A 144179-nucleotide genomic window follows, 5' to 3' on the forward strand; every position below is an offset into this window, starting at 1 on the left:
ACTGTGTTTAGACGTAAATCTGCGCTTAGACGCATACTGCGCTTAGACGCAATCTGAGTTTAGACGTAAACTGCGCTTAGACGCAAACTGTGCTTAAACGTAATCTGAGCTTAGACGCAAACTGCGCTTAGATGCAAACTGTGCTTAGACGCAATCTGCATTTAGACGCAAACTACAAACTGCATAAATTGCGCTTAGACGCAAACTGTGTTTAGACATAAACTGCACTTAATCATAAGTAATCTTAGAATTGGCTTTTGCATCAAAATAGTTTTTATCGAACGAACGCAGCTTTCGTTTTTAATCGCTGAAAGATTTCCGCTGCACTAATTCACCCCCCCCCCCCCCCCCCCCCTCTTAGTGCTCTCGATCTTAACAATTGGTATCAGAGCGGGGTATTTCTCATTTCGGATTTACACCCGAGAGAAATGGCGTTTCAAGAGGGCTTTTCGGTCTTTTGTCCACCGTTCTTTAACGGATTGGACTACACTTATTGAAAAACTCGAATGAGAGTTTTCTTGATTTCTCTAAATCTGGATTTATGGAATATCGTTGAAAACGGTTTTCAACTTCCCTCTAAACCGATGAACGAATGGTCGGATTTGAAGAAGAAGTATTTCGCTTTAAACGCAAAGGCTATGAATGCCTTATTTTGCGCTTTGGACAAAAATGAGTTCAATCGGATTTCTACGTGCGAAACAGCTTTTGACATTTGGCGAACACTTGAAATCACGCACGAGGGAACTAGTAGTGTCAAAGACTCGAAAGTTAACTTTTTATTGCATGATTTCGAGCTTTTTCGAATGCAACCAAGCGAGACTATAGGCGACATGTACACCCGTTTCACGGATGTCGTCAATAGTTTAAGAGCTCTTGGAAAATGTTTTTCGGACTTTGAACTCGTAAACAAGATTTTACGTTCTCTTTCTAAGAAGTGGGATTCAAAAGTAATTGCAATACAAGAAGCTAAAAACCTAAACAACTTACCACTTGAAGAACTAATTGGTTCATTGATGACATATGAAATGGTGCACAATGCACATGATGAACATGTTGAACACAATCACCTTCCAAAGAACAGGAAGGATTTGGAACTCTGGACAAATGAATGCCACTTGAGCGATGACTCAAGTGATGAGGACAATGGTGAACAAAACAACCTTCCAAAGAACAGGAAGGATTTGGGACATAGAACATTTGAAGACCACTTGAGCATAAGCTCAAGTGATGGTGAACTTAAACTACAAATGAAACGAAAATTAAAAAGCAAAAAGAATCGAACTACTTGCTTTAAACGCAAGAAGAACAAAAATTGGGATGAATCGAGCTCCTCCGAAGAAGAGAAAGTCAACAAAAGCAAGGCGGCAAACTACGCCTTAACAACCTACAATGATGAGGTAATCGAAATCCCCCTAATTTATTTTGAAATTACTTGATGCTTTCATGATGTATTTTTCTCTTTTAGTTTAGAATTAATTTTCTTAAAAATTACATGTTAAAAAAAAAATTATTATGATCATACTAAGTAATTTCGAAAATGATAATATTGCATATTTTATGATAAACAAATAAAATGATCTTGATTGAAAATATGAAATCATGGTTAAGAAGTAATAATGTGTATTACGTTGATTTCCATTGTTATTTCTCGATTTTGATTAAAGATCATGTTTGATTTGAAGAAATGCATAATGATGAAATTAAATATTTTGATTAACAATTTTATGCATGAGATTATAAGCCGATGATAAGCATGTGTTATTCTCATGAGTATATTTGAAAAACTATGGCAAAAATGTGCTCGAATGCATGAACGTGTTAAGATTATTTTTCGGACATTCTTGATTCAATGTTCAAAACACTTAATTGCCATGATGATTTTACACTATAACATGTTGAAAATTATATGTTTTGGATACATAAATTTTTATGATCATGAGCATGTTTTATCTTCATAATTGAACTTGAAAATCTATAGCAAAATCTTATCCGAATGCATGAAAGTACTAATTTCATTTTCGGATTCACTTAACAATTGGTATCCTAACAATCGGATTTTCTCATACACTTATGAAAAATATTTTTCTAAAATGGATTTGATGAAATGATTCCTGCTTATAAATTCCATCTTGAAATATGAATAATAGTGTCTTTGCTTGCAAAGATTTGTTTCACATACATATCTCCTATGATTCATGTGCAGAAAAAGAATTTATAAATCATAATACAATGAGATTTCTTATGCAAAAATAAAGTGCTTTTGTGATTCTTTGCTAAAGAGAATAATTATTAAAATCATGATCTTGATAATTATAACATGAAGCTCTTCATAAATCAAGATCGTTCATTATGCTCCCTACATTTATCAAAAAGGAGTTCTTCAAATGAAATGCAACTTGTCTTTTGATTTCATGATATTTTGTGAATTTCGAAATTAATTTTAATGACTTGATTATAAGTTTCAAGTTGACGATTTGATTTGAATAAGTTATGTCTAAATCATAATCATGATCTTGCAAAATTGAAATCACAAATAATATCTTTTGGTATTCATGAATTGATACTCACAATATGAAAGTATTGGTATTCATGACTTGATTTTGATTGAAACATTACATGCTTAAATTAATCATTCTTCTATGTTTCAAAAATTCTTTAAATGCCTTATGTGATGACTGAAAATTAATTTGCTTTATGATGAATCACGAATCATGACTTGATCTATGATATTGAAATATTTTAATCATGATTCTTGGTTATATAATTCCTTTGCCCTATTAAAAGGATTTGTTGAATGGATCATGTCCTTCTTGAACTTTCTTGATATCATGACAAGATTTTGTAATATGGCCTGTATAATAATTAAAAATTTTTGGCCATTGATTTCTCCCTTCTTTTCGACAAAAACAAAGGGGAGAAAGCTTTTGCTAGTTAGAACATGCAAAGAAAAGCAAGTGCAATCTTGCACATGAAGCAAGTGTTGAATTGCCATGATTGAACCTAAGAATCTTGCTATGCTTTTGTGCTTATATGTTGTGATGAAAATATAGCTTCATGTTATAAAAACTTGCATATATTTTAAAATAGCTAGAGCTACTTCTCCTTTTGTTGATGATAAAGGGGGAGAAATATATGAATTGATACTATAAGTGCCATATTTGAATTTTCATCATGTTAAGATATCAAGAACTTGCATCGTAATTCTACTTGATGATATCTTGCCATGTGATGAAATGCTACGATTTGTTGCTAAAATGATGCATGCAATACTTATGCTTTCTACGTAATGTATTGCATATGATATGAACCTTGATTAAAATTGCCTTGATTTGAATTCAAGGTTTATCTCAATTATGGAATTTTGAAATAAAAATGATTACTCACCTTTGTCATGATTTAGAAATTGACAGAAAGGGTTTTCCTTTCTTTTTGACAATGACTAAGGAGGAGATAACTTGCATGCACAATTCAAGAAGAAAGCAAATTTTCACTTCTCAAAAGAGAAGAAATTGCTATCTTGAACATCTTAAGAAACAAAAAGAACAAAGGTGCTATCTTGCCTATCTCAAGAAGCAAAACATGCTAACTTGCGCATCTAGCAAAGTGGACAAAATTTTCATATTTCAAGAAGCAAGAGTTGCCTTCTTGAACATCTCTAATTTGCTAGCTTGCATGATGTAGAACTTGCTATCTTGAACATCTCTAATTTTCATACCAAGTGCTATCTTGTATGCTATAAAACTTGCATATCTAAAACTTGATAGCTTGAATATTCTAAGCATGATTCAACACTTGCTATATTTTCCAGTAAAATTGCATGATGATAAAACTTGATATTATGTTTTTCATGCAATGAGTTGAACCAATATCACAAACACTTGATTATGATACTTCTCCTTTTTGTTGATGACAAAGGGGGAGAAGTATGTTGATGACATGACATGTGATGCATAAGTTTATGCATATGTTCATGTTGACGTGTTGCAAGTATTCATGATGAATATTGCAATGACTTGAATTCAGTTTGAATTCAAGGTTCTATTAATATGGCATATTGATAGGGAGAGTTTGTTTAAACTCCGGGAGTTAAGTTTAACTCCGCCATCAAGTGGTTGTCATCATCAAAAAGGGGGAGATTATTGAATCTCGTATTTTGATGATGAAACTACTTGATATATGTTTATGATTTAATCTGCGTCTTGAGTGACGCAGGGTGCTTCGATCAGGATGAGACAATTAAAGCAAGAACATCATGTTGTGCCGGAGGAACATGTCAGAAGATTGGACGTCGGGCCGGTGGATCGGTCGACGTATCGACAGAAGGCTTCGGGCCGTGGACTCGGGCATCGGGCCAAGAAGAGCGGGTATTGTGCCAAGGATATCGAAGTTGCGGAGTCAACTGGCCGATTGGGCAATAGGCTGCAGGAAAGGACGATGCGCCGAAGAATCGGACGAAGCGTCGAGGGACCAATGACATGCCGGACAACTTGGTTAATTGCTTAGGATTAATTGTCTCGATCGAAGTTTTTGTTTTGAGTGTGCAGGATTAACTACGATGAAAGTTAGACAAGCAGCAGGAGTTGCGCCAGAGTCAAGTTCATGATCACGTTGGGAGTTCGAGAGTTCGACGGAAGTTCGGACGGTCGTCGGAGGTTCTGCGAGAACAGATCCGAGAAGTCCAGAAGCTTGCCAGGCGAAGCTCGTCAGAACTCGCCAAGTGGATCGTCGCAAAGTCCAGGAGTTTGCCGGAAGTCCGCAGGAGCATCACCGAGGGTTCATCGGATGATCGACGGAAGTTCGCCGGAAACTCGCCGGAAGAAGCGATTGACGCACCGAAGCAACGCTGCAGAAATTGTCTTAGATCTAATCGTAGTTAGCACATTAATTAAGTGGGAAAATGGGAGGTGATCCCATTAGCTTAATCTTGGGGCAATTGGGCCCCTAAAAGACTGAAATTGGGCCGAATGGAGCTAACCATTCGGACCCTGATTGCACCAGGAGGTGCAACCGCCTAGGCCAGGAGGTGGCACCGCCTGGGCTAAGCCTCCCAGCGAGACTGGGCGGTGCAACCTCCCCAGCCAGGAGGTGGCACCGCCTGAGCTCAGTCTTCGAGCTAGACTGGGCGGTGCAACCTCCCTGACAGAGAGGTGGCACCGCCTGAGCTCAGTCTTCGAGCTAGACTGGGCGGTGCAACCTCCCTGACAGAGAGGTGGCACCGCCTGAGCTCGGTCTTCGAGCTCTGGAAGAGAGGTGCAACCGCCTCAGTCAAGAGGTGGCACCGCCTGGGTTCAGTCTTCGAGCTCTGCCAGGCGGTGCAACCTCTCCAGTCAGGAGGTGCAACCGCCTGATCCCGGAATTCCGGGATTTGATCGTTTTGAGCTCCAAATTTGAATTGGGTTGGGGCCTATAAATACCCCACCCATTCAGCACTGAAAGCACAGAACACACACTCGAAATCTTGCTATCTTTCTGTGTTTCTTAGAGAACAAAACTGCTAGTTCTCCTATTTCTATTCTTCAAGTTTGAGTTGTAAAGAGAGGAGAGAAAACTTCTGTAAGGGTTGTCTCCTAAGCCGGTCAAAAGGAGTGAATCTGTAAGAGGGTAGTTGGCCTTCGCCTATTGAAGGAAGGCTTCTAGTTGACGTCGGTGACCTCGTCGGTGGAGGAAGCCAAAAGTGGAGTAGGTCAAGACTGACCGAACCACTCTAAATCTCTGGTTTGCTTTCATTTTGAGCACTTTATCATTACTGCAAACCTCCTACATAGCTACTGCTCTTTGCGCTTTTACGAACAAGTTTCTAAGTTCTGTTCTTTTCAAATTTGCATTCAGACGTAAATCGATGTTTTCGTACGATCTCTACATTGCGGTTTACACTTACATTTTGATTCTATTTATAACTGTAAACTGTCTTCTACGCTTTTACGAACGAGTTTCTTTGCAGTTTACGTTTACGTCTTGATTCTGTTTATAACTGCAAACTGATTTCTGCGAACGAGTTTCTTTGCAGTTTACGTTTATGTCTTGATTCTGCTTATAACTGTAAACTGATTTCTGCGAACAAGTTTCTTTGCAGTTTACATTTACGTCTTGATTCTGTTTAGACGTAAAACTGTGTTTTAAACGTAAACTACTTTTAAACGTAAAACTACGTTTAGACGTAAAACTGTGTTTAGACGTAAACTGCGTTTAGACGTAAAACTACATTTAGACGTAAAACTGCGTTTAGACGCAAACTGCGTTTAGACGTAAAACTACGTTTAGACCTAAACTGTGTTTAGACGTAAATCTGCGCTTAGACGCATACTGCGCTTAGACGCAATCTGAGTTTAGACGTAAACTGCGCTTAGACGCAAACTGTGCTTAAACGTAATCTGAGCTTAGACGCAAACTGCGCTTAGATGCAAACTGTGCTTAGACGCAATCTGCATTTAGACGCAAACTACAAACTGCATAAATTGCGCTTAGACGCAAACTGTGTTTAGACATAAACTGCACTTAATCATAAGTAATCTTAGAATTGGCTTTTGCATCAAAATAGTTTTTATTGAACGAACGCAGCTTTCGTTTTTAATCGCTGAAAGATTTCCGCTGCACTAATTCACCCCCCCCCCCTCTTAGTGCTCTCGATCCTAATAATTTTCATAGAGGATAACTGGTTAGTAATACTCTGCATTTCATTCAAATGCTCAGCAATAGAAGCACCCTCTTTATATTTTAGGTTCACAAGTTTTCTGATCAAAAAAGCTTTGTTGCCAGCCGTTTTTCTTTCATTGAGACTTTCCAATTTTTTCCAAAGAGAATATGCAGAAATTTCAGTAGAAACATGGTGAAAGACACTATCATCAAGCCACTGTCTAATAAACCCAATTGTTTTTCGATCTAATCTCTTCCACTCATCATCTGTCATAGTTGTAGGTTTTGCACTATCCCCTTGCAAAGGTCCATACAAATCTTTGCAATAAAAGAGATCTTTCATTCTTAGTTTCCATATCATCCAATTATTTCCATTCAAACTAATCATGCGAGAAATATTACTGGCCTCCATGTTCAAATACAAAAATTAAATCACCAAAACCCCGCTCTGATATCAGTTGATGGGGATATAAACAGAAATAACCTTTGTATAGGAACAAATACTAGAAGACCAAAATACGCAGCGGAATAAAATGGAAACACAATCAAACAGAACACCAAGATATACGTGGAAAACCCTTTCAATGTGAAGGGTAAAAACCACGGGGCAAACTAGAGATAATCCACTATGAGAATAATGAATATACAAATCTCAATCTCTTGCCCAAAACCCTAGCAACAACCACAAGAGAATAACTGGGATACAAGGATCACGTCACTGCCCACAATATCTAAAACCTCCCAAGTAATCACAGCAAGAGCCTACTATAGATTTGATCTAACCTGAGATGAGAACACTGCTAGATGATTGAGAACAGTCTCTCTGTGTTGTCCTTGTCTTCTTCCCTTTCTTTCTCTTCCTTTTCTTCCTTGTTCTCCTTCTTCTCTTTGGAATCTCGTCGCTCGAAAGATCTACCTCGTTGCTGCCTTTTTATAGCTTTAATCTGCCTCTAAAACGCAGCCACCACACCCCCCTAATCTTAATTAGGGTTAGGTTAAGAGGGGGTGTGGGCTGTGGGCTGATAAAGCCCACATGGGCTGAATATGGGCCATCAGCCCAACATGGTATTCATTCAGAAAGAGATGATCTCTACTCTTCACCTCTATCCTATCCTTGCAAAGAAAGCATGTAAATACTGCACTTCATAAATATGCCCGACCTTGAGCTAGAGCACCAACCCTAGCAACTTTCCTAGACGCAAGTCAGTCGAGTCCTACTGTTGCTCACGAGCGGTTCAACGCCCGGTGCGCAAGACGAGCTTTCGAAACTAAACTCGTTTCCGCACGCACAAGAGCTTTTTATCTACCTGTTGCTTAAAGGGCGATCTACCTGTTGCTTAAATCCAATCATATTTATAGTAAGCTTCATCATCCAACACTAGAAAGAGGCACTGTCACTCTAATCTAAACAAACAGCAGCATTGCCTCCTTTCTTCCAAAGCTCACAAAGGCTCTATAGTCGATAACTCCAAACAAACGATAGTCGCTAACGGAGCTCCTCTGAAAGTGGGCTAACGCGCACAAAACTGCTTGTTGAAAATCATTTAGCTATCACGGCTATAAGAAGAGAATATCGCCCACCATATATAAGTAATTCAAAACTAATAAAGAGCATTATTTCCTTTAAGAACTAAGCGTCGGTGAAAGCTTGAATTGACTAATGCACCAAGGCACTTAGGCTTTGGCGAGCTCAACTCCTTTCTTTCAACGTTACTTGCTACTTTCTACTTTCCTTCAAGCGCAATAACAATATCTTCGACTTTCGACTTCTTTTCTTGAGCAACAGGCTACTCCACTTGACTTTCTACCTAACTTGAGACCCCAGTAGAACTCCTATAGCACTTTGATCAACTCGCTAACTAGCATCAACCAGCTCACTAACGCAGTAAACAGGACTTGCGCCGTTGATACCTAACTGCATTTTATGTTGCTTTCAGAAAAGAGTCCGGTAATAAACTAACTCCCTGCTTTTTGAAGAAAAGAGTCCGGTAAGGTGCGCTTGCTTGTTCAATAAGCGTTATCGGTGCTGTAGTTCATCTCCAATGGAAGCGTCGTTCAGTATAGAAAGAAGGTGGATCTAGCCTAGTAGTGCTCTTTGACATAGTAAGTAGGCTCGGAATAGTTGAACTGTTCTCTAGTGTAATCATATAAATCATGTAAGAATCCAAATAAGAACTGACCCACTCCGTGGTAACCTAACTCTAACTCAAAAACTATTGTAAGTACAACAGAACCAAGTGGACACCATTCTGTGGACCACAGTTATAAGTCGTTTTATGGTCATGGGTTTCTTGCGGCATTGTTTATTTGTTCCGTTGCTTTCAAAAGAGAATATAGCTATCCAAAATATTTCATTGAGTAAAAACTAAGATATTACAAGTCATTACTAAGTCCTGTTTTGGGGAGCTTCCACTGTGTCCGGCGTTTTGTTTGTTATCTTACTTTCTATGTCTTCGCGTGACGCGTCAGTGAGCTAAAGCGCTAAAGGGCCGCTAGTGTTCCCGAAGTTAGAACCTGTTATTATGTACTCATGTTTCCCTGCGACTAACACCGGGTAGTCTCCACTCAATGTAACAACTGCTACTAACACCGAGTAAACTGTTCCTTCCGTTAGTCAATTGAAGGAATGCAGAGTTGCTGTAACTATAGGCCCTATCACTATCAAATAAACCTATCACTATCAAATGAATTATTATCTTATTATAGGTTGAATATGAGTCGACTTGTCTAGTAAAAGCATGGCTCTGGACCACTACTTATCGATTGGACCACCACTTTCAGAGGCCCTACTTATACAACTTGAAGGGGCATTTACCACCCCGGACAGAGGATGTAAGACAGTTGCCAGAGTGAGATTAGCCTCATGAAGTTAATAGTAGCCGCCTGCTGCTGGGCTTGTTTCAAGAAGTAGGCGTAGTTGTCCTGTCGAATCTGTACTAGTTGGACAGAGGAGCAAGAGGTATCAGAGGTATGTATGCTCAATGCTTAGGTTGTAGATGTATCGGATAGGAAGTAAGAAAGTAGTTTACTTAATAAATAGTTTGATTAGTGTATCAGTCGATAAAAGTACAAATAACAAAGATGTTGCTAGGGAAGGGCCTCTATTCTATGGTTTCAAATAGTCCCAGTTTGCCGGATTAGAAGCTAGACTCTCATTCAACCCCGACCTATCCTCTCACAGCAGCTGATTTTAGAACAGATACTATAAACTAAGTTCTCATTCTTACAGGGTAACCTCGTACAAGTCGGGTAGCTGCCTCCGTCCTGTAGGCTTCTCCTCTAGTTTGTGAATTAACAGAGTCTTTCCTTGCTACGGATTGGGTTGTCAATCAGATCAGTATAGAAAGAGAGGCCCATGGGTTGTGTGTGATTCTAATTAATGAAAATGGAACAAGCTACTAAAGAAAGGTGGAGTTCAGAGTGACTTAAATAAGTATATAAGTAGGAGTTAGTCAGGGAGTTAATTAGTAAAGAATAAATAAGAAACTAGATGCTTAGGAGTGAAAGAGTCAATCTACTTCTCCAAGGTAAGAAACATAAGAATTAACCATGGATGATCCACACAAGTCCATTCCCCCGGGGCCGCTCTTCATACCCAGTTCCATTTCCATTTCTTTCTCATAGCAAGCAACGTTCAATGAATTCTTAAGCGTTAAGTAATCCCAGGCCTTACTTACTGTTTGTTGTTGAAAGAGCTGGATCGAAAGCGAGATATGTATCTGTTGCCAGCAGGGTGAAGTTCTGAAGTTAATAGGAGCCTCATTCAGATATAAAAGAAAGTCTAAAATCAATTTCGAATTGCTTTGCTATGATCCATACTAAATTCTACTAAATGCATTATTTATCTTATATGAAGTTGAAGTGAAGTATCCGACCTTTGAACAGAGTATATTAAGTCGCACCCGGCCCCACATCTTTTGTTTTATTGATTGAGGACCCGCTTGCTACTGACTTTCACACAGCTGATTCATTCTCTGAGATATACTTTCTTCGCACCAGCCAAGCTACATATACAAAGGCACAGCTATGGACCAAAAGCCCTATCCCTAATAGGCACCAGTGGACCTGAAGTAAACCAGCGGAGTGGAAATATCAATATCATAATTATTAGTTGACTCAGGTATTAATGAAGCAAGTCCTAAGGAAGGTAGAAATCCTAAGGAAGGTAGAAAACAGAGCTAGTGTTCGTCTCCTATTGCTCCTGCTCCCGAGCACATAAATCAAGTAGGCAAGCTGCGGCATACAATGAGCCTGAGGTTACTATTTATGTTCTACAAATCTGTGTCATCTACTATTGGCCTGGCCTCTCCTTCAGGGTGCAAGAGAGAGAAAGAGTTCAATCTATTCGTTCCTAAAGTAGAGTAGAGAAAAAGTGAAAGGGAAGGGCGCTAAAGGAGTTACTGCTGCTGGCGTGAGAGGGTCCGCTTGTCTTACAGGGGAGATACCATTTCATCTTTTATAACAATACGCCATTTCCTCTTTTATAACAATTGTAATAGGAGCTAGATCCATCCCTTATACTTAAAGAACAGAACTTCCCACTTCGTCCCTTTCTTTTGAAGAAGACTGACTTTATGATGCCTCCACTGCCTCTGCTCCGGACTCCAGTATTGTATTTAATACCAGTGAAAAAGTAAAGTAAGGAAAGGTAAGTTTCAACCTAAGATACAGGTATGGAATTGTCTCCCTTGCTAACCTCCATTTGAATGAAAACTGACTGATGAAACTCTAAACTCCCGATAAGGTATTGAAATATTCAGACAGCTTGCCTAGTTGCTTGTCGTCTTGTCTAGTAGTAGCTTTGTTAGTGAAATACTGGAGTAGTAGTAGTAGCAGTAGCAAGAGGAGAGGTCGGGAGTGATAGTGAAAAGCCAGTAGTTGGCGAGTGGGGAGCAAGAGAAGAGGAGTTGTTAGTTTCAAGAGCAAGAAAGAAGAGCACTTTATTAGTTGCCAAAGCAGAGGGATATCTTGAGTTAGATGAGCCTCATGAAGTTACTAGTTGACATAGGTATCGGAGAGGAGCCTGCTGCTTTGCTAGTTTTCTTCTTTGCCAGTAGTTTATGAGTTGAATACCAAACTAGTATATGTATTAGTAACTAGTATAAGAGGTAAAGTTTCCAGTTGCTTGTTGAATAGGGATCTTTCTATCATAATTCCCACTCAAGCATAATCATTAGCCAGAGGGGTCTCATAGATATGGGTCACAAACCTAGGGTAGGGCTTTGAAGTCAAGAATTCCACTCTTACTTGTTTTAAGGGTACCCGGGCATAGAAGTAAACATAGCAGTAAGAGGAGCGGTGGGAAAGTCAGAGACCAACTCATGGTGTCGAATTAGAGAATTGACCGTGAGTCGAGGTATTTTACTACTTTACTGGTTTTGCTTGCCCTTATATTAACGCTGCTTTGCGGTTTGCTTTCTCCTTTGCGTAATTGGCTTTCCCCTTTGCGTGATTAACTTTCCCTTTCTTGTCGTGGAGAGAAGAGAGGCTCAGGTTAGGCGGTAAAAGAAACAGTAATAGGGGAATAAGATAGAGGGAATCAGAGGCTTAGCTCCAATCTTTTCCTAGTTGACTCGACGTCGACACAACTAGTGTAGTTCGGATCGATGTAGATAGAAGCCCAGCCGACGGGTAATAGAAGAGATGGATTCCATTCTAGTTTGCGAGAGTGAAGATAGCCCACTACACAGAGTGGTACCCTATAGCTTTCTTTATCAGAGTCTATCTCTTTGGCTACGAGTATAGGTTCGGTGCTTGGACTGGACCACTACTATACTTTAATGCTTGGACTGGACCACTACTTTAAGGAACAGTCAACCCTGATTCTACAGACACAGTTCAAAACATTGACTCTTGCAACAAAGACATATGAAACTCGGGGTTAAAAGCCCTAAATAATCCATTTTTTGCTAGGAACAGAAAGAGTACACACAACTCTCTTCATATGGTCTGAAACTATCACTCGAGCACTCCCCTATCCTTTCCCGGGTATAAAATTCCGTAAATAATAGCTTGTTTACCTTTTTCATTAGCATTAGCGAGTTAACCCTTTTGAATTGAACATTACTTCCCTTTCAATACACTGCATCCCTATCTTTTGAATCTTGAATCTTACTTAATAACAGCATGTCTTTTGCCGACCTGACCTCTTCTCTTATTTGAAGTGAATCATTCAATTGGATCTCTGGAGCACCTAGTATAGAACTCTTTGTAAACTAAACAAAGGCAGGAGTTTCTTAATTAGCTCTCGAGCATCGAGTAAAACGGAAACTATCCACTCTTCTTTAGCAGTAGGGCAGTCAACAACTCCAGCTTCCTAACCTTCCCCTCTTGCTGCTTTTAACGGATACCCTAATTCCACTCATGAACAAAGAGACTATCCTTAAGGCATCTATAAAGCTGCCCTCGCTAATAAGATATTCTTCACCAACCTTTAACTATCAAGTCACTTAGTAGCAATAGTACCCGATCCCGCTCCTACTCGCTGGCATATCTAATACAAAGACAAAGAAGGACATAGTAGTTTGAAAAGTGTGAAGTAACTCTGTACTACCAGCTTTAATATAGGGGCAAGTAACAACAAAGTATATGGGTGATTTCAAGGAGCATATAAGTTTCAGTCTCGTTTCAAGTGGAAAGTGTCATCGTAGGTCAGGGCGAAAGTCAAGTTTCGATTCCAGTCTTAAACCAGAGAGATCTAAAGCGGGATCTGTATCTGGCTCTTCACTCCTAACAGTTGATGCTAAACTAAGATCATAGGCGCATCCCGGGTCGATAAACAGATGAAACAAGAACTGGTGGAATACCACTCCACTCTCAATCAGGTGTTGCAAGATAAGTCACAAGTGTAGTCTCCAGTCTAGTTGCCATCCGCAGTGCCTGCATTGAATGAAACTCCTTGATACCTAACTGCGCCTAACGTAGTTGTTTGTCGGCTTGGTGGTTCCTTCTTGATAGTGAGAATGATACTCTATCCTGCCAACCTCGTGCTCCATCCTTGTATTATAAAGTAGACCTTACTGCGTAATATTAGTAAGGCAACCCTACCCTACATCAATATCACTTGTAATAACTTCTGTAGCTGACCTCTTACCAGCGCCTTAACCCTACTTTATCACTCTAACTGCGGATTCTTTATTGACCTCTTTCTCGCCTACCCTGCTGGCATACCTATGGCAACTATACCGATTTCCTCTTTTATTGATTCTCTTAAAGCAACGGCTTAAGATCTGTCTTCCCTTACTTATAGTCTTGCTGGATATGCCCGGGGTGGTTAATTACCTATATCTATTATGCCCAGGGATTCTACCTGACCTCTGCTATTGTACCGTACAGAGCTAGAGCGGGGAACAAGCTATTTATCTTACTTGAAGTTGCTGCCTAACCTTTACTTGTTTATTGCTGCTTACACCACAGATTCTCGAGTTAACAACTCTCTCGTAGCCCAGGAAAGCAAAGAACTGATCTCGTCGATTGAAAAGGTTCCGCCTCCACTATCCGTAAGCGCTTCAAAGCCTTAACCTTGAATTGAACTTGCCCGACCTGACCCGACACTGGATCTTGGTTGAGAAAATACATATTATATTAGAATGCTAAAAGAAAGAAAAGAAGAAATATAGCTATCCACTTACAATGCTAAAAGAAAGAAAAGAAGAAATAAGCTATCCACTTACTTACTGAGCCTCATCCAGATTGATGAACCAACCCAGTACTTAGAGAAATAGGGCTTTCTTCTAATTCCTCTGATCTTGAAACTATGCTAGCTGTTGACTTTGGCACTGAAGATTATCTCTCCTGATTAAACAAGGGGTAAAACTCACACCAATTAACTTAAGGGCTAGAGCACTGGAACTAAACATTAAACAAATCATTCCACTACTACAGAGGCGAAGGTAGAAAACGGAGGAGCCGAAGGAAGGTAGTCAAGATTCACTCCAGTGCTTTCACTTGACTTTGGAACTAACTCCTACGGTTGCTCACCGGTAGTACTAGTTGATTTCTTACTTTCAAACTAACACTCCCTAATTGACTACCCCGGACAGGTTATCTATTGTACTACCCCAATGGAAGGTAATCAAAAGTGATAGCTCGTTATTACCGGCTGCCGCACAACTACTTACTACGTAGCTTGGCCCATCTAAATGAATTCTATCTTATTATAGAATGGATGACACTTAAGCAGAGAAACAGGCAATTACTACTATGACTATACTCTACTATAGGCTGGAGCAGGAACAAGCAAATAAGCCTTTGATGCCCCGACCTCTTCTACAGGCACGTCAGGAGCGAAAGAACCATCCATACAAGTAAACCTGCCTACCCGAGTCATAGGCAATTCTCTACTATAGGGGGAATAAGAAAGGGAATCCGCTGTTTCAAGATCTGAAGCCGGGGGTTAAGCTGTTCCTAGGCAATTCCATTCAAGCAAGTGAACCATCAAGCTAAGTTCTAAAGTGCAGAGATAGAATCTGATCTGAAGTGATAGGTGAGGCAGTGTAGTTAGCCCCCTGGACCAAGTCAATTGTGGTAAGTCTACTCGTTTCCTAGGTTACAGTTCCACTCTTTCTTCGACTTACTTAATAGGACCAGTTCCACTCTTTCTTCTCAGTGAGAGGCAGTTTCCTTACTTAAATGAGTCACAGCATAACTGGACTGGATTCTATCTATACCAAGTGCTCAACTCAATAAGAGAGATATTCCCTAGTTGCATCTGTCCTTGTTGGCGACTCTAAATCTTAAGTGAAAGCCCTATTTATCATCTCGGGTCAACTAATTCCATTCTAAACTTCAGTAGAGAGGCCCTTCTAGTCAGTTTCGGGCGTTCGGGTGTTGAAGAATAAAGATCAGGTATCGGCTTTGAAGCGGGAATAGAAGTAGTTTGCCTAGTGGCTTTGCTCCTCTGTAGATTATTGATTATTATAAGTGAAGAAACACTTGCTAAAGGCTCTGCTCTAACTGCATCCTTTACGTTAAGGCTATAGCTCCCGGATGCTTTCGTTTTTCTTGTTTTTGTCTTTGTTCTGAACTTGTAAATTACATCTTATAATAATCACAGATAGAGAAAACCAGACAAGCGGACAAGAGGATTTAGACCTTCAATACTGAACATGCATGGTTGGTTAAGAGCACTGCACTCGGTTAGTTAGTGACTTTAGAGAAGGAGCACATGGGTTAGAGGTTCAGGTTCCCTTATATCTTAGGCTTGCACTGCAATTGACTTAAGGGCTGCTTCAGACCGTGCTTTCTAACTACTTCTTCATTACTAACCGACCCTGTCAAGAGTTCACCAGCTTTTGAGTCTGTTCCTGTTTTCGGCCCCTGGCGAGGTAAAGTATCGGCTTTGATGCCATAAGTACTGAGAGTTAGAGTCGAGGAAGTAGATTTGATGCCATAAGTGCTGAGAGTGAGAGTAGAGGGTAGGCAAGGGCTGTATTGTATATTTGATTTGGGTGCGCTGGGTAAGGAACCCTCAATATATAGGTGTCAAATGCACTATCACATAACTGTAATGGCTTTGGGGGAAAATACCTGTAATCTGATCTTCCCTGTTAAAGAAATGCTTTTTGAGTTTATACCTGAGCCCATCCTTGGGGGAGAGTTGCCTTACTTATATTACGGTTGGCGATTCATAAACCTGACCTGGCTAACTTGCTTGAATTCTGCCTTTCGAATTGAGAGCACTAGGTTAGTTACCGGCAAAGACAGAGAGGGCCAAGTCGAGTAGCAAAGCCATTTGACCTAATAGCGAAGTCCATGTTGGCAAGGAGATCATCAGCTGTAGGGCGAGAGTGGTTTCATACTGAGTTGTGCCTAGTAGGGGTTCACTCACCTTAGGGATATGGGTCTATCGAATCAATCTATGAGGGGTAGTGTTGTTGACTGACTTTGTGGGGCTAGGGAATAAAAGGAATCTTATTTGGATTATAAAGAAATCAAGAAATCCATAAATAAAGTACATCGGGTGCCTCTATTCTCAAGGCCCTTATAGTAAGTTGAAGAGGAAAGAAAGTCAAGAAGAGGTCTGGTCCGGGGTTAACACTTATTGGAGTGGTGCTTGAGTTTCTTGTCTAGTCGTTGCTTGGTGTAGAAGTTGCTTGGCCCTTTCAAAAGTGAATTCATCGATCAGGCACTGGGCCTTCCTTTATCCTCGAGGATGAACCGAAACCTTCCCCCACACATAATTATTAAAAGACGCCATTCCCACTAAGCAGGCCAAGAAGGTAGCCCCACTTTAGGTATGGTTTGAATCCAGATTTTGACTAAACAAGAAACTACGGAAATGGTTTAAGTAGTCGCTAACGCTTGTTTGAAAGCTCCAAGAACGAGAGATAGAATAGAGTGGTTTTGATGTCCGTTGTTGGAAGAGGGGCTAAATGCTATCACGTTGTTGGAAGAAGGGCTAAGAGAATTGTGGAGCAAGCGAAGAGTTAGTTCGTTATTTATAAAGAAATGCGAGTCTATTACTTACTCATTTTATTGTAGCAGCGAGTCAAGGAGTTATTTCTCTACAAAATGCAAGTCTATTACTTACTCATTTTATTATAGCAGCGAGTCAAGGAGTTATTTCTCTACTCTAAATGCTTCCCTTTCATATTCACATGGACTTAGACTGCCTTGGAGAAACCATCTATTGGGAATGCTTGAAGAGCGAGAGAGGGTAGGATGTTACTACCATTACGCAAAAGAATGCAAGTATGAAAAACCAACAGGAGTTGAGATAAGTGTGCAGGATTAACTACGATGAAAATAAGATATGCAACAGGAGTTGCGCCGGAGTCAAGACAATGATCACGTTGGGAGTTCGAGAGTTCGACGGAAGTTCGGACAGTCGTCGGAGGTTTTGCGGGAACAAATCCGAGAAGTCTATGAGCTTGCCAAAGAAGCTCGTCGGAACTCGCCAAGTGGATCGTCGCAAGTCCAGGAGTTTGCCGGAAGTCCGTAGGAGCATCACCGAGGGTTCATCGGATGATCGACGGAAGTTCGCCGGAAGCTCGCCGGAAGAAGCGATTGACGCACCGGAGCAAGTTGTAGTAAATATCTTAGGAAAAATCGTAGTTAGCACAATGATTAAGTTGGAAATAGGAGGTGATCCCATTAACTTAATCTTGGGGCAATTGGGCCCCTGAAAAAACCCAAATTAGGCTAAATGGATCAACCCATTCGGACCCTGATTTCTGCCAGGCGGTTCAACCGCCTCAGTCAGGGGGTGGCACCGCCTGAGCTCAGTCTTCGAGCTCTGGCAGGAGGTGCAACCGCCCCTGACAGAGGTGGCACCGCCTGGGCTTGATCTCCGAGCTCTGGCTGAGCGGTGCAACCGCCTCAGTCAAGAGGTGGCACCGCCTGAGCTTGGTCTTCAAGCTCTGGCAGGAGGTGCAACCGCCCCTGATAGGAGGTGGCACCGCCCAAAGGCTCAGTCTTCGAGCTTTGCCAGGCGGTGCAACCGCTCCAGTCAGGAGGTGCAATCGCCAGATCCCGGAATTCTGGGAATTGACAGTTTTGAGCTCCAATTTCAAACTGGGTTGGGGCCTATAAATACCCCACCCATTCAGCACTGAAAGGCAACATACACACACCGAAATCCTGATCTTATTCTATGATTCTTAGAGCTCAAAATTGTTGTAAAGGCCAAAAGTTCTTCTCCCTCTTTTCTTCCAAGTTCTGATCTTTAAAGAGAGGAGAGAAAAATCGGTAAGGGTTGTCTCCTAAGCCCGTCAAAAGGAGTGAAACTGTAAAAGGGTGGTTGGCCTTCGCCTATTGAAGGAAGGCCTCTAGTTGACGTCGGTGGAGGAAGCCAAAAGTGGAGTAGGTCAAGATTGACCGAACCACTCTAAATCTCGGTTTGCATTTACTTTGAGCATCTTATCCTTATTGTAAATCTCCTCAAAACCTTACTACTTTCTGCGCATATATGATCGGGTTTCAAGCTTTGCACTTTCCGAATCGGCGTTTAGACGTAAATCAGTTTTATCGTACGATCATCATATTTCAGTTTGCGTTTACATTTTGATTTCTATCATAACTGCAAACTGCCTTTATATCCTTGCTTTAACTGCATCTCGCTTAATCAAGTGATTTACGAATCAGCATTTAGACGTAAACCAGTTTTTTTGTACGAATATCATATTTCAGTTTGCGCCTACTATATGATTTGAACCATAACTGCAAACTGCACTTATATCTTTGCTGCATCTCGCTTAATCAAAAGTTAAAGTGATTTACGAATCGGCTTTCCTACCGAAATCACTTTTATCGAATGAATGCGATTTTTATCCTCCTCCCCCCCCCCCTCTTAGTGCTCTTGATCCTAACAAGCATGACTCCCAAATCTATAATGAACTTCTTTATCCAGACTACCTCCTTTACTGCCTATGCTATAGCAATGTACTCTGCCTCAATGGTCGAGTTAGCAATAGTATCTTGCTTTGAACTTTTCCAGTATACTGCTCCTCCATTTAGGATATACATATACCCCGAACTCGACTTGCTATCATCGACATTAGACTAAAAACTTAAGTCTGTGTAGCCTTCAACCCTAATGCTATTACCTCTATATACTAGTAAAAGATCCTTAGTTCTTCTCAAGTACTTAAGGATACACTTTACTGCTTTCTAGTGTTCCAAGCATTGATCTGCCTGATACTTACTTGTGACACTTAGAGCATGCGCTATATCAGGCTAGGTACATAGCATGACATATATGATAAACCCTATTGCTGATGCATAGGGTTTCTTATCCATGTTCGCCCTTTCTTCAGGAGTTTTTGGGGACATACTCCTAGAAAATGATATCTCATGTCTCATCGGTATGAGACCTCTCTTGGAATTTTTCATGCCAAACCTTTTGACAATGGTTTCTATGTACTTAGACTGGGACAAGCCAAGCATCATCTTGGATCTATCACTATAGATCCGAATCCCCAAGATATAGGATGCTTACCCTAAGTCCTTCATAGAGAAGTGTCTAGATAACAAAGTCTTTATTGTGGATAGCATTCCTACATCATTCTCAATGATCAGGATGTCATGCACATATAACACCAAAAAGATGATAGCACTCTCACTTACCTTCCTGTACACATAAGGCTCATCTTTGTTCTTAACGAAGTCATAAGATCAGATGACCTTATCAAATTTTATGTTCCAACTTTGGGAAGCTTGCTTTAGTCCATAAATGGATCTAAGCAACCTGCACACCTTATCTGGGCAGTCCTTGGATACGAATCCCTCGAGTTATATCATATACACCTCCTCCTCGAGGTTCCCATTGAGGAATATGGTTTTCACATCCATCTGCCAGATTTCATAATCATAATGTGCTGCAATAGCCAATAGAATTCGGATGGGTTTTTAGCATTGTTATGGGTGAGAAGGTTTCATCATAATCAACACCTTGCCTTTGACGATACCCCTTAGCCACTAGCCTTGCTTTATAGGTCTCTACCTTTCCATCTACTCCGATCTTTTTCTTAAAGATCCACTTGCAACCGATGGGTATAATACCTTTGGGTACATCAACTAGGTTCTAAACCTTGTTGGAGTACATAGAATCCATCTTAGAATTCATGGCTTCTTGCTACTTCTTGGAGTCTATACTTATAATAGCCTCCTCGTAGGTCTGAGGATCAATATCTTCAACATTTTCTCCTCTAATATGTCCCACATATCTCTCAAAAGGATGGGATATTCTGCCGGACCTATGTAAAGTTGGAACTTGTGTGTTAGGTACTTGAACAGACTCGGGCTGTAGAGTGGTGCTTAAGCTAGGTTCTCCAACCTCGCTCAACTCTATCATGCTCCCACTGTCTCCGTCAAGAATGTGTTCCTTCTCAAGGAATACTGCTCTCTTAGCTACAAAGACCTTTTGGTCCTCGAGATGATAGAAATAATACCCACAAGTTTCCTTGGGGTATCCCACGAACTTGCACTGCTCTATCCTCGATTCCAACTTATCGGGGTTGTGTCTTTTAATGTGGGCAGGACAGCTCCAAATCTTAACAATTTTAAGATCGGGCTTCTTCCCTTTCCATATCTCATATGGTGTAGACACTACCAACTTAGTTGGAACTCTATTCAGAAAGTAAGTTGTAGTCTCTATGGCATATCCCTAGAATGAGATAGGTAGGTCAGCGAAACTCATCATGGACCGTACCATGTCTAATAGCGTACGATTTCTCCTTTCAAACACACTATAGAGATGAGGTGTATAAGGAGGTGTCCATTGGGATAATATCCCATAGTCTTTGAGGAACTGAGTAAACTCTGTACTTAAGTACTCACCTCCTCGATCTGATCGAAGAGTTTTGATACTCTTTCTAGTATGGTTCTCTACTTCATTCTTATACTCTTTGAATTTCTCAAAGGCCTCGGACTTGTACTTCATTAAGTACACATATCCATACCTTGAGAAATCATTAGTAAAGGTAATGAAGTAGGAGTAACCACCAATGGCATGAGTTAACATGGGTCCACATACATCACTATGTATGAGTTCCAGCAGTTTAGTGGCTCTCTCTCTAGTTCCATTAAATGGAGAGTTGGTCAGTTTTCCACGAAGGCAAGGCTCGCAAGTAGCATATGACTCATAGTCGAATGGATCTAGATATCCATCATTTAGCAACTTTTGAATCCTTCCCTCATGGATGTGACCTAGCCTACAATGCAATAGGTATGCACTATTCACCTCATCTCATTTTCTCTTGGACATATTTATATTCATGATATGTGGAGTAGTGTCTAGCATAAACAAACCATTATGCAATGTTCCTTTCGTGATGATCTCACCATCTAATAATATTGAACAATCATTGTTCTCAAAAACTAATTTATATCCACTGACTATCAAACATGAAATGGAGATAATGTTTTTGATAATAGAAGGAACAAAATAACATGCATCTAATGCAATAAAAGCTCTACCAGGCAAATGTAGGGTGACCTCACCAACAGCTACTACAACAACTTTTGCTCCATTGCCCATCTCGCCTCTCTCTAGTCTCCTAGGCCTTGCTAGAACCTACAACGAATTGCATATATGATAAACACTACCGGTATCCAATACCTATATGTTATCATAAGAGTCTAACAAATAAAGACTGATCATGAATATACCTAAAGCTTCTCCAAGCTTCTGTTTCGCCCTCTCTACAAGGTACTCTTTGCAGTTCCTCTTCCAGTACCCATCTTTGCCATAGTGGAAGCACTGGCCTTTGTCCTTTGTAGGGTCTTTCTTAGCAACTTTTGCTTTACCTGGTCTGCCCTTGCCCTTTCCCTTCTTAAGAGACTTTTCTGCTTTCCTTTTCTTTCTGGTTCACCAGTGTAGAGAACTGGCTTCTCTTTCTTGATGTGAAAAGGAATTTTGTAGAGACTGAAGCACAATGTCCACACACAAGTTATCCTCTAGGATCATTTCTAGACTTGTGAGTTTCTCTATCCACTCAATCATCTTTAGGACATGGTTCTGAACCGGTGCCCCCTCAGTCATCCTAGCGTAGAAGAGGCTCTTGGATATCTCATATCACTGAGTCCTTCCCTGTTCCTTAAACAATTTGTGGACATGTCGGAGAATGGATCTAGCATCCATCTTTTCATGTTGTCTCTATAACTCAGGAGTCATAGAGCCCAACATATAGTACTGAGTAAGAGTGGAGTCATTAATGTACTTCACATAGCAAGCGATCTCATCCTCGCTTGCCCCTTCCTCGGGCGTAGGCATCACTGTATCAAGGACATATGTGATTTTCTCCACTGTGAGAATAATTCTCAAGTTACGGAGCCAATCCGTATAATTTGGACCTGTGTGGCGGTTGACATCAAGTATGTTACGTAAGAGATTTAAAAGCGACATTTTCTAAAAATAAAGATGCAGTAGAAATGAATAACATGCATATTTTACAAGAAATAAACTATCAAGATATGGACTTCTATCTTAATATGCTCCCACTATTTTACTAGCGAGTATGCGATACTCTCAGCACGTGAAACGAAAGTCTCCGACAAACTTCTAGTGGGGATCAAGATCCAATCAGCGTGTTAGTGTAACCTCGAGGGACTCGACCAATCACACTAAGCCCAAAAGGTAGGTAACTCTTGTCGATCACAACTCCTTGTAATTCCCGTCCTGTTCGGCCTCCGAATCACCATGGTCTCGAGGGACTCAACCAACTATGATGCTCGGTCAAGTTAACACCTTCGTTACAAGATGAGTCTGATTTAATGATATACCCTTGAGGGACTCGACCAAGCATATCATGTCCTCAGGTCACCGGTGACATCTCTATGTCGTAAGCAAGATAGTGAATTGTGATATAGGTGAGTCTCGAGGGACTCGACCAACTCAACCTACACCGGGAATCGGTTTGTACTTATAACGATGGAAGGCCACGTGGGTCAATCTAATAGTCTTACGTTTACCGACTTAATATTATCGAGAGAGATGTTTTTATGATTTGGTCTCCATGCCCTATGATCGTCCATCTCGTCCTCGTTGGTTCCGTCGACATCTTGATGCATCTTCATGCATCGCGATCATCCGTCACGTGGGTCCCGCTATCAAATCCACACTCCCGCTATGCCTCCTCATGTGATTACAACTTAATCATAGGCACGCAGGCCCGACAATAAATGAGAAATATAATGGAGGCTCCCAGACCTCAATAATAATAATCACAAGTACACACATCACACGATCCATGATCATCCGTCCACACATCAACTAAATAATGATAAAAAATCATAATGTATAAATAATCATCATAATATAGGATTACTAGATAATGATAAAAAATAATAATCAACTAAACTGTTTAATTAATTAGTATTTTATGAAATCAGAGACATATGGGGAATTTCTGAATTCATAGGGGTATTAATTAATTACTATTTTATGAAATCAGAGACATATGGGGAATTTCTGAATTCATAGGGGTATTTTTGTAATTTGGACAAAAGACATACTGAAAATTTTCAAATTCCGAGGGGCAAAACTGTCTTTTGCCCAGAAAACCCTAATGCCCTACTCCCCTTTGCTGCTGCTACCGCCGCCACCCTGCTGATGGCGGCCTGTGCGACCGGGCGGGGGCGCCACCCCTATAGGTGGGCGCCACCATGGGTTGGCACCCCTGCGGGTGGCGCAACCCCTGCGAGCGTTGTGCCCCACCGAGCGGCCACCCCTGCGGGGGGAGTGGTGGGGGGGGGGGGGGGGTGGGCTGGTTTGCCCGCAAGAGCAGCGGTCGCAAGTGCCGTTGCCCTGTGGCGCCTCAGCCCGCGAGCGCTGCAGCTGCAGGCGCCTCGCCCCACTGTCACGGACTCAGCCCCAGTTTCTGTCTTTTTCCTAAGTCGTGCGGCACCCTTGCGTGTCCGTTCGCAAAGGTCAGCCTCCCCGAAGCCTCCAATTGTCCCTTAGGACCAACAAAAGAGAGAACGGGTTAGAGAGAACGCCTCAATCGGGATCCACAAATAAACATCTCCGAAAAACACTTCATAGACAATACAAATTACAAACAGACTTTACAAGCTCTGAACAGTTGCACAACAAAGGGTAAAATGGTCCATTATAGACTGAAAATCTATCGCACGTGTCCACTATTGAATCTCGTATTTTGATGATGAAACTACTTGATATATGTTTATGATTTAATCTGTGTTTTGAGTGACGCAGGATGCTTTGATCAGGATGAGACAATTAAAGCAGGAAAATCATGTTGTGCCGAAGGAACATGTTAGAAGATTAAACGTCGGGCCGATGGATCGGTCGACGTATCGACAGAAGGCTTCGGGCCGTGGACTCGGGCATCGGGCCAAGAAGAGCAGGTATTGTGCCAAAGATATCGGAGTTGCGGAGTCAACTGGCCGATTAGGCAATAGGCTGCAGGAGAGGACGATGCGCCGGAGAATCGGACGAAGCGTCGAGGGACCAATGACATGCCGGACAACTTGGTTAATTGCTTAGGATTAATTGTTTCGATTGAAGTTTTGTTTTAAGTGTGCAGGATTAACTACGATGGAAGAAAGACATGCAGCAGGAGTTGCGCCGGAGTCAAGACAATGATCACGTTGGGAGTTCGAGAGTTCGACGGAAGTTCGGACAGTCGTCGGAGGTTCTACGGGAACAAATCCGAGAAGTCCATGAGCTTGCCAAAGAAGCTCGTCGGAACTCGCCAAGTGGCTCGTCGCAAGTCTAGGAGTTTGCCGGAAGTCCGTAGGAGCATCACCGAGGGTTCATCGGATGATCAACAGAAGTTCACCGAAAGCTCGCCGGAAGAAGCGATTGACGCACCGGAGCAAGTTGCAGTAAATGTCATAGGAAAAATCGTAGTTAGCACAATGATTAAGTTGGAAATGGGAGGTGATCCCATTAACTTAATCTTGGGGCAATTGGGCCCCTGAAAAACCCAAATTGGGCCGAATGGATCAACCCATTCGGACCCTGATTTCTGCCAGGCGGTTGAACCGTCCAAGGCAGGAGGTTGCACCACCTGGGCTCAGTCTCCGAGCGAGACTGGGAGATGCAACCGCTCCAGCCAAGCGGTGGCACCGCCTAGGGCTCAGTCTCCGAGCGAGACTGGGCGGTGCAACCTCCCCTGACAAGAGGTGGCACCGCCTGAGCTCGGTCTTCGAGCTCTGCCTGGCGGTGCAACCGCCTCAGTTAGGAGGTGCAACTGCCTGAGCTTGGTCTTCGAGCTCTGTCAGGAGGTGCAACCGCCTCTGACAGGAGGTAGCACCGCCTAGAAGCTCAGTCTTCGAGCTCTGCCAAGCGGTGCAACCGCTCCAGTCAGGAGGTGCAACCGCATGATCCCGAAATTTCGGGAATTGATAGTTTTGAGCTCCAAATTTGAACTGGGTTGGGGCTTATAAATACCCCACCCATTCAGCACTAAAAGAGCAATGAACTTACACCGAAATCTTGATCTTTTTCTGTGATTCTTAGAGCTCAAAATTGTTGTAAAGGCCAAAAGTTCTTCTCCCTCTTTTCTTTCATGTTCTGAGCTGTAAAGAGAGGAGAGAAAATTCTGTAAGGGTTGTACTCCATGCATCGAGCTGGTTACTGGCCTTCGCCTGCTCTTTGCTCACACTTCTGAAGCACTTGAAGTGTTTGCACTCCTTGCGTTGAGTTAGTTACTATGATTCACCTTCTCAATGCCATCGAACTTCTGGAATGCGGAAAGTTTTCACCCCAACTTGGAGTAATTCTCTCATAGGTTTGGTCGCCTCTGGGATTGTACCGTCTTCTCCATCAACCCTACTGCCTACTCCACTGAGTAGCAAAGGTACAGCACCGCGTACTGCCTGCTTTGTTCCTTGGTTATGCACTCTTGCATGACCCGAAGTCCTTCACTTTCGGCTATCTTAATGAGAAGCTCATTGACACCGGTCTTACGAAGTTCCTCGGCCTCTGCCCTTCAGCCTTGTCTCGGTACTTGGAGATTGCCTCTGCATGCTCCACCTCCTCGGCCCCTTTCACGACCAAGCGCTCTCCCTCCATGAGAGAAAGGGATCAATGACTTTCACGGAAGTCCCGCCTCTGCGTACCATGGCGCTGCCATGCCCATGGCACTACTATCCGTCGCCTTGCATCTGCATCCCTTTTCTTCATAATCAGTAGATATGCCTCTGTGGCACTCCTCCGAGTCCACCTCCATTCTAACTGATGCTTGATTTTGGGTAGCTAAGTCCCTCTGGACTCGTCGTCGCTTCCTCGCCCCTTTCGACCCCCTGCTTCAACACCTCTGTGTTCTCCAAGCAGTCCGTTTGGTCAGACTGTAACTCCCATGCATGGCCTCTGCCATCACGTTGTAGGGTTTGCACCGATTCTGTTCTCCTTAGCTTCCTTGGTAGCAACGTTCGCTTACTTGACCTTATCCTCTGACTTGCCGGGTTCCCTTAAGCGAATATGAGCTCTGGAACAGTCCAATTCTCCAGCTGCTTCGATCATACCTCTGCATGATCAAATCCCTCCCATGGAACTCACTGGTACTTGCATTCGAACTTTTCCCTTGGTGGAACATAGCCCCCATATGCTGATGACCAAGATTTTCATCCGATGCAAAATTTGATGCACGCACGAAAGACTCGCCTCTACGGTACCATGGCCTTCACTCCTTGAATCCATAGCCCTTCTTGCTGTCGTGTTGTTCACCGAAGTGGAGCTTCCAGTAGCTCCCGATCATACCTCCATATGATCTAGTCGACTATGTCGTGTGTATCGCATTGCCACGAACTGTTCCACCACGATCCGTTGCACTATGTCGCCTCCTGGTGACATCTCGATTGTATTTTGATCCTTGTGGGATGAACTTGAATTGTGAACCCTCCATGTGTGGCCTCTGCTAATACATCGTAGGGTCTCCTCCACCTTCGATTTTGTTCTCTCCTTTGGCAATTGACCTTCATCCACTCACTCTTGGGTCACACCTAGAGTTCATGTCCCATAGAACAACATGATTCTACTCTTGCCTCTACAAGAGTTCATGTCCTTGACTTCTGTCTAAGGAAAGCACTATGCCTCCGCTCACCCAGAATGAAGGACCCATAGAACAACATGATTCTACTCTTGCCTCTACAAGAGTTTATGTCCTTGACCTCTGTCTAAGGAAAGCACTGTGCCTCCGCTCCATGTTCCAACTTCTATGCTGGCTCCCTTCATGCAGCTTGGGTACTTCGCCAAGTTACACCCAAGTTGCTCCGCTCCTCGTTTTTGCATTGAGTCGATGGTGGCCCTCGCACCCACCATTCCACGGGTCAGCCCTCCCTTGAGTCCGATCTCCACATCGACTCCAAGTGTGCCTTCATTTGGGTTGCTTTGGGTCGCTCCCCCACTTGATCTCGCAATGCATCCCCCAATGCATTCTCTCGAGCGAGATCATACAATGACTCCTCGCTGCTTGCTCAGTCCATTGAGCTTCGTGGAGTTGTTGTTTGTTGAGGTACTCCTCCTCAACTTGTGAGGTCCATCCCATATGATTCTCCCTCTGGAGAGCTGGGACTTATCCCTCCTGGATAACTGTCCCATTGGAGCAACATCTCTCTTCATTTCGGAGACCACCATCCCCTTGGACTACTCCGATCTGCTGAACAAACTGTGCATTGTTTTGCCTCCTGCAAACGCACTTGCTAGATTGCGACTGCACGTCAATACAGCCCCCGCTGCACCACTCAAGGCCTAGCAACATGCTGAACTCGTTGCACACTTCAGCCTCCTACGGACGTATCCTTCACATGCCGAAGAGAAAGTTTCAATGCTCCATGGCGTCGAGTTTCGATCGCTTTGGGATGACTACGAACATTCCATCGTCCGCATACAAGCCCATGCATGAGTACCAAATTCTTCGAGTTAGCAATTCCCCTCACCTCTATGAGCTTTGCATAACTCTTTTGGTCATTGAGCAACTCATTCCACCTTGCATGGTCTCATCCTTTACCAAGCGTCTCGCTTGTCTTGAGCTCCATCAAGTATAGTTGTCAACGTTAAGCCGTAGCTCAAACTCAGCCATCCCAACCTTTGTGCGCTCCGCATTCTTCCAAGCTTGCATGTTCTCGTGGTGCCTCTTGCATGAAGGGTTGGCCATTCCTCTGAATGCCAATGTCAGATGCCCGCTCCTCCGAGCGACTCCTTTTCCCTACATCTCCATGCCCGTTTTCCCCCAAACGGTCGCGCGTGTGCTGACTGCCCTTAACGCTGCCTCGCTAGGTCCCCCACGTTTGCATGCTAAGTGTTTCTATGAGTGCTTGTCCCACTCTGATACCATCTGTCATGGACTTAGCTGGTTTTGCCTAAGTCGTACGGCACCCTTGCGTGTCCGTCCGCAAAGGTCAGCCTCCCCGAAGCCTCCAATTGTCCCTTAGGACCAACAAAAGAGAGAACGGGTTAGAGAGAATGCCTCAATCGGGATCCACAAACAAACATCTCCGAAAAATACTTCATAGACAATGCAAATTACAAACAGACTTTACAAGCTCTGAACAGTTGCACAACAAAAGGGTAAAATGGTCCATTATAGACCGAAAATCTCTCGTACGTGTCCACATGACACAACCTTTATTTACAAGCCTAAAAAGGCCACCAACCCAACTAAGATGAGACTATTAAGCCTTCGGCCGCCCCTCTACATGCTGTACAAGGCATGAACATGCCAAAAGACACAGACATACATAAACATTATATCAAACATCTTGTTTAGAAGTTTGTCCGTGACACTGCGGTGCCTCTGCCCACGGGTCCAGCACCCGCAGGCATCGCCCTTGCGCGCAGGCACAGTGCCCGCACGCAGGTGGCTGCCTTGCCTGTAGCCTTGCTTGTCAACGCCATGCGGCAACGACCACGGGTAGGGCACCCGCGGGCTGCCAGCCCCACCGGCTGCAAGCCTGCTGCAAGCAGGCCGTCGGCCGACTGTTATAGGCGTAGCCCTATGCTGCCTGCCTTCGGCTACGTTGCACGCACGCAGATCGAGGGCAGCAACTGTTGCTGCCCTTCCTTATTTTTGCGTCAACGATTTTGACATCAAAATTCTTCCTAAACACAACACACGCAGTTCAAAACCAATCATTCGCACGAACAACCTGGCTCTGATACTATTGTTGGGAAAACTTGGGGGCGACATCACATGCGCAGTAGAAGAACAAGAAAACAAAATCCTCGATTCCCAAAGAGATGTTCGTTGTCGTGCGAAGATTGGTGCGCAAAATCTGCGAAACTTAAAACTACGTATAGAGTAGATTGTGTTACCTAGGGATATCGTATATCCCTATTTCCTTGCAGATCTTTAGGAGAGGGTGAAGGAGGTCAAGCGTCCTCCTCTTTAGCGGTGATCCACATAGCAAGGCTGCGACGACACTCCTTAAAACTCCAAGCCTGCTCTGAGGTGGAGAGGGGAAGGAGAATAGGAGAGGCAAGCAAAGGCTCTAGCCTATAAGGCTCTGAATCCCTCCTATTTATAGAGGTCCCTTGTCAAACCCTAATGGGTCCTCTCCTAGTGGGCATTGGATCTGCATCCAATAAGACAAGGGCTCTGTCGGATATCTCATATCCGAACCTCTACTCATCGCAATACCTACCATATGTGTGTGACCCTCTAGGCCCAATATTGAGCTGACCGTGAGTCATACCTGTCAGAACTCCTTCTAACTTAGTGAATTATTATCTCTGTAATAATTCACTCGACTCATCGACTACAGACATACTAGGCCACTACGCCGTAGTCCCCAAACGATATAGGGTAATCCAATCCATTGGACCTGTCTGTCCTCAGTTACCGTGTACCTATAGTCTCTCATCCATCTAATATCCCAGAGACCGTATATCGAGCATGGTGCTGTCAGACCCATACGGTTTCTACTCGAGTCTCGCTCTAATCGGATTCTCCCGGAGAAACCTTTCTCTCTCAACCCGAATGACCCTAGCCAGGGATTTGTCTGAGCAAGAACACATGGGATATTCCTCTCATGACGCCGAGAGTGGATGATCCTCTATCGACACTCAATAGCCCTCGTAAGGTTGACTACCACTCCCAATGACCAACTGTACTAGATCTGGGATAGCTAAACCTATAAGTATGGTATCAAAGAGTGGAGCACTCATATAGGACATCCTTGGTGTCTCAAGTCTATGGACCAGATACACCACTAGGACTACGGAATCGCTGTCTGACAATAAGGCATCATCAACCATCCAGCATGCCATAAGCGGATCAATCAGTGAACTCATTCTCCAATGAGCACCTGTACTATATCCTTAGTGTCCCTACACGAGCAGCTATGAGACCAGCTGCATCTTGCTTGTCATAGGTGCCCAGCAAGCCAATCACGTGAGTGATGGCACGTGTGACTTGATACAGAATCTTTTTTGCTTATTATATTTTGGCGTATATCACTTTATAACTATTGCATATGTACATATATATATTGTGATGTCCTTGGATTTGTGCAATGAGAATCGGATCGTGATGAGATCACGATAATGAGATCGATTCACCTTTAAACACATATCCTAAATAATCCCGGTCATAGGTTACTCGAGAGGGACATCGTGATAACCGGATAGACTGGTGTGCTTTATACCTGTCCATATGATGGATGCAGTTGGTCTCATAGCTGCTCGGGTAGGAACACTAGGGATACAGTATAGGTGCTCATTGGAGAATGAGTTCATTGATTGATCCGCTTATGGAATGCTGGATGGTTGATGATGCCTTATTGTCAGACAGCGATTCCGTAGTCCTAGTGGTGGATTTGGTCCTTAGACTTGAGACACCAAGGATGTCCTGTATGAGTGCTCCACTCTTTGATACTAGACTTATAGGTTTGGCTGTCCCAGATCTAGTACAACTGGTTATTGGGAGTGGTAGTCGACCTTACGAGGGCTATTGAGTGTCGATAGAGGATCATCCACTCTCGGCGTCATGAGAGGAATATCCCATGTGTTCTTGCTTAGACAAATCCCTAGCCAGGGTCATTCGGGTTGAGAGAGAAAGAGTTCTCCGGGAGAATCCGATTAGAGCAAGACTCGAGTAGAAACCGTATGGGTCTGACAGCACCATGCTCGATATTTGGTCTCTGGGATATTAGAGGGATGAGGGACTATAGGTACACGGTAACTGAGGACAGACAGGTCCAATGGATTGGATTCCCCTGTATCGTTTGGGGACTACGACGTAGTGGCCTAGTACCTCCGTAGTCGATGAGTCAAGTGAATTATTACGAAGATAATAATTCACTAAGTTAGAAGGAGTTCTGACAGGTATAACTCACGGCCAGCTCGATATTTGGCCTAGAGGGTCACATACATATGGTAGGCATTGCGATGAGTAGAGGTTCGGATATAAGATATCCGATGGAGCCGTTGTCTTATTGGATGCAGATCCAATACCCACTAGGGGAGGACCCATTAGGGTTTGATAGGGGACCTCTATAAATAGGAGGGATTCAGAGCCTCATAGGCTAGAGCCTTTGCTTGCCTCTCCTATTCTCCTCCCCCTCTCCACCTCAGAGTAGGCCTGGAGTTTTTGAGGAGCGTCGTCGCAACCCTGCTTTGTGGATCACCGCTAGAGAGGAGGATGCTTGACCTCCGTCACCCTCTCCTAAGGATCTGCAAGGAAACAGGGATATACGATCTCCCTAGGTAACACAATCTACTCTATACGCAGTTTTAAGTTTCGCGGATTTTGCGCACCAATCTTTGCATGACGACGAACATCTTTTTGGGAATCGGGGATTTTGTTTTCTTGTTCTTCCGCTGCGCATGTGATGTCGCCCCCAAGATTTCCCAACAGTGGTATCAGAGCTAGGTTGTTCGTACGAATGATTGGTTTTTTGAACTACGTGTGTTGTGTTTAGAAAGAATTTTGACGTCAAAATCGTTGACGCAAAAGCGAGAAAGGGCAGCAACAGTTGCCCTTGATCTATGTGCGTGCAGCGCAGCCGCAGGCAGGCAGCACAGGGGCTACGTCTGCAGCAGCCGGCCGGTGGCCTACTTGCAGCGGGCTTGCGTCCGGCGGGGCTGGCAGCTCGCAAGCAGAGGCGCATACGACCGCTTCTCCCGCGGGGTGAGGCGCCGTAGGGCAGCGGCGTATACCGCCGCTGCTCCCGCGGGGGTAGCGCCGCCCGTAGGGGCGGCCGCCCGGCGAGGCAGCACGACCTGCGAGCGCTGCCTTGGGGGCAGAACCGCCCGAGGAGATGGCAGCGCCTGCGGGGGCGCCCAGCTACGGGGGCAGCGCCACCCACAAGGGCGCCCACCTACAGGGGCGGCGCCCTCGCCCCACCGCACAGGCCGCCGCCAGTAGGGTGGCGGCGGCAACAGCAAAGGGGAGTAGGGCAGTAGGGTTTTTTGGGCAAAAGACAGTTTTGCCCCTCGAAATTTAAGAAATTCTAGTTTCTGTCTTTTATCTAAATTACAAAAATACCCCTATTTATTCAGAAATTCTCTATATGTCCCTGATTTCATAAAATACTAATTAATTAAAAGGTTTAGTTGATTATTATTTTTGATCATTATCTAGTAGTCCTACATGATGATGATTATTTATACATGTGATGTATGATGTGTGGACGGATGATCATGGGCCGTGTGATGTGTGTACTTGTGATTATTATTATTGAGGTCTGCGAGCCTCCATTATATTTCTCGTTTATTGTTGGGTCTGCGTGCCTATCATTAAATTGTAATCACATGAGGAGGTGCAGCGGGAACGTGGATGCGATAGCGGGACCCACGAGACGGACGATCGCGATGCATGAAGATGCATCAAGATGTCGACGGAACCAATGAGGACGAGATGGACGATCACAGGGCATGGAGATGCACTGTTGCACACATATATCTTGATGTGAGTGATTAGGCCTACGGGCTCGGGCTTAATCACATTAGGTTGTGGTCCATGATCATCTGGTGTGATTGCTTATACACATACTAGATAAGTATATATATTTGCATGCGATGTAGATATATATTAAATATGTATATGTGTGACATGTCATATTAGGAGACCAAATCGTAGAAACATCTCTCTCGATAATATTAAGTCGGTAAACGTGAGGCAATTAGATTGACCCATGTGGCCTTCCATCGTTATAAGTAAGAACCGATTCCCGGTGTAGGTTGAGTTGGTCGAGTCCCTCGAGACTCACCTATATCACGATTCGCTATCTTGCTTACGACATAGAGACGTCACCGGTGACCTGAGGGCATGGTATGCTTGGTCGAGTCCCTCAAGGGTAAATCATCAAATCAGACTCATCTTGTAACGAAGGTGTTGACTTAACCGAGCATCATGGTTGGTCGAGTCCCTCGAGGCCATGGTGATTCGGAGGCCGAACAAGACGGGAATCACAAGGAGTTGTGATCGGCATGAGTTGCCTACCTTTTAGGCTTATGTGATTGGTCGAGTCCCTCGAGGTTACACTAAGTCGCTGATTGGATCCTGATCCCCACTAGAAGTCTGTCGGAGACTTTCGTTTCATGTGCTGAGGGTGTCACGTGACTCGTTAGTAAAATAGTGGGAGCATATTAAGATAGAAGTTCATATCTTGATAGTTTATTTCTTGCAAAATCTGCATGTTATTCATTTCTGTTGCATCTTTATTTTCAGAAAATGTCGCTTTCAAATCTCTTATGTGGCATACTTGATGTCAACCGCCTCACTGGCCCAAATTATACGGATTGGCTTCGTAACTTGAGAATTGTTCTCACAGCGGAGAAAATCGTGTACGTCCTTGATACAGTGATGCCTATGCCCGAAGAAGGGGCAAACGAGGATGAAATCGCTCACTACGTGAAGTACATTGATGACTACACTCTTGCTTAGTGCTATATGTTGGGCTCTATGACTCCTGAGTTACAGAGACAACATGAAAAGATGGATGCCAGATCCATTCTCCTATATGTCCGCAAATTGTTTGAGGAATAGGGAAGGACTCAGCGATATGAGATATCGAAGAGCCTCTTCCGCGCTAGGATGACTGAGGGGACACCAGTTCAGAACCATGTCCTAAAGATGATTGAGTGGATAGAGAAACTCACAGGTCTAGGAATGGTCCTAGAGGATAACTTGTGTGTGGACATTGTGCTTCAGTCCCTACCAGATTTCTTTTCACAGTTCATAATGAATTTTAATATGAACAAGCTTGAGGTGACTCTCCCAGAGCTCCTCAATATGTTGAGGGAGGCAGAGAATACTATTAAGAAAGAGAAGCCAGTTCTCTACACTGGTGAGACCAGAAAGAAAAGGAAAGCAGAAAGGTCCCTTAAGAAGGGAAAGGGCAAGGGCAAACCAAGTAAAGCAAAGGTTGTTAAGAAAAACCCAGCAAAGGACAAAGGTCAGTGCTTCCACTGTGGTAAAGATGGGCACTGGAAGAGGAACTGCAAAGAGTACCTTGCAGAAAGGGCGAAATAGAAGCTTGGAGAAGCTTCACGTACATTCATGATCAATCTCCAATTGTCAGATTTTTGTGATAATGCATTGGTATTGGATACCACAATTGCTTATCACATCTACAATTTATTGTAAATTCTAGCAAAGCCGAGGGGAGATTGACGAGAGGAATATTGCATAAAGGTTTGTTTATGCAAGACACTACTCCACATATCATGAATGTAAGTGTCTAAGAGGAAATGAGATGAGGTGAACAGTGCATACCTATGGCATTGTAGGCTAGGTCACATCAATGAAAGAAGGATTCAAAAGTTACTAAATGATGGATATCTAGATCCATTCGACTATGTGTCATATGTAACTTGTGAGCCTTGCATTCGTGGAAAACTGACCAACTCTCCATTTAGTGGAATTGGAGAGAGAGCCACTGAGTTGTTGGAACTCATAGATAGTGATGTATGTGGACCCATGTCAACTCATGCAATTGGAGGTTACTCCTACTTCATTACATTTACTGATGATTTCTCAAGGTATGGATATGTGTACTTAATGAAGTACAAGTCCGAGGCGTTTGAGAAATTCAGAGAGTATAAGAATGAGGTGGAGAACCAGACTGGAAAGAGTATCAAAACTCTTCGATCAGATCGAGGAGGTGAGTACTTAAGTACAGAGTTTACTCAGTTCCTCAAGGACCATGGGATATTATCCCAATGGACACCTCCTTATACACCTCAGCTCAATGGTGTCTCTAGAAGGAGGAATCGTCCGCTATTAGATATGGTACGGTCCATGATGAGTTTCGCTGACCTACCCATCTTATTCTAGGGATATGCCCTAGAGACCGCAGCTTACTTTCTGAACAGAGTTCCAACTAAGTCGGTAGTGTCTACACCATATGAGATATGGAAAGGGAAGAAGCCTGATCTTAAGGTTGTTAAGATTTGGGGTTGCCCTACCCACGTTAAAAGACACAACCCCGATAAGTTAGAATCAAGGACAGAGCGATGCAAATTTGTGGGATACCCCAAGGAAACTTGTGGGTATTATTTCTATCATCTCGAGGACCAAAAGATCTTTGTAGCTAAGAGAGTAGTGTTCCTTGAGAAGGAACATATTCTTGGCGGAGATAGTGGGAGAATGATAGAGTTGAGCGAGGTTGGAGAACCAAGCTCAAGCACCACTCTACAGCCCGAGTCTGTTCAGGTACCTAATACACAAGTTTCAACTTTACGCAGGTCTGATAGAGTATCCCATCCTCTTGAGAGATATGTGGGACATATTAGAGGAGAGGATGTTGAGGATATTGATCCTCAGACATACGAGGAGGCTATTATGAGTATAGACTCCGGGAAGTGGCAAGAAGCCATGAATTCTGAGATGGATTCTATGTACTCCAACAAGGTTTGGAACCTAGTTGATGTGCCCGAAGGTATTATACCCATCGGTTGTAAGTGGATCTTTAAGAAAAAGATCGAGTAGATGGAAAGGTAGAGACCTATAAAGCAAGGCTAGTGGCTAAGGGGTATCGTCAAAGGCAAGGTGTTGACTACGACGAAACATTCTCACCCGTAGCAATGCTAAAATCCATCAGAATTCTATTGGTTATTGCAGCACACTATGATTATGAGATCTGGCAGATGGATGTGAAAACTGCATTCCTCAATGGGAACCTCGAGGAGGAGGTGTATATGATGCAACCTGAGGGATTCGTATCCAAGAACTGCCCAGATAAGGTGTGTAGGTTGCTTAGATCCATTTATGGACTAAAGCAAGCTTCCCGAAGTTGGAACATAAGATTTGATGAGGCAATCAGATCTTATGACTTCGTTAAGAACGAATATGAGCCTTGTGTGTATAGGAAGGTAAGTGTGAGTGCTATCACCTTTTTGGTGTTATTAGTGGATGACATCCTGATTATTGGGAACGACGTAGGAATGCTATCCACAGTAAAGGCTTGGTTATCTAGACACTTCTCCATGAAGGACTTAGGGGAAGCATTCTATACCTTGGGGATTAGAATCTATATAGATATATCCAAGAGGATGCTTGGCTTGTCCTAGTCTAGGTACATAGAAAACATTGTCAAAAGGTTTGGCATGGAAAATTCCAAGAGAGGTCTCATACCGATGAGATATGGGATATCGCTTTCTACGAGTTTGTCCCCAAAGACTCCAGAAGAAAGGGCGAATATGAATAGGATACCTTATGCCTCAACAATAGGGTCTATCATGTATGCCATGCTATGTACTAGGCCTGATATAGTGCATGCTCTGAGTGTCACGAGCAGGTATCAGGCGGATCCAGGCTTGGAGCACTGGAAAGCAGTAAAGCGTATCCTTAAGTACTTGAGAAGGACTAAGGATCTTTTACTAGTATATGGAGGTAATAGCCTTAAGGTTGAAGGCTACACTGACTCAAGTTTTTAGTCTAATGTCGATGATAGCAAGTCGAATTCAGGGTATATGTACACCTTGAATGGAGGAGCAGTGTGCTGGAAGAGTTCCAAGCAAGATACCACTGCTAACTCGACCACAGAGACGGAGTACATTGCTGCATCAAATGCAGCAAAGGAGGGAGTCTGGTTGAAGATGTTCATCACAGATTTGGGAGTCGTTCCTGTTGAATCTCGGATTTTGATGATAAAATCAATTGATGGGTTATTTGATCTAATCCATATTATTGAGTTAAGTGTGCAGGATTAACTACGATAACCAGAAAACACAAAGCGAGAATACCGGAGTCAAGTTCGATGGACGTTTAAGAGTCCGAAGAATCGTCGGAGATGCTGCCAGAACCAACCGAGAAGAAATCGGGAACCTGTCGGAATTTTCGGAAGTTCGCCGAAGAGATCGTCGGAGGTTCACGGAGATCACCGAGAAGGCTCGGCTACTCATTAAAGTCATCACAAGTTCGGGAGCTTGCTAGAAGCCCGTCGGCAGAAAGTTCGTCGGAAAGCTCGCCAGAACAAGACTCGACGTTCGCGGTTGAAAACTTGCTTAGGATGTTTTTTTTTTTTATGTAGTTCACCTGTAATTAGGATTAGGATTAAGAGATAATCCTATATCCTGGTTAGGGGCCAACTGGGCCCAAAGTCAAATTTGGTTTGGGCGAAAAATAAGCCAAACCAATGAATCGGAAAGCCAGGCGGTGGAACCGCCTGGCTGGGCGGTGACACCTCCTTGGCTGGGCGGTTGCACCGTCCAGCACCCGAGCGCTGGGCGGTGGCACCGCCTGGCTGGGCGGTGGAACCGCCAGCACCGGGAACCCTAAGAGAATTCAAATTTTGGAGCCCAAAATTTGAATCCTCTTGAGGCCTATAAATACCCCTCAAATCTCAGCTGAGGTTACAACTTTTGAGAAGCATTTTGATTGAGAGAAAAGTCTTAGAAAGTCTTAGCAAGTCTTGTTTTCAATTTGCTAGAGAGTTCTCCTCCTTCTTTCTTATTAAAAATTTGTAAGAGGTTGAGCTGCTTGTAAAAGGTTGTAAGAGGGGTGTTTACCCTTCCATTTCAAGAGACTTGCTAGTGGAAGGTGGGAGCCTCATCGAAGAGGGGCCTCGCAAGTGGAGTAGGTCATTTGACCGAACCACTCTAAAAATCGGCGTAATCTCTGGTTTGCTTTTTATTATTGTCATTTACATTACTGCAAATCTTCTTACTGCTTTAGTTCCTTATTACTCTTGCTGCGCAACTTTAAGAATACGCCTTCAAGTTAAATTTCTCAAGTTTCATTCTTAACGTACGAAAGATTTTGTTAAAATCGAAGTTTTAATCCGCTGCACTAATTCACCCCCCCCTCTTAGTGCCGCTCCGATCCTAACAAGTGGTATCAGAGCAAGGTTATCTCTCATATTTGGTTTAATACCCAAGAGAGATGGCTTACTCCGGCATGCAAGAGGGCCATTCTATTGCACGACCACCTTTGTTTAATGGGTCGGATTACACATATTGGAAGACTCGCATGAGAATCTTCCTCATTTCTATGGACTTTGAGCTTTGGTCTATTGTCGAGAATGGATTTCAAAAATCTTCTCTTCCGATGAGCGAATGGAATGAATCAGAGAAGAAGGTTTTTGCTTTAAATGCAAAGGCTATGAATGCCTTGTTTTGTGCACTAGACAAAAACGAATTTAATCGTGTTTCAATGTGTGATTCGGCTTTTGATATTTGGAGAACTCTTGAGGTCACTCATGAAGGCACTAGCCGAGTGAAAGAGTCCAAAATCAACATCCTTGTGCACTCTTACGAACTTTTCCGTATGAAACCAAGTGAGTCCATCGGAGACATGTACACCCGGTTTACGGATGTCATCAATGGACTCAAAGCTCTTGGTAAAGATTTTACTAACTTTGAACTAGTAACTAAAATCTTAAGATCCCTCCCTAAAAGTTGGGATCCAAAAGTTACGGCCATTCAAGAGGCCAAAGACCTTAAAGCATTCCCTCTTGAAGAACTCATTGGGTCTCTAATGACCTACGAAATGACATGTCAAGCTCATGACGAGCTCGAGAACCCCCTTCCAAAGAACAGGAAGGATATGGCACTCAAATCACAAGAAGACCACTTGAAAGGAACATCAAGTGATGAGGACAGTGACAATGACATTGCACTTTTGACTCAAAAGTTTAAAAAATATTTAAGAAAGAACAGATTTAAAAATAATACAAAAAATAAATTTGAACAAAAGAAGGACCAAGTGATTTGCTATGAATGCAAAAAACCGGGACACTACAAGAACGATTGTCCTCAAGCCAAAAAGAGGACATCAAAGAAGAAGGCGTTCAAGGCAACGTGGGATGATTCAAGCGCATCCGAAGAAGAGGAGTCCAACACCGAGCAAGTTGCTCATTACGCGCTAATGGCTTTAGGAGAAGAGGTATGTGATTTACTTAATGAAGATTTATCTTTTGAAGAACTCTCTATCGCTTTTCATGAATTATTTGATGAATGTAGAACTGTTAGCAAGAAGTTAAGTATCTTAAAGAAAGAGCATGCTTTGCTACAAGATAAGTTTGATAATATTCAAACTCCTCCATGCTCTAAGTGTGAGCATTTAGAAGCAATAAAAAATGAAAAATTGCTTCTTAAAGAAACCTTAAACAAGTTTAAGGTTGGTAGCAAAGGATTAGATATGATCCTTGCACACAAGGGTCACATCACAAATAGAAATGGAATTGGATTTGCAAAAGGATTACATCAAAATCCTACCACTTTCATAAAAGGACCTACATTACATGTTTCCTCTTATATGCAATGCAACTTCTGTTGCAAATCCGGACATATTGCCTACAAATGTCCTTTTAGGAAAATGAGTTCACAAAAATTAATATGAGTTCCTAAAGGAACTATAAAGGATTCGATAATAAATAACAAAGTTAGTGGGTCAATTTTTGAGGCACCCAAAATCAAATGGGTACCTAAAAATCATCCTCTTTTGTAGAAAAACCCACAAGCTAGGAGCAAGAGATGGTATCTCGATAGTGGATGCTCAAGACATATGACTGGAGATCCATCTCATTTCTCTATGCTCACTAGCAAAGAAGAAGGGTACGTCACCTTCGGAGACAACAACAAAGGCAAAATCATTGGCAAGGGAACTATTGGTAACAAATTTAGTTTTTCCATTGATGATGTTTTACTAGTTGATGGATTGAAACACAATCTCTTAAGTATAAGTCAACTATGCGATAAAGGTTATATCGTTAGGTTTGAATCAAATATGTGCATTATTGAAAAACCAAATCATAACATGACTATGATTGCTTTAAAACAAAATAATGTCTATACCATCAATCTTGATGAACTAAGTAATGAAATGTGCTTCTCCGTCGTAAATGATGATGCTTGGCTTTGGCATAGGAGATTAGGCCATGCAAGCATGAAAACAATATCTAAGATCTCATCTCAAGAATTAGTACGAGGAATTCCAAATTTAAAGTTTATTAAGGACAAAGTATGCGATGCATGTCAACTAGGCAAACAAATAAAAACAAGCTTCAAACCAAAAAATCAAATTAGCACTACTAGACCATTACAATTGATCCATTTGGACTTATTTGGACCAATTGATACAACAAGTCTAGGTGGAAGCAAATATGCTTTTGTGATTGTGGATGACTACTCTAGATACACTTGGACCTATTTCTTAGCTCACAAAAGTGATTGCTTCAAGTGTTTCTCTAAATTTTGTAAACTCACTCAAAACGAAAAAGGCTTCATGATTTCATCAATTCGGAGTGATCACGGTGGTGAATTCCAAAACCGTGACTTTCAAAATTTTTGCGAAAGTAATGGGTACAATCACAACTTCTCAACTCCAAGAAATCCTCAACAAAATGGAGTAGTTGAAAGGAAAAATAGAAACCTACAAGAAATGGCAAGAACTATGTTGAATGAACAAAGTTTACCTAAGTACTTTTGGGCCGAAGCCGTAAATACGGCTTGCTACATCATGAATAGAGTCCTAATAAGACCATCCTTATCCAAAACTCCCTATGAATTATGGAATAACAAAAAACCAAACATCTCCTATTTTAAAGTTTTTGGTTGTAAATGCTTTATTTTAAATGAAAGGGATGCTTTAGGAAAATTTGATGCTAAATCCGATGAAGGCATCTTTCTTGGTTACTCTTCCGTTTCTAAAGCTTTTCGGGTTTTTAATAAAAGAACTTTAGTAATTGAAGAGTCTATTCATGTAGTTTTTAATGAAATTTCCGATTTAAAGAAAAATGATTTTGATGATGATCTTGGTTTTGATAATTTGAATTTAAATGAACCCTCTCCTCAAAATAGCCATTTGAATGCATCTTCTTCCGAAATTTCTTTACCAAAAGAATGGAAGTATGTAGATGCTCATCCAAAAGAGCAAATTATAGGAGATACATCAAAAGGGGTTCAAACTCGTTCTTCTTTCAAAAATTTTTGTGCTAACGCCGCCTTCCTTTCTCAAATTGAACCTAAATGCATTGACGAAGCCTTAAAAGATGATTTTTGGATCATTGCAATGCAAGAAGAATTGAACCAATTTGAGAGGAATGAGGTATGGAAGCTTGTTCCTAGACCAAGTGACCACTTAGTCATAGGTACTAAGTGGGTCTTTAGAAACAAGCAAGACGAAAATGGTATTGTGGTTAGAAACAAGGCTAGATTAGTGGCCAAAGGTTTCAACCAAGAAGAAGGTATCGATTACGAAGAAACCTTCGCTCCCGTGGCTCGATTAGAAGCCATAAGGATGCTCCTTGCCTATGCTAGTAGTAATAATTTTAAACTATTTCAAATGGATGTTAAAAGTGCTTTCTTGAATGGTTTTATTTCCGAAGAAGTATTTGTCGAACAACCTCCCGGATTTGAAAATTCTCTTCTTCCTAATCATGTATTCAAATTGACTAAAGCTCTCTATGGCTTAAAACAAGCTCCTAGAGCTTGGTATGAAAGGCTTAGTTCCTTTCTTATTTTAAATAATTTTACCAAAGGCAAGGTTGATACTACATTGTTTATTAAACATTTTGAAAATAATTTTCTTATTGTGCAAATTTATGTTGACGATATTGTGTTTGGCTCTTCGGATGAATCACTATGTGAATCATTTGCCAAATGTATGAGTCTTGAATTTGAAATGAGTTTAATGGGTGAATTAACTTTCTTTTTGGGATTACAAATCAAACAACTTAGTGATGGTATATTTCTTAACCAATCCAAATATACATTAGAATTGTTAAAACGATTTAACATGGATAATTCAAAAGCAATAAACACCCCTATGAGTACTGCGACTAAGTTAGATATGGATGAAAATGGTGAAAGTTTCGATCAAAAAACATATAGGGGAATGATAGGTAGTCTACTCTACCTCACTGCGACTAGACCGGATATTATGTTTAGTGTAGGACTTTGCGCTAGGTTTCAATCTAATCCTAAATTATCTCATCTTAAGAGTGTTAAAAGAATATTTAGGTATCTTAAAGGAACTTCAAATTTAGGATTGTGGTATCCAAAATCTGAAAATTTTGATTTAATAGCCTATGCGGATGCCGATTTTGGCGGATGCAGAATAGATAGAAAAAGTACATCCGGAACATGCCAATTTTTAGGACATGCACTTGTTTCTTGGACTTCCAAGAAACAAAATTCAGTTGCACTATCTACGGTAGAAGCCGAATACATAGCTGCAAGTGCATGTTGTGCACAAGTCATTTGGATGAAAAATACATTAGAAGACTATGGAATTCACTTTAAAAATATTCCCATAAAATGTGATAATACTAGTGCCATATGTCTTACTAAAAATCCAATTCAGCATTCTAGAACTAAGCACATCGACGTTAGGCATCATTTCATACGCGATCATGTCCTTAACAATAATATTGTTCTAGAATTCATTGACACAAAGCATCAATTAGCGGATATATTCACAAAAGCCTTGAATGAAGACCAATTTGAATTCATTAGAAGGGAATTAGGTATGTTAAATTGTCCCTAAACAATAAACTTGTTTGATTGGATTTTCCGTAAAGTTTTTCATCTTCTTTCCATCTCTCATTCCATATGACATGTTGTGAAATCTCGAAATCGACTTTGATGACTTGATAATGAATTTCAAGTTAGCGATTTGATTTAAATAAGTTTTATCTAAATCATAATCTTGATCTTGCAAAATTGGAATCACAAATAATATCTTTTGGCATTCATGAATTGATACTTACAAATATGAAAGTATTGGCATTCATGACTTGAATTTGATTGAAACATTGTATGCTTAAATTAATCATTCTCCTATGTTTCAAAAATTCTTTAAATGCCTTATGTGATGATTAAAAAGTAATGTTGAGATTTTCATGAATTTGACGATTTGAATGAGTTTGTATTCGAATTATGATCTTGACTTCGTGAAATTACTACTTGAATTTTTTTTTATCCCAATCTCTCTCTTATACATCTACAATTTCTGTTATTCATAGGAAGAAGAGATTAGATAATATGAATGCATGCTGAATTTTCCTCTAAAATGAACTCTGCGTAAATATTTTTGCATACTTAATTTTCAATGATAAAATCGTTGTATGACAAAATATGTGCTTCAAGTCTCATTTTCCTTTTTGTTGATGACAAAGGGGGAGAAAAGTGATGACTTATATCATTCTTAATAGCATGACAAAATATGAATTGCAAAATCCTTGAGAAAAGTGATCGATCGATGATTATCTTATATGCCTTGCAAAATCCTTGAAAATATTGTAAGATTGATTGATCATATTGAATGCATGTCTAAAATGTATAATCATGCAATTCAAGTTGAAAATCTTTATCTCTTGTCATAGTAAAATTTGTCTCTTATCTTTCGACTTGAAAAAGATTTTCATCAAAGTTTCGCATTTACATTATGCTTAATGAGAATAACGATAAGTTCTACGGTTAGAGCTTATAGGTTTATACTTGAATTCAATGATGAAATTCAAGTGTTTTATCTTCTCATAATATGGCATATAGATAGGGGGAGTTACGTTTAACTCTGTCATCAATTGATTGTCATCATCAAAAAGGGGGAGATTGTTGAATCTCGGATTTTGATGATAAAATCAATTGATGGGTTATTTGATCTAATCCATATTATTGAGTTAAGTGTGCAGGATTAACTACGATAACCAGAAAACACAAAGCGAGAATACCGGAGTCAAGTTCGATGGACGTTTAAGAGTCCGAAGAATCGTCGGAGATGCTGCCAGAACCAACCGAGAAGAAATCGGGAACCTGTCGGAATTTTCGGAAGTTCGCCGAAGAGATCGTCGGAGGTTCACGGAGATCACCGAGAAGGCTCGGCTACTCATTAAAGTCATCACAAGTTCGGGAGCTTGCTAGAAGCCCGTCGGCAGAAAGTTCGTCGGAAAGCTCGCCAGAACAAGACTCGACGTTCGCGGTTGAAAACTTGCTTAGGATGTTTTTTTTTTTTATGTAGTTCACCTGTAATTAGGATTAGGATTAAGAGATAATCCTATATCCTGGTTAGGGGCCAACTGGGCCCAAAGTCAAATTTGGTTTGGGCGAAAAATAAGCCAAACCAATGAATCGGAAAGCCAGGCGGTGGAACCGCCTGGCTGGGCGGTGAAACCGCCCAGCACCCGAGTGCTGGGCGGTGACACCTCCTTGGCTGGGCGGTTGCACCATCCAGCACCCGAGCGCTGGGCGGTGGCACCGCCTGGCTGGGCGGTGGAACCGCCAGCACCGGGAACCCTAAGAGAATTCAAATTTTGGAGCCCAAAATTTGAATCCTCTTGAGGCCTATAAATACCCCTCAAATCTCAGCTGAGGTTACAACTTTTGAGAAGCATTTTGATTGAGAGAAAAGTCTTAGAAAGTCTTAGCAAGTCTTGTTTTCAATTTGCTAGAGAGTTCTCCTCCTTCTTTCTTATTAAAAATTTGTAAGAGGTTGAGCTGCTTGTAAAAGGTTGTAAGAGGGGTGTTTACCCTTCCATTTCAAGAGACTTGCTAGTGGAAGGTGGGAGCCTCATCGAAGAGGGGCCTCGCAAGTGGAGTAGGTCATTTGACCGAACCACTCTAAAAATCGGCGTAATCTCTGGTTTGCTTTTTATTATTGTCATTTACATTACTGCAAATCTTCTTACTGCTTTAGTTCCTTATTACTCTTGCTGCGCAACTTTAAGAATACGCCTTCAAGTTAAATTTCTCAAGTTTCATTCTTAACGTACGAAAGATTTTGTTAAAATCGAAGTTTTAATCCGCTGCACTAATTCACCCCCCCCTCTTAGTGCCGCTCCGATCCTAACAGTTCCGGATAGTGAGAAGTCGACTTCCTTATATTGCGACAACTATGGGGCGATTACTCAAATAAGGGAACCCGGGTCTCATCAGAAGTGTTATGAGGAGGTTCCAGCTTATCAGAGAGATCGTAACCCGAGGAGATGTAGCAGTGGAAAGAGTTCCATCCGAAGATAACATTGCAGATCCACTGACAAAGCCGTTGTCTCATTTTGTCTTTGAACGTCACAGGGGTCTGATGGGGATCAGACACATAGGTGATTGGCTTTAGGTCAAGTGGGAGATTGCTAGTCATAGGTGCCCAACAAGCCAATCACGTGAGTGATGGCACGTGTGACTTGATACAAAATCTTTTTTGCTTATTATATTTTGGCGTATATCACTTTATAACTATTGCATATGTGCATATATATATTGTGATGTCCTTGGATTTGTGCAATGGGAATCGGATCATGATGAGATCACGATAATGAGATCGATTCACCTTTAAACACATATCCTAAATAATCCCGGTCATAGGTTGCTCGAGAGGGACATCGTGATAACCGGACAGATTGGTGTGCTTTATACCCATCCATATGATGGATGCAATTGGTCTCATAGCTGCTCGTGTAGGGACACTAGGGATACAGTACAGGTGCTCATTGGAGAATGAGTTCACTGATTGATCCGCTTACGGAATGCTGGATGGTTGATGATGCCTTATTGTCAGACAACGATTCCGTAGTCCTAGTGGTGTATTTGGTCTTTAGACTTGAGACACCAAGGATATCCTATATGAGTGCTCCACTTTTTGATACCAAACTTATAGGTTTGGTTGTCCCAAATCTAGTACAACTGGTCATTGGGAGTGGTAGTCAATCTTACGAGGGCTATTGAGTGTCGATAGAGGATCATCCACTCTCGGCGTCATGAGAGGAATATTCCATGTGTTCTTGCTCAAACAAATCCCTGGCCAGGGTCATTCAGGTTGAGAGAGAAAGAGTTCTCCGGGAGAATCCGATTAGAGCGAGACTCGAGTATAAACCGTATGGGTCTGACAGCACCATGCTCGATATATGGTCTCTGGGATATTAGAGGGATGAGGGACTATAGGTACACGGTAACTGAGGACAGACAGGTCCAATGGATTAGATTCCCTTGTATCGTCTAAGGACTACGGCGTAGTGGCCTAGTACGTCCGTAGTCGATGAGTCAAATGAATTATTACGGAGATAATAATTCACTGAGTTAGAAGGAGTTCTAACAGGTATGACTCACGGCCAGCTCGATATTGGGCCTAGAGGGTCACACACATATGGTAGGCATTGCGATGAGTATAGGTTCGGATATGAGCTATCCAATGGAGCCGTTGTCTTATTGGATGCAGATCTAATACCCACTAGGGGAGGACCCATTAGGGTTTGACATGGGACCTCTATAAATAGGAGGGATTCAGAGCCTCATAGGTTAGAGCCTTTGCTTGCCTCTCCTATTCTCCTCCCTTTCTCCATCTCAGAGTAGGCATGAAGTTTTTGAGGAGCATCGTCGCAACCCTACTGTGTGGATCACCGCTAGAGAGGAGGACGCTTGACCTCCTTCACCCTCTCCTAAGGATCTGCAAGGAAACAGGGATATACGATCTCCCTAGGTAACACAATCTACTCTATACGTAGTTTTAAGTTTCGTGGATTTTGCGCACCAATCTTCGCATGACGACGAATATCTTTTTGAGAATCGGGGATTTTGTTTTCTTATTCTTCCGCTGCGCATGTGATGTCGCCCCCAAGATTTCCCAACACATCTATTATATGAACGGGTATACAGTACACCAGTCTGTCCGGTTATCACGATGTCCCTCTCGAGTAACCTGTGACCGGGATTATTAGGATCTGTGTTTAAAGGTGAATCAATCTCATTATCATGATCTCATCACGATCCGATTCCCATTGCACAAATCCAAGGACATCACAATATATATGCATATATGCAATAGTTATAAAGTGATATATGCCAAAATATAATAAGCAAAAAGATTCTGTATAAGTCACACATGTCATCACTCACGTGATTGACTTGTTGGACACCTATCACTAGCATTGGGCAATTGGATGGAGATCTAGTACCGAATATGGTAGGATCCATTAGGGTTAAGTTAAAAAGGGGTCTCTATAAATAGGAGGGAATCAAAGGGCCATAGGCTAGACCCTTTTTGGTTGCCACCTCCTATTCTTATATCTTCCTCTCCTCATTAACTAGCAGCCCCTACTTAGGGTGTGTGGATAGCAAGAAGGGCTGGCCCCTTCTTGATTGCATAGTGCGTGTAATGAGGAGATTTGAATAGTGAATTGAGAAGCAACTTCGTAGCCCCTGTTATGTGGATCACCACTAGAGAGGAGGACAATTGACCTCCTTTATCCTCTCTCAAAGATTTATAGGTTTTTAGGGATATACGATCTCCCTAGGTAACACATCTTTCTTATATGCATAGTTTTCGATTTCACAGGTTTTTGTGTATCAATCTTTGCACGATGATGAAACCTTTTTTTATGCGGAAAATTCAGAGATTTTATTTTCTTTTCTTCTGTTATGCATGTGATGTCACCCTAGATTTCCCAATAGTAAGAGTTTCAACAACTCAATGGCTCTCTCTCTAGTTCTACTAAATGAAGAGTTGGTCAACTTTCTATGAAGGCAAAGCTCGTAAGTTGCATATGACTCATAGTCAAATGGATCTAGGTATCCATTCTTTAGTAACTTTTAGATTTTTCCTTTGTGAATGTGACCTAGCCTACAATATCATAGGTATGAAATGTTCCTCTAGCGATGATCTTATCATCCAATATTATTGAACAATCATTGTTCTCAAAAACTAATTTATCTCCATAAACTATCAAATATGAAATGAAAATAATATTTTTGATAATAAAAGGAACAAAGTATTATGCATCCAATGCAATAATAGTTCTACCAAATAGATGTAGGATGACCTCACTAATAGCCACTACTGTAACTTTTGCTCTATTGCCCATCTTGATGTCCATCTTGCCTCTCGCCAATCTCCTAAGACTTGCTAAAACCTACAACGAATTACAGATGTGATAAGTATTGCTAGTATCTAATAATCATATGTTATCATAATAATCTAACAAATGAAGAATAATCATGAATGTACATGAAGTTTCTATAAGCTTATATTTTGCCTTCTATGTAAGGTACTCTTTGTAGTTCCTCTTTTAATGCATATCTTTGTCATAGTGGAAGCATTGGCCTTTGTCTTTTGTCGGATCATTTTTAGTAACCTTTGCTTTGCTTAGTTTGCTATTGCCTTTGCCCTTCTTAAGGAATTTTTTTTTATTCCTTTTTTTTCTAGTCTCACCAACATAGAGAACTAGGCTTCTCTTTCTTGATGGTGCTCTTAGCCTCCCTCAACATATTGGGGAGCTCAGGGAGAGTCACCTCAAGCTTGTTCATATTAAAATTTATAATGAACTGAAAATGAGTCTGATAGGTACTAAAATGTAAGATCCATACACAAGTTATCCTTTAGGACCATTCATAGACCTATGAGCTTCTCTATCCACTCAATCATCTTAAGGATATTGTTTTGAACTAGTATCTCCTCTATCATCCTAACGTGGAAGCGACTCTTGGATATTTTATATCGTTGAATTCTTTCCTATTCCTTAAACAATTTATGGAGATGTAGGAGAATGAATCTATTCCGGTATGTCAATTGTTCTTCTAGCGATCTTCCGACGATCTCTTGGTAAAGTTTCGGCGGACTCCTGGCAAGCTTCTGGACTTTACAACGATCTTCTTGGCGAGTTCTGATGAGCTTCTTTGGCAAGCTCTTGGACTTCTCGGTCAGTTCCGGCAGAATTTTCGATGAATGTCTGGACTTCCGACGAACTCTCGAACTCCTGATCTTGGCTCCGGCACAACACATACTCTATGTCTTATTTCTATCGTAATTAATCCTGCAAACTTTTCTCAACATATGGATTAGATCAAATAATTTACAATTGATTTCATTATCAAAATATGAGATTCAACAATGTAAGGTTTTGAAATTGTGTATGTTTTAATTTGAAACTATAATAATGCACAAACATATTGAAATAAGATTGATACTTTACCTTTGTCATTATTTAGAAATTGATATAAAAGAAAAAGAATTATAAAATTATAATATTATATTCTTCCCTTCTTTCTGATAATGACAAAGGGGGAGAAAAATTGATAGCTTGTATATTTAAAAAAGAAGTAAAGAACTTACTAGCTTACACATTTTAAGGAGAAATACTTGCTATGAAGCAAAATTGCTAGCTTGAGCAAAAGTGATATCTTACACATTTCGAAAGATGTAAAAACTTTGCTAACTTTCATATCAAAAAACTTGCTAGGTTGCATAATGATATATGTAATGATGTTTCAAAAATTTAAAATTATACAATGATTTAAAATTATATCTAAAAACTTGTTAGTTGCACTTTTCGTTTCTGTTGATGACAAAAGGAGAGAAGTTATGATGATAATGGAATGAAGTATTAAAATTTTGATTATGCATTATTTTATGATGATATGTTGCTTGGATTCATGATTAAAATTGCTTTAACTTAGATTTTTGAATTCAAGAGTTCTATCAATATGACATATTGATAGGGGGAGTTAAGGTTAACTCCGTCATCAATTGGTTATCATCATTAAAAATGGGGAGATTATTGAATCTCAGATTTTGATAATGAAACCAATTGATAGTGTTTATGATCTGATTTGTGTTTTGAGTGACACAGGAAGCTTCGATCAGAGAGAGATAATTAAAGCAGGAAGAACCATGTTGGGCCGGAGTGGAACATGTCAAAAGATTGGACGTCAAGCCGGAGGATCGATCGACGTATCGACAGAAGGCCTTGGGCCATGGGATCGGGCATCGAGCCAAGAAGAGCGAAAATTATGCCAAGGAAATCAGAGTTATGGAGGTCAACTGACCGATTGGGCAATAGGCCGCAAGAGAGGACCATACGCCGAAGAATCGAGTGAAGCGTCGATGAACCAATGACATACCGGACAACATTTGATTTAGCTTTGTAATAATTATCTAGATGAAGTAGGTTTAGGTGTAATTAGGTTGAAATTGGGCTAACTCAATTAGGGGCCAATTGAGCTCAAGTTTGTGCTATGTTGGGCCAAGTGAAAGGCTCAAATAATGACCTAACAGGTGGAACCATTGTGACACAATCTCTGAGACTATGTCAAGTAGTAGTACCGTTAGTCTGGTCGATGGTACCGCACAAACATAATCTTTGAGACAAAAAAAAAAATTTCAAATATATATCTTTACGGGTTTAGGAACAAAAGTGAACATATAGGGAAACTTGTAGTTACAATAATTTTGAATAGCTTTAAGAAAATACCATAAGCCTATTCAGAAAATACTATGATTGAGAAATTGGATCCGTCTATAGGCTAATCCAAAGTAGATGGACTGATTTGTTCTGTGGATTGGTCTAAAAAAATTGAGAAAGATGTTATTATGGTATGTCAAGAGTATTTCAAAAATTATGAAAAAGTGAAAGTGCCCCTCCGAAAATATATTATAGGGTTACCTCTAGAGAAAAACTAAAAAAAAAAAATAAATTAACAGAATTGGTGAATAACAAAAATAAATTATTTCAACCATAATTTTTGGATGACTATTGTAGAAATCATTGTTTAATATTTACTTTAGAATTAAGCATAGCTGAGAAACCTGTATCGAAGAAAATATTAAGGAAGTCTTAAGGCAGATAGATCTTCGTCGAGAGAGCTTTCAACTGAAGAGTAGTTTAAGGGAGAGAAGAGAATGTCCTCACTTCACCGATAAGGTTTCTAACCAAAGAAAGATTCCAAGTAGAGATGACTTCCAACTATAGAAGGCTTTCAATCGAAGAGTTGTCCGATTGACCTATCAAGTTGAGATAAGAAAGAGGACTTTAAAGTGGAAAAGTTGCCATGGGAGGACTTCTAACAGAAGGATAGAAGAATCAACTTCCAACAAAGAAGATGAGATAGGGCGAACAATTTCACCATATACTAGCCTTTTTTTTAAATTTAAACATATGTCAGCCCAGCCATTAAGAAAACAAGTCCGATATCACATCCAACGATGTATTTATAATTTAGGATATAAAGAAGCGCTATGCTGAAAAAGAATAAAAATAATCTGGGGAAATAAAAGGTTTTTAGGGTTTATATCCTCAAAGTATCATAAAAAATTATATCGGATTAATATTGTTATCCAATATTGTTATCCATTCTTTTGTCTTTGCTGACAATTTTGACCTAGGAATCATTTAATAGAATGAGAAGTCTGTATGAAAATATTTTTTATTTTAAAATAAAAATTATTACTTTTATAGAAAATAAACAAACAAACAAATGAAAGGATGCAAGTTCTGATGAACGACACTCTTGGATGGAGTTTGGAGTCAGCATACGTTTTCAGTTGATCCTTCGGACCCGAATCCGTTCCCCTTACACGGAGTTTGGACTCGGCATACGTTTTCAGTTGATCCTTGGGACCTGAATCCGTTCCCTTGGACGGAGTTTGGACTCGGCATACGTTTTCAGTTGATCCTTGGGACCTGAATCCGTTCCCTTGGACGGAGTTTGGACTCGGCATACGTTTTCAGTTGATCCTTGGAACTCGAAACCGTTCCGCCATCTCTCTTGTTTGCCCATCTTTTTCTCGTCGATCGACTTGGGGGAAAGCGAAGCGCGATGAGTTGGTGTCATCCCGATATCACTCTTGGGGACCTCATGCAACTGACCAAGGGCTTCGTCGATATCCTAATCCTCGCGAATGGCTACCAGTCGTCTGGTCTCCCCGCCGTCTGGGACGCCCCCAGCATTAAGAACGCTGTCCGATGGGGCCTCTTCTTCCAGGACGTATGAACCCTAATCCCCATCGCTTTTCTTCCTCCTTTTATGTTGTCTTCTACCCTTCTTTTCTTGTCTGTTTAAACTTGTCGCCGTTTGATTTCGCTTGGCCTTCGCTCGTGCCTTCTGGATGTGCCTGTGGTTGCATTCAAGATCCGGAGTCAATAAAAGTTGTTTAATAGTTGCCATTCGTTGCTGCTGTGTATTTCAATCCTCTTATAAGTAGCCAGTGTGTGAGTTCAAGAAATCAAAGTCTTAGGTCGCTGGATGAAGTAGATTTCTCCCTCAAACTAAGCTTCAAGTGCATTACTATGTCAGCTTTCCTCTCAAAATATTTAGTGAGAGCAGCCCCATTCTTTCACAAAATGCTATCAACAATTGTTCTTTCAGTACAGAAGAAGTCTATCATTGATAGCATCACAAATTAAAAATCTGTCAATGGGAGGTTTTCTGAAACTTAAACCATTCTCTTGGAAAGCAATTCTGAGAGGAGCACCATCCTCAATGGTCTTTTTGTTAGTATTGTTAAGCTGCCAAAAGTTTAATCTCCCCATCACCAAATGGAAAAGGAATCTAAGAAATGCTTCGGAGAGATAATATTCCAGGAAATATATTTGAAAAATGCTGTGCCAATGGAAAACCCTGGAACTTACTGTTGCAACCTCTGTGTGCATGTGCTTGTTTTCTTTGCACATAGCTCAAAATTAGATCTACGTTGCTCATGGTCTCATGGTGGTTGCTGCGATTATTCTTAGGTATTTAAGCGTATAAATGACTCTTGTCATTTTGACAATTCAATGAAGGAACTTGATGCAGCTTTGAGGAATCTGATGTCTAATCCATTTTGTCCGCAGGTGATATTCCTTGACACTGTTATCAATAATAAACAATTTAGCTAAGCTTTCATTTTTAGTTTTTCATAATTAGTTGCACAGATGGATCAAACTTTCGAAAGAAATCTTAATTCATTTGTATATTTGAATGCAGGGTCTGGTCCATCTGACTTCAACATCTCTTTCTAGAGCAAGAGATTTGGTTATCGAATGTTTAGTTCAAAGTCACATAATGGGAGCTAAACATCTGACGTCTCTTTTAACAGCAGTCATTGAGATGGATGTTAATGACCTTAATGGGACATGGAATGCTAATTCTACTGTATACACGGACATCTTAATGTTGCAGATGGAATCACTAAATTTAGTTTCTATGGATAGGGAAAACTTTGTCAAGACTAGAGCTGCATCAACACCAAGCACTTCAAAGATTTCTGGTGTTTCAAGGGCCGGAAGTTGCAATCCTGCTATGCCAGAACCCATGGACTATAGTTTTGCCCATTATTCTTGCTTTCTGATTCATGAAATTTTACAGAGGCAAGCTTCTATTTTATGCATAACCTCAGCAGAGACGGGCTTAGATTCAATTTTGAAGTTGTTTATGACTGAGCACATGCTTGTACCTGAAAAGAACTCATTGGAAGGGAAACCATCAACTGGTAATTCGCCAAAGTAAGTCATTTCATATTGTATATTTGTTTGTCGGGTCATATCTTTCACTCTAGAGCAAGACATGTCATAGAATGACAACAATGCTAGTGGCAAGTGGCATTTTCCTTTATCCTTCTTTTTTGGTTCATATCCCTTTCTCCATTAAGAACCTAGAAAGCTAATCAAATTCACACAATTGGATCTCAAGCACCATAGTTGTTGTTGTGAAACCATCTTCATCTTGTAAATATGAACCATTAACTCATTTCGTAGAGAATGATTGAAAGAGCTCATCAAAGCACAATTGTTTTATACATCCATTTAAAAATTAATAGAACAAACTACATGGCCTTATTTGTTAGGGCCAAGGTTTTAAATACTGGTATGATATCAGTTTTAGCAACTAGTCAAATGAGTATGATACTAATAGATTGAGCAGCATACCGACTTGTACCACCTGGTATCACTGAAAAAATAATAAAAAACTAATATGTCCAAACTTATTGTTCCATGACTTGTGCTTATCTAACTGGTTAAGGTCTTTGATTTCTACCTGGGAGGCTACAGATAATGAAAATGATGTCGAAGCATGCTTATTCAGTGACTATAGTTAACTTAGGATGCAAACTATTTAATTATATGCATTTATGTGTATCTCTTCTCACAACACTCATGCTTTTGGGTTGGCTCTTCTGACAATGCATATGCCCACAAAGTTTGTTATGAGTTCATTTATGTTTCATAAATAGTTCCTTTTAAGAGATGATACTTTATAAAGGCAATTCCTATGGTTTCAAAAACCATGAGTAACTTGGCATGGAATTTTGATATCTTTTAGACAACTGCTGCAAGAAATTATTTTTGACAAAGAAAACTCTATGATTGCTAGTTTAATTGAACTGATGAACTTCTTTCTGCCTCTACCTCACCAATTTGATGTTTCAATTTATTTCCATTCGATGCATTAAATTCCTAGAGAGTTTGTTGAACTAAAATGCAATTGGTTTTCTCTAAAGGAGCATGTCTGAGCTTTTCCTCTGGAGCCAATGGAGGTCAAGGTGTTTGTCATATTTAGTAGACAACAGAACTATCAGATTGCTCTCTGGTGCCAATTTGATTTTCAGCACACCTAAGGTTCACTGGCTTCAAGTCCTTGATCCATTGAAAGTTTTGTCAGATTCCATTAATGATCACCTTCTTGAGATTATGGTAATCATTGCTAAGACAGACAAATCTTTGTATATATTAATTTTGAATGTTGACAACGTTCCATCATTGACTATTTTAGCTAATGGATGCCACTGAGACTAGCATAGGAGTTCTTTGCATCCCAAACCATGGATAACATCTTCTTGACTATTTTAGTTCTCAATACACATCTTATCCTTTACTGATCCTGACAATCATATTTTTCAAAAGACCTGCGTATATTTTGAAATTAGACATGCTTTGTCCTGTTTTTTCGTTTTGATTTTTTTGCTGAGTCCTACATGTTTGAAGATTAGACTAAATCTCCGGACTTACTGAATCATCTATTTTCATGACAAAACAGGAAATATCATTATTGGGCTTTATATCCTCCAGATGGACTAATTTGATTGGGCAGTTTATGTCACATTCTTGTGATTACCTTACTATCTCTGAGCAGTACTCTGTTCTTCATTGCTTGCTACAGGAGAATACTCAATGTGCACACTCAAAAATGGAAGCTTTAAGTTCCAAGGTAGGAGGGTAGAGCTACTCTCCCTCGTTGTCCCTTTAAAATACAATGTTTGAAGTTTGGTTTAGTATGAGAATTTGTATTGTTATCCAGAATGATGAATTGTAGAGAAACTTATTGCAGTTCTGTAGATCCAAGGGCTTGTTTGTCTTTTGTTAAAAGTTCTTGTGAATCAGTAAGGTCAAATGCTCCATTGAGTATGTACTTGATTAATTTGTTTTAATAGTGCCAAATATCATCTATTTGTCTGTATAAGGAAATAATTTTAAACAGTATCTTTCATTTATTAGGAAACAACTGAACTTCCATTAGTTGAATGTTGATATGTTCGTTGTTCTGGTATAATTGCTTTCTTGCTGTGGCCTCTTTTGTTGAGGATGTTTTTTTTCTTGGTCCAACCTAGTGTTTTGATGATGATCAGGAGAAGGATATCCTTGGTTATATGACTACATTTCTGGATTGTCACTATCACAAATTATGGCTACTTCCTCCAGTCCTTGTCGCGGCAGCAATTCCTTCATGGTAACTTCTCAACTTATGTGACGGCAGTACTGCAATGTGGCTTCTTTTTTTTATTTACAATTCTGATTTAGATGAGCAAGATCTTATTGGCCACATCAGCGAGTAACTTTAAACATTTAATATATCTAATTTTAGGCTGACAGGTCAATTTTGTTCAGAGCATTTTGGAATGAATTGAATAAACGGTTTGTTGGAGCATCTTCTGATGTCAGGTTTTGCTCCTTCGATCGGAACTTTTCACCTTCCAGAATCATTTATAAAAAATTTAGCTTGCTTACTTTTGTTTCGATTTGTGTTTTATAGATGTTATGACTGTGGTCAAGATGGAAAGGAGCACAGAGATTGTGAGTTTTCTAATAAACCATTCTATTAATGCTTGACTTGTTTTCTGAAAAACAAATATTCTATCCTGCTCCTAGCATGGAGGTTTTATGGCAAATGTATTATGTTATCATGTATTCTAGGATGGTAGGAGGCATGACTTGAGAATGGATACACTATATCATGTTCTCCCAATGTGTTTACTTATAGGTCCTTGGTGTTGAGTTGTCTAACTTGAAAATTGACAAGTCATTTTCTGTACATGTACATTTAATATTTCCATTACATAGTTTAATGTTTGTTGTTGACTTGCTCTCACAGACAACACTGCTTTTCAGACTGGGTTATTATAACTTCAGCTATTTGTTGTGCTGCTCAAGTCTAGTTTGATTAGAGGCTATTTGTTTAAACAGTATTGAATTGGTTATAAAAGGGTGAATTTTTTTTCTTCCAAGTAAAAGATACAGTGAATATCGATATTGTAATGCACTTTTCTTCTTTTCCTTTTTTCTGTTGTGCAATTCTAAAACAATACGTCATATTCTTTGGTAACTGGATAGAGCACTGGTTACCATGCTTAAAGAAATAATGTATTTGGCTACTGGTAGAAGAGTTGGTCATTAAAATGGAGAAACAAACACTGCACTTCTTTTGTGGCTGCTTATAACCAATTAAATACATGCAAAGCCTAGTTAAGTCCAGAGTTAGCTATCTCTAGCATTCATTCTATCATCCAAAGGTATACTTAAGTACTCCTGACCATGTACAAAAATGTGTGAATACAGGTGAAGTTGCTGAAAGGATACGATGCCTCTACGCATTCCATATTTGATAATTGATCTGAAAGCTGCTGATTCTTGAAAGGTAAATTATGTATTTACATGACTACTAATATAGGATCAAATAGCAGTTACATAAGCACAATGTCCAACAAGCATGTGAATGTTAACCAAATTAATGAGAGATGAGAAAATGTTGCTCTATAAAACTTTTAAAATATACAAGCCTAATGCTGAGTTCCAATAGCACAAACCAAAATGGATAAATGGTGAATGATGTGTAAAATTCATAAAATAAGCATGAGAACATTTATAAGTTTGCACACTCAAGCTTGCCTAGTGTTGAGTTTTAACACCATAAACTAAAATGTATAGATGGCGAGTGACGAGTATAAGTCATATGATAAGCATGAATATATATATATATATATAAAATCACGCACAAGCTCTTACAATTACTTCCATTGGTTGTTGATCTTTCACAGGTTTTGGAGATGTAAATAACTTTACTTCAGTTCAAGTGAGATATTGCTGTGTAAGGTTTGTTAGGAGAACCAGTTTTTACTCTGCATCAACTCCTTTTGAAAGATCTATCTGTGTTTACCAACATATCACACCTGTTTATTAATTTGTTTGCAACTGCACACACTTGGGTATTTTTTCTCGCTTCGATTTTGACTTTCTTGGTCTCACGTAGAAATAGGCAAATATATCCAGTGTGCAAGCTTTTGTTGTAGATTTTTTTGTTTCATTCACTTAAAATAGTTTGTTCTGCTACATCTGTCTGTTTTTTTCCTTCCATGATTCTATCATTTCTTTTGCATGTGAACTTGTCAAGGCTTATGCACAGGCCTTTCCCATACATGATTATCATGTCTTTAACTTTTGTCAGGTCTTTGCTTTATTTTTATGTTAATTGATTTTGCTTGACTTATTGAGCTTGGCCTCTTTCCTTAACTAGCAATTGGGCTGTTGAACTACATTTTAGGGTTCACTCATCCTGAACTTGGTGATGAAAACAAATACCCTTTTCTGTTGCATGAATTGATTGTCTATTTTTGGTGTTGGATATTGTATGTAGCTGCTGAATATAATTAATTGAGTTGGTTTCAGTTGATGCTAACTAAGGTGGTTTTGATTGATGCAAATCAAAATTTTTGCTGGTGACTTGAATCTTCTGTACATCCTATTGAACTAGCTAATTGGCATATTAGGTAGGGAGATAATAGATACTCAGATCATCGTGAGTTGAACAAGCTAATTGGCTTATTAGTGAGGTAACAAAACCTGATGCTGGTTTTGAATAGGGTTGATGATAATCTTTGACCAAAGTCTTTTGGAGTTTTGATGATTTTGGACGATGGCCGAACTTCAACCATAAGACTTGCCAGGGGTTGTACTGTTGGTCCTCTAGAAGTTGACTCATGAGCCGATGATATATATTCATATTCTTGTTTTATGCTCTGTCGTTAATAATCTCCAAAGGTCAAATGAGAAAAGTTTGACGCATAAAGTGTATTATCTCACACAGATAACCATCATTCAACCCACGACCAGTGTGGACATGTAGTCCTGTGCTGAACTCTCGATGATGCTGTGATACCACTGGAAAAGTACCACAGTTTCTCTAGGGAAATTTCAATGGCTTGAAGGAATTGCATGATGAAAACATTTGCTCAAGGAACACTTTGGATCGCCACCCAAAGCATCTTTAGGTAGACACTGACACTTTTTGAGGCGAAAAGAGCTATCAAAACGATGCTTTTGAATGTATATTTCATTTGCAGCATTCCTCATCTCATGGTGATGAAGGAATTCCAGTAATCTTCCGCCCCTACTCTGGGCTAATGGTTGGTATAGTAGGAGCCAGTGCTGGGTCGATTACATGATAATCATCTTGGTGGGTGTGCTGATCAGGACATGGCCAGTTATTTTTTCTTTAATTTTTTTCCATTGACACATTAAGCTCGCTATAAATACTAGGCACTCAAGTATTTGAGACTAGGGAGTAAGGCAAGGAGATCTGTATGATGTCTCTAAGCATGGGGAGTAGGAAAATCAATATGTTGACATCGACTAAAAGATTTAGTAGAGACCGAGGTCACACTTGTTGAGGTTCAATCAAGTTCATTCATGGTAGTTTTGATCATTGTTTAGTTTGAATCGGAATCAAATCAAGCCGGAATTGAAACGAAACCAATCTAGTGGTTCGTTAGTTCTAAACCGAACTGGAACCGGTTAGGGGCAATTTGGTTTTGGTTCCTAGGTTTGGGAATCAGAACTATCAATTTCGAACTGCTGGATTTGGTTTCAGTTCAAACAACTGGCTTGATAGTTTTTGATTAAAAAATTGATGGTTTTTGATTAAAAAAATAGACCCCTATCAAATAGGCGGAAGTAGTTAGTAACTTCAAAAGATATAAATATGTACTTTATTTTGGGCCTTCCTCGTATTGTTGCCAAACACGATTTTATCTTTGTTGTTCGATTTTTGAAGATGTTGCACATTATCCCTACTCCATGATCTCTATGCCTCTCATATGGTCAAGTTATTTCTTAAAGAGATCATTAGGTTTCACGGTTGGAAATTATTAGGGATTAAACTTATGTTTCTCTTGACATACCATCCCAAACTTATGATCAGATCAAAGTGGTCAATAGGTTGTTGGATGACTTACTTTGATGTTTAGCAGATCACATAACTAACTTGGATAGGGTGCTACTATCTATCGTGGAGTTTATATATAGTAGTACCATAAATCGCTCAACTAGTCTTAATCTATTCTTGGTTGTTGTTGGTTGTCAATCTTGAAAACCTATCGATGTTGCCCCTCTTCTCACCCATTTTCGGTCCTCAAACATTGCTGATCTTTTGTTAAACACATTAGTAAGTTGCATGATGAGATTGGATGAAAGATTACTTTGAGCAATAAATTATATAAGTCAGTAGATGTGCACCCTATGTATTACTCTTTTCAGAAGGGAAAGCAAGTGATGGTAAGGGTTTGTCTTGCGAGATATCCCACTAGGACAAAAAAAAATTATATGCTAGGAGCTTAGGTCCTTATAAGTTACTACAAAGGGTTGGTGATAATGCCTATGCCCTCGAGCTACCGAAAGACATGGGCATCGATAATGTCTTAAATGTAGAGGACTTTATCACCCTACCAAGAACTGATGTAGCTCATGTCGGAGATATTCTTTAGCATGCAATAGAGACAGTAGAACTAATCTTTTTCTTCCATGCTAGTATCCCTAGTTCCAAAGTTCCCTTTGTTAGTTATAGGTGCCCTATAAACTAATCACATGAGTGATGACACCTGTGACATATTGCGACGATATCTTTGCATATTATTATTGACATTTTATCACATATTATCTAGATATATATTATGATATCCTTGGATCTGTGCAATAAAAATTATATCGTGATGAGATCATGATAATGAGATCGATTCACCTTTAAACAAAGATCCTAAATCATCTTGGTCATAGGTTACTCGAGAAGGACATCGAGATAATCGGATAGACCGGTGCGTTATATACTCATCCATATGATTGAGGCGGTTGATCTCATAATCCATCGTATGGGGACATTAGAGGTACAGTGCATGTGCTCATCGAAGAATGAGTTCACTAATTAATCCGCCTACGGAATGCTATATGGTTAATGATACTTGACGTCAGACATTGATTCCTTAGTTCTAGTTGTGTGTTTGGTCCCTAGACTTGAGACACCAAAGATGCCTTGTATAAGTACTCAATTCTTTAATGCTAGACTTACAGGTTTGAAAGTTTCATATCTGGTACAATCGGTTCCTAGGAATGATAGCTAATTTTATAAAAGCAATTGAGTGTCAATAGAGGATCATCCACTCTCGGTATCGTAAGAGGAATATCCTGTGTGCTCGCTCAGACAAAATCCTTGGCCAGGGTCGTTCGGATTGAGAGAGGAATTTTTCGGGAGAATCCAATTAGAGTTTGACTCGGACAGGATTTCATATAGGCCTGATGTTACCATGCCCAATATGCGGTCTTTGGGATATTAGATGGATGAGAGATTATAGATGTTGAATCTCGAATTTTGATGATGACATCAATTGGTGAATTAATGATCTAATCCATATGTTGAGATAAGTGATATAGGACTAACTATGATTGTAAGAAAGACAAAGCGATTAAAGAAGAATCGAAGTTAAGTCGGAGTTAATGATTAAGCATTGGGTCTGATGAATCGAGAGATACACCGAAGGATCAGACGATGTAGTGAAAGCTCGCCGGAAGATTGGGAGCTTGTCGGAAGATCGATGAGAGTTCGCTGGAATTTTGCCGAAAGTCTCATTAGAAGTTCGGATGAATAATTAACTTGACGGACAACGAAGATTACTTACGTTTTAATTGTCTATGCCTTTAATTATCGTAGTTAGGGGTTCAATTTGAGTTAGGTTTGGGAGAAATCCTACTAACTCAAATAGGGGCCAACTGGGCCCAAGACAAGGTTGAGTTGGGCTGGATGGAAGGCTTACTCGGCTACTTGGAGCCTTGCCATGCAGTGGCACCGCCCTATCAAGCAGTGGTACCACTAGAACCTAGTCTCCGAGGCTCTGTCAGGCGATAGTACCACCAGACTACGTGATGGTACCGCTCAGTGTTAGAGTGTCAAGCGGTGGTACTGCCCAGTAATGGCAATGGTACCATCAGTACCTCGAAAATCTGGGATGTGATACTTTTTTGCTCCAATTTTGAAACCATTAGGGCCTATAAATACCCCACTCCTTTATGCATGAAAGGTAACAAAAAGAATAGAAAAGTGTGAAAAAATCTTTAAGTGTTGGGGTGTAAAAGTGTTGTAAAAGTGCTTAGAGTCCTCATCCTCTTTCTTCAGCTTGCTTTGTAATCATTAGAGAAGAGGTGTGAGGCTTCTAAGGGTTGTCTCCTAAACCCGTGAAAAAGAGAAAGCTTTGTAAGAAGGTGGTTGGTCTTCGTCTATTGAAGGAAGACCATTAGTGGACGTCGGTGACCTCGACGGAGGAGGAATTAGAAGTGGACGTAGGTCATAACGACCGAACCACTATAAATCCGGTGTGTTCTTTCCTTACTGCTTTCCTTCATTACTTAGCTGCACTCTACACTTTACATTTACTCCATGTCATTACTTTAATTACTTTTTGATACGAGCTTTGTCGAAACGATTTTATCGAACGAAAATTTTTAAATCAACGTAATTTTTATCGCTGCACTAATTCACACCTCCCCCCCCTCTTAGTACCGTATTGATCCTAACAATTGGTATCAGAGCAATGTTACTCTCGATTTGGTTTAAAACCCAAGAGAGATGACTTTTGCCAGCAATCATGAGGGTTATTCTATCATACGTCCTCCCATCTTCAATGGAATGGACTATATTTATTGGAAAACTAGAATGAGGATTTTTTTGATTTCTATGGATTTTGAGTTATGGAATATCATTGAAAATGTATTTCAAAAATCTTCTCTTTCAATGAACGATTGGTATGATTTGGAGAAGAAGACTTTCTTTTTGAATGCCAAAGCTATGAATGCTTTATTTTGTGCTTTGGATAAAAATGAATTCAATTGAGTTTCTATTTACGAAATGACTTATGACATTTGGCATACAATTGGTATCAGAGCAAGGTTACTCTCGATTTGGTTTAAAACCTAAGAGAGATGGCTTTTGCCGACAATTATGAGGGTCATTCTATTACACGTCCTTCCATATTCAATGGAATAGACTACATTTATTGGAAAACTAGAATGAGAATTTTCTTGATTTTTATGGATTTTGAGTTATGGAATATCGTTGAAAATGGATTTCAAAAGTCTTCTCTTTCGATGAATGATTGATATGATTTAGAGAAGAAGACTTTCCCTTTGAATGCCAAAGCTATGAATACTTTATTTTGTGTTTTGGATAAAAACGAATTCAATCGAGTTTCTATTTGTGAAATGACTAATGACATTTGGCATACACTTGAAATCACACACGAAGGCACGAGTAGAGTTAAGGAGACAAAAATCAATCTTTTAGTTCATAGTTATGAATTGTTTTGTATAAAACTAAGCGAGACCATTGGAGACATATACACCCGGTTTATGAATGTCATTAATGGTATAAAAGTACTTGGTAAAAGTTTTTCTAATTTTGAACTTGTTAATAGGATATTAAGATCGCTTCCAAAGAGTTAAGATCCTAAAGTAACTGTAATTCAAGAAGCCAAGGACTTGAACAACTTTCTACTCGAAGAACTTATCAGGTCTTTGATGACCTACGAAATGATGTGCAATGCACACGAAGAACTTGACAACAACCTTCTAAAGAACAAAAAGGATTTGACACTTACACTGAAGAAGACCATTTGAGAGCAAACTCAAGTGATGATGATGATGATGATGATGATGATGATGATGATGACTCAACACTTCTAACAAGAAATTTTAAAAAATTCATAAAAAAGAACAAAAACTAAACATGACATTAAAAATAAAAATGAACTTAAAAATGACCAAATAATTTGCTATGAATACAAGAAGTCGGGGCATTTCAAAAGTAAATATCCCCAAGTGAAGAAGAAGCAATCTAAGAAGAAGTAGGCACTAAAAGTTGTTAGGATCAAGAGCACTAAGAGGGGGGGGGGGGGGGTGGGGTGAATTAGTGTAGCGGAAAACTTTCGACGATTTAAAACGACGTTCGTACGATAAAAACGATTTCGGTAAGAAAGCCGATTCGGAAATTGTTTTAACTTAGATAAGGCGAAGTACAGTTAAAGTAAAGCTATGGAGGCAGTTGTAGTTAAGATAGAGAACAGAAAGTAAATGCAAACCGAGATTTATAGTGGTTCGGTCAATCTTGACCTACATCTACTTTTGGTTACCTGCTCCGATGAGGTCACCGACGTTCACTAGAGGCCTTCCTTCAATAGGCGAAGGCCAACCACCCTTTTACAGTTTCATTCCTTTTGACGGGCTTAGGAGACAACCCTTACAGAATTTTCTCTCCTCTCTTGAAAGATCAAAACTTGGAAGAAAAGAGGGAGAACTTCTAGCCTTTACAACACTTTTGAGCTCTAAAAATCACAGAGTAAGATTGGATTTTCGGTGCCCTTTCATGTAGGAAAGGTTGGGGTTTATATAGGCCCCAAACTGATTTGAATTTGGAGCTCAAAAATATCATCTCCCGAATTTCTGGGGTCTTGGCGGTACTACCTCCAGACTAGGCGGTACGACCGCCTGACAGAACTCGGAGACCGAGCTCTGGCGGTGCTACTGCCTGACTGGGGTGGTTCCACTACCCAGTCTCACTCGAAGACTGAGCCCAAGCGGTGCCACCACCTGACTGGGCGGTTGAACCGCCTAACTTTCCTGGGAGACTAAGCTCCTGGGCGGTGCCATCGCTGGCTAGGAAATCTGGGTCAGAATGGGCTGATCCATTCGGCCCAATTTGGGTCTATCAAGGGCCCAATTGCCCCCAGATTAAGTTAATGGTATCACCTCCTATTCCTAGCTTAATCTACATGCTAACTACGATATTTCTTAAAACATTTACTACAACTTGCTCCGGTGCGTCAATCGCTTCTTCCGGCGAACCCTCAGCGATGCTCCGGCGGACTTCCGGCAAACTCCTGGACTTGCGATATTCCACTTGGCGAGTTCCAACGAGCTTCTTTGGCAAACTCCTGTACTTCTCGGATTTGTTCCCGCAGAACCTCTGACAACCGTCCGGACTTCCGTCGAACTCTCGAACCCCCAACGTGATCATGGTCTTGACTCCGGCGCAACTCCTGCTGTATGTCTTACTTCCATCGTAGTTAATCCTGCACACTTATCTCAACATATGGATTATATAACAAATGACAATTGACTTCATCATCAAAATTCGAGATTCAACAATCTCTCCCTTTTTGATGATGACAATCAATTGATAACGGAGTTAACCTTAACTCCCCCTATCTATATGCCATACTTGAGATAAGTCATTCTTGAATTCAAAGCCTTTGAATTCAAGAGACATATTGATAAGTTAAGATCGTTTAACCTTATCAATACTCCCATCATGATTCCTATCATGATGTATTTATATGAAAATGATGTCAAGGCTTAACATCCATTTTCAGGTTTTATATTTCAAATGTGAAAGATAGCAATCGTAGCAATTCATCATATGGTAAGATATCAACATGTAAAACTGCGATGTAAGTTCTTGATATCTTAACATAATACAAACGTTTCATAGCATTTCATCACATGACAAGATATCAATTTGTAGAATTACGATGTATGCTCTAGATATCTTAACATAGTGCAAATATGGCAATAAAATAGTGCAAATATGGCATAGTGCAAATATTGCAATCATAGCAATTCTATCATCAATTTATCATATATTTCGATGCAAGCTTTTGATATCTCAACATAATTCAAATTTAAGTATGGCACTCATAGCATCAATTCATATATTTCTCATTCAAATATGGCACTCATAATATCAATTCATATATTTCTCCCCCTTTGTCATCAACAAAAAGGAGAACGATATAAGCAAATTTTAACTCGGTTTATGTCATTTTTCAACAATGAGGAACATGATACCAATTATACAAATATCTCAAGGAAAACATGACATGGAGAGAACTTTCATTATTTCTTCCTTTTTATTTGTTATTATCTTTTTGCATGAAGGAGGAAAGTCATTTGTGAGCTTATCCGAATAAAGTTAAAATTGATAAGATATTAAAGCATGCTTCATTTTTACAAGGATCAAGATATGTGTATGAATCAAATCCTTGCACGTAAGACTTTTTCTTAAAAGATATAAGAAGGAATAATCAAATCCATTTCTCGAAAGATATTTTTCACATGATAAGTCTATGAGAGATACGTTTGCTAGTTGATTCCATATGTCAAAAATCAATAATGTGAATCAAACTCGATATGACATGTTTATTAAGTCCGGAAGAGAATAATGTATCGAGAAAATCCGATTGTTAGGATCAAGAAGATCCGAAAATGAAATTTAACACTTTCATGCATTCAGACGAGGTTTTGTTATAGATTTTCAAATTAAAAAATGAAGATAAAACATGCTTATTATCATGAAAATTTTTGCATCCAAAACACATAATTTCCAACATGTAATTAAGGCATGTAATTGTGTAAAATCATCAAGGAAATTAAGTGATTTGATCATTAAATCAAAAAAGTCCGAAAAATAATCTTAACAAGTTCATGCATTCGGACACAATTTTATAGTGCTTAAGGATTCAGAATTCGATGTATAAATCTTCCCAAATCATAATGAGAGTATAACATGCTCATCATGGAAATCAAGGCACAAGATTTTCAACTTATAAAGTAAGCATGTTATAGAAGCATTCAATCTCAACGTGAAACTTAAGTGATCAAGAAAATTTTGAAAACGAGTAGTGTAAAGAGATTCAAGGAAAATCCGAAAACGATGTTCAATCTACGTTAATATTCCTAACTCTGCATATGCTCACCAAATAATACATCAAGTAAAACATATCAAGGATTAGTAGTTATCAAGGCAAGGGGCATTATGATTAAGGTGAGTAGCATAAAGAGTTTACAACAATATAATTATTACAACAAGACAAGAAGAAATTGTGACCACATTTACATATACAAGTTCATTTAGGAGGTGAAAAATTAAAATGCCTAAATAAGGAGTCAAATTATTGTTGAATTTGCTGCAGCTCAGATAGGATTTGATCTTGTCGATGTTCAAGCCGATCTTATCTTTATTCAAATCGATCTTGTCTTTGTTCAAATCGGTCCATCCGAATCCCCATGTCTTCAATAGATGATGCAGGAGCTTGCTCAAATAGATGTGTTTCCTCAAAGGGACAGATCGGAGGAGATTGAGTACCCCTAAAGATTGGTGTTTCTGGTTCAGGTTCAGATTGAGGGGGATCGGTTCTTCTAAGCTTTCTAACCCAATTATCGTTTCTATAAAAATATCTCAATCGGTGAAGTAGATTTTTATTTATTATGCTAAACCTATCTACTTTTATTACCTCTTCATCTGGTGGTATAGGAATATCATAGGCTTTAAGTATTCTAGTGATTATACCACCATATGGAAGCATCATATCTTTCTTAGATATTTCTATCATGTTCTATTGGATAAGGTAACCAAAATAGATGTTATGTCCTTTAATGATCCAATACATGGTTCCTAATTCTATTTGACTCACTTCATCATGATGGTATTGTTTAGGGAGAATGATGCTAGTTAGAATATGATGAAATACTTTAGTGTTTAGTGGTAGTAGATGCTCACAACTTTTAGGAACTATCACTAAGTTGGGATTACCGAAAATTGTTCCTAGGGCTTCGACGTAGGTTGTCCTAACTATTTCATCATCCCACAATCCTCTAAAATAAAGACCTCTATCTTTTACGGGAATGCCTATCATGTCGCAAATGAATCTATCCGTAATGGAAATGTATTATCCTAAGAGATAGGTAGACACTCTTTCTTCTTCATATACTTGTAGATTGTTGTAAAATAACCTAACAAATCTTGGGTAGATGGGTTCACTAATTTGTAGTATTGGGAGTAGATCTAAATTTACAAACCATTGAATTGTCTCTAAATTACTTAGTTCATTTAGATCAACATACTTTCCCTTATGGACATTTCTAAACTCTATGGAAGCAAATTTTTGGGCATGAAGTTTTGAATCGAAAAGGGTGGAATCAAAGTCTTCTTATAATCTCCTCTTCTCTTTGTCCCTAGAGGATCTTCTCGAGCCTATAACTATTGCTATTTAAGAAGATAGTAATGAGTAAGAGTAAACAAAAATCAAGAGCTTCTTAGAGAATACCTTAAGTGAGATCTTCAAGAGAGTGAGAGATTGTTGATCTTTTCTTTGAAATGGGCAGTATTTGGGCAGCTAAAGAGAAGAAATGGAGGTGGAGAAGTGTTGGAGCTGCTAGAAGGAGAGGGGAGTGAGTTGGGGTCGGTTCCACCACTGGCCCTAGCTTGGTTTAAAAGGGGGCAAAGTTGCGGGCGGTGGCACCGTTGGCTGGGCTGTGCAATCGCTTGCAACCCGTGACAACCGGCGGTGCTACCGCCAGCTGGGTGGTGCCACCGCCTACAGGCGGTGAGCACTTGTTTGGGGGTTGTATGGGCTGATTAGGATGTTTTTTTACTTTAGGAGAGTTTTCATTTATGGAGCAATCAACTTTATTTTTGTAATTACGTAAGAGTTTCCATTTCAAGATGAGAAATTTTATACGTTCAAGATAGATCTTGTGACGCGCATACTCTACTTTAAATGTCGTACATAATTTTAGACATGTTCATGACTTATTATCCAAGTTAGTAAGCTTCACAAGTTTATGACAAACTTTGCTTACAAGACGTAAGTTCAAGATATAGTTGGATCCGAAGGTAAAGAGGAAATCAATTCGATGAGTTCAGAAATCTGGAGGGTATGTGAAGGGAGAATTATGAGTTTCGAAATTTGAGGGATCAAACAGGATTGTATCAGTATCACTCTGTAATATTAATTTTCTAATCCTCTTTTTACTATTTAGGCTAGAGAGCATTACGTGTTCTTTTGGATCTCGAGTCATGAATATCGAGTGCCCAAAAAGCAGGATATTATCTCTTGCTCCTAGCTTTTGATGGTGTACATTTCCACAAGAAATTATGATTTTTAGGTACCCATTTACTTTTGGGTGCCTAAAAAACTAATCTACATTGTTTATCATGTTGCATAGAGTTTATCATGGTTCCTTTAGGAACCCAAATCAGTTTGTTCGGGTTAATTTTCTTGAATGGACAATGATACATTTTATGTCCATGTTTGCAACAAAAGTTGCATTTGCTTTGGTACCGAACATGTAAGATAGGGCTTTTTATGAAGGTGGTTGGATTTTGGTGAGGACTTCTCACAAATCCGATTTCACTTCTTTTGGGAACGTGACCCTTATTTGCAAGGATCATATTCAAAGACTTGCTACCAACCTCGAATTTCTTCAAGGTGTCCTTAAGTAGCAAGTTCTCTTTTTGGAGAGTTTCTATATCATGACATTTTATATATGGAGCTAAACTATCATGATATTCAGTTTTTAATTTATCGAAATTACTAATAAGACTATCATGCTCCTTTTTTAATAATTTATATTTTCTACTAATTATTTTGCATTCATCAAATAAGTCATGGAAGACATTTAATAATTCATCAAATGATAAATCTGCATCAATTAAATTTGTTACCTCCTCTCTAATGGTCATTAGGGCATAATGAGCAACTTGCTCGGTGTTGGACTCCTTTTCTTCAAACGCACTTGAGTCATCCCACGTTGCTTTGAGCGCCTTCTTCTTTGATGTTCTCTTCTTGGCTTGGGGACAATCACTTTTGTAGTGTCCTATCTTTTTACCCTCGTAGCAAATAACTTGGTCCTTTTTAGGTTCAAATTTATTTTTTGTGTCATTTTTAAACTTGTTTCTCTTAATGAATTTTTTGAATTTCCTTGTTATAAGTGCCAAGTCATTATCACAGTCCTCATCACTTGAGTTTTCTATTAAGTGGTCATCTACAGTTCTAAGTGCCATATCCTTCTTGTTCTTTGGAAGGATGTCTTCTTGCTCTTCATTAGCCGTGCAAGTCATTTAATAGGTCATTAATAACCCGATTAGTTCTTCAAGAGGGAAGTTGCTTAAATCTTTAGCCTTTTGAATAGCAGTGACTTTAGGGTCCCAACTCTTAGGAAGGGATCTTAGAATTTTATTTACGAGCTCAAAATCTGAAAAAATTTTGCCGAGTCCTTTTAGACCATTGACGACATCCGTGAAAGGGTGTACATGTTGCCAATAGTCTCGCTCGGTTTCATTCGGAAAAGTTTAAAAGAATGTATCAAAAGATTGATTTTTGACTCTTTCACTCTACTTGTACCTTCGTAAGTCACTTCGAGTGTATGCCAAATATCAAATGCGGTTTTACAAACCGAAACATGATTGAACTCATTTTTATCAAGCGCACAAAATAAGGCATTCATATCCTTTGCATTAAGAGCGAAAGTCTTCTTCTTTAATTCACTCCAATCGATCATTGGAAGAGATGACTTCGAAAATCTATTTTCGACATGATTCCAAAGTTTAAAATCCATTGAAATAAGGAAGATCCTCATTCGGGTTTTCTAATAGGTGTAGTCCGTCCCATTGAACATGGGTGGACGTGTAATAGAGTGGCCCTCTTAGTTTCCGGCGTATGCCATCTCTCTTGGGTTTTAATCCATTTGAGAGTTAACCCCGCTCTGATACCAATTGTTAGGATCAAGAGCACTAATCGTTTGTGAATTAGTGCAGCGGAAAACTTTCGATAATTTAAAACGACGTTCGTACGATAAAAACGATTTTGGTAAGAAAGCCGATTCGGAAATTGCTTTAACTTAGATTAGGCGAAGTGTAGTTAAAGTAAAGCTATGGAGGCAGTTTGTAGTTAAGATAGAAAATAGAAAGTAAATGCAAATCGAGATTTAGAGTGGTTCGGTCAATCTTGACCTACATCCACTTTTGGCTACCTCCTCCGATGAGGTCACCGAAATCCACTAGAGGCCTTCCTTCAATAGGCAAAGGCCAACCACCCTTTTACAGTTTCACTCCTTTTGACAGGCTTAGGAGACAACCCATACAGAATTTTCTCTCCTCTCTTGAAAGATCAAAACTTAGAAGAAAAGAGGGAGGAGAACTTCTAGCCTTTACAACACTTTTGAGCTCTAAAAATCAGAGTAAGATTGGATTTTCGGTGCGCTTTCATGCAGGAAAGGGTGGGGTTTATATAGGCCCCAAACTGGTTTGAATTTGGAGCTAAAAAATGTCATCTCCCGGATTTCCGGGGTCCTGGCTGTCATGGACAAACTTCTAAACAAGATGTTTGATGTAATGCTTATGTATGTCCGTGTCTTTTGGCATGTTCATGCCTTGTACAACATGTAGAGGGGCGGCCGAAGGCTTACTAGTCCCATTTTAGTTGGGTTGGTGGCCTCTTTAGGCTTGTAAATAAAGGTTGTGTCATGTGGACACATATGAGAGATTTTCGATTTATAATGGACCATTTTACCCTTTGTTGTGCAACTGTTCAGAGCTTGTAAAGTCTGTTTGTAATTTGCATTGTCTATGAAGTAATTTTCGGAGATGTTTGCTTGTGGATCCCAATTGAGGTGTTCTCTCTAACCCGTTCTCTCTTTTGTTGGTCCTAAGGGACAATGGGAGGCTTCGGGGAGGATGACCTTTGCAGACGGACACGCAAGGGTGCCGCACGACTTAGGCAAAACCAGCTAAGTCCGTGACAGATGGTATCAGAGCGGGACAAGCACTCACAGAAACACTTAGCATGCAAACGTGGGGGACCTAGCGGGGCTGCGTTGAGGGTAGTCAGCACACGCGCGACCGTTTGGGGGAAAACGGGCATGGAGATGTAGGGAAAAGGAGTCGCTCAGAGGAGCGGGCATCTGACATTGGCATTCAGAGGAATGGCCAACCCTTCGCGCAAGAGGCACCACGAGAACAGGCAAGCTTGGAAGAATGTGGAGCGCACAAAGGTTGGGATGGTTGAGTTTGAGCTACGACTCAACGTTGACAACCATACTTGATGGTGCTCAAGGCAAGCGAGGCGCTTGGTAAAGGATGAGACCATGCAAGGTGGAATGAGTTGCTCAACGACCAAAAGAGTTATGCAAAGCTCACAGAGGTGAGGGGAATTGCTAACTCGAAGAATTTGGTACTCATGCATGGGCTTGTATGCGGACGATGGAATGTTCGTGGCCATCCCAAGGCAACCGAAACTCGGCGCCATGGAGCATTGAAACTTTCTCTTCGGCATGTGAAGGATACGTCCGTAGGAGGCTGAAGTGTGCAATGAGTTCAGCATGTTGCTAGGCCTTGAGTGGTGCAGCGGGGGCTGTATTGACGTGGAGTCGCAATCTAGCAACTGTGTTTGCAGGAGGCAGAACAATGCACAGTTTGTTCAGCAGATCGGAGTAGTCCAAGGGGATGGTGGTCTCCGAAACGAAGAGAGATGTTGCTCCAACGGGACAGTTATCCAGGAGGGATAAGTCCCGGTTCTCCAGAGGGAGAATCATGTGAGACGGACCTCACATGTTGAGGAGGAGTACCTCAACAAACAATGACTCCACGAAGCTCAATGGACTGAGCAAGCGGCGAGGAGTCGTCGCATGATCTCGCTTAAGAGAATGCATTGGTGGATGCATTGCGAGATCAAGTGGGGGAGCGACCCAAAGTAACCCAAATGAAGGCACACTTGGAGTCGATATGGAGATCGGACTCAAGAGAGGGCTGACCCATGGAATGGTGGGCGCGAGGGCCACCATCGACTCAATGCAAATATGAGGAGCGGAGCAACTTGGGTGTAACTTGGCGAAGTACCCAAGCCGCATGAAGAGAGCCAGCATAGAAGTTGGAACATGGAGCGGAGGCACAGTGCTTTCCTTAGACAGAGGTCAAGGACATGAACTCTTGCAGAGGCAAGAGTAGAATCATGTTGTCCTATGGGTCATTCATTCTATCAGAGAGGACTCATCTTGCATGGTGCCAAAGATGAAGGGAGCTTCTGGGCACATGCACCTTATCTTGGAGGAGCATTTGATGGAGGAACTAAGGCGACTCAATTTGCGGAGGCGAAGTTGGGTTCAGAAGGCCTTAGCACGGGGCAAGAGGACGTAGAGGCGGGTACTCTTGAAGAATATGCCACAGTGTTGCCATTCAAGTTGCCATGAAGGAAGCGGTGCATAGCGAAGATTGTGCTGGTAGGGATAGAGGCCCAGGATCCAGACAATGGTGCACAAATTACAGTGAAGTTGGTGGACTTCGGGAGCTACTAAGCGATGGACTGTCCTAGAGTGGTGCTTCATCTAGGTGTGACCCAAGAGTGGGGGGGATGAAGGTCGATTGTCAAAGGAGCGAACAAAATCGAAGGTGGAAGAGACCCTGCGATGTATTGGCAGAGGCCACACATGGAGGGTTCACAATTCGAGTTTATTCCACAAGGATCAGAATGCAAGTACCAGTGAGTTCCATGGGAGGGACTTGATCATGCAGAGGTATGATCGAAGCAGCTGGAGAGTTGGACTGCTCCAGAGCTCATATTCGCTTAAAGGAGCCCGGCAAGTCAAAGGACAAGGTCGAGTAAGTGAATGTTGCTACCAAGGAAGCTTAGGAGAACAGAATCGGTGCAAACCCTACAACGCGATGGTAGAGGCAATGCATGGGAGTTGCAGTCTGTCTTTCATCGATCAAACAGATTGCTTGGAGAACACAGAGGTGTTGAAGCAGGGGGTCGAAAGGGGCGAGGAAGCGACGACGAGTCCAGAGGGACTTAGCTACCCAAAATCAAGCATCAGTTAGAATGAAGGTAGACTCAGAGGAGTGCCACAGAGACATATCTACTGATTGTGAAGAAAAGGGATGCAGATGCGAGGCGACGGATAGTAGGGCCATGGGCATGGCAGCGCCATGGTACCGCAGAGGCGGGACTTCCGTGAAAGTCATTGATCCCTTGCTCTCATGGAGGGAGAGCGCTTGGTCGTGAAAGGGGGTGAGGAGGTGGAGCATGTAGAGGCAATCTCCAAGTACCGAGACAAGGCTGAAGGGCAGAGGCCGAGGAACTTCGTAAGACCGGTGTCAATGTGCTTCTCATCAAGATAGCCGAAAGTGAAGGACTTCGGGTCATGCAAGAGTGCATAACCAAGGAACGAAGCAGGCAGTACGCGGTGCTGTACCTTTGCTACTCAGTGGAGTAGGCGGTAGGGTTGATGGAGAAGACGGTACAATCCCAGAGGTGACCAAACCTATGAGAGAATTACTCCCGGGAGGGACTAGATCATATGGAGATATGATCGGGAGCTACTGGAAGCTCCACTTCGGTGAACAACACGACAGCAAGAAGGGCTATGGATTCAAGGAGTGAAGGCCATGGTACCGCAGAGGCGGGTCTTCCGTGCGTGCATCGAATTTTGTATCGGATGAAAACCTTGGTAATCAGCATATGGGTGCTGGGTTCCACCAAGGGAAAAGTTCGAATGCAAGTACCAGTGAGTTCTATGGGGGGGACTTGATCATACAGAGGTATGATCGAAGCAGCTGGAGAGTTGGACTGCTCCAGAGCTCATATTCGCTTAAGAGAGCCCGGCAAGTCAGAAGACAAGGCTGAGTAAGCGAACGTTGCTACCAAGGAAGCTAAGGAGAATAGAATCGGTGCAAACCCTACAATGTGATGGCAGAAGCCATGCATGGGAGTTGCAGTCTGTCTTTCCATCGACCAAACAGACTGCTTGGAGAACACAGAGGTGTTGAAGCAGGGGGTCGAAAGGGGCGAGGAAGCGACGACGAGTCTAGAGGGACTTAGCTACCCAAAATCAAGCATCGGTTAGAATGGAGGTGGACTTGGAGGAGTGCCACAGAGGCATATCTACTGATTGTGAAGAAAAGGGATGCAGATGCGAGGCGACGGATAGTAGTGCCATGGGCATGGCAGCGCCATGGTACCGCAGAGGCGGGACTTCCGTGAAAGTCATTGATCCCTTGCTCTCATGGAGGGAGAGCGCTTGGTCGTGAAAGGGGGTGAGGAGGTGGAGCATGCAGAGGCAATCTCCAAGTACCGAGACCAGGCTGAAGGGCAGAGGCCGAGGAACTTCGTAAGACCGGTGTCAATGTGCTTCTCATCAAGATAGTCGAAAGTGAAGGACTTCGGGTCCTGCAAGAGTACATAACCAAGGAACGAAGCAGGCAGTATGCGGTGCTGTACCTTTGCTACTCAGTGGAGTAGGCGGTAGGGTTGATGGAGAAGACGGTAGAATCCCAGAGGTGACCAAACCTATGAGAGAATTACTCCCGGGAGGGACTAGATCATATGGAGGTATGATCGGGAGCTACTGGAAGCTCCACTTCGGTGAACAACACGACAGCAAGAAGGGCTATGGATTCAAGGAGTGAAGGCCATGGTACCGCAGAGGCGGGTCTTCCGTGCGTGCATCGAATTTTGTATCGGATGAAAACCTTGGTAATCAGCATATGGGGGTTGGGTTCCACCAAGGGAAAAGTTCGAATGCAAGTACCAGTGAGTTCCATGGGGGGGACTTGATCATACAGAGGTATGATCGAAGCAGCTGGAGAGTTGGACTGCTCCAGAGCTCATATTCGCTTAAGAGAGCCCGGCAAGTCAGAAGACAAGGCTGAGTAAGCGAACGTTGCTACCAAGGAAGCTAAGGAGAATAGAATCGGTGCAAACCCTACAATGTGATGGCAGAAGCCATGCATGGGAGTTGCAGTCTGTCTTTCCATCGACCAAACAGACTGCTTGGAGAACACAGAGGTGTTGAAGCAGGGGGTCGAAAGGGGCGAGGAAGCGACGACGAGTCTAGAGGGACTTAGCTACCCAAAATCAAGCATCAGTTAGAATGGAGGTGGACTTGGAGGAGTGCCACAGAGGCATATCTACTGATTGTGAAGAAAAGGGATGCAGATGCGAGGCGACGGATAGTAGTGCCATGGGCATGGTAGCGCCATGGTACCGCAGAGGCGGGACTTCCGTGAAAGTCATTGATCCCTTGCTCTCATGGAGGGAGAGCGCTTGGTCGTGAAAGGGGCCGAGGAGGTGGAGCATGCAGAGGCAATCTCCAAGTACCGAGACAAGGCCGAAGGGCAGAGGCCGAGGAACTTCGTAAGACCGGTGTCAATGAGCTTCTCATCAAGATAGCCGAAAGTGAAGGACTTCGGGTCATGTAAGAGTGCATAACCAAGGAACGAAGTAGGCAGTACGCGGTGCTGTACCTTTGCTACTCAGTCGAGTAGGCGGCAGGGTTGATAGAGAAGATGGTATAATCCCAGAGGCGACCAAACCTATGAGAGAATTACTCCAAGTTGGGGTGAAAACTTCCTCCATTCCAGAAGTTCGATGGCATTGAGAAGGTGAATCACAGTAACTAACTCAACGCAAGGAGTGCAAACACTTCAAGTGCTTCAGAAGTGTGAGGAAAGAGCAGGCGAAGGTCAGTAACCAGCTCGATTCATGGAGTATAACCTCGAGGAGGCGGACGAAGTCAAGTAACCTTTGCCTTCTCAACTCTTAAGAGATTGGGCGAAACCGAGTACCCCAATTCTCTTATCTATCCAGCAGAGGAGCTCTACACAAGTTCAAAGACCCTTCGAAGATAATAAAAGACAATAGTTGTCAAATCCTCACCAACGGTGATCAGTGCTACTGAGAGTAGATTGTCCGCTTCATTTCCCAACGAAATGTCAATCGAAAGCGGAAGTGATGCGAACCTACTTGGATGTGACAACTAAGTGAAAGAAGAGTCAATGAGCGAATTTTGTGGAGGAAGGACCCAAAACTTCAGAAGTTTGCGAGATGATGCTCGTTAAAGCTCCAACAAGCATCCACCCAGTTCAAGCAGCATGAAAAATTTGAGAGACTGGCGCAGTAAGGATGGTCTTTTCCTTCATCTGGGGGATCCGCAGGAATCAACAAGGATCAACACAACTCAGCCAACCCTACACCAAAGTCAGAGTCATTGGTGAGTTGAAGCAGCATGGCGGATCAAAGGTTCGACTACTCAAAAACAGCAGTGGAGAGCAGCTAGGAGCCAAGAGGCGCATTGTAGCTGGAGCAGAAGATTGAAGACTCAGCAAAGGCGAGGAGTTGCAGTGTCGACAAAGGCTTCAACGAGGACGTCGAAGGAATAAGTGGGGGAGAATGTCACGGACAAACTTCTAAACAAGATGTTTAATGTAATGCTTATGTATGTCCGTATCTTTTGGCATGTTCATGCCTTGTACAACATGTAGAGGGGCGGCCGAAGGCTTAATAGTCCCATTTTAGTTGGGTTGGTGGCCTCTTTAGGCTTGTAAATAAAGGTTGTGTCATGTGGACACGTGCGAGAGATTTTTGATCTGTAATGGACCATTTTACCCTTTGTTGTGCAACTGTTCAGAGCTTGTAAAGTCTGTTTGTAATTTGCATTGTCTATGAAGTATTTTTCGAAGATGTTTGCTTATGGATCCCGATTGAGGCGTTCTCTCTAACCCGTTCTCTCTTTTGTTGGTCCTAATGGACAATGGGAGGCTTCGGGGAGGCTGACCTTTGCGGACGGACACGCAAGGGTGCCGCACGACTTAGGCAAAACCAGCTATGTCCGTGACATGGCGGTCCTACCTCTAGACTGGGCGGTACGACCGCTTGACTGGGGCGGTTCCACTGCCCAGTCTCGCTCGGAGACTGAGCCCAAGCGGTGCCACCGCTTGACTGGGCGGTTGAACCGCCCAGCTTTCTTGGGAGACTGAGCTCCTGGGCGGTGCCACCGTCGACCTAAGCGGTGCCATCGCCAGCCAGGAAATCTGGGTCCGAATGGGCTGATCCATTCGGCCTAATTTGGGTCTATCAAGGGCCCAATTGCCCCCATATTAAGTTAATGGGATCACCTCCCATTCCTAGCTTAATCTACATGCTAACTATGATATTTCTTAAGACATTTACTACAACTTGCTCTGGTGCGTCAATCGACTTGGCGAGTTCCAATGAGCTTCTTTGGTAAACTCCTGGACTTCTCGGATTTGTTCCCGCAGAACCTCCGATAACCGTCCGAACTTCCGTCGAACTCTCGAACCTCCAATGTGATCATGGTCTTGACTCCGGCGCAACTCCTGCTGCATGTTTTACTTCCATCGTAGTTAATCTTGCACACTTATCTAACATATAGATTAGATAACAAATGATAATTGACTTCATCATCAAAATCCGAGATTCAACAAAAGCTACTTGGGACAATTCAAGCACATCCAAAGATAAGGAGTCAATCAATAATGAAGTTGCTAACTACGCTTTAATGACGTTTGGCGACGAGGTAAGTAACTCAATCGAAGCCCATTTATGCTTTGATGAATTGTTGAATGCTTTTTATGATTTATTTGATGAATTTAGAATAGTTAGTAAAAAGTATAAAATATTAAAAAAGGAGCATGCCTCTCTTATCAGTGAACTCAATTGTTTAAATATTAATCCGGATAATGAAATATTGCCTCCTTGTACAAAATATAAAGAATTACAGATGCTTAAAAAGGAAATTTTGCTACTACATGAAACCTTAAAAAAATTTGAAATAGGAAGCAAATCCTTAAACATGATCATAGCAAAAAGGGATCATATTTATAGAAGAGATGAAATCGGCTTTGTGACTCATCAAAAGCCAACCATCTTTGTCAAAGGCCTAACTTTACATATTTCACCCCGAAACAAATGTAACTTTTATTACAAATTTGAACATTATGTTCATAAATATTCATTTAAGAGGTATAGTCCACATAGATTAATTTGGGTCCCTAAATGAACCTTAAATGACACAATGGAAAATGATTAGTTTGGTAGATATATTTATAAGGAACCCAAGGTAAAATGGATACATAAAAGAAAACCCCCTTTCTTGTAGATATGTTTACAATCACAAGTTAGGTGCAAGAGATTGTATCTTGATGGTGGATGCTAATACTTCATAAAGCTCTCTAGACAAAACAATAAAGGAAAGATCATTAGAATTAGAACTATCGGTAACAAAATAATTTTAATTGAAGATGTTTTATATTCAATGAAATCATGCTTGATTTAATGATGTAATGATTATTTGATCTCTTATTTTTTTTTTGCCTTCTACTAAAGAGGAAAATTATCCAAATGAATAATGGTTATTCTTTAGAATTCTTATGCATGAGTTCCTCTTTTATATTTTCTGGATTTCTCGACTTTTGAAAATTGAGTCTTCTTTTTCGAGATCATTTACTTTTATTCCCTCTCTTTGCAATTCACAAAACAAGAGATTTGATTCATGGATCATTGGTATGTTTGAACTGATCATTTCTATAAGAATTCTTCCTCTTTCTATTTACAAAAATCGAACTTCGTTTCATAAAGTAACTTTATATGATATTTATGCAACTAAGTGTTTGTACCACATAATGATTGTGATCTTGCTTGTCTCAAAAGAAAAAGAGGTAAGAGCACTTGCTTACTGCATCTCAAAAGAAAAGCAATAATGCTAGATAAAGTAAACAAACAGCTTGAGGAAAATAGTGCACCGACGGTGGCACCGTTGGACTATCGGTAGCACCGTCAGTATGCACTGGTTGTAGGCGGTAGCACCACCCAATTGGCAGTACCACCACCTACAACTCTGCCCTATAGAAACCTAAGTTAGGGCCGACGGTAGAACCGCCCCCAACTCTCTCTACACCCCTCTAAACCTCTCCACACCCCCCATTCCTCTTGCTATCCCTCTAGAAACTCAAAAAAACCCTCATCCTTTGCAAATCTAAAGATCAATCTCAACTTTCCAAGAGATCACCAAAAACTCTCTCAATTCATTGATAGATCTTGATTCTTATATATAGTTCTCTCATTGATAATATGTGTAGTTTCATGGCATCTAGAAGATCCTCAAGGGACAAAGGAAAGAGGAGATTAGATAAAACCTATGATTTCATACTCTTTGATTCCCCTAAACATGTCCTTGAATTCTCAACCTTTGAGTCTAGTAGTGTACATAAGGGAAAATATGTAGATTTAGAAGAATTGAGTAATTTGGAACTAATTCAATGGTTTGCTAACTTGAATGTCCTTCCGATTCTTCAAATGAGTGAACCCAATTTTCCAAGACTTGTTAAGTTGTTTTATAACAACTTGCATGTAGATGAAAATGATAGGGTGTTCATTTATCTCCTAGGGAATCACATACCCATTACGGATAGTATAATTTGTAACCTTATAGAAATTCCTAAAAAAAGAAGAGGTTGCTACTTTAGAGGACAATGGGATATTGAATCAGTTGGTGCTACATATTCTGAGGCATTATGCACCATCTTTGGTAACTCAAATTTGCCTATCATTCTAAAAAGTTATGAACATTTACTACCCTTTAGCACAAAATTGCTTCATCACATCGTAATAAGTATTCTACTTCCAAAACAACATCATCATGATGAAGTCAGTCAAATAATATTAGGAACAATGTATTAGATTATGGTAGGACATGAAAATTGCTTTGGATATCTGATACGACAAAACTTGATTGATCTGTCCACAAAAGAGATGATGCTTCCATATGGTGATTTAATGACTGGACTAATGCATGCTCATGACATAGTTATTCCACCTGACGAAAAAATCTTTAAACTAGATCGTTTCAATATCATCAATAAAAATCTATTAAGGAGATTAAGATGTATAGTAAGAAATAGGATTTGGACTAGATTGCCCAAGAGGACTGAACCTCCCCTACTTGAATCAGAACCAGAAACACCTATACATAGGGAAAGTCATTCTCCTCCTACCAGTCCCTTTGAGGTAGCACCTCCAATAGAACAAAAGCACCCTCATCATCTGCCGATTCAATAGTGACTTGACTGGATCGATTGAACTACGTCAAGATCATATCTTAACCGAGATGTAGCAAATTTGTCGGCAACTTGATACTTTGTTCAGGCATTTTGAATTACCACCACCTGAATAGGTTATGTATTTCCTTTTGCTGATAAAAGGGAGCAGGGAACTAAAAAGTACCATGATGAGTTGTACTCTTTGATATACTATACTTAGATTCTATGATGTACCTTTTGACGTCATGTGCTTTTCAATATTATGATACGCTTCTTGATGATGATATAATGCATGCAACACTCTTAAGAATTAGGCATAATAAATCTTTTGAATGTATAAATCCCTTGATACATTTTTCGAATTTCTCGGTTTTTCATAACTTGAGTTTTCTTTTTAAATCGAGATCGCTTTTTCTTTCTCATGATATTTACAAAAGAAAAGATTCGACTTATGGACTTTTGATATTTACAACTTGATGTCTTATTTTTCATGTGATGATCATGAGTCCTTCCTCCTTCTATTTGCAAAAGAAGAGCCTTGATTCATGGATTTTTGATTAATGACTTGATCTTTTATCAATTCCTATGAATCCTTCTTCTTTCTATTTACAAGAAACGAGATTTGATTTATAAAGTTTTATTCATAGATTTCTGATCCTTCATTTGATGATCCTTTCCCATGAATTCTTCCCTACTCTTCTCACAAAAGAAGAATTTTTATTTATGGACTTTTAGTATGTGATTATCATTTGCAAGAATATGGATTTGATTTTTTTTCGTACGGACATCTTGATCCTTTTTGATTAATCCTTTCTCTTTGTTAAAATAGAAGCTTGATTCAATGAAACTCATTTATTTTGGATTTGAGTTGGTTTATATCATTTCATGAATTTGGTTCTTGAATTTTTTTTTGTGAAAAATGAATTTCTCCCTTACTCTTCTTCTTCTTCTTATTTTTATGACAAAGGGAAAAAGAAACTTGCACATCTCAAGAAGAACCGAAAAGCTCTTGCACATCTAAAGCAAAAATGCTAGCTTGCCCATTTCAAAATGCAAAAGTAGTTATCATGCAAAGTTTTTGCTTAACTTCTCATTTTTTGCTAGCTTGGATAGATAGTATAAAATTTACTTAAATAATTTTTAAACACTTACATTGTTAAATATTCTCCTTTTTATTGATGACAAAGGGGGAGAAATTATGATTGGTATCAAAATATTGATTTAAGCATGAGAAATTATGAATGTTTGGTATCATGAAATGATGATTGGTATCATGATCAAAATGTTGATTTAAGCATGAGAAATGATGAATGTTTGGTTTCATAAAATGATGATTGTTATCATAATCAAAATGTTGATTTAATGCATTAAGTGATAAATGCTTAAAATTTTAATGTCTTCGCATCATGTATGATATGCCCAAAATGATGTATTATGAATGCTTTAGTATCATGTATGATATGCCCAAAATGATGTATCATGAATGCTTTAGTATCATATATGATATGCCCAAAATAATGTATCATGAATGCTTTAGTATCATGTATGTTATGCCCAAAATAAACACATGATAACTGTGGATAGACAGGTTTGATGGATTAGATCCCTTTGTACCGCATGAGGACCTTAGCGTAGTGGCCTAGTACGTCCATAATCGATGAGTTGAGTGAATTATTATGGAGATGATAATTCACTATATCAGGAGTTTTGAGTCAGAAGGAGTTCTGACATGATTGACTTATAGCCAGCTCGGTATCGTGCCCAAAGGGTCATACACATATGGTGGATGTTGCGATGAGTAGAGGTACGAATATGAGATATTTGTTGAGTCCTTAGTTTGGATCCTATAGATAAGATCTAATTGGATAAATGGATAGAAATCTAATTGGATAAGTGGATAAGATCCAATTGGATAATTGGATAGAGATCCAATGAGGATAGGATCCATCAAGGGTTAAGCTGCTTGTACCTCTATAAATAGGAGGAGCCTCATGGTTTATAGGCTAGAACATCTGATGGTCTCCCTTCCTATTCTCCTCAATCTCCTCTCCTCCTTGGCTCCAATATCTTCGTGATACACGTGGAGTGGGAGATCCTACAGTGATCCGAGGAGTGTCATCGCTACGTTCGTTGTGTGGATCACCGCTAGAGAGGAGTATGTGAGTTCTCCTTTGTCCATTCCATTAGATCTGGAAATTTCGAGGATATATGATCTCCCCAAGTAACACTTCTAACATGATACGTACAGTTTTTCGATTTTACGATTTTCTCGCGCATTAATTGTCGCATTCTTATTGCGTTACACGTAGTTTTTAGATTCGAAAGACGTATTGTCTTGTTGTTTTTAAAACGGTTCTTCAATGTCAAATTTGTTGACATAAATGAAAGAAACTAGGACGGCAATTGTTGTTAATCGGTGGATCGACCAAAGGCGGTGTGTGCACAAAAGTTGCAGAGGAGTTGCTTGCCCACCGAGGTAGCATTCGCCCGTAAGGGTGTAGCCCACTAGCATGCGCGTTAGCCGCATGTAGGCAGAGGCGACACCTGCTGGCGGTCGTCGGCCCTCAAAGGTAGCGCCTGCATGCAAGGTGGCGCTTGTTGGCAACCATCAACCCGCAAAGGCAACGCTTCCAAGTAGGGCGGCAACTGCTCGCGGGCTATCTACCTTGCGTGCAAAAGGCAACCGCTTGCGCATGAGGCGATTGTGCAAGGCGGCCACTGCCCTCGCAAGAGGCGGCGCTACAAAGGCAACCGCTTGCATGCGAGGCGATTGCGCAATGTGGTAGTCGCCTATCGCGTGGCAGCGCCACACTACCACCTGCTAAGCGGTAGCCGCAAGGGGTTGCGGCATGCCTGTATAGGGTCGGCAATAGGGAGGCGATGACCGCAAGGAGTTGTTGCCATTGTAAAAGAGATTAGGGCAATTATGGGTAAAAGGATAAGTTTGCTCCTCAGAATTCGAAAATTTTTTGGTTCTATCCTTTTGCCCAAATTATAAAAATGCCATTCATAATTTAGAAAAATTCATGCATGTCCTCAATTTCATAAAATATTAGTTAATTAAAAATTTTAATTAACTATTATTATTTATCTAGTAATTCTACATGATGATATATACATATGATATATGATGTGAGAAGATGATCATAGACTGTGTGATGTGCATATATGATTATTATTGGGGCCTGTGAGCATCTATTTTTTCGTTCATTGCTGGGCCTGCATGCTTATAATTATATTGTAATTACACGAGAGACGTGACGGAAGCTTGGAGGTGACCGCAGGACCCTCGAGGCTGATTTAGATGATCTCGACGCATGGAGAGGCGTCGAGGTGCCAAGAAATCCGACGATGACGAGGTGGATGATCACCAATGTCACGCCCCTCAAAATATCCATGATATTAAAAATTTTCATCACAAACTAATCCAGGATCCAAACTAACATTTGAGGACACTAAAAAACATTCTATCAAATTCATATCTATAAAACCTGCGCAGTTTATAAACATACAACACATTGCTCGATGATTCATAAAATCTGAACCCAACTCACCAAATTAATAACCACAACATAAATTCACAAGTGTGGGAGTCTATACAGTCACAAAACCAACGTTTACCATAAGTTCATATCGTTACACGAATTAAACTTAACATTCCAGAATCCTAAACATGAGAGGTCCTTTAAACTTATACAACATCCACAAGTTTAGATTCATCGTCAACATTTCATTTGATGCAGAGTGTACTTATACAACAAAAACATATATACTAATAAAGATCTGCCCAAAATCTTTTAGCTTTCCACTACCTCAGCCCAATCTTAACATTTAAGCAAGCGACAAGCTATCCTGAAAAATTTATACAACAACGGGGTGAGCATATAAAGCTCAGCAAGTGACTAACATATCCATGTCAAAATAGGACAATTTCCAAAGAGATAAAGTTTTAAAATGCAAGGCAGAATATAAGAATTCATAGACGTAATATCATTAGATGCAAAATCACAAATGACATTTTAATCAAACATATTTGGTTCATAACAGATGGAGCATAGAGTAATTGGAGCATATCAACAACGAATGAAACGTTTCGGAGCATATCAATAACAAATGAAACATTTCGGAGCTTATCAATGATGTATGAAATGTTCCGGAGCATATCAATGGCGTATGGAACATTTCGAAGCATATCAACAATGAATGAAACATTTCGGAGCTTATCAATGGCGTATGAAATGTTCCGGAGCATATCAACAGCATATGGAACATTTCGAAGCATATCAACAATGAATGAAACATTTCGGAGCTTATCAATGGCGTATGAAATGTTCCGGAGCATATCAATGGCGTATGGAACATTTCGAAGCATATCAATAGCAAATACTAAACAGAAGCTCAAACGTCGTCTTTGACGTTGCATTCATATCATTCTTATCCAAAGCATGTACAGAAACACAACCAAAGCTCTGGATATCATATCAAACATACAGAAGGTGTAGTGGGACCACAGACAGAATGTGATTCCTCCATTTCTGAATGACCACCAAACAAAAGTCTCCCACGTCTGGGAGCTCCATCCACCCACGTCTAGGTGAAGTCAGAGTTGGCCGGCAGAGCATCGCAGGCTCTATGCATAATTCCCTTTACCATTTCTGGCAAAGGTTCACATTATCCCACAACACCAGAGTACAAAAGGGCAGTATGAACAATAATTAGCATATATCGGAAGCACACGCGGAACAACAAACGTACATGTGCCTTTACGAGTCAATACGATACAAGCAACAATCTCTCACAAATGTGTTCAGATTTGGAATGAAATGAAAGTAAGAGTATATACGGATTCCAAGCAATCATATATAGCTCAATTCAAATAAGAAGGTTAGATGAATTCAATATCCAAAGGAATGAAACTAGAATAGGCACATATCGAAAGCAAACGCGGATCAATGGGATATACATGTGTCTATATGTGTCAATGCGATATAGCATAAGCATTACACAAAAGGATTCAAGAATGTAAATAATTTACAAACAAGATCAAACCAGAATTCAAGCACCAACATAAGCCTCAATTGAGCGAAAGGGACTAAATGAAATCTATTTCCAAACGAATGAAACAGAATACGCGAAATCGACCAAAGCTCGATTTCTGACGGAATTCAAGTGGCACATTGAACAAATACTTCAGATTATCAATTATGCTCGAATACCCTTAAGAAAGCTACTGTCGAAAGATATATCAATTTATTTTCTGATGAAATAAGTTTCATACAAATCAAGGTTTCCAACAAAGAGTTACCATTGATTTAGTGACCGAAGGTCAAAAAACTAAATCACTGTTTTGCAGAATCTATAATGCGGAATCAATAGATAGTTTCAAATGAAATCAGTTTGGTACAAATCAGAATTTCCAACAGGGACTTATAGGCATTTTAGTATCGAAAGGTCAAAAATTTTGATCCCTATTTTGCAGCATCCATAGGCTCAATTGAAACAGACGTTTGGGTAAGTATTCGGGGTCCAAAATTTTCAAAATTAGTGTCAAAAGGAAGGTATATGAGTCTACTTTCAAATAAACAAGGTCCTGCCTAAATCCATGTTTGGTGCTAAAAGTTATGGCTGAAACAATGTATAGGGGTCAGTTTACCGAAAAATTTCAGATCCATGATTTTTGTATCTAACAAGAGAAATATCAGGTTCTAGGCTGAAATCTTTCGAATAATTCAGAATAAATATGAGATCAAAGACTAATAATTCTGTAGGATGGGATTAGAACACTTGCCTTTGAGAATTATGACCCTAAATGAGAAGATTTGAGCAAGAAACTTCAAAGCCCCAAATTTTTTTTTTCTTCTTCTTCCCCCTTTTTCTTCTCTTTTTCTTTCTTTCTTTCTCCTGTTCTTCCACGCAGCTGCCTTCTTTGGTTCCTTATGAACGAAGGCAGAGAGGCTTAAACGGTGGGATTTGTATTTTTGTGCATTTTACAGTTTAGTTCTTGTATTATTATATTTACGATTAGGTCCTCAGGGTTTACATAAAGGTCCTCAGATTTTTTTTTTCTTTTTGAACAAATCCCCCAAATCTTATTAATAAGTTCTCAGATTCATATTTTGGCCAAATTTAAAATAGATACTTATATTACAATTAGAAACTTATACGAAAATTCAGAAATAAGGGATGTTACACTCTCCCCCATTTGTATCATCCATTTTTCTACCACTAACGAAATTAGGTTCACCACGCTTTCGCTGTGCTACTCTGATTTGATATACCTGATCAACCCTTTCATCCCACTTAATTAATCAGAAACAATTGAAATAGGAGGACCAAATTGCCTCATCATCCTAGATTCCTAAAATACATGAAAGAAAATTTCCACCAATCACTATAGTTCACTAGACCTCAATATATTTTGCACGTCAACATATCAAATATTTTAGTGATATTCAAACCATGCTCTGATACTACCTCTGTCACGCCCCTCAAAATATCTCTGATATTAAAAATTTTTATCACAAACTAATCCAGGATCCAAACTAACATTTGAGGACACTAAAAAACATTCTATCAAATTCATATCGATAAAACCTGCGCAATTTATAAACATACAACACATTGCTCGATGATTCATAAAATCTGAACCCAACTCATCAAATTAATAACCACAACATAAATTCACAAGTGTGGGAGTCTATACAGTCACAAAACCAACGTTTACCATAAGTTCATATCGTTACACGAATTAAACTTAACATTCCAGAATCCTAAACATGAGAGGTCCTTTAAACTTATACAACATCCACAAGTTTAGATTCATCGTCAACATTTCATTAGATGCAGAGTGTACTTATACAACAAAAACATATATACTAATAAAGATCTGTTCAAAATCTTTTAGCTTTCCACTACCTCAGCCCAATCTTAACATTTAAGCAAGCGACACGCTATCCTGAAAAATTGATACAACAACAGGGTGAGCATATAAAGCTCAGCAAGTGACTAACATATCCATGTCAAAATAGGACAATTTTCAAAGAGATAAAGTTTTAAAATGCAAGGCAGAATATAAGAATTCATAGACGTAATATCATTAGATGCAAAATCACAAATGACATTTTAATCAAATATATTTGTTTCATAACAGATGGAGCATAGAGTAATTGGAGCATATCAACAACGAATGAAACGTTTCGGAGCATATCAATAACAAATGAAACATTTCGGAGCTTATCAATGACGTATGAAATGTTCCGGAGCATATCAATGGCGTATGGAACATTTCGTAGCATATCAACAATGAATGAAACATTTCGGGGCTTATCAATGGTGTATGAAATGTTCCGGAGCATATCAACAGCATATGGAACATTTCGAAGCATATCAACAATGAATGAAACATTTCGGAGCTTATCAATGGCGTATGAAATGTTCCGGCGCATATCAATGGCGTATGGAACATTTCGAAGCATATCAATAACAAATACTAAACAGAAGCTCAAACGTCGTCTTTGACGTTGCATTCATATCATTTTTATCCAAAGCATGTACAGAAACACAACCAAAGCTCTGGATATCGTATCAAACATACAGAAGGTGTAGTGGGACCACAGACAGAATGTGATTCATCCATTTCTGAATGACCACCAGACAAAAGTCTCCCACGTTTGGGAGCTCCATCCACCCACATCTAGGTGAAGTCAGAGTGGGCCGACAGAGCATCGCAGGCTCTATGCTTAACTCCCTTTACCATTTATGGCAAAGGTTCACATTATCCCACAACACCAGAGTACAAAAGGGCAGTATGAACAATAATTAGCATATATCGGAAGCATACGTGGAACAACAAACGTACATGTGCCTTTACGAGTCAATACGATGCAAGCAACAATCTCTCACAAATGTGTTCAGATTTGGAATGAAATGAAAGTAAGAGTATATACGGATTCCAAGCAATCATATATAGCTCAATTCAAATAAGAAGGTTAGATGAATTCAATATCCAAAGGAATGAAACTAGAATAGGCACATATCGAAAGCAAACACGGATCAATGGGATATACATGTGTCTATATGTGTCAATGCGATATAGCATAAGCATTACACAAAAGGATTCAAGAATGTAAATAATTTATAGACAAGATCAAACCAGAATTCAAGCACCAACATAAGCCTCAATTGAGCGAAAGGGACTGAATGGAATCTATTTCCAAACGAATGAAACAGAATATGCGAAATCGACCAAAGCTCGATTTCTGATAGAATTCAAGTGACACATTGAACAAATACTTCAGATTATCAATTATGCTCCAATACCCTTAAGAAAGCTACTGTCGAAAGATATATCAATCTATTTTCTGATGAAATAAGTTTCATACGAATCAAGGTTTCCAACAAATGTTACCATTGATTTAGTGACCGAAGGTCAAAAAACTAAATCACTGTTTTGCAGAATCCATAATGCGGAATCAATAGATAGCAGAATAGGCATTTGAGTTCTAAAATTTTCAATCTATATATCAAAAGAAAGGTTTACAAGTCTAGTTTCAAATTATATTAGTTTGGTACAAATCAGAATTTCCAACAGGGACTTATAGGCATTTTAGTATCGAAAGGTCAAAAATTTTGATCCCTATTTTGCAGCATCCATAGGCTCAATTGAAACAGACGTTTGGGTAAGTATTCGGAGTCCAAAATTTTCAAAATCAGTGTCAAAAGGAAGGTATATGAGTCTACTTTCAAATAAACAAGGTCCTGCCTAAATCCATATTTGGTGCTAAAAGTTATGGCTGAAACAATGTATAGGGGTCAGTTTACCGAAAAATTTCAGATCCATGATTTTTGTATCTAACAAGAGAAATATCAGGTTCTAGGCTGAAATCTTTCGAATAATTCAGAATAAATATGAGATCAAAGACTAATAATTCTGTAGGACGGGATTAGAACACTTGCCTTTGAGAATTATGACCATAAATGAGAAGATTTGAGCAAGAAACCTCAAAGCCCCAAATTTTTTTTTTCTTCTTCTTCCCCCTTTTTCTTCTCTTTTTCTTTCTTTCTTTCTCCTGTTCTTCCACGCAGCTGCCTTCTCTGGTTCCTTATGAACGAAGGTAGAGAGGCTTAAACGGTGGGATTTGTATTTTTGTGCATTTTGCTGTTTAGTCCTTGTATTATTATATTTACGATTAGGTCCTCAGGGTTTACATATAGGTCCTCAGATTTTTTTTTTCTTTTTGAACAAATCCCCCAAATCCTATTAATAAGTTTTCAGATTCATATTTTGGCCAAATTTAAAATAGATACTTATATTACAACTAGAAACTTATACGAAAATTCAGAAATGAGGGATGTTACACTCTCCCCCCCTTAAAAGAAAAATTTAGTCCTCTAAATTTATCATACCTCTATCGATGAAAAGATTGGGGTACACCTTTTTCATTTCCTCCTCAAGGTCCCAGGTTGTTTTCTCTCTAGAATGATGTCTCCAAATTACTTGAACCAGAGGGAAGACCCGATTCCTTAGGATCTTTACCTTCTTATCAACAATCTAAGTGGGCTCTTCCACATAAGATAAATCTTTATCGATCTCCATCAGCTCATACTTAATGATATGAGAAGGATCAGGTATATACTCTCTAATCATCGAAACATGAAATATATTATAGATAAAATACAACGATGGTGGTAAGGCAATCCTGTAAGCGACAGAACCAACCCAATCTTGGGCTTAACTTTCCTTTAGGATTTGGTTCTTGATATCTGGTTCATTAGGTACACATACTCTATCCCCAAATCTCAATAGGCCATCCTTTGAAACTTAAAATTTTGGCTTCAATTCCTTTTCTACTTCATTCCTCAAGTAGATTAAACGTGGATCTCGTAATTGTCCTTTCTTAATTTGTTGAATAAGATCAGATTGCACCTGAATGGAGGCCATCAGTATCATTGAGTCTTGCTCTTTCCTCATAGCATTCAAATCAAAATTTTCTTCTAATAATTTTTATTGCTTCACGACCAGACTAGCCTTAAAACATGTAGATTTTCTACTAAGAGCATCAGCTACCACATTGGCTTTGCCCGGGTGATAATGGATGACACAATCATAATCCTTTAGAAGTTCTATCCATCTTCGCTACCTCATGTTTAAGTCTTTCTGAGTGAAAATATATTTCAAACTTTTGTGATCAGTCAAAATTTCAAATTGCCGACCATACAAATAATGTCTCCAAATCTTTAGAGCAAAAACAATTGCTGCCAATTCCAAATCATGAGTTGGATAATTCAGTTCATAACCTTTTAGTTGTCTAGAAGCATAAGCAATCACTCTCCCTTCCTGCATTAAAACACATCCGAGGCCCTTTCTTGAAGCATCAATATAAACTACAAATCCCTCACTACCACTTGGAATAGTGAGAATAGGAGCACTAGTCAATCTTCTTTTTAACTCTTGAAAACTTTGCTCACAATCATCACCCCATACAAATTTCACATTCTTTTTAGTGAGTTTGGTGAGAGGTTGAGCGATTCGAGAAAATCCCTCCACAAATCTCCTGTAATAACCTGCCATGCCCAAGAAGCTTCTAATTTCTATTACATTTGTTGGTACTTCCCATTCAACTACAGCTTCTATTTTCTTTGGATCAACAGATATACCCTTCCGTGAAATCACATGGCCTAAGAAAGCAACTTCATTAGGTACATTAGGTACTTGATATCTGGTTTATTAGGTACACATACTCTATCCCCAAATCTCAATAGGCCATCCTTTGAAACTTGAAATTTTGGCTTCAATTCCTTTTCTACTTCATTCCTCAAGTAGATTAAACGTGGATCTCGTAATTATCCTTTCTTAATTTGTTGAATAAGATCAGATTGCACCTGAATGGAGGCCATCAGTATCATTGAGTCTTGCTCTTTCCTCATAGCATTCAAATCAAAATTTTCTTCTAATAACTTTCATTGCTTCACGACCAGACTAGCAATAAAATATGTAGATTTTCTACTAAGAGCATCAGCTACCACATTGGCTTTGCCCGGGTGATAATGGATGGCACAATCATAATCCTTGAGAAGTTCTATCCATCTTCGCTAACTCATGTTTAAGTCTTTCTGAGTGAAAATATATTTCAAACTCTTGTGATCAGTCAAAATTTCAAATTGCCGACCATACAAATAATGTCTCCAAATCTTTAGAGCAAAAACAATTGCTGCCAATTCCAAATCATGAGTTGGATAATTCAGTTCATAACCTTTTAGTTGTGTAGAAGCATAAGCAATCACTCTCCCTTCCTGCATTAAAACACATCCGAGGCCCTTTCTTGAAGCATCAGTATAAACTATAAATCCCTCACAACCACTTGGAATAATGAGAATAGGAGCACTAGTCAATCTTCTTTTTAACTCTTGAAAACTTTGCTCACAATCATCACCCCATACAAATTTCACATTCTTTTTAGTGAGTTTGGTGAGAGGTTGAGCAATTCGAGAAAATCCCTCCACAAATCTCCTGTAATAACCTGCCATGCCCAAGAAGCTTCTAATTTCTATTACATTTATTGGTACTTCCCATTCAACTATAGCTTCTATTTTCTTTGGATCAACAGATATACCCTTCCTTGAAATCACATGGCCTAAGAAAACAACTTCATTCAACCATAATTCACATTTGCTGAACTTTGCATACAACTTCTTTTCTCTTAGTATAGACAATACATTTCTCAAGTGTTCCTCATGCTCCTGATTACTCTTTGAATACACCAATATGTCATCAATAAATACAATTACATAGCCATCCAAGAGCGGTTGAAATATCCTATTCATTAGTTCCATAAAAGCTGCAGGGGCATTAGTCAAACCAAAAGGCATCACCAAAAATTCATAGTGACCATATCGAGTTCTGAAAACTGTTTTTGAAATATCCTCCTCCTTGATCTTCAACTGATAGCAACCTGACCTCAGGTCAATCTTAGAGAATACTTGTGCACCTTGTAGTTGATCAAACAAATCATCAATTCTGGGTATGGGTACTTGTTTTTGATGGTCACCTGATTCAACAATCTATAATCAATACAAAGCCTCAATGTTCCATCCTTCTTCTTCACTAATAGTACCGGAGCACCCCATGGAGATACGCTGGGTCGTATGAAACCCTTATCTAATAATTTTTGTAGTTGCTTCTTTAATTCCTCTAGCTCGAGTGGTGCCATTCTGTAGGGAGGCTTAGATATTGGGGTTATACTGGGGACCAGATCAATAGCAAATTCACCCTCTCTATCTAGAGGTAAACCAGGCAAGTCATCTGGGAATACATCAGGGAACTCTTTGACCTCTGAAATTTCATCTAGGCGGGTTTCCTGATTTGAATGCTCCTTTATACACACCTTATAACAAAAACAACCCTTCTGCATAAGATGATAAGCTTGAAGTGCTGATATCAAGCAAGAAGGCAAATCATGCCTAATGCCCTCAAAGTAAAATATAGGCTGACCTGGTATGCAGAAAGTAATTATTTTTTTTTTGTAACAATCAATACTAGCGTGATGAGAATATAACCAATCCATGCCGAGTATAATATCAAACTCCAAATCTTTATGAGAACTAAATCAGCAAAAAGTTCAAGTTCTCTAATAAAATCAGACAAGAGGACCAGATTCAAGTTCGTTATCAAAGAATCTCCAATGATTGTATTTTACATATACCACATAATGTAGTGGTCTAGGTTGAATACCCAAGTGATAAGCAATATGTTACAAATCAAATCGTAGATAGGACCCATGGTCAAACAAATATTTGCATTCTTTCATAAACATGCATAATACCTTCGATCACTAATTCTGAAGTTTTAGAATCATATTCAGGGATAGCATACATTCTGACATTGGCTGATGATTTAAGAGGCAGTGACTCTTTCTTCTTATTCAAAGGGCAGTCTTTTATTTTATGATCCAACTTTCTACAAGTAAATAGACTCCAGTCACCCAAAAACACAAATTTGTTTCATAATTTAACTTTCAATTCACATGTGATTGAATCTTTTGTGGTGACTTCCTTTTCAAATCCAAATGTCTTGACCCTCTTGTTATCACTTTCTGATTCATTTCTAATCATATTTTTATTGGTAAACTTATCCTTGTCATTCTTGCCATTGATCTACAAAAATTCTTTTCATTGGTCCCATTAATGATCAGCCTCTACTTCCAATATAAGGTGGCAAAAGAAATCTTTTAATCATTGAAACAATTTTGTACATCAAATATCTTTTCCATTCGCATCATCCATTTTTCTACCACTAACGAAATTAGGTTCACCACGCTTTTGCTGTGCTACTCTGATTTGATATACCTGATCAACCCTTTCATCCCACTTAATTAATCAGAAACAATTGAAATAGGAGGACCAAATTGCCTCATCATCTTGATTCCTAAAATACATGAAAGAAAATTTCCACCATTCACTATAGTTCACTAGACCTCAATATATTTTGCACGTCAACATATCAAATATTTTAGTGATCTTCAAACCATGCTCTGATACCACCTCTGTCACGCCCCTCAAAATATCCATGATATTAAAAATTTTCATCACAAACTAATCCAGGATCCAAACTAACATTTGAGGACACTAAAAAATATTCTATCAAATTCATATCTATAAAACCTGCGCAGTTTATAAACATACAACACATTGCTCGATGATTCATAAAATCTGAACCCAACTCACCAAATTAATAACCACAACATAAATTCACAAGTGTGGGAGTCTATACAGTCACAAAATCAACATTTACCATAAGTTCATAACGTTACACGAATTAAACTTAACATTCCAGAATCCTAAACATGAGAGGTCCTTTAAACTTATACAACATCCACAAGTTTAGATTCATCGTCAACATTTCATTAGATGCAGAGTGTACTTGTACAACAAAAACATATATACTAATAAAGATCTGCCCAAAATCTTTTAGCTTTCCATTGCCTCAGCCCAATCTTAACATTTAAGCTAGCGACAAGCTATCCTGAAAAATTTATACAACAACAGGGTGAGCATATAAAGCTCAGCAAGTGACTAACATATCCATGTCAAAATAGGACAATTTTCAAAGAGATAAAGTTTCAAAATGCAAGGCAGAATATAAGAATTCATAGACGTAATATCATTAGATGCAAAATCACAAATGACATTTTAATCAAACATATTTGGTTCATAACAGATGGAGCATAGAGTAATTGGAGCATATCAACAACGAATGAAACGTTTTGGAGCATATCAATAACAAATGAAACATTTCGGAGCTTATCAATGACGTATGAAATGTTCCGGAGCATATCAACGGCGTATGGAAAATTTCGAAGCATATCTACAATGAATGAAACATTTCGGAGCTTATCAATGGCGTATGAAATGTTCCGGAGCATATCAACAGCATATGGAACATTTCGAAGCATATCAACAATGAATGAAACATTTCGGAGCTTATCAATGGCGTATGAAATGTTCCGGAGCATATCAATGGCATATGGAACATTTCGAAGCATATCAATAACAAATACTAAACAGAAGCTCAAACGTCGTATTTGATGTTGCATTCATATCATTCTTATCCAAAGCATGTACAGAAACACAACCAAAGCTCTGGATATCATATCAAACATACAGAAGGTGTAGTGGGACCACAGACAGAATGTGATTCATCCATTTCTGAATGGCCACCAGACAAAAGTCTCCCACGTCTGGGAGCTCCATCCACCCACGTCTAGGTGAAGTCAAAGGGGGCCGGCAGAGCATCGCAGGCTCTATGCATAACTCCCTTTACCATTTCTGGCAAAGGTTCACATTATACCACAACACCAGAGTACAAAAGGGCAGTATGAACAATAATTAGCATATATCGGAAGCATACGCGGAACAACAAACGTACATGTGCCTATACAAGTCAATACGATGCAAGCAACAATCTCTCACAAATGTGTTCAGATTTGGAATGAAATGAAAGTAAGAGTATACACGGATTCCTGTAACATCCCTCATTTCCGAATTTTCGTATAAATTTCTAATGATAATGTAAGCATCTATTTTAAATTGACAAAAGAAATAGAGTATGAATCAGAGGTAACTTATTTTTAAGATTTGGGAGATCTGTTCAAAAAAAAAAGAAAGAATCTGAGGACCTATATGTAAAACCTAAGGACCTAATCGTGAATATGATAAAAACAAGGACTAAACTGCAAAACGTACAAAATGACAAATTCCACCGTTTAAGCCTCTCTGCCTTCTTTCTTAAGGAAGCAGAGAAGGCAGCTCGTGGGTGATCAGGGAAAGAAAGAAAGAAGAAGAAGAAGAAGAAGAAGAAGTAGAAGAAGAAGAAGAAAAATTGGGGTTTTTAGGGTTCTTGCTTTAACCTTTTCACTTCGGGTCAAAATTCTCAAAGAAAGTGTTCTAACCCCATCCTACAGAATTTTTAGTCTCTGTTTTTATGTTGATTCAAAATAAATTGATGGATTCTGAAGTTTTTTCGGTAAACTGACCCCTATACACTGTTTCAGCTATGAGTTTTAGTACAAAATGTGAATTCGGGCAGGAACTATTTTGTTTGAAATTAGACTCTTATATCTTCCTTTTGACACTAATTTTGTAGATTTTGGACACCGAATACTTACCCAAACATCTATTTCAAATGAGTCTATAGACGTTGTAAAATAGGGTTCAAGATTTCTGACCTGTCGATACTAAAATGCCTATAACTCCCTGTTGAAAATTCTGATTTGTACCAAACTGATTTTATTTGAAACTAGACTGGAAAATCTTTCTTTTGACATATAGTTTGAAAATTTTGGAATTCAATTGCCTACCCTATTATCTGTTGAATCCGACCCTATAAATTCTGCAAAACAGTGATTGTGTTTTTGACCTTGTGTTACCAAATCAAAGGTAACTCCGTGTTGGGAACCCTGTTTCATATGAAATTTGTTCCATCAGAATATAGATTGATATATGGTTCGAGCATAGCTTTCTTATGAGTATTGGAGCATAATTGATATTCTGAAGTATTTGTTTGATGTGCCATTGGAATTCTGTCCGAAATCGAGCTTTGGTCGATTTCGCGTATTCTGTTCCGTTCCTTTGGATATTTGAATTTGTCTAACCTTCTTATTGGAATTGAGCTAAATATGATTGCTTGGAATCCCTATACACTCTTGTTTTCATTTCATTCCAAATCTGAATACATTTGTGAGAGATTTGTTCTTTGTTTTTTATTGTCTCGAAAAGGCACATGCACGTTTTGTTGTTCCGCGTGTGCTTCCGATATATGCTACTTATTGTTAAAACTGCCCTCTTGTACTCTGGTGTGTGGGATTGTTTGGACCTTTGCCAGAAATGGTAAAGGGTATGCGCTTATTGCCCGCTCTGTGGGGTCCCGCTCTGTGGGATATTCTGGACTTTTGCCAGAAATGGTAAAAGGTATGTGCTTAGAGCCTGCGATGCTATGCCGGCCCCCTCTGACTTCACCTAGACGTGGGTGGATGGAGCTCCTAGACGTGGGAGACTTTTGTCAGGTGGTCATTCAGAAATGGATGAATAACATTCTGACTGAGATCCTACTACACCTTCTATATGTTTGATATAACATCCAGAGTTTTGGTGAGTTGTTTCTATTCATGCTCTGGATAAGAATGATATGATTGCAACGTCAAGGACGACGTTTGAGCTTCTGTACGATATTTATTTTTGATATGCTCTGAAATGCTTCATTCACTGATGATTTTGCTTCAAAATGTTCCATATGTCGTTGATATGCTTCGGAACATTTTATATGCCATTGATAAGCTCCGATATGTTTCTTTTGTTTCTGATATGCTCCAATCACTCTATGCCCCATCTGTTAGGAACCTAATATGTAAGATTGAAAGGACAATTGTATTTCTGCTCCTAATGATATTATGTCTATGAAATCGTATATTCTGCCTTGTATTTTGAAACTGTATCTCTTTGGAAATTGTACTATTTTGATATGGATATGTTAGTCACTTGCTGAGCTCTTTATGCTCACCCCGTTTGTTGATAAATTTTTCAGGATAGCGTATTGCTTGCTTAAATGTTAAGATTGGGCAGAGGCGGTGGAAAGTTTAGAAGATTTTGGGCAGATCTTTGTTGGCATATGTGTATTTGTTGAATAAGATACTCTGCATCTTATGAAATGTGACGATGAATCTAAACTTGTGGATTTTGTGTAAGATAAAGGATCCCTCATGTATAGGATTTTGGAATGTTAAGTTAAATTCATGTAATGATATGATCTTATGGTAATCGTTGGTTTGGTGACTGCATAGACTTCCCCACTGGTGAATTTATGTTGTGGTTATTATTTTGATGAGTTGGGTTCAGATTGTATGAATTATCGAGTGATGTGTGGTATGTTTATGAATTGCACAGGGTTATGAATTTATAGTCTATAGAGGTGAAATTTTGATCTGAATGTTTTCTTAGTGACCTCAAATGTGTGTTTGGATCCTAGGTTAGTTATGATGAAAATTTTAAATATTGTCGATATTTTGAGGGGCGAGACAGAGGTGGTATCAGAGCATGATTTGAGAATCACTAAGAATATCATCTTTTTTTTTATGTTTATTGACTATCAATTAGAGATTGATCAAAGAAAATGTTCTTTTGATGTTTTAGGAAGCAAGGATGACGAGATCATCTGGTTCTCCTATTGCATCTACTACTGATCAATTGAGTGGTATCATGCGGACTTTGGAGACTATGGCACAAGTGATGCAACAACAACAACCTGTCCAACAAGGAAGTAATGATGGAACAGAGACATCAAACCAGACGGGGTTGGGAATTGGACAGTTTAAGAAGCTTAGTCCTCCCAGTTTTAGTGGTGAGTCTGATCCAATGGTGGCAGAACGATGGATGATGCAGATAGAGAAAATATTTGATGCTTTAAATTACCCTGATGATCGAAAGGTTTTTCTTGCCACCTTTATGCTGGAAGGAGAAGCTGAACACTGGTGGAGAATGATTAAGAGGATGTCTGAAATTAAACATGAGCCAATGACATGGAAGTTATTCCAAGAAAAGTTTAACGATAAATATTTTCCAGATTGTATGAGAGAGCAAAAAGAATTGGAGTTCTTGAATCTTATCCAGAGAAGTATGACGGTTACAAAGTATGAATCTAAATTCACTGAGCTCTCCAGGTTTGCCACACATATGACTGATGATGAATCTAGAAAAGCAAGAAGGTTTGAAAGGGGATTACGGCCAGCAATAAGAAGCCGAATGTCAGCTTTAAAATTACAAACATATGCTGATACGGTAGAAAGAGCTTTGAAAATTGAAAGAGACATGGAGGAAATTCAAGAAATCATTGGCAAGAACAAAAGGGACAAATTTACTGGCAAAAGCAGGAGAGAAAATGAATATGAAGTTAGTAACAAGAGGTTTAAGACATTTGGATTTGAGAAAAGGAAACCATTGTGGAGGACTCAGTTATGTGCAAAATGTGGATTAAATCATGAAACAAGTCAGTGTTTTCGGGTGACTGGAGCATGTTTTGGTTGTGGAAAGCTAGATCATCAATTAAGAGATTGCCCACTGAAAAGGAAGAAAGAGCCACTGTCTCCTAGACCCTCAGCCCATGCTAGAGTGTACGCTATCACTGAACAAGATTCTAAAGCTTCTAAATCAGTGGTGGAAGGTATTCTTCATGTTTCTAAAAGAAATGCAAAAGTTTTGTTTGATCCCGGCTCCAACTTATCGTTTGTTTCACAATACTTTGCTTCTCACTTGGATATTCTACCTAAACCCCTGGATTATATGTTATATGTAACAACTGCTGTTGGAGATTCATTGGCAACAAACTTGGTCTACCCATCTTGTTTGATCTCTATTGGAGACCACGAACTCCTTGCTGATTTGATTCTCCTAGAGATCCAGGGCTTTGATATTATACTTGGCATGGACTGGTTATCTTCTCATCACGCTAGTATTGATTGTTACAAAAAATAATTACTTTCTGCATACCATATCAGCCTATATTTTTCTTTGAGGGCATTAGGCATGATTTGCCTCTTTGCTTGATATCAGCCCTTCAAGTTTATCGTCTTATGCAGAAAGGTTGTTTTTGTTATATGGTGTGTGTAAAGGAGCATCCAAATCAGGAAACCCACCTAGATGAAATGGTAGTGGTCAAAGAATTGCCTGATGTATTCCCAAATGACTTGCCTGGTTTACCTCTAGATAGAGAGGGTGAATTTGCTATTGATCTGGTCCCCAGTACATCCCCAATATCTAAGCCTCCCTACAGAATGACACCACTCGAGCTAGAGGAGTTAAAGAAGCAAATACAAGAATTATTAGATAAGGGTTTCATACGACCCAGTGTATCCCCATGGGGTGCTCCGGTACTATTAGTGAAGAAGAAGGATGGAACATTGAGGCTTTGTATTGATTATAGATTGTTGAATCAGGTGACCATCAAAAACAAGTACCCATACCCAGAATTGATGATTTGTTTGATCAACTACAGGGTGCACAAGTATTCTCTAAGATTGACCTGAGGTCAGGTTGCTATCAGTTGAAGATCAAGGAGGAGGATATTTCAAAAACAGTTTTCAGAACTCGATATGGTCACTATGAATTTTTGGTGATGCCTTTTGGTTTGACTAATGCCCCTGCAGCTTTTATGGAACTAATGAATAGGATATTTCAACCGCTCTTGGATGGCTATGTAATTGTATTTATTGATGACATATTGGTGTATTCAAAGAGTAATCAGGAGCATGAGGAACACTTGAGAAATGTATTGTCTATACTAAGAGAAAAGAAGTTGTATGCAAAGTTCAGCAAATGTGAATTATGGTTGAATGAAGTTGTTTTCTTAGGCCATGTGATTTCAAGGATGTGTTTTGATGCAGGAAGGGAGAGTAATTGTTTATGCTTCTAGGCAACTTAAAGGTTATGAATTGAATTATCCAACTCATGATTTGGAATTAGCAGTAATTATTTTTGCTCTAAAGATTTGGAGACATTATTTGTATGGTCGACTATTTGAAATCTTCACTGATCACAACAGTTTAAAATATATTTTCACTTAGAAAGAGTTAAACATGAGGCAGCGAAGATGGATAGAACTTCTGAAGGATTATGATTGTGCCATCCGTTATCACCCGGGCAAAGCCAATGTTGTAGCTGATGCACTTAGTAGGAAATCTACAAGTTTTATGGCTAGTCTGGTTGTGAAGCAATGAAAGTTATTAGAAGAAAATTTTGATTTGAAAGCTTTGAGGAAAGAGCAAGACTCGATGATATTGATGGCCTCCATTCAAGTGCAATCCGATCTTATTCAACAAATTAAGGAAGGACAATTTCGAGATCCACATTTAATCTACTTGAGGAATGAAGTAGAAAAGGAATTGAAGCCACAATTTCAAGTTTCAAAGGATGGCCTATTGAGATTTGGGGAGAGAGTATGTGTACCAAATGAACCAGATATCAAGAATCAAATCCTAAATGAAAGTCATACTTCAAGGTACACCCTACACCCTGGGAGCACTAAGATGTATAGAGATCTCAAAGTCATTATTGGTGGAAAGGCATGAAGAAAGAAATTGCAATGTATGTTTCAAAATGTTTGACTTGTCAGCAAATCAAAGTAGAACACCAAAGACTTGGAGGGTTGTTGCAACCTTTAGTTATTCCTGAATGGAAATGGGAATGTATTACTATGGATTTTGTTTCGGGACTACCCAGAACCTCGAGGAAGCATGATGCTATTTGGGTTATCATTGATAGGTTAACAAAATCTGCACACTTCCTACCGATTAATGACTTATTCGCTTGATAAACTTGCAGATTTATATGTCAATGAAATAGTAAGACTTCATGGTATTCCAAAGGAGATCATCTCTGATAGAGACTCCAGATTTCTCTCTAGATTCTGGAGAAGATTGCAGGAGTCGATGGGCACTAAAGTTAAGTTTAGTACTGCATATCATCCTCAAACTGATGGTCAGTCAGAAAGAACAATTCAAACACTTGAGGATTTGCTTAGAGCCTATGTTATGGATTGGAAAGGTGAATGGGATAAGGATATTTCACTTGTTGAGTTCACGTATAATAATAGTTATCATTCAAGTATTCAGATGGCTCCTTATGAAGCTTTATATGGGCGAAAGTGCATAACACCTATATGTTGGGAGGAAGTTGGTGACAGAAAGCTGTTAGCACTGGACAAGGTACAAGAAACTACCGAGAAAATTCAAGTTATAAGGAAAAGGTTAAAAACTGCTCAGAGTCGTCAAAAGAGTTATGCCGACAATAGAAGACGAGATATTGAGTTTGAAATCGGAGATTTTGTATTCTTAAAAGTCTCCCCTTCCAAAAGCATTATAAGGTTTGGGAAGAAAGGAAAATTAAGCCCAAGATTTATTGGACCTTTCGAGGTTCTAGAGAGGGCTGGTTCTGTCGCTTACAGGATTGCCTTGCCACCAGCATTGTGCCATGTCCATGATATATTTCATGTCTCGATGATTAGAAAGTATATATATGACCCTTCTCACATCATTAATTATGAGCTGGTGGAGATCGATAAAGATTTATCTTATGTGGAAGAGCCTATTCAGATTGTTGATAAGAAAAAAAAAGTCCTAAGGAATCGGGTCATCCTACTGGTTCAAGTAATTTGGAGACATCATTCTGGAGAGGAGACAACTTGGGAGCTAGAGGAGGAAATGAAAAAGGTGTACCCCCGTCTTTTCATCGATAGAGGTACGATAAATTTAGAGGACTAAATTTTTCTTTTAAGGGGGGGAGAGTGTAACATCTCTCATTTCCGAATTTTCGTATAAATTTCTGGTGATAATGTAAGCATCTATTTTAAATTGACAAAAGAAATAGAGTATGAATCAGAGGTAACTTATTTTTAAGATTTGGGAGATCTGTTCAAAAAAAAAAGAAAGAATCTGAGGACCTATATGTAAACCCTAAGGACCTAATCGTGAATATGATAAAAACAAGGACTAAATTGCAAAACGTACAAAATGACAAATTCCACCATTTAAGCCTCTCTGCCTTCGTTCTTAAGGAAGCAGAGAAGGCAGCTCGTGGGTGATCAGGGAAAGAAAGAAAGAAAGAAGAAGAAGAAGAAGAAGAAGAAGAAGAAGAAGAAGAAAAAAATTGGGGTTTTTAGGGTTCTTGCTTTAACCTTTTCACTTCGGGTCAAAATTCTCAAAGGAAAGTGTTCTAACCCCATCCTACAGAATTTTTAGTCTCTGTTTTTCTGTTGATTCAAAATAAATTGAAGGATTTCTATTTAGAAACTGATATGTCTCTCTTTGGACATAGAACCATGGATTCTGAAGTTTTTTCGGTAAACTGACCCCTATACATTGTTTCAGCTATAAGTTTTAGTACAAAATGTGAATTCGGGCAGGAACTATTTTGTTTGAAATTAGACTCTTATATCTTCCTTTTGACACTGATTTTGTAGATTTTGGACACCGAATACTTACCCAAACATCTGTTTCAAATGAGCCTATAGACGCTGTAAAATAGGGTTCAAGATTTCTGACCTGTCGATACTAAAATGCCTATAACTTCCTGTTGAAAATTCTGATTTGTACCAAACTGATTTTATTTGAAACTAGACTGGAAAATCTTTCTTTTGACATATAGTTTGAAAATTTTGGAATTCAATTGCCTATCCTATTATCTGTTGAATCCGACCCTATAAATTCTGCAAAACAGTGATTGTGTTTTTGACCTTGTGTTACCAAATCAAAGGTAACTCCGTGTTGGGAACCCTGTTTCATATGAAATTTGTTCCATCAGTATATAGATTGATATATGGTTCGACCATAGCTTTCTTATGGGTATTGGAGCATAATTGATATTCTGAAGTATTTGTTTGATGTGCCATTGGAATTCTGTCCGAAATCGAGCTTTGGTCGATTTCGCGTATTCTGTTCCGTTCCTTTGGATATTTGAATTCGTCTAACCTTCTTATTGGAATTGAGCTAAATATGATTGCTCGGAATCCCTATACACTCTTGTTTTCATTTCATTCCAAATTTGAATACATTTGTAAGAGATTTGTTCTTTGTTTCGTATTGTCTCGAAAAGGCACATGCACGTTTTGTTGTTCCGCATGTGCTTCCGATATATGCTACTTATTGTTAAAACTACCCTCTTGTACTCTGATGTGTGGGATTATCTGAACCTTTGCCAGAAATGGTAAAGGGTATGCGCTTATTGCCCGCTCTGTGGGATATTCTGGACCTTTGCCAGAAATGGTAAAGGGTATGTGCTTAGAGCCTGCGATGCTCTGCCGGCCCCCTCTGACTTCACCTAGACGTGGGTGGATGGAGCTCCTAAACGTGGGAGACTTTTGTCAGGTGGTCATTCAGAAATGAATGAATCACATTCTGACTGAGATCCCACTACACCTTCTATATGTTTGATATAACATCCAGAGTTTTGGTGAGTTGTTTCTGTTCATGCTCTGGATAAGAATGATATGATTGCAACGTCAAGGACGACGTTTGAGCTTCTGTACGATATTTGTTTTTGATATGCTCTGAAATGCTTCATTCACTGATGATTTTGCTTCGAAATGTTCCATATGTCGTTGATATGCTTCGGAACATTTTATATGCCATTGATAAGCTCCGATATGTTTTTTTTGTTTCTGATATGCTCCAATTACTCTATGCCCCATCTGTCAGGAACCTAATATGTAAGATTGAAAGGACAATTGTGTTTCTGCTCCTAATGATATTATGTCTACGAAATCGTATATTCTGCCTTGTATTTTGAAACTGTATCTCTTTGGAAATTGTACTATTTTGATATGGATATGTTAGTCACTTGCTGAGCTCTTTATGCTCACCCCGTTTGTTGATAAATTTTTCAGGATAGCGTATTGCTTGCTTAAATGTTAAGATTGGGCAGAGGCGGTGGAAAGTTTAGAAGATTTTGGGCAGATCTTTGTTGGCATATGTGTATTTGTTGAATAAGATACTCTGCATCTTATGAAATGTGACGATGAATCTAAACTTGTGGATTTTGTGTAAGATAAAGGATCCCTCATGTATAGGATTTTGGAATGTTAAGTTAAATTCATGTAATGATATGATCTTATGGTAATCGTTGGTTTGGTGACTGCATAGACTTCCCCATGGTGAATTTATGTTGTGGTTATTATTTTGATGAGTTGGGTTCAGATTGTATGAATTATCGAGTGATGTGTGGTATGTTTATGAATTGCACAGGGTTATGAATTTGTAGTCTATAGAGGTGAAATTTTGATCTGAATGTTTTCTTAGTGACCTCAAATGTGTGTTTAGATCCTGGGTTAGTTATGATGAAAATTTTAAATATTGTCGATATTTTGAGGGGCGTGACAATTCCAAGCAATCATATATAGCTCAATTCAAATAAGAAGGTTAGATGAATTCAATATCCAAATGAATGAAACTAGAATAGGCACATATCGAAAGCAAACGCGGATCAATGGGATATACATGTGCCTATATGTGTCAATGCGTTATAGCATAAACATTACACAAAAGGATTCAAGAATGTAAATAATTTACAGACAAGATCAAACCAGAATTCAAGCACCAACATAAGCCTCAATTGAGCAAAAGGGACTGAATGGAATCTATTTCCAAACGAATTAAACAAAATACACGAAATCGACCAAAGCTCGATTTCTGACAGAATTCAAGAGGCACATTGAACAAATACTTCAGATTATCAATTATGCTCCAATACCCTTAAGAAAGCTACTGTCGAAAGATATATCAATCTATTTTCTGATGAAATAATTTTCATACGAATCAAGGTTTTCAACAAGGAGTTACTATTGATTTAGTGACCGAAGGTCAAAAAACTAAATCACTGTTTTGCAGAATCCATAATGCGGAATCAATAGATAGCAGAATAGGCATTTAAGTTCCAAAATTTTCAATCTATATATCAAAAGAAAGTTTTACAAGTCTAGTTTCAAATGAAATCAGTTTGGTACAAATCAGAATTTCCAACAGGGACTTACAGGCATTTTAGTATCGAAAGGTCAAAAATTTTGATCCCTATTTTGCAGCATCCATAGGTTCAATTGAAACAGACGTTTGGGTAAATATTCGGAGTCCAAAATTTTCAAAATCAGTGTCAAAAGGAAGGTATATGAGTCTACTTTCAAATAAACAAGGTCCTGCCTAAATCCATGTTTGGTGCTAAAAGTTATGGCTGAAACAATGTATAGTGGTCAGTTTACCGAAAAATTTCAGATCCATGATTTTTGTATCTAACAAGAAAAATATCAGGTTCTAGGCTGAAATCTTTCGAATAAAATATGAGATCAAAGCCTAATAATTCTGTAGGATGGGATTAGAACACTTGCCAATGAGAATTATGACCCTAAATGAAAAGATTTGAGCAAGAAACCTCAAAGCCCCAAATTTTTTTCTTCTTCTTCTTCCCCCTTTTTCTTCTCTTCTTCTTTCTTTCTTTCTCCTATTCTTCCACGCAGCTGCCTTCTCTGGTTCCTTATGAACGAAGGCAGAGAGGCTTAAACGGTGGGATTTGTATTTTTGTGCATTTTACAGTTTATTCCTTGTATTATTATATTTACGATTAGGTCCTCAGGGTTTACATATAGGTCCTCAGATTTTTTTTTCTTTTTGAACAAATCCTCCAAATCTTATTAATAAGTTCTCAGATTCATATTTTGGCCAAATTTAAAATAGATACTTATATTACAACTAGAAACTTATACGAAAATTCAGAAATGAGGGATGTTACAACCAAGCATGAAGATGCGCCGATGTACACATAAATCCTGATGTAAGTGATTAGGCCTATTGGCTCGGGCCTAATCATATTAGGTTGAGGTCCATGATCATCTAGTGTGCTTGTGCATGTGATTGCTATGCACCTACTAGATAAGTATATATATATATATATATATATATATATATATATATATATATATATATATATATATATATATATATCCTATCTTACGATAGGATATATATATCCTATCTTACGATAGGATATATATATCCTATCTTACACACACACACACACGTGTGCGACTCGTCATATTATGAGATTGAATCTAAATCCTATCTTACGATAATATTAAGTCGGTAAGTGTGAGACAATAAGATTGACCCATGTGGCCTTCCATCGCTATAGGAAAAAATCGAATCCCTACGTAGGTTGAGTTGGTCGAGTCCCTTGAGACTCGCCGATATTGCGATTCGAGATCTTGCATACGATATAGAGAAATCACCGGTGACCTGAGGATGTGGTATGCTTGGTCGAGTCCCTCGAGAGCATATCATCGAATTAAACTCATCTTGTAATGATAGTGATGACTTAACTGACATCATGGTTGGTCAAGTTACTCGAGACCATGATAGTTCATAAGTCAAATAGGATGGGAATAATAAAGTGTTGTGATTGGTAAGAGTTGTCTATATTTTGAGCTTAGTGTGATTGGTCAAGTCTCTCAAGGTTACACTAAGATGCTGATTTGATCCCGATCCCCACTAAAAGTTTGTCGGAGACTTCTGTTTCACGTGCTGAGAGTGTCGCGTGATTTACTAGAAAAATAGTGGGAGCATGTCAAGATAGAAGTCCATATCTTGATTATTTATTTTTCTACAAAATCTGCATGTTATTTATTTATGTTATATCTCCTGTTTGTTAGAAATATGTCGCCATCAGACCCTCTACGTGGCGTATCTTGATGCCAACCATCTCACTGGTTCGAACTATGCGGATTGGCTTCGTAACCTAAGAATAATTCTCATAGCGAAAAAAATTGCATTCTCCTGGATACGGTTATACCAGAGCCTAAGGCAGGAGCACCACAAGTAGAGTTTACCCGATATGAGAAGTATACAGATGATTCCACTCTTGCTCAGTGTTACATGTTGTTCTCTATGACTTTGGAGTTATAGAGACAGCATGAAAACATGGATGCCACATTCGTACTCCTACATCTCCGCCAATTGTTTGAGGAGCAAGGAAGAACTCAACGATATGAGATATTTAAGAGACTCTTCCATATTAGGATGATTGAGGGGGCATCAGTTCAGAACTATATCCTAAAGATGATAGAGTGGATTGAGAAACTCATATGTCTAGAGTTAATCCTAGATGATAACCTATGCATTAATCTTATACTTCAATCCCTACCAAACTTGAGGTCACTCTTGCTGAGCTTATCAATATGTTGAGGGAGGTAGGGAGGTAGAGACCAAAAGGAAAAGGAAGGCTCGAAAGTCCCTTAAGAAGGGCAATGGCAAGGGCAAACGGGGTAAGTCAAAGGTTGCAAAGACTGACCCAACGAAAGACAAAGGCTAGTGCTTCCACTATGACAAAAAACGAGCATTGGAAAGGGAATTGTAAGAAGTACCTTATAGAAAAGGCGAAACAAAAGCTTGGAGAAGCTTTAGATATATTCATGATCAGTCTCTAATTATCAGATTTTTATAATAATGCATGGGTATTGGATATTGGTAGTGCTTATCACATTTGCAATTAGTTGCAAATTCTAGCAAGGCATATGAGATTAGCAAGAGTTGTTGTTGTTGTTGTTGGCAAGGTCATTTTGCATCTGCTTGGTGGAGCTACCATTGCATTAGATGCATGTTATTTTGTTTCCTCTATTATCAAAAATGTTATTTCCATTTCATGTTTGTAATTGAATGGTTATAAAGTAGTTTTTGAGAACAATAGTTGTTCGATTATTAAGGATGATAAGATCATCACTAGAGAGACATTGCACAATGGTTTGTTTATACTGAACACTGCTCAACATGTCATGAATGTAAGCATGTTTAAGAGAAAGCGAGATGAGGTGAACGATGCATATCTTTGGCACTGTAGGCTATGTCACATCCATGAAAGAGGGATTTGAAAGTTATTAAAGTATGGATACTTAGATCCCTTCGACTATAAGTCATATGCAACTTACGATCCTTGCCTTCATGGAAAATTAACCAACTCTCGATTTAGTGAAATTGGAGAGAGAGCCACTGAGTTACTAGAACTCATATATAGTAATGTATGCGATCCTATGTCATCTTAGGCAATAGGTGGTTACTCCTACTTCATTACTATCATTGATGATTTCTCTAGTTATGGATATGTGTACTTAATAAAGTACAAGTTTGAAGCCTTCGAGAAATTCAGAGTATAAGAATGAAGTAGAGACCAAAACTCGAAAGAGTACTAAGACTCTTCGATCAGATCGAGGTGGCGAGTACTTGAGTACGGAGTTCAACCAATTCCTCAAGGACTATGAGAGAATGTCCCAATGGACACCTTCTTATACACGACAACTCAGTGGAGTATCAAAAAAGGAGGAATCATATGTTATTAGATATGGTGTGGTCTATGATGCGTTTTGTCGACTTACCCATCTCATTTTGGGGATATGCCCTAGAGACCGTAGCTTACCTTTTGAACAGAGTTCCATTTAAATCGGTAGTGTCTACACCATATGAGATATGAAAAGGGAAAAAAAATTTGATTTTAAGGCTGTTAAGATTTGTGGTTGCCCTGCCCACGTTAAAAGACACGACCCTGATAAGTTGGAATACAAGATGAAACGGTGCAAGTTCGTGGGATTATGGGTATTATTTCTATCACCCCGAGGACCAAAAGGCCTTTGTTGCTAAGAGAGTAGTGTTCCTTAAGAAGAAATATATTCTTGGCCGAGATAATGGGAGCATGATAGAGTTGAGCGAGGTTAGAGAACCTAGCTCAAGCACCATTCCGGAGACCGAGTCTGTTCAAGTACTTGACACACAAGTTCCAACTTTGTGCAGGTCTGGTAGAGTGTCATGTCCTTCTAAGAGATATGTGAGATATATCAGTGGAGAGGACACTTAGGATGTTGATCCTCAGACCTATGAGGAGGCTATTATGAGCATAGACTTCGGGAAGTGACAAGAAACCATGAATTCGGAGATGGAATCTATGTACTCTAACAAGGTTTGAAACCTTATTAATGCACCTAAGGGTATCATACCCATCGACTGTAAATGGATCTTCAAGAAGAAGATCAAAGTAGATGGAAAGGTGGAGATTGATAAGGCAAGGCTAGTGGCTAAGGGGTGTCGTCAAAGACAAGGTGTTGACTATAACGAAACTTTCACACTCGTAGCTATGCTGAAATCCATCCAAATTCTATTGGCTATTGCAGTATATCATGACTATGAGATTTGACAGATGGACGTAAAAATCACATTCCTTAATGGCAACCTCGAGGAAGAGGTGTATATGATACAGCCTGAGGAATTCGTGTCCAAGTAGAGTCTAAATAAGGTGTGCAGGCTGCTTTAAGTCCATTTATGGACTAAAGCAGGCTTCCCAAAGTTGTAACATAAAATTTGATGAGGCGATAAGATCTTATGACTTCGTTAAGAATCAAGATGAGCCTTGTATATACAGAAAGGTAAGTGGTAGCACTATCACCTTTTTAGTGTTATATGTGGATGACATCCTAATCATTGGGAATGATATAGGAATACTATCCACAATAAAGACTTGGCTATCTAGACACTTTTCCATGAAGGACTTAGGGGAAGCATCCTATATTTTGGGGATTCGGATCTATAGAGATAGATTCAATAAGATACGTGGCTTGTCTCAATCTAGGTATATAGACACCATTGTCAAAAGGTTTGGTATGACAAATTTCAAGAGATGTCTCATATCGATGAGACATAAAATTTCACTTTCTCGGAGTATGTCCCCAAAAACTCCTAAAGAAAGGACAAACATAAATATGATATCCTATGTCTTTGTGATAAGGTGTATCATGTATGCTATACTATGCACAAAGCATGATATAACGCATGCTTTGAGTGTCACAAGCAAGTATTAGGCAGATCTAGGCTTGGAGTACTAGAAAGCATTAAAGTGCATCCTTAAATACTTGAGAATGATTAATGATCTTTTATTGGTATACGATGGAGGTAGTCTTCAGGTTGAGGGCTACATGGACTCGAGTTTCTAGTCCGATGTCGATGATTGCAAGTCGAATTCAAGGTATGTGTTCACCCTGAATAGGGCAATAGTGAGCTAGAAGAGTTCTAAGCAAAATACTACTATTGACTCGACCATGAAGGTGAAATACATTACTGCGGTAGAAGCAACAAAAGAGGGGGTCTGGATAAAGAAGTTCATCACGGATTTGAGAGTCGTATCGAGCAGCACAGAACTGATTCTCATATATTACGATAATAACAGGGCAATCACTTAAGTAAAGGAACCCGGGTCTCATCAGAAGTGTTCTAAGAGGTTCTAGCTTATTAGAGAAATCGTGGCCCATGGAGATATAGCAGTGGAAAGAGTTCCATCCGAAGATAACATTGTAGATCCATTGACAAAGCCATTGACTCAGATTATATTTGAGTGTTATAGAGGTTTGATGGGGATTAGACACATAGGTGATTAACTTTAGGTGAAGTGGAGATTGTTAGTTATAGGTGCCATACAAGCCAACCACATGAATGATGACACTTGTGACACGCGACGATAATCTCTTTACATATTATTACTGACATTTTATAACATATTATATGGATATATATTATGATGTCTTTGGATTTATGCGATAGGAATCAGATCATGATGAGATCATGATAATGAGACTGATTCGCCTTTAAACACATACCTTAAATCATCCTGGTCATAGGTTATTCGAGAAGGACATCGAGATAACTGGATACACTAGTGTGTTGTATATTCGTCCATATGATGGAGGCGACTGATCTTAAAGTTGCTCATTTGGGGATACTAAAGGTACAATATAGGTGCTCATTGAAGAATGAGTTCACTAATTAATTCGCTTACGGAATGCTGAATGGTCAATGATACCTAACGTGAGAGCGATTTCATAGTCCCAATTATGTGTCTGGTATGGTCCTTAGTACTGAGACACCAAAGATACATTGTATGAGTACTTCATTATTTGATACCGGACTTGCAAGTTTGAAAGTTTTATATCTGGTACAATCGGTTCTTGGGAATGGTAGTCAACCTTACGAAGGCAATTGAGTATTAACAAATGATCATCCACTCTCGGTATTGTGAGAGGAATATCCTATGTGTGTTTGCTCATAAAAAATCCCTGGCCAAGGTTATTCAGATTGAGAGAGGAGTTCTTCGGGAGAATCCAATTAGAGCAAGACTCAGATAGGATTCTGTATGGGCTTGACATTACCATGCCCAATATACAGTCTCTGGGATATTAGACGGATGAGAGACTATAGACACATGGTAATTATGGACAGATAAGTCCGATGGATTAGATCCCCTTGTATCGCTTGGGGACTATGGCATAGTGGCCTAGTACGTCCATAGTCGATTAGTCGAGTGAATTATTATGGAGATAATAATTCACTATATTAGAAGTAGTTCTAAGTCATAGGATTGACTCACGACTAGCTCGGTATCGGGCATAGAGGGTCACACGTATATGGTGGATGTTACGACGAGTAGAGGTATGTATATGAGATATCCGCAGAGTCTCCAATTTAGATCCAATTGGATAATTGGACAGAAATCAAATTGAATAAGTGGATAAGATCCAATTAGATAATTGGTTGAGATCCAATTGGATAATTGGATAGATATCTAATTAGATAGAGATCCAATTAGATAATTTGATAAAGATCCAATTAGATAATTCGATAGAGATTCAATGAAGGTAGGATCCATTAAGGGTTAAGTTGTTTGCACCTTTATAAATAGGAGCCTCATGGTTCATAGGCTAGAACTTCTAGTGGTCGCCCCTCCTATTCTCCTCATCCTCCTTAACTTCGATAGCCTCGTGGTACACGTGAAGCGGGAGATCCCATAACGATCTGAGGAGCGTCATCGCTGCATCCCTTGTGTGGATCACTGTAAAAAAAGGAGTACGCGAGTTCTCCTTTATCCACTCTATCGAATCTGAAAATTTTGGGGATATGCGATCTCCCCAAGTAACACTTCTAACATGATACGTGTAGTTTTTTTATTTTACGGTTTTCTTTCGCACCAATCGTCGCACACCGACCAAGTACTTGATTTTGGAAAATCTAATTTTGATTTTGTTTTTCGCTGCGCATGAGATGCCTATCCGTGATTTCCCAACACCCTTCACACTTATTTTTAATCGTTCGAGAGTAGGTCGAGAACATCTTGGATAACCAACTTATGATCTCCCCTACCAACTAGGAGCATATATATTTGGTATGATGACATAGATAATTCGATCTTGAGGACATATGAAATTTAGAAGAGGAGCTATGATTGATAGACTTCGACCTCCTATAGTAGTGTATTAGTATTTATTCATCGAAGGTGAATTTTTCTCACCCAGGGAGAGTTGATGGGATCATAGCACCACCACACCATTATGGTGGTCCAAGAGGATTGAGAGAGATTCAGATCATTACGTCGAAGCCATATGGGCCTAAATGCCCATAGAAGGCCTATCCTACATATTTTATTTTCTTATAATAGGATTTGGACATGGGATACGTTTATATTGGACTTTGGATTTAAACTTGTATGAGGTTGTTAGATTGAATGTTATACACGTCTTAGAAGGCATCTCGTAGAGGATCTTATAGTAAACACATGTCTTTATCCTATGAATCTTTAACCCTCTCTCTTTTAAAAGGGAGATATGTTGCATTCATGCAAGGGTTGACACTTGTCCTCATCTTATGGATCTCTACCCACCACTCTTCTAGAAGGAGGTATATGGCACTCATCCAAGGGTGGATACTTGTCTCTATCCTATGGATCCCTACTCACTTCTCTTCTATAAAGGGGTATGTGACACTTATTTAAGGGACATCCATCCTTATAAAAGCATTATAAATCTCACATTTTGGAGTTAATGAATGAATGAATTAATTAATTAATGAAGAGCTTAGAGCTTGTAGCCAGAATCTTATGTGAGATGCCTAAGTGAGGAGAGAATCTTTAAAGGTCAAAGTCCCTGCCTTATCTATTGTTTCCCTTTCCCTCCCCTCCCCACTATCCTTCTCCTTTCTCTTCAACCATCACTATCACAGTAGCACCACCACCACCAAAAGGAGTAACAACATCAACTACCAATCGTCGTCAATGCAGCCCTCGTTGACAACCACCACCCTATGCATCACCTCTTCTAAGGTTGATCCGCTTACGGAATGCTAGATGATTGATGATGTCTTATTGTCCGACAGTGATTTTGTAGTCCTAATGGTATATCTGGTCCTTAGACTTGAGACACCAAGGATGTCCTGTATGAATGCTCCATTCTTTGATACCAGACTTGTAGGTTTGGATGTCCTAGATATAGTACAATCGGTCATCGGGAGTGGCAATCAACCTTATGAGGGCTATTGAGTGTCGATAGAGGATCATCCACTCTCGGTGTCATGAGAGGAATATCTCATATGTTCTTGCTCAAACAAATCCCTAGCTAGGGTCATTCGGATTGAGAGAGAAAGAGTTTTCCAAGAGAATTCGATTAGAGCGAGACTAGAGTAGAAACCGTATGGGTCTGATAGCACCATGCCTGATATACGGTCTTTGATACAAGACTTGTAGGTTTGGATGTCCTAGATATAGTACAGTCGATCATCGGGAGTGACAGTCAACCTTACGAGGGCTATTGAGTGTCAATAGAGGATCATCCACTCTCGGTGTCATGAGAGGAATATCTCATATGTTCTTGCTTAGACAAATCCCTAGCTATGGTCATTCGGATTGAGAGAGAAAGAGTTCTCCAAGAGAATTCGATTAGAGAGAGACTCGAGTAGAAACCGTATGAGTCTGATAGCACCATGCCTGATATACAATCTCTGAGATATTAGATGGATAAGGGACTATAGGTACATGGTAAATGAGGACAGATAGGTCCAATGGATTGGATTCCCTTGTATCATCTAGGGACTGCGATGTAGTGGCCTAGTACGTCCGTAGTCGATGAGTCCAGTGAATTATTATGGAGATAATAATTCACTATGCCAGAAGGAGTTCTGACAAGTATGACTCACGGCTAGCTCAATATTGGGTCTAGTGGGTCATACACATATGGTAGGCATTGCGAGGAGTAGAGGTCCGGAAATGAGATATCCGCTAGAGCCCTATCTTATTGGATATCCAATAAGCCCATGAATTATTGGATCCCATGGACGAAATCCAATAAAAGCCCATGAGAGATTATTGGATAGAGATCAACTAATCTAAGAGGCTTGGGTAATTGGATGAAGATCCAATACCCAATAGGGGAGGATCCATTAGGGTTTAGTTGATAGGCTAGAGCTTTTGCTTGCCTCTCCTATTCTCCTCCCCCTCTCCATCTCAAAGCAGGCCTGGAGTTTTGAGGAGCATCATCGTAGCCCTACTGTGTGGATCGCCGCTAGAGAGGAGGGTGCTTGACCTCCTTCACCCTCTCCTAGAGATCTGCAAGGATTCAGGGGTATACGATCTCCCTAGGTAACACAATCTATTCTATATGCAGTTTTATGTTTCGCGAATTTTTGTGCACCAATCTTCGCACGACGATGAACATCTCTTTAGGAATAAGGGATTTTGTTTTCTGTTCTTCTACTGCGCATGTGATGTCGCCCCTAAAGATTTCCCAATAGTTTACTATACCTCACCGCAACTAGACTGGACATCATGTTTAGCGTAGGACTTTATGATAAGTTTCAATCTAATCCTAAGCTATCTTATCTTAAAGCAGTTAAAAGAATTCTTAGATATCTTAAAGGAACTACTAATATAGGATTATGGTACTCAAAATCCGAGAACTTTGAACTAATTGCTTATGTTGATGTAGATTTTGCTAGATGTAGATTAAATAGAAAAAGTATATCCGGAATATGTCAATTCTTAGGTCATGCACTTGTCTCTTGGTCTTCCAAGAAACAAAACTCGATTGCACTATCTACAACCGAAGCCGAATACATAACTGCGAGTGCACGTTGTGCACAAGTTATGTGAATGAAAAATACTTTAGAGGATTATAAGATTCACCTTAAGAACATTCCCATAAAATGTGATAACACAAGTGTAATATGTTTAACAAAAAATCTCATTCAACACTCTAGAACTAAACATATTGACATTAGGCATATTGATGTTGGAAGATTGCTGAGAGTTTGTCGGAAATTCGTCGGAAGTTTCGCCGAGAAGTTCGGCGGATGTTCGCCGAAAGAAAAATCGACATATCAGACTAATTGCTTGCCTTAATCGTAGTTAGAATATTAGTTGAGTTAGGATCGGGAGGTAATCCCACAAACTCGGTTAGGGGCCAATTGGGCCATTAATAGGGCTGAATTGGGCCGGATTGAACAGCCCATTCAACACCTGAAATCACGTTCGACGGTGGCATCGCTTGGCAGACTTGGTCTCCCAAGTGTTCTGGGCGGTGGTACCGCCCAGACTAGGCGGTGGTACCACCCAGACTAGGCAGTGGTACCGCCAGCAATTAATGCTGCCAACAGTGGTACCGCCCCTGTCAAGTAGTGGTACCGCTAGAGCTCGGTCTCCGAGCTCTATCAAGTGGTCGTACCGTCTAGTGTCATGTGTCAAGTGGTGGTACCACCCAGTAATAGTGGTGGTACTGCCAATACCCCGGAAAATTAGGATAAGGCACTTTTTGGCTCTAATTTTGAAGCCATTGGGGCGTATAAATACCCCACCCTTTTCTGCATGAAAGGGCACGAAAGTATTGGCATAATCTTGAATCTTTGAAGTGTTAAAGTGTTGTAAAAGTGATAGAGTCATCCTCCTCCCTTTCTAAGTGTTGAGATCATTCAAGAGAGGTGTGAGACTTGTAAGGGTTATCTCCTAAACCCTTGAAAAGGAGAAAGCGCTATAAAGTAGTGGTTGGTCTTCGCCTATTGAAGAAAGACCATTAGTGGACACTAGTGACCTCAATGGAGGAGGAATCGAAAGTGGATGTAGGTCACAACGACCGAACCACTCTAAATTCTGGTTTACTCTTCTATTTATGCAATTTACATTACTGCAAACTTCCTTAACCTTCTCTTTGCACTCTTACAAAAGCTTTTAAGTTTATTTTCTTTCTGAAATGGATTGAATCGAAAAGAATATTTTTCAGAATCAACACTTTTTTCGTTTTATTAATTCACCCCCCCCTCTTAGTGCCGCTCTTGATCCTAACAACTTTCGAAGATTCAAATTTCAAAAAATGATGATTCATTAATCTAAGGCATAATTCCAATACGAAATAAAGCATGGTAATTTCATTATAGACATTTATCATTTTGATACGAAATCAAACATGATGCTAGAATAAAACATTTATAAGTAATCATTCCACATTACGATACGTTTTAAGCAAACATTTGATATTCTTCAAGCATTTGTATTTGATGATACCAATCATATTTCAAGTATTCATGATAAGATACAAGCATTTACGTTAAGATACATTGCATACATTTATTATGCCAATTTGTTAAAACATACAAGACGATAAGATACATTACATACATTTACAATGCCAATTTGTCATCAATTTGTCATATCATATCTCCCCCTTTGTCATCAACAAAAAGGAGAACAATTCAACAATGCAAGTATGATAAAAATTCATGCAATTATCACACTAGTTTATCCAATTTGTATTGTTGCATGGTAACATTCAAAAGTTCTCAACATCGAAAGTTATCAACATTAAAGCAATAGATTCCATCAAATTCTCCCCCTTTGTCATCAAAACATTGTATGAAGAAGAGGAAGGAAGGTAATGAGGGGATCCATTAAGAGCCAAATTTATGAAGTCAAAAACACTAAATAAGTTTTCGTTAAAACATGCTTTAATTAAAGAGAAGGGATTCATGAAAAGGATCAATATATCCATACAAAATCAAATCCCTAATCTTGCAAGTGATTATCACATACCAAAAATTCATAAGAGTGAAATCCGTGAAAGATGCATTTGTCAATGAATTCTATGTATCAAACATAATTAAGTTTTCATATTTCAGATTTCATGAAACCCCAAAAAAAAAAAGAGAAAGACCAGAAAAGATATACATCAAATTCATGTATTCATTAATATCCCTAACTCTCTTCTAATAAAATTAAATTATTTTTTATTTAAAGGTTTTATAAATATATCGGCTAATTGATGTTTCATATCAACAAATTCTAAAGATATGTCATGGTTATTAATATGATCTCTTATGAAATGTGTCTAATGTTAATATATTTATGAAATGATGTCTAATGACTAGGCGGCTATTGCACTTGTGTTATCACATTTTATGCGAATGTTCTTAAGGTGAATTTTATAATCCTCTAAAGTGTTTTTCATCCACACAACTTGTGCACAATATGCACTTGCAACTATATATTCGTCTTCGGTTGTAGATAGTGTAACTGAGTTTTGTTTCTTGGAAGACCAAGAGACAAGTGCATGACCTAAGAATTGACATGTTCCAGATGTGCTTTTTATATCTAATCTACATCCAGCAAAATCCGCATCAGCATAGACAATTAATTCAAAGTTTTCAAATTTTGGATACCATAATCCTGGATTAGTGGTTCCTTTAAGATATTTAAGAATTCTTTTAACTGTTTTAAGATGAGATAGCTTAGGATTAGATTGAAACCTAACACAAAGTCCTATGCTAAATTTGATGTTCGGTCTAGTTGCGGTGAGGTATAGTAAATTACATATCATACCCCGATAAGCTTTTTGATCAACGCTTTCTCCACTTTTGTCAATGTCTAACTTAGTGGAGGTACTTATAGGTGTATTGATAGCTTTTGAACTATCCATTTTAAACTGTTTTAGTAAGTCTAATGCATATTTTGTTTGATTAAAAAATATCATTACTAAGTTGTTTGATTTGTATGCCTAAAAAGAAGGTTAGTTCACCCATTAAACTCATTTCAAACTCTTTGCTCATACTTTTGGCAAATGATTCATATAGAGATTCATTTGTTGAACCAAAAATAATATCATCAACGTAAATTTGAATAATAAAAAAATTATTTTTAAAATTTTTAATAAACAATGTAGTATCGACTTTGCCTTTAGAGAAATTATTTTGTATAAGAAATGAGCTAAGTCTCTCGTACCAAGCCCTTGGGGCTTGTTTTAATCCATAGAGAGCTTTAGTCAATTTAAACACATGATTAGGAAGATAATCGTTCTTAAATCTGGGAGGTTGTTCTACATAAACTTCTTTAGAAATAAAGCCATTAAATAAATCACTTTTGACATCCATTTGAAATAACTTAAAATTATTACTACTATCATAGGCAAGGAGTATCCTTATGGCTTCTAATCGTGCCACAAGAGCGAAGGTTTTTTCATAATCGATACTTCTTCTTGGTTGAAACCCTTGGCCACTAATTTAACCTTGTTTCTAACCATGATACCAAATTCATCTTGTTTGTTTCTAAACACATATTTAGTACCAATAATTAAATGGTCATTTGGCTTCGGAATAAGCTTATACACCTCATTTCTCTCAAATTGATTCAACTCTTCTTGTATTGCGATAACCCATGAATCACCTTTCAAGGTCTCATCAATGCACTTAGGTTTAATTTGAGAAAGAAAAGCGGTGTTGGCATAAAAATTTTTAAGAGAAGAACGAGTTTGAACCTGTTTTGATGTATCTCATATGATTAGCTCCTTAGGATGAGCATCTATGTACTTCCATTCCTTGGGTAAGGATGTTTGGGAATAAGATGCATCCAGGTTGCTAATTGGAGGAGAGGGTTCATTTAAATTCAAAGCATCAAAATTAAGATCATCATCAAACTCATTTTTCTTAAATTTAGAAACTTTATTAAAGATAACATGAATAGATTCTTCTATAATCAAAGTTTTTTTTTTTAAAATATGAAATGCTTTAGAAATAGAAAATAGCCAAGAAAAATTTCTTTATCGGATTTTGCATCAAACGTTCCTAAGGCATCTTTTTCATTAAAGATAAAAACATTTACAACTGAAAACTTTAAAATATGAAACGTTGGGTTTTTTGTTATTCCATAATTCATAAGGAGTTTTGGAAAGTAATAGTCTTACTAGAACCCTATTCATGACATAGTATGTTATATTAACAGCTTCGGCCCAAAAGTATTTGTGTAGGCTATGTTCGTTCAACATGGTTCTTGCTATTTCTTGTAAATTTTTATTTTTTCTTTCTACTACTCCATTTTGTTGAGGATTTCTCAGAGTAGAGAAATTGTGATTGTATCCATTAGATAAACAAAAATTTTGGAAATCATGGTTTTGAAATTAGCCACCGTGATCACTCCGAATTGATGAAATCATAAAGCCTTTTTTATTTTGAACAAGTTTATAAAACTTTGAAAAATACCTAAAGCAATCACTTTTGTGTGCCAAGAAGTATGTCCAACTGTATCTACTATAATCATCTACAATTACAAAGGCCTATTTGCTACCTCCGAGGCTTGATGTATTGATTGGTCCAAACAAATCCATATGAATCAATTGCAATGGTTTAGAGATGTTTATTTGATTCTTTGGCTTGAAACTATCTTTTATTTGTTTTCCTAGTTGACATGCATTACATACATTGTCTTTAATGAATTTAATGTTAGGACTATCTCTTACAAGTTCTTTAGATGAGATTTGAGAGATTAGTTTCATGCTAGCATGACCTAATCTCCTATGCCAAAGCCAAGTATCGTCATTCAAAACCGAAAAACACATTTCATTACAAAGATCATCAATGTCAATAGTGTATACTGTTAGGATCGGAGCGGCACTAAGAGGGGGGGGTGAATTAGTGCAGCGGATTAAACCTTCGATTTTAATAAAATCTTTCGTACGATAAGAACGGAACTTGAAAAGTTTAACTTGAAAGCGTATTCTTAAAGTTGCGCAGCAAGGGTAATAAGGAACTAAAGCAGTAAGAAGATTTGCAGTAATGTAAATGACAATAATAAAATGCAAACCAGAGATTACGCCGCTTTTTAGAGTGGTTCGGTCAAATGACCTACTCCACTTGCGATGCCCCTCTTCGATGAGGCTCCCACCTTCCACTAGCAAATCTCTTGAAATGGAAGGGTAAACACCCCTCTTACAACCTTTTACAAGCAGTTCAACCTCTTACAAATTTTCAATAAAAAAGGAGGAGAACTCTCTAGCAAATTGAAAACAAGACTTGCTAAGACTTTCTAAGACTTTTCTCTCAATCAAAATGCTTATCAAAAGTTGTAACCTCAGTTGAGATTTGAGGGGTATTTATAGGCCTCAAGAGGATTCAAATTTGGGCTCCAAAATTTGAATTCTCTTAGGGTTTCCGGTGCTGGAGGTGCCACCGCCCAGCCAAGCGGTGCCACCGCCCAGCGCTCGGGTGCTGGACGGTGCAACCGTCCAGCCAAGGAGGTGTCACCGCCCAGCACTCGGGTGCTGGGCCATTTCACCGCCCAGCCAGGCGGTGCCACCGCTTGGCTCTCCAATTCATTGGTTTGGCTTAATTTTAGCCCAAACCAAATCTGACTTTGGGCCTAGTTGGCCCCTAACCAGGATATAGGATTATCTCTTAATCCTAATCCTAATTACAGGTGAACTACATAACACAAAAAAACATCCTAAGCAAGTTTTTTTAACCGCGAACGTCGAGTCTTGTTCCGGCGAGCTTTCCGACGAACTTCTTCCGACGGACTCCCTGCAAGCTCCCAATCTTTGTGATGACTTTAACGAGTAGCCGAGCCTTCTCGGTGATCTCCGCGAGCCTCCGACGATTTCTTCGGCGAACTTCCGACACGTTCCCGATTTCTTCTTGGTTGGTTCCGGCAACATCTCCGATGATTCTTCGGTCTCTTAAACGTCCATCGACCTCGACTCCGGTATCCTTGCTTTATGTTTTCTGGTTATCGTAGTTAATCCTGCACACTTAACTCAATAATATGGATTAGATCAATTAACCCACCAATTGATTATATCATCAAAATCCAAGATTCAACAATCTCCCCCTTTTTGATGATGACGATCAATTGATGACGGAGTTAAACATAACTCCCCCTATCTATATGCCATATTATGAGAAGATAAAAAACACTTGAATTCCATCCCATTTGTTTCAAGCATAACCCGATAAGTTCTAATCGTAGAACTTATCGTTATCCTCATTAAACAATAGTAAGTACGAAACTTCGATGAAAATCATAAGTTAAATGATAAGAGACGAATTTTGCTACGACAGAAGATAAAGATTTTCAATATAAATTTCATGATATCAATCTTGTGATATTTTCAAGGATTTGCAAGTCATATAAGACATTCATATCACACAAGTTTTTGTAATTCATATTAGTCATGCTATCGTTCTAGTGTAAGTCATCACTTCTCCCCCTTTGTCATCAACAAAAAGAGACAAGCCAGCTAATTGATGATCATAGAAAAAGGTTTAGCATTTATCAAAGTTCATCATTCAAATTTGCCAGAAATAGTTTATCCAAAAGACATCATCATTTATGCAGATTAAAACAGTAGTTATCTAAAAGGAAAGATCAGTTATCGTTCAATCGATGACAAACTTGAACTTGTTGTTAAAAGCAAACAGAACAGAATAAAAAGATACATCAATTTAATCCTTAGGAGGTAATCCACAGTGCTGATACATGATATCTATTTTTTCATTCATCTGTCGTAGTGTCTTCAAAATTTCAACTTGTTGATTCTGAATTTGTTCTTGTTGTGATTTGATCTGAGATAGCTCCGCCATAATGATATCTTCAGAGGAGGAAACAGGAGCTGAAGGTGCTGCGCCAAAGGGACTAGGAGGAGGAGATTCATTTCCCATAAGAATTGGTGTTTTGGGTTGTTCTATTGGTGGAGGAATTGGATCCGTCCTTCTAGGCTGCCTAACCCATATGCCATTGCTAAAAGTGCACCTTAGTCTTTTCAGTAGGTTTTTATTTATTATGTTATATCGATCATTTTGAATAGATTCTTCATCGGGTGGAATGCAAATGTCATAGGCATGAAGAATTCTAGTGATTAACCTCCCATATGGCAATATAGTATCTTTAGTCATAATATCCTGCATGTGTTGGCGAATTAAGTACCCAAAACAATTATGCTGACCGGTCATAATCCAATACATGGTTCCTATCTCTATTTGACTTATTTCGTCAAGATGAAATTGTTTGGGGAATATGATGCTTGTGATAATGTTATGAAGAATTTTAGAGTTGAAAGGCAGTAAGTGTTCACAGCTCTTGGGTAGGAAGTCAAGGTTTGGATTTGCAAAAATTGTTTTCACGGCTTCGGTATAGGTTGTTCCTATTGTTTTGACGTCCCATTTACCTTTAAAATAGCATCCCCTATCTTTTTCAGTTATGTCAATTAGCTTACAAATAGTGCTGTCAAATATTCTAATGGGTGTTCCTAGAAGGTAAGTGCTTAGGCTATCGTTATTCTCATAAAGGTTGGCATAGAACAATCTAACTAATCGCGGATAGATTGGTTCATCTATTTGTAGTAGAGGTAGAGCTTCTAGGTGTGCAAACCACCTAATGGGTTCTAAGTCCTCTAGTTCATCCAGATCAACGTATTTTCCCTTATGGATACATCGTGTTTCAAATTTTGGAAAGCTTGGACCACCAAGAATCCTTCTCCAATGCTTCTAAGAGTTAGAATGAGGGTTAGAGGGAATGGGAGAGGGTTTTGAGAGTGTTTTTTTCGGGTTGGGGGCGGTGTCACTGCCGGCCCTAACCCCTCGGGTTAATAGGGGTCGCTCGGTCGGTGTCACCGCCAAACCGGTCGGTGTCACTGCCTGGTGCCCGAGCGCCAAGCAGTGCAACCGCCGGATCTGGCGGTGCCACCGCTAGCATCCCGCGGAGAGAGAAAAAAATTTTTTTCTTCCTCCCTTTTGTTTAGCTTCTTCCCTCAAGATCATAAGTTATACTTTAATGGATCATTTGAATTGAAGAAGAAGGAAGAAATCAAATTCATAAAAGAAAGGAAAAGGACGAGTCATTTTTCGTGAAGCTCATTTTAGGGACAGTTTAACATGCTTAATTCCTTTCTAATGAATTCAAATTGATCTTCGTTCAAAGCTTTTGTAAATATATCTGCTAATTGATGCTTTGTGTCAATGAATTCTAGAACAACATCATTGTTAAGGACATGATCGCGTATGAAATGATGCCTAACGTCGATGTGCTTAGTTCTAGAGTGCAGAATTGGATTTTTAGTAAGACATATGGCACTAGTATTATCACATTTTATGGGAATGTTTTTAAAGTGAATTCCATATTCTTCTAATGTATTTTTCATCCAAATGACTTGTTCACAACATGCACTTGCAGCAATGTATTCGGCTTCCGCCGTAGATAGTGCAACTGAATTTTGTTTCTTGGAAGTCCAAGAAACAAGTGCATGTCCTAAAAATTGGCATGTTCCGGATGTACTTTTTCTATCGATCCTACATCCGCCAAAATCGGCGTCTGCATAAGCTATTAGATCAAATTTTTCAGATTTTGGATACCATAATCCTAAATTTAGAGTTCCTTTAAGATACCTAAATATTCTTTTAACACTCTTAAGATGAGATAATTTAGGATTAGATTGAAACCTAGCGTAAAGTCCTATACTAAACATAATATCTGGTCTAGTCGCGGTGAGGTAGAGTAGACTACCTATCATTCCCCTATATGTTTTTTGATCAAAATTTTCACTATTTTCATCCATATCTAACTTAGTCGCAGTGCTCATAGGGGTGTTTATTGCTTTTGAATTATCCATGTTAAATCGTTTTAACAATTCTAATGTATATTTGGATTGGTTAAGAAATATACCATCACTAAGTTGTTTGATTTGTAATCCTAAAAAGAAAGTTAATTCACCCATTAAACTCATTTCAAATTCATGACTCATACATTTGGCAAATGATTCACATAGTGATTCATCCGAAGAGCCAAAAATAATATCGTCAACATAAATTTGCACAATAAGAAAATTATTTTCAAAATGTTTAATAAACAATGTAGTATCAACCTTGCCTTTGGTAAAATTATTTAGAATAAGAAAGGAACTAAGCCTTTCATACCAAGCTCTAGGAGCTTGTTTCAAGCCATAGAGAGCTTTAGTCAATTTGAATACATGATTAGGAAGTAGAGAATTTTCAAATCTGGGAGGTTGTTCGACATATACTTCTTCGGAAATAAAACCATTCAAGAAAGCACTTTTGACATCCATTTGAAATAGTTTAAAATTATTACTACTAGCATAGGCAAGGAGCATCCTTATGGCTTCTAATCGAGCCACAGGAGCGAAGGTTTCTTCGTAATCGATACCTTCTTCTTGGTTGAAACCTTTGGCCACTAATCTAGCCTTGTTTCTAACCACGATACCATTTTCGTCTTGCTTGTTTCTAAAGACCCACTTAGTACCTATGACTAAGTGGTCACTTGGTCTAGGAACAAGCTTCCATACCTCATTCCTCTCAAATTGGTTCAATTCTCCTTGCATTGCAATGACCCAAAAATCATCTTTTAAGGCTTCGTCAATGCATTTAGGTTCAATTTGAGAAAGGAAAGCGGCGTTAGCACAAAAATTCTTGAAAGAAGAACGAGTTTAAACCCCTTTTGTTGTATCTCCTATAATTAGCTCCTTTGGATGAGCATCTACATACTTCCATTCTTTGGGTATAGAAATTTCGGAAGAAGATGCATTCAAATGGCTATTTTGAGGAGGGGGTTCGTTTAAATTTAGATTATCAAAACCAAGATCATCATCAAAATCATTTTTCTTTGAATTAGAAATTTCATTAAAAACTACATGAATAGACTCTTCTATTACTAAGGTCCTTTTGTTAAAGACACGAAAGGCCTTAGAAACGGAGGAGTAACCAAGAAAAATGCCTTCATCGGATTTAGCATCAAATTTACCTAGGGCATCCTTTTCATTTAAAATGAAGCATTTACAACCAAAAACTTTAAAATAAGAAATATTTGGTTTTTTGTTATTCCATAATTCATAGGGAGTTTTTGATAGAGATTGTCTTATTAGGACCCTATTCATGATGTAACAAGCCATATTTACGGCTTCGGCCCAAAAATATTTGGGTAAACTATGTTCATTTAACATAGTTCTTGCCATTTCTTGTAGGTTTCTATTTTTCCTTTCAACTACTCCATTTTGTTGAGGATTTCTTGGAGTTGAGAAGTTGTGATTGTACCCATTAACTTCGCAAAAATTTTGAAAGTCAAGGTTTTGGAATTCACCACCGTGATCACTCCGAATTGATGAAATCTTGAAGCCTTTTTCGTTTTGAGTGAGTTTACAAAATTTAGAGAAACACTTGAAGCAATCACTTTTGTGAGCTAAGAAATAGGTCCAAGTGTATCTAGAGTAGTCATCCACAATCACGAAAGCATATTTGCTTCCACCTAGACTTGTTGTATCAATTGGTCCAAATAAGTACAAATGGATCAATTGTAATGGTCTAGTGGTGCTAATTTGATTTTTTGGTTTGAAGCTTGTTTTTATTTGTTTGCCTAGTTGACATGCATCGCATACCTTATCCTTAATAAACTTTATATTCGGAATCCCTCGTACTAATTCTTGAGATGAGATTTTCGATATTGTTTTCATGCTTGCATGACCTAATCTCCTATGCCAAAGCCAAGCATCATAATTTACGGCGGAGAAACACATTTCATTACTTAGTTCATCAAGATTGATGGTATAGACATTATTTTGTTTTAAAGCAATCATAGTCATGTTATGATTTGGTTTTTCAATAATGCACATATTTGATTCAAATCTAACGATATAACCTTTATCGCATAGTTGACTAATACTCAAGAGATTATGTTTTAATCCATCAACTAGTAAAACATCATCAATGGAAAAACTAAATTTGTTACCAATAGTTCCCTTGCCAATGATTTTGCCTTTGTTGTTGTCTCCGAAGGTGACGTACCCTTCTTCTTTGCTAGTGAGCATAGAGAAATGAGATGGATCTCCAGTCATATGTCTTGAGCATCCACTATCGAGATATCATCTCTTGCTCCTAGCTTGTGGGTTTGTCTACAAAAGAGGATGATTTTTAGGTACCCATTTGATTTTGGGTGCCTCAAAAATTGATCCACTAACTTTGTTATTTATTTTTGAATCCTTTATAGTTCCTTTAGGAACCCATATTAATTTTTGTGAACTAATTTTCCTAAATGGACATTTGTAGGCAATATGTCCGGATTTGCAATAGAAGTTGCATTTCATATAAGAGGAAACATGTAATGTAGGTCCTTTTATGAAAGTGGTAGGATTTTGATGTAATCCTTTTACAAATCCAATTCCATTTCTATTTGTGATATGACCCTTGTGTGCAAGGATCATATCTAATCCTTTGCTACCAACCTTAAACTTGTTTAAGGTTTCCTTAAGAAGTAAATTTTCATTTTTTATTGCTTCTAAATGCTCACACTTAGAGCATGGAGGAGTTTGAAGACTATCAAACTTATCTTGTAGCAAAGCATGCTCTTTCTTTAAGATACTTAACTTCTTGCTAACAGTTCTACATTCATCAAATAATTCATGAAAAGCAATAGAGAGTTCTTCAAAAGATAAATCTTCATTAAATAAATCACATACCTCTTCTCCTAAAGCCATTAGCGCGTAATGAGCAACTTGCTCGGTGTTGGACCCCTCTTCTTCGGACGCGCTTGAATCATCCCATGTTGCCTTGAGTGCCTTCTTCTTTGATGTCCTCTTTTTGGCTTGAGGACAATCGTTCTTGTAGTGTCCCGGTTTTTTGCATTCATAGCAAATCACTTGGTCCTTCTTTTGTTCAAATTTATTTTTTATATTATTTTTAAATTTGTTCTTTCTTAAATATTTTTTAAATTTTTGAGTCAAAAGTGCAATGTCATTGTCACTGTCCTCATCACTTGATGTTCTTTTCAAGTGGTCTTCTTGTGATTTGAGTGCAATATCCTTCCTGTTCTTTGGAAGGGGGTTCTCGAGCTCGTCATGAGCTTGACATGTCATTTCGTAGGTCATTAGAGACCCAATGAGTTCTTCAAGAGGGAATGCTTTAAGGTCTTTGGCCTCTTGAATGGCCGTAACTTTTGGATCCCAACTTTTAGGGAGGGATCTTAAGATTTTAGTTACTAGTTCAAAGTTAGTAAAATCTTTACCAAGAGCTTTGAGTCCATTGATGACATCCGTAAACCGGGTGTACATGTCTCCGATGGACTCACTTGGTTTCATTCGAAAAAGTTCGAAGAGTGCACAAGGATGTTGATTTTGGACTCTTTCACTCGGCTAGTGCCTTCATGAGTGACCTCAAGAGTTCTCCAAATATCAAAAGCCGAATCACACATTGAAACACGATTAAATTCGTTTTTGTCTAATGCACAAAACAAGGCATTCATAGCCTTTGCATTTAAAGCAAAAACCTTCTTCTCCGATTCATTCCATTCGCTCATCGGAAGAGAAGATTTTTGAAATCCATTCTCGACAATAGACCAAAGCTCAAAGTCCATAGAAATGAGGAAGATTCTCATGCGAGTCTTCCAATATGTGTAATCCGACCCATTAAACAAAGGTGGTCGTGCAATAGAATGGCCCTCTTGCATGCCGGAGTAAGCCATCTCTCTTGGGTATTAAACCAAATATGAGAGATAACCTTGCTCTGATACCACTTGTTAGGATCGGAGCGGCACTAAGAGGGGGGGGGGGGGGGGTGAATTAGTGCAGCGGATTAAAACTTCGATTTTAAAAAAATCTTTCGTACGATAAGAACGGAACTTGAAAAGTTTAACTTGAAAGCGTATTCTTAAAGTTGCGCAGCAAGGGTAATAAGGAACTAAAGCAGTAAGAATATTTGCAGTAATGTAAATGACAATAATAAAATGCAAACCAGAGATTACGCCGATTTTTAGAGTGGTTCGGTCAAATGACCTACTCCACTTGCGATGCCCCTCTTCGATGAGGCTCCCACCTTCCACTAGCAAATCTCTTGAAATGGAAGGGTAAACACCCCTCTTACAACCTTTTACAAGCAGTTGAATCTCTTACAAATTTTCAATAAGAAAGAAGGAGGAGAACTCTCTAGCAAATTGAAAACAAGACTTGCTAAGACTTTCTAAGACTTTTCTCTCAATCAAAATGCTTCTCAAAAGTTGTAACCTCAGCTGAGATTTGAGGGGTATTTATAGGCCTCAAGAGGATTCAAATTTGGGCTCCAAAATTTGAATTCTCTTAGGGTTCCCGGTGCTGGAGGTGCCACCACCCAACCAAGCGGTGCCACCGCCCAGCGCTCGGGTGCTGGACGGTGCAACTGCCCAGCCAAGGAGGTGTCACCGCCCAGCACTCGGGTGCTGGGCCATTTCACCGCCCAACCAGGCGGTGCCACCGCCTGGCTCTCCGATTCATTGGTTTGGCTTAATTTTAGCCCAAACCAAATCTGACTTTGGGCCCAGTTGGCCCCTAACCAGGATATAGGATTATCTCGTAATCCTAATCCTAATTACAGGTGAACTACATAACACAAAAAAACATCCTAAGCAAGTTTTTTTAACCGCAAACGTCGAGTCTTGTTCCGACGAGCTTTCCGACGAACTTCTTCCGACGGACTCCCTGCAAGCTCCCAATCTTTGTGATGACTTTAACGAGTAGCCGAGCCTTCTCGGTGATCTCCGCGAGCCTCCGACGATTTCTTCGGCGAACTTCCGACACGTTCCCGATTTCTTCTCGGTTGGTTCCGGCAGTATCTCCGATGATTCTTCGGTCTCTTAAACGTCCATCGAGCTCGACTCCGGTATCCTTGCTTTATGTTTTCTGGTTATCGTAGTTAATCCTGCACACTTAACTCAATAATATGGATTTGATCAATTAACCCACCAATTGATTATATCATCAAAATCCGAGATTCAACATATACATTATTTTATTTTAGGACAATCATGAATATGTTTTTGTGTAGTTTTTCAATGCTACAAGCATTGGATTCAAATCTAATGATGTATTCTTTATCACACAATTGAGTAATGCTCAAAAGATTATGCTTTAAGCCATCAACCAATAATACATCTTCAATCAAAAAGTTGGATTTGTTACCTATGGTTCCTTTGCCAATGATTTTACCCTTGTTATTGTCTACGAAGGCGACATACCCTTCGTTTAGGCTAGTGAGCTTAGAGAATTGAGATGGATCTTCGGTCATATGCCTTGTGTTGAATCTCAGATTTTAATGATGAAATCAATTGATGGGTTAATTGATCTAATTCATATTATTGAGTTAAGTGTGCAGAATTAACTATGATAGCTTGAAAATATAAAACAAGGAAACCAGAGTCAAGTTCGATGGGTGTTTGAGAGTCCGAAGATTCGTCGGAGATGCTGCCAGAGCTAACCGAGAAAAAATCGGGGACGTGTCGGAGTTTTCGACAGTCCGCCGAAAAGATCGTCGGAGGTTCGCGGAGATCACCGAGATGGCTCGGCTACTCACTGAACTCGCCACAAGATCGGGAGCCTACTGGGAGTCCACCGGAAGAAATCCGAAGGTGCATCGGAAGTCCGCCGGAAGATCGCCAGAATGCTCACCGGAACGAGACTCGACGTTTGCCGTTTTAAAACTTTCTTAGGACTATGTTTTTAGGTGCATAGTTTGCATATAATTAGGGTTAGGATTAAGGGATAATCCTATATCCTGGTTAGGGGCCAACTGGGCCCGAATGTGACTTGGTTTGGGCCAGACTTGAAGCCCAACAAGTGACCTGTAAGGTCAGGCGGTGGAACCATCGGACTGGGCGGTGGTATCGCCCAAAACCCAAAGTGTCGGGCGGTGGTACCGTCGGACTAGGCAGTGGCACCACCCAGTACCCGAGAGTTCGGGCGGTGGCACCGCCCAGAACCCGAGAGTTCCGACGGTGGCATCGCAAGAAATTTGTCAAAGTTGAAATTGACAGGCGGTAGCACCGCCACCGACAAGCGATGGCACCACTAGTCACCGGTCAATGACATTGATAGGCGGTGGCATCGCCAGCCTCAGAAACCCAAGAGAATTCAAATTTTAGAGCCCAAATTTGAATCCTCTTGGGGCCTATAAATATCCCTCAATTCTCAGCAGATAATACAACTTTTGTGAAGCATTAGATTGAGATAAAAGCCTTAGCAAAGTCTTTAGCAAGCCCTATTTTTAATTGCTTAAGTGTTCACCTCCTTCTTTCTCGTTGAAAATTTGTAAGAGTGTGAATCACTTGTAAAAGGTTGTAAGAGGGGTATTTGTCCTTCCCCTTTAAAGTGATTTGCTAGTGGAAGTTGGGAGCCTCATCGAAAAAGGCTTTGCAAGTGGATATAGGTCATTTTGACTGAACCACTTTAAATTGGTGTGTCTCTTGAATGTGTGAGTATTTACATTTCTTAACCATTATTTACATAGCAGCAAGATCTCCTTTTTTTTTCTTCTTCTCACTTTGCTCGAGCTACTTTCTCCAAGACATTCATTATCAAATTCAAATCTCTATGTATTTACGAAATTGTTTTCAAATTTACGAGTTTTAATCTGCTGCACTAATTCACCCCCCCCCCCTCTCTTAGTGCCGCTCCAATCCTAACAATTGGTATAAGAGCTAGGCTCACTCTTATATTTGGTTTAATACACAAGAGAGATGACTTACTCCGGTATGCATGAGGGTCATTCTATTACACGTCCACCTATGTTTAATGGGTCGGATTACACGTATTGGAAGACTCGTATAAGGATCTTCCTCATTTTCATGGATTTCAAGCTTTGGACTATTGTCGAAAATGGATTTCAAAAATCTTCTCTTCCGATGGGCGAATGGAATTATCAGAGAAGAAAGTTTTTGCTTTAAACGCAAAGGCTATGAATGCCTTATTTTGTGTACTAGACAAAAATGAATTTAATCGTGTTTCAGTTTATGATTCGGCTTTTGATATTTGGAGAACTCTTGAGGTCACTAATGAAGGCACTAGCCGAGTGAAAGAGTGCAAAATCAATATTCTTATGCACTCTTACGAACTTTTCCGAATGAAACCAAGTGAGTCCATCGGAGACATGTACACCTGTTTCACGGATGTCATCAATTGACTCAAAGCTCTTGGTAAAGATTTTTCTAACTTTGAACTAGTAACTAAAATCTTAAGATCGCTCCAAAAAAATTGGGATCCAAAAGTTACGGCCATTCAAGAGGCCAAGGACCTTAAAATATTTCCTCTTGAAGAACTTATTGGGTCTCTAATGACCTACGAAATGACATGCCTTGCTCATGAAGAGCTCGAGAACCCCCTTCCAAAGAACAGGAAGGATATGACGCTTAAATCACAAGAAGACCACTTGAAAGGAACATCAAGTGATGAGAACAGTGATGATGACATTGCACTTTTAACTCAAAAATTTTAAAATTTATAAGAAAGAACAAATTTAAAAATAACACTAAAAACAAACTTGAACATAAAAAGGACCAAGTAATATGCTACGAATGTAAGAAGTCGGGACACTTCAAAAATGAATGCCCCCAAGCCAAGAAGAAGCAACCAAAGAAGAAGAACACTTTAAAAGCGACTTGGGACGATTCAAGTGCTTCAGAAAGCAAAGAAGCTAGCAAAAAAGAGGAGGCAAACTTTATGCTAATGGCTTTAGGAGAAGAGGTATGTGATTTAATTAATAAAGATTTATCTTTTGATGAACTTTCTATCGCTTTTTACGAATTATTTGATGAGTGTAGCACTATTAGTAAGAAGTTTAATCTTTTAAAGAAAGAACATGTCTTACTACAAAATAAGCTTGATAGTCTTCAAACTCCTCCATGCTCTAAGTGCGAACACTTAGAAGCAATCAAAAGTGAAAATTTGCTACTTAAAGAGACCTTAAACAAGTTTAAGGTCAGTAACAAGGGATTGGACATGATCCTTGCAAACAAGGGTCACATTGCAAATAGAAGTGGAATTGATTTTGTGAGAGGATCTCACCAAAATCCTACCACTTTTATTAAAGGACCCACATTACACATTTCACCTGGTTTGAAATGTAACTTTTGTTGTAAATCCAGACATGTTTTTTACAAATGTCCATTTAGGAAGATTAGTCCACATAAGTTGATATGGGTTCCTCAAAGAACTATAAATATTTCAATGATGAATAACAAAATTGGTAGATCAATTTTTGAGGCACCCAAAATCAAATGGGTACCTAAAAACCATCCTTTTTGTAGACAAACCCACAAGCTAGGAGCAAGAGATGGTATCTTGATAGTGGATGCTCAAGACACATGACTGGAGATCCATCTCATTTCTCTATGCTCACTAGCAAAGAAGAAGGAACTGTCACCTTCGGAGACAACAACAAAGGCAAAATCATTGACAAGGGAACCATAGGTAACAAATCATATTTTTCAATTGATGATGTATTACTAGTTGATAGATTAAAACATAATCTCTTAAGCATTAGTCAATTATGCGATAAAGGTTACATCATTAGATTTGAATAATGTCTACACCATCAACCTTGATGAACTAAGTAATGAAATGTACTTCTTCGCTATGAATGATGATGCTTGGCTTTGGCATAGGCGATTAGGCCATGCAAGTATGAAACTAATATCTAAGATCTCATCTAGAGAATTAGTACGAGGGATTCCCAATATAAAGTTTGTTAAGGACAAAGTATGTGATGCGTGTCAACTAGGTAAACAAATAAAAACTAGTTTCAAACCAAAAAATTAAATTAGCACCACTAGACCATTACAATTGATCCATTTGGAATTATTTGGACCAATTGACACGACAAGTCTAGGAGGAAGCAAATATGCTTTTGTAATTGTAGATGACTATACTAGATACACTTGGACCTATATCTTGGCTCACAAAAGTGATTGTTTCAAATGTTTCTCTAAATTTTGTAAACTCACTCAAAACGAAAAAGGCTTCATGATTTCATCAATTCGGAGTGATCACAGTGGCGAATTTCAAAACCGTGACTTCCAAAGTTTTTGTGAAGTTAATGGATATAACCACAACTTCTCCACTCCAAGAAATCCTCAACAAAATGGAGTAGTTGAAATAAAAAATAGAAACCTACAAGAAATGGCAAGAACTATGTTGAATGAACATAGTCTACCCAAGTATTTTTTGGGCTGAAGCCGTGAATACGACTTGCTATATCATGAATAGGGTTCTAATAAGACCGTCTCTATCAAAAACTCCCTATGAATTATGGAATAACAAGAAACCAAATGTTTCTTATTTTAAAGTTTTCAGTTGCAAATGTTTTATTTTGAATGAAAAGGATACCTTAGGAAAATTTGATGCTAAATCCGATGAAGGCATCTTTCTTGGTTACTCTTCTGTTTCTAAGGCTTTTCGTGTTTTTAACAAAAGAACCTTAGTTATAAAAGAGTCTATTTATGTAGTTTTTAATAAAATTTTTGAGTTGAGGAAAAATGATTTTGATGATGATCTTGGTTTTGATAATCTAAATTTAAATGAACCCCCTCCTCAAAATAGCAACTTGGATGCATCTTCTTCCGAAATTTCGTTACCTAAGGAATGGAAGTATGTAGATGCTCATCCAAAGGAGCTAATTATAGGAGATACATCAAAAGGGGTTCAAACTCGTTCTTCCTTCGAGAATTTTTGTGCTAACGCAGCCTTCCTTTCTCAAATCGAACCTAAATGCATTGGCGAGGCCTTGAAAGATGATTCTTGGGTCATTGCAATGTAAGAGGAATTGAACCAATTTGAGAGGAATGAGGTATGAAAGTTTGTTCCTAGACCTAGTGACCATTTAGTCATTGGTACTAAATGGGTCTTTAGAAACAAGCAAGATGAATGCGGTATTGTGGTTAGAAACAAGGCTAGATTAGTGGCCAAAGGTTTCAACCAAGAAGAAGGTATCGACTACAAAGAAACCTTCGCTCCTGTGGCAAGATTAGAAGCCATTAGGATGCTCCTTACCTATGCTAGTAGTAATAATTTTAAACTATTTCAAATGGATGTCAAAATGCCTTCTTGAATGGTTTTATTTCCGAAGAAGTATATGTCGAACAACCTCTCGGATTTGAAAATTCTCTTCTTCCTAATCATGTATTCAAATTGACTAAGGCTCTCTATGGCTTGAAACAAGCTCCTAGAGCTTGGTATGAAAGGCTTAGTTCCTTTCTTATTTTAAATAATTTACTAAAGGCAAGGTTGATATTACATTGTTTATCAAATACTTTGAAAATAATTTTCTTATTGTGCAAATTTATGTTGACGATATTATTTTTGGTTCTTCGGATGATTCACTATGTGAATCATTTGCCAAGTGTATGAGTCATGAATTTGAAATGAGTCTAATGGGTGAATTAACCTTCTTTTTAAGATTGTAAATTAAACAACTTAGTGATGGTATTTTTTTTAATTAATATAAATATACATTAGAATTGTTAAAACGATTTAACATGGATGGTTCAAAAGCGATAAAACACTCCTATGAGTACTTCGACGAAGTTAGATATGGATGAAAATGGTGAGAATTTCGATCAAAAAACGTATAGGGGAATGATAGGTAGTCTACTTTATCTCACTGCGACTAGACCGGATATCATGTTTAGTGTAGGACTTTGCATTAGGTTTCAATCTAATCCTAAATTATCTCATCTTAAGAGTGTTAAAAGAATATTTAGATATCTTAAAGAAACTCCCAATTTAGGATTGTGGTATCCGAAATTCGATAAATTTAATTTAATAGCTTATGTAGATGCCGATTTTGGCGGATGCAGGATAGATAGAAAAAGTACATCCGGAACATGCCAATTTTTAGGACATACACTTGTTTCTTGGACTTCTAAGAAACAAAACTCAGTTGCACTATCTACAGCGGAAGCCGAATACATTGCTGCAAGTGCATGCTGTGCCCAAGTTGTTTAGATTAAAAATTCATTAGAAGACTATGAAATTCACTTGAAAAACATTCACATAAAATGTGATAATACAAGTGTCATATGTCTTACCAAAAATCCAATTCAACACTCTAGAACTAAGCATATCGATGTTAGGCATCATTTCGTACGCGATCATGTTCTTAACAATAATGTCGTTCTAGAGTTTATTGACAGTATCAATTAGCAGACATCTTTACAAAAGCATTAAATGAAGACCAATTTAAATTCATTATAAGGGAACTAGGCATGTTAAATTATCCCCGAGAATAAGCTTGTTTAAATGTATTTTCTAAAAAGTTTTTTCATACTCTTTCCGTTCTTTCGTGGATTTGATTTCCTCCTTCTCTTTCAATTCCAAATGACATATTAAAGTACAACCAAGATCCTATCTTATCTTGAGCCAAACATCGTTGAAAAACAAAAAGGGGAGGAAAGAAACTTTTTTTTCTCTTCCGTGGCATGCCAGCGGTGGCACCGCCAGAACCGGCGGTAGCACCGCTTGAGCGCTCGGGCGCCAGGCGGTGGCACTGCTCGGATTAGCGGTGGCACCGCCCGAGATCCCCTTTATAAAAAGAGGGATTAGGGCCGGCGGTGGAACCACCCCCAACCCGTGAGAAACTAGTTCAAGCTCTCCCACAACTCCTCCAAAACTTCTCTAACGAAATGCAAAATAGATTTAGAGTGGTTCGGTCAATCGTGACCTACATCCACTTTCGGCTTCCTCCTCCGACAAGGTCACCGGCGTTCACTAGAGGCCTTCCTTCAATAGGCGAAGGCCAACCACCTTTTACTGCTTTTCTCCTTTGGTCGAATTTAGGAGACAACCCTTATAAGTTTCACTCCTCTCTTGAATGATCTCAACACTTAAAAAGGAAGAGGAGAACTCTAGCATTTACAACACTTTAAGGCTCAAGAACTCAAGATTTGCCAATAGTTTTGTTTTTCTTTTATGCAGGAAAGGGTGGGGTTTTTATAGGCCCCAACGACTTAAAAAATGGAGCCAAAAAGTATCTAATCCTGGATTTTCAGGGTCCTGGCGGTAACACCACCATTACTGGGCGGTACTACCGCCTGACAACTGACACTGGACAGTACTACCGCTCAGTCTGGGCGGTCCTATGGCCTGATAGAGCTCGGAGACCGAGCTTTGTCGGTACCACTGCCTGACAGGGGCGGTACCACCACCTAGAATTCCTGGGAGACCGAGTCTCCTAAGCGGTGCCACCGCCGACCGAAAATTTTGGGTCTTGGTTGGCCCTTGAATCCGGTCCAAACCAACCCATTTTAGGGCCCAATTGGCCCCTAATTAAGTTAGTGGGATTACCTCCCAATCCTAACTTAATTTATATTCTAACTATGACAACTAAGACATGATTACTATAATTTATGTTCCGATGCGTCAATCGCACTTCCGGCGTACTTCCGATGAACATCTGACGAACTCTTGGTAATGCTTTGGCAGACTCCTGGCAAGCTCTTGGACTTTGTGATGATCTTCTTAGCGAGTTCTGACGAGCTTCTATGGTAACCTTCTGGACTTCTCAGTTGGTTCCCGTAGAACTTTCGACGAACGTCTGGACTTCCGACGAACTCTCGAACTCCCAACGTGATCTTGATCTTGACTCCGGCACAACACCTACTTCAAGTCTTACTGTCATCATAGTTAATCCTGCACACTTTTCTCAACATATAAATTAGATCAAACAAATTACAATTGATTTTATCATCAAAATTTGAGATTTAACAATTTCCCCCTTTTGATGATGACAATCAATTGATGTTAGAGTTAACCTTAACTCCCCCTATCTATATGCCATACTTGAGAAAAGTCATTCTTGAATTCAAAACCTTTTGAATTCAAGAGAAATATTGATAAGTTAAGTTCATTTAAACTTATCAATACATACATCATGATTCCTATCATGATGTAACATTCTGAAAATGTTGTCAAGGCATGACATCCATTTTCAAGTCTTGATATTTCAGTTATGAAGGATGACAAATATAGCAATTCATCATTCTAAGATATCACTTTGTAAAATTACAAGTTAATCTCCAGATATCTTATCATAATGAGAAAAGTTAACATACAAACTTTTCAAGTGTAAAATTGCATACATTTATCATCAATAAATTGCATACTTTTATCATCAATTTATCATATTTTGGTATTAATTCTCCCCCTTTGTCATCAATAAAAAAGAGAACGATTCAACAATAAATGCAAGTGTAGTAAAAATTCATGTCATATTTCAAATTATAAAGAAATTCATACAAATCATATTTCAAGCATTCATGACATGATATCATTCAAAAGTTCTCACATTAAAAGTTATAAATATTTAATGAGATGGCTTCCATCAACTTTTCCCTTTTTATTTTTCGTTAAAACTTCGCATGAAGGAGGAAAGTAAGGAGAAAAAACCATTGAGAACCAACTTTGAATGAAATTAAAAACGATAAAAGAGTGTCATTAAATCATAATTCATTTTTCACAAGGATCAAGATATTCATGTGAAATTAAATCCTTGCAAGTGTTCATCAAAAAAAAAAAAAATTCTTTCTTCATTAAGAAAGAATTCATATGAAAGAATTATCACATCAAATCCATTTCTCAATTAAAAATTGACAAGAGATAAATCCATGAGAGATGCATTTGTCAATTACTTCTATGTATCAAAAATCAACTTGATATGGCATGAAAGCTCCATTCAAGAAATACATTAAGTGAAAGATAGTTCGGAAAGAAAATATGCATCAAATTTATGCATTTATAAATTGTTTGGTCATAGCTTTTCATCACTTGCATGAGGCAAAATCATTAGTGCTTTGTAGTACTCAAAGATTAAGAATCTGATGTATGATTAAAACTTCTTAATATTCAATCATAATCATGAAAGTAACATGATATTGCATCACGCTCATCATCATAAAAATTTTTAGCATCAACGCACAAAATTTCCAATATCAAAGTAAACATGTTATTGAAGCACACAACCTGATCGTTATGTAAGATTCGCATCATACAATTATCAGCACATAATTTAAGTGAGTGATCAAAGAATTAAGATAGTCTGAAATTTAACAAATTCACTCATTCAGACTTATTAACATTCCTAACTCTCTTCTAATAAAATCAAATTGTTTTTCACTTAAAGGCTTTGTAAAAATATCAGCTAATTAATGTTTTGTATTAATAAACTCTAGGATTACATCATGATTAGCGACATGATCTCGTATAAAGCAATGCCTAATGTCAATATGTATTGTTCTAGAGTGTTGAATGGGATTCTTTGTTAAATATATTGCACTTGTGTTATCACATTTTATGGGGATATTTTTAAGATGAATCTTATAATCCTCTAAAGTATTTTTCATCCACACAACTTGTGCACAACATGCACTAGCTAGAATGTACTCGGCTTCGGTTGTAGATAGTGCAATTGAATTTTGTTTCTTGGAAGTCCAAGAAACAAGTGTGTCCTAAAAATTAACATGTTCCTAAAGTGCTTTTTCTATCTAATCTACATTCCGTAAAATCCGCATCAGCATAAGCAATTAGCTCAAAGTTTTCAGATTTTGGATACCATAATCTTAGATTTATGGTTCCTTTAAGATATTTAACTATTCTCTTAATAGCTTTAAGATGAGATATCTTAGGATTAGATTGAAACCTAGCACAAAGTCCTACACTAAAAATGATATCCGGTCTAGTTGTAGTGAGGTAAAGTAAACTTCCTATCATACCCCTATAAGCTTTTTTATCAAAGCTTTCTCCACTTTTATCAATTTCTAACATAGTGGAGGTGCTTATAGGAGTGTTGATAGCATTTTTAGCAAATCTAAGACATATTTTGTTTGACTAAGAAATATACTATTACTTAGTTGTTTGATTTGTAAGCCCAAAAAGAAAGTTAATTGCCCCATCAAACTCATTTCAAATTCAAGACTCGTACTTTTAGCAAATAATTCACAAAGAGATTCATTCGTAGAACCGAAAATGATATTATCAACATAAATTTGAACAATAAGAAAATTATTTTCAAAATTTTTGATAAACAATGTAATATCGACCTTGCCATTAGAGAAATTATTTTCAATAAGAAATGAACTATGTCTCTCATACCAAGCCCTTGGGGCTTGTTTTAAATCATAGAGAGCTTTAGTTAATTTAAACATATGATTAGGGAGACTATCATTCTCAAATCCGAGAGGTTGTTAAACATAAATTTCTTCAAAAATAAAGCCATTAAGAAAATCACTTTTAACATCCATTTAAAACAACTTAAAATTATTTCTACTAGCATAGGCAAGGAGCATCCTTATGGCTTCTAATCGAGCCACAGGAGCGAAGATTTCTTCGTAATTGATACCTTCTTGGTTTAAACCTTTGGCCACTAATCTAGCCTTGTTTCTAACCACGATACCAGATTCATCTTGCTTGTTTCTAAAGACCCATTTAGTACCAATAACTAAATGGTTATTTGGCCTAGGAACAAGCTTCCACATCTCATTTCTCTCAAATTGATTTAACTCATCTTGCATTGCAATGACCCATGAATCATCTTTCAAGGCCTTGTCAATGTATTTTGGTTCAATTTGGGAGAGAAAAGCGGAGTTGGCACAAAAATTTTTAAAAGAAGAATGTGTTTAAACCCCTTTAGATGTGTCTCCTATGATTAGCTCCTTAGGATGAGCATCTACATACTTCCAATCCTTGGGTAAGGATGTTTCGGAAGTAGATGCATCCAAGTTGCTAGATGGAGAAAGGTTTTCATTTAAATTTAAAGCATCAAAATTAACATCATCATCAAAATCATTTTTCTTAATTTCGGAAACCTCATTGAAAACAACATGAATGGATTCTTCTATAATCAAAGTTCTTTTATTAAATATACCAAATGCTTTAGAAATAGAAGAATAGCCTAGAAAAATTCCTTCATCGGATTTAGTATCAAATTTTTCTAAGGCATCTTTTTCATTCAAGATAAAACACTTACACCCAAAAACTTTAAAATATGAAACATTGGATTTTTTGTTGTTCCACAACTCATAAGGAGTTTTGGTGAATAAGGTTTTTACTAGAACTCTATTCATGACATAGCATGTTGTGTTTACGGCTTTAACCCAAAAATATTTGGGTAGGCTATGTTCATTCAACATGGTTCTTGTCATTTCTTGTAAATTTCTATTTTTTCTTTCTACTACTCCATTTTGTTGAGAATTTCTTGGAGTAGAGAAGTTGTGGTTGTATCCATTAGATTCACAAAATTCTTGGAAATCATGGTTTTGAAATTCACCACCGTGATCACTTCGAATTGACGAAATCATAAAATCCTTTTCATTTTGAACAAGTTTACAAAACTTAGAGAAATACCTAAAGCATTCACTTTTGTGTGCCAAAAAATAAGTCCATGTGTATCTACCATAATCATCCACGATAACAAATGTATATTTGCTACCTCCTAGGCTTGATGTAGAAATTGGTCCGAACAAGTCCATATGGATTAATTGCAAAGGTCTAGAGGTGCTTATTTGGTTCTTAAGTTTGAAGCTACCTTTTATTTGTTTTCCTAGTTGACATGTATCACACACATTATCTTTGATGAACTTGATATGAGAATTCCTCTTACAAGTTCTTTAGATGAAATTTGAGAGATTAGTTTTATGCTAGCATGACCTACTCTCCTATGCCAAAGCCAAGCATCATCATTTAAAACCGAAAAACACATTTCCTTGCAAAGATTATTGATATCAATGGTGTATACATTATTTTATTTTAATATAATCATAGATGTGTTTTTGTGTGGTTTCTCAATAATGCAAGCATTAGATTCAAATTTAACAATATATCCTTTATCACATAATTGACTAATACTCAAGAGGTTATGTTTTAAGCCATCAACTAGCAATACATCTTCAATAAAGAAGTTGGATTTGTTACCTATGGTTTCTTTGCCAATGATTTTACCCTTGTTGTTGTCTCCGAAGGTGATATATCCTTTATCTATGCTAGTGAGCTTAGAGAATTGAGATGGATCTCCGGTCATATGCCTTGAACATCCACTATCAAGGTACCATCTCTTGCTCCTAGCTTGTGATGGTAAATATTTCTACAAAAAAGGATGATTTTTAGGTACCCATTTGACCTTGGGTGTCTCAAAAATCGATCTAAATTGCTTATCATGTTGCATTTGGTTATTTGAGGTTCTCTTAGGAACCTAAATCAATTTATGTGGACTACATTTCTTGAATGGACTATGATAAGCTACATGCCCAAATTTACAATAAAAGTTGCATTTCTTTTGGGGTGAAACATGCGAGGTAGGGCCTTTAATAATGGTGGTTGGATTATGGTGAGAGCTACTCACAAATTTGATTCTGCCTTTTCTATGAATGTGACCCTTGTTGGCAAGGATCATGTTCAAAGATTTGCTACTAACCTCAAACTTCTCTAAGGTTTTCTTAAGTAGCATATTTTCCTTTTGAAGTATTTCTAAATCATGACATTTCGTACATGGAGCTAAACTATCATTATGCTCATTTTTTAATTTATCAAAATTACTAACAAGAGAATCATGCTCCTTTTTTAACAATTTATATTTTTTACTAATTGATTTGGATTCATCAAATAAATCATGAAAAGCATTTAATAGTTAATCAAATGATAAATTTGCGTCTAATGAACTTGTTATCTCATCTTCAAAGGCCATTAGCACATAGTGAACAACTAGCTCGATGTTAATTGGCTCTTATTCTTTGGATGCGCTTGAGTCATCCTATATTGCTTTGAGAGCCTTCTTCTTTGGTGTCCTCTTCTTGGCATGGGGACATTTACTCTTGTAGTGTCCCAGTTTCTTACATTCGTAGCAAATTACTTGATTTTTCTTAGGTTCAAATTTATTTTTAGTGTCATTTTTAAATTTATTTATTTTAATGAATTTTTTGAATTTCCTTATTAAAAGTGGCAAGTCATCACCAAAGTCCTTATCACTTGAGTTTTCTCTCAAGTGGTCTTATTATGTTCTTAGTGTCATATCCTTCCTATTCTTGGGAAGGGTGTCCTCAAGCTCTTCATGAGCTTTACATGTCATTTCATAGGTCATTAGTGACCCAATTAGTTCTTCAAGAGGAAAATTTTTAGATCTTTGGCTTCTTGAATGATCGTGACTTTAGGGTCTTCACTCTTTGGAAGGGATCTTAAAACTTTATTAATGAGCTTAAAATCTAAGAAACTTTTATCAAGTCCTTTTAGACCATTGACGACATTCGTAAATCGGGTGTATATATTTCTAATGGTCTCACTCGGTTTTATTCGAAACAATTCATAAGAATGCACTAAAAGGTTAATTTTGGACTCTTTCACTCTACTAGTGCTTTCACGAGTCACTTCAAGTGTGTGCCAAATATCAAAAGCCGTTTCACAAATCGAAACTCGATTAAACTTGTTTCTATCTAATGCACAAAACAAGGCATTCGTAGCCTTTGTGTTTAAAGAAAAAGTCTTCTTCTCCAACTCATTCTAATCATTCATTAGAAGAGAAGACTTTTGAAATCCGTTTTCTATAATATTCTAAAGCTCAAAATCCATTGAAATAAGGAAGATCCTTATTCTTGTCTTCGAATATGTGTAATCCGTCCTATTGAACATGGGCGGACATGTAATTGAATGACTCTCTTGATTTCCGGCAAATGTCATCTCTCTTGGGTTTTAAACCAAATGTGAGTGAACCTTGCTCTGATACCAATTGTTAGGATCAAGAGCGCAAACTAAGAGGGGGGGGGGGGGTGAATTAGTGTAATGAAAAACTTATGCGATTTCAGAAAATATTTCGTATATTCGGAGGAAATCGATTCGGAAAGATAATTACTTTAAAATGTAAAAGAGCGTAAGTGTAATGAAAGCAAGATGAGGAGAAGAAGTACGTTGCTATAAAATGATTTGCAGTTAAAGAAGATTGCTCAAAACGAAATGCAATCCAGATTTAGAGTGGTTTGGTCAATCGTGACCTACATCTACTTTCGGCTTCCTCCTCCGATGATGTCACCGGTGTCCACTAGAGGCCTTCCTTTAATAGGCGAAGGCCAACCACCTTTTACAACTTTTCTCCTTTTACCGGATTTAGGAGACAACCCTTACAAGTTTCACTCTTCTCTTGAATGATCTCAACACTAAGAAACGGAGGAGAACTCTAGCTTTTACAACACTTTAAGGCCCAAGAACTCAAGATTTGCTAATAGGTTTTGTTTTTCTTTCATGTAGGAAAGGGTGGGGTTTTTATAAACCCCAATGGCTTAAAAAATGGAGCCAAAATGTATCTAATCCCGGATTTCTAGGGTCTTGACATTACCACTACCATTACTGGGTGGTCCTACAACTTGATATCTGACATTGGGCGGTACTACCGCTTGACAGAGCTTGGAGACCGAGCTCTGGCGGTACCACCGCCCAGAATTCCTGGGAGACCGAGTCTCCCAAGCAGTGCCACCGCTAGCCGAAAATTCTGGGTCCTGGTTGTGCCTTAAATCTAGCCCAAACTAGCCTATCTTAGGGCCCAGTTAGTCCCTAGTTAAGTTAGTGGTATTATCTCCCAGTCTTAACTTAATTTACATTCTAAGTATTACAACGAAGGCATGATTACTGCAATTTATGTTCTGGTGCGTCAATCGCACTTCCGGCGAGCTTTCGGCGTACTTCCGACGAACATCCGACGAACTCTCGGCAATGCTTCGGCGGATTCCCAGTAAGCTCCTAGACTTTGCGACGATCTTCTTGGCAAGTTCCGACAAGCTTCTATGGCAAGCTTTTGGACTT

The 144179-nt window shown here is 39.1% G+C and overlaps 1 protein-coding gene across 6 annotated transcripts; it reads left to right on the top strand.

Annotated features, from left to right (window-relative positions):
• The first annotated feature begins 51919 nt into the window (after nt 1-51919).
• On the top strand, nt 51920-97584 carry LOC135585719 (uncharacterized). 6 transcript variants are annotated; one of them, XR_010491614.1, is made up of 11 exons: nt 51923-52174; nt 52921-53019; nt 53153-53670; nt 54666-54858; nt 55202-55372; nt 55791-55891; nt 56035-56103; nt 56195-56235; nt 56998-57076; nt 57477-57531; nt 97500-97584. XR_010491614.1 is itself a non-coding variant. In XM_065127616.1 (10 exons), the coding sequence occupies exons 1-9, from the start codon at nt 52007-52009 to the stop codon at nt 57042-57044; spliced, it is 1359 nt and encodes a 452-aa protein (XP_064983688.1). In that variant the 5' UTR covers nt 51920-52006; the 3' UTR covers nt 57045-57076; nt 57477-57647. The 6 variants fall into 6 exon arrangements, 3 of the variants coding, with proteins under 3 accessions (XP_064983688.1, XP_064983694.1, XP_064983683.1); XM_065127616.1 differs by lacking the exon at nt 97500-97584 and having other exon boundaries at nt 51920-52174; nt 52969-53019; nt 57477-57647; XM_065127611.1 differs by lacking the exon at nt 97500-97584 and having other exon boundaries at nt 57477-57647.
• The last annotated feature ends 46595 nt before the right edge of the window (nt 97585-144179 follow it).

The sequence above is a fragment of the Musa acuminata genome, chromosome BXJ1-3 (assembly GCF_036884655.1).
Source record: "Musa acuminata AAA Group cultivar baxijiao chromosome BXJ1-3, Cavendish_Baxijiao_AAA, whole genome shotgun sequence".
Classification (NCBI taxonomy): Eukaryota; Viridiplantae; Streptophyta; class Magnoliopsida; order Zingiberales; family Musaceae; genus Musa; species Musa acuminata.

What these genes read in the sequence shown, in the direction of transcription:
- LOC135585719 (XM_065127611.1), top strand. Translation starts at nt 52,007, where the DNA reads ATGAGTTGGTGTCATCCCGATATCACTCTTGGGGACCTCATGCAACTG. An exon ending in CTAATCCATTTTGTCCGCAG is followed by an intron (nt 53,020 to 53,152) that starts GTGATATTCCTT and finishes ATTTGAATGCAG; the next exon opens with GGTCTGGTCCATCTGACTTC. An exon ending in TGGAAAGGAGCACAGAGATT is followed by an intron (nt 56,236 to 56,997) that starts GTGAGTTTTCTA and finishes GTGTGAATACAG; the next exon opens with GTGAAGTTGCTGAAAGGATA.